At 31.9% G+C, this 123,844-nt stretch overlaps 1 protein-coding gene across 2 annotated transcripts; it reads left to right on the top strand.

Annotated features, from left to right (window-relative positions):
* The first annotated feature begins 4,280 nt into the window (after positions 1-4,280).
* Positions 4,281-110,850, top strand: LOC119631930 (PR domain zinc finger protein 1). 2 transcript variants are annotated; one of them, XM_038024520.1, is made up of 4 exons: positions 4,281-4,309; positions 28,344-28,396; positions 78,564-78,629; positions 107,724-110,850. In XM_038024520.1, the coding sequence occupies exon 4, from the start codon at positions 107,930-107,932 to the stop codon at positions 110,240-110,242; it is 2,313 nt and encodes a 770-aa protein (XP_037880448.1). In that variant the 5' UTR covers positions 4,281-4,309; positions 28,344-28,396; positions 78,564-78,629; positions 107,724-107,929; the 3' UTR covers positions 110,243-110,850. The 2 variants fall into 2 exon arrangements, with proteins under 2 accessions (XP_037880448.1, XP_037880449.1); XM_038024521.1 differs by lacking the exons at positions 4,281-4,309; positions 28,344-28,396 and adding an exon at positions 65,613-65,632.
* Positions 110,851-123,844: the final 12,994 nt, after the last annotated feature.

The following is a 123,844-nucleotide window of genomic DNA, read 5'->3' as shown; positions in this document are numbered from 1 at the left end:
TCATGATTAAATCGAACTTCTACTAACAACTTAGTAGAGGTTCATCAACTTTACGTATTTTATTTTACGAAAGATTTCATTGCGTAGTCCTTCTTCTGGCTGAATATTTTCTGATAGGTTCACTTCAAGACAAGCGTGTTGCTTAGAAAACTCCTTTCTGGTGCAATATTAGTGCGTTTTTATATATTTCGCCTCAAACATTTAATTGGCTGAACATAGTCCAAAGCTTACACTTCAGTAAGTATTCGTTCTATTGAATAAATTGCTTTCTTCCTATACTTTCCGATGGCAGCTTAATCTTATCATTATTGAAAGGACTTTGCAAAACAAAAACGCTACTTCATGGTGTATCGCATTCGTGTGGCTGGAAAATGTTTGAATCTTTTTGAGATGAAACTTCGCAAAAGAATTTTCATTGTAGAAATTTCCTTTCTTCGAAATCTAGAATTTCAAGAAAAATGCTCTACAAACGCTTCTAGTTTAGCGTTTTTTGTTTATCACTTTCCATTGGCAAAGTTATAGATATACATATATTTACCTCTGTACTCATATAATATTTGATATGTTTCAAATATCACCCAGAAACCTTGAAATATTCAAACGAATATTATCTCAATATTGAACTCATGATAATTATATTAAAAAAAAAAAAATAAAAAATAAAAGAACCTGTTTTAATTTCGTATAATACAATCTTTTCATCTATTATTGTTGTCTTTACTTAGCATATGTACCACGGATTTTAATTAGGTATTAGCAAAAAAAAAAAAAAAAAAATTAATAAATATATATACATATATATATATACATATATACAAATATATATATAGTATATATATATAAACTGATACACTTAAACATAAAAACTACATTAAATCTAAACTGATTTGAAACAACAATTACAATAATGCTGAATAACAACAATACTGAAAAAGTCAACAACAAAAGTCTAAACTAAAAGTAGGAGGCGCCTACAGTTCAAGATAGTAGCAACCAACACACGAAGAGCAAGATGAAAAACTGAATGGAACAAAACACTGTGATCTCATTGGCATATCGCGTGCAATTAGACGCAAAACCCACGCAGCAGCGCAACACCACACAATACACAAAACAACAACATAAATAATACTGCATATATATATATATATATATATATATAAACATAAATACATATATATATATATATATATATGCATATATATGAATATACATATAAGATATATATGATGTACTTGCATACGAACATATAAACAAAAGCAGAGATATGCCGAGATAAGAGTTGCCTTCGAGAGCAGAGGGAGAAGTTAAAAATTGAAAAAGAAAACGCAAAAACAAAAATTGCTTTAGCAGTAACAAAAAAAGAAATAAATAAAAAACAGGACTGAATGGACGGAGTACATATTTCGTTTTATATTCGAACTAAAATTGAACAAATGAAAACCACGTGCAACTGTGTTGTTTTTGTTTTACCCATATATTCAACACGCTAAACTGTTATCCGTATCTAGCGGATATTAACAGATTTTCAAAAAGATAAAGAGAGAAATGAAATTTTAAGAGAATTTTTTACTCTTCGCATCAAATTTCTTTTATAGACCAAAGAGCGAGAGAGACGATACGTTTATATGTATGAGTGTTAAGTTATGTTTTGATTTGTAGTTGTGTAACTTGTGGGCTCATTCTATTTAGAAAGGCCGCTGGTAGCGCCAGTGTCTGTTAGGGCAGTGTCGGTTCAACGTCAGAACCGTACGCGTCTTCTTTTTCAAATATATATTTTGTATTATTATCACGTAGTACGCGCTTAAGAACGTACATGAAACGCTCTTCACACACTTGAAAAACAAAATACAAACGTTATCCGGACTTTAACGTACTTACGTGATACTTCAGTTTTAGCTTAAAAGAGAAAAGAAGAAGACAAAAAAAAAAAAAAAACAAAGAAGTAAATCAATTTTACGTTATATCTATATATATATCTATATCTATATATATATTTTTTTTCTTTTATTTTAAATTAAACAAATGAGAAATAGAAATAAAAACAAAAAAGTATCGAACAAAAATATATAAATATTAAATATATATATATATGTATAAACAAAAATAATATAATAAATGAAATATATGTGAGACTTGTGTACATTTTTCTGTTTGTAATGATATAGATTATTGTCATTAATTTTATTTAATTATTATTGTAAATAGTAAAGGGAATGAAAAATATGAACAAAAACAAAAACGTTCGCAAAGGGCGAGATTGAAGCGTTAAAACCGTTTTGAAAGATATATGCATATCACTGCAGATGCACTTAAACACACTAATGCAAATATTCATTTTAATACATGCATACACACATACATACAATCCGATACGCACACACACATACTATTAACACTTACTTATATATATATATATGTATATGTATATATGTACGTAAGTGCAAAGAATAGTTTACTATCAATCCAGCGAACGACGTCAACCAACGCAACACTAAAAATTTCGGTCATTTTCGTTTACATTGAGGCACAGGAAAAATCTGAGAAACTGAAAAACCAAAAAAATTTTAAAAAATAAAAGAAATCACACAAAAAAGGAAAAAAAAAAAAAGAAAGAAACCAAAAGCAATTCGGCTGCTTTGCAACCGACAACGCGATTGCCACACGGTGGTGCGCGAGTATGTGTTTAGATTTGTGTGTGTGTGTGCGTGTGTGTATGTGTGCATGTATGGGTATATGTATGCGTGCATATACATATACGCGTTTGTACAGTGGTGCGCCAGTGTGCTTGTGTTAACGAGCAATGTGTGTAATGTAATGTCTAGAGCGTATAGAATGTGTTTGTGTGGAAAACACTTTTGGTGTAACGTTATTTGTTGATTGCACGTTGACGGGTAATGTGCGTGCAACGCGTTATTTCAAACACGCAAGCATTCAGAACCATCCAAAAAGTAAAAAGAATTTTCCATTAAATTACGAATTCTGTTAATGTTTTTAAAAGAAACTAAAGAGAGAAAAGCAAACGTAAATAAATAAATATAATAAATAAAAAAAAATCATTGTTAAATGGGAATTACACAAATAAATAAATAAAATATTAACAAATAGCAATATATTTAAACGGTTATGATTAAAACAAAATTTTACATGATTTTTAAAATCTAAATATGAAAAAAGATATTTCAATATATACGAAAATAATTTAATAAAACACCACTTTGTTTTTGTCTTTACGAAAAAAAAAAAAAAATATAATATATATATATATATATATATATATATATATATATGCGTGTGTGTGTATATATATATATATATGTACATATATATATGTATATATATATATATATTATTAATAAATAAATAAATAAATAAATTATAATAATAATAATAATAATAATTTCTTGCCAATTAAACAAAATATTTTTTCTAATTAACAATAATATTTCTAAAGATAACAATAATAACAATACTATTATTATTACTATAAACAAAACAAAAAATAAATAAATAAATAAATAAAAAAAAAAAACCAAAAATTAAAAAAAAAAAAAATGTGCCGCAAACAAAGTGTCTTAAGCTCTTAAAACTTTTTTTTTACAAATAATTAAAGAAAATACTAATAATAATAACATAATAAAAATAAATAAAAAGTTTTCATTAGCTATAAAAATCCTAAAGGAAAAAATTACAAATCAAACATTTTTTTCAAAACTTTTAGTAAATAATAAAAGTTTATTAATAAACCTGTAACTTATCCTAAAAAATTGTTTTTTCTAAGCTTTACTCAGATTATAAACGCAAGCTTGCCAATCAAAGAATTTTTATTAAGTAATAATAAAATTATATTAATTAACTTAAACAACGATTTAAAAACCTTGTGATATTTTATATAAATATGTATATATATAAATATATGTATATATATGTACATATATATATGTGTATATATATGTATATATATAAAAACAAAAATATTTAATTAATATAAATAATTCAAAAAAAAAAAAAAGAAAAAAACAAAAAAAATAGGTATATATATATCTATATATATGTATATGTATATTCGGCAATAAATATTTCATCGGAAGACGTCATCGAAGATTGTGTTATGCATTATTTACTAAATAAATGGACATTTTCTTATCAATGACAAACTCTTCGAGAGAACATCATATTCTCCCGAATCATGGATTATATTAATATGAAATATAAAAATTAAGAACAAAAAACACGAAAATATACAAAGCAAAAAAAAAAAATAAATAAATAATTACGAAAACAAAAATCACAAAACTTTAATCAGAAGGTAAGTGTTTTTTTTTATATAAAAATTTGTATGATATGCCGGCGCTAAAATACTTTTTCTTAAGTCGCTGGTTATTGTGTTAGTTTTCAATGCTAAATCTAAAGTCTCGCGTGCGGGAAATTTTAGTTTTCTGGTTAATAGTGAGGTCCATTCATTTACTAATTAATATCTTTCGTTTCCTAATCCTAATCTTTAAAGAGATCTTTCTTCTTCATAGTCTATTAAAAAAAAAAAAAAAAAAAAAAAAAAAAAAAAAATTGTTTTACTGAATTATTGAAATTTCAACTCGATCGACTTTTATCCAATCGTGGATGGATGGTCTATTCTCCTATATCTCTTCGAATCGTTTTCATTTGTTCTAGTCATTAAACTTGAAATATATTAATAATTGTTCGATATCAATGAAAACCAAGATGAAATTTTCAATCGATAGCAATTTCAAAAATGAATTAAGGCATTTATTAAAAATTCATTGTCATTGTCGTTTAATGTATGTTTTTTCTCAAGTATCGAAATTTTTTATTCTTTGATTTCAATACAACATATCTCTACATACGCCACAGCAAGTTCATAGATTTCAATAATTAGGTTTGTTTTTTTTTTTTTACTCAGCCAAATCGCTTATCATCTATTATTACTATTCGTAATATGGTTAATAATTTAACCGTCTTTTTCGCCTATGATAAGTGCAAGGTCTGCCAAGAATAAGTTGCGAAATTCTTTCCTTATTTTCATAGCTTTCCCATTAGCCCACTGAAGAATCGACAAGACTCATAGATATATTTTAGCCTATATATCGAGTGCATAGTAAATAAATAAATAAAAATTCGAGACAATATTTTATATAAGACTTTAAGTGAATTATTTACTATTTCTCAACGAAATATTTGGATAATTGGGGTGCTTCTGCATTGTTAGTGTACCTTTAAGGTGATTGCTAGCTAGTGGGAAAAATCTATTTCATGTTCACTTAACTAGATGTATTTTTAAAGCGTAAGGCTTTTAAAGGCTTAAATTCTCTTCTTTAATGAAATGAAGCTATCTACTATAGTATGTTATATGTATATATATATTTATTGGACGTGATTTTTTCTTTTAAATCCATTTAGAATGTTTTTAAAATTAATATTTCGGTTTTTTTGTTTTTTTAATTTAAATCGTCTAACTTGTATCATTTTGAATCAATTAATATTTAAGGGCTGTGCTATACTCTTTATGTTCTCTATGTTTTCCACTTTAGTTTTAAAAGCGTAGAAATATTCACTAGCAACTGCATTACTGCATAATATCCATATTCCTAAGCAGGGAAAGATTCTAAATCGAGCGTCTAAACCTGGGCGTCTACTCTTTCGCCCGTTCATCCGGTCATTTATATCCTTGTCTGTACGTCTGTCTTCTGACTGTCGTTCAGGGACTAACACATGAATGTCGCCTCTAACAAACTATCCAAATTACTTTTAGAAAGTGTTAATCCTGTCATGTCGTTTCCATCATCTCTTTGCCACTTCAGTGACGTGAACTTTGTTTGTTGCGTTAAAAAGATGAAAACTAAACATTAAAAATCCCGGTCAAACTTAGCTTTCTTAGCTGAATTATAATTAACTCTTCTCCATCGAAAGCAATAATTTATCACTGATTGGCTGATTTTAAATGAAGTAATACGAACACAACAAAAAAGATGCCGATCGGTGTGGGCGACCAAGCAAAGTGGTTATCTGGAACGCGAAAAATCCCGTTAAAAGAGATAGCTGTCGTTGCAAAAACCTCGAAAGGCAGTATATTCACGTTTTTGCATGAAATTTGGGGAACGCGTTCGTTCACCGTTCGTTCAAAAATGCATTGTACAACCAGTCGATGACTACAACATAAAAGTTGTATGACGTGAACTTCGAATTGTTGTCGTTCAGTCGTATTATTCTTTATATCTGAGCTCCCAGCTCCTACGGCTATTATTTGCTATTTCCAAAAAGATAGTTCAGGTACAAAAAAAAAGATCGGGAAACTGAAATATATTTTCACGTGTTGACAAATGTCGTTTTACCGAAAAAGATCATTGATATGCTGCAGTAACCCGAAGATTGATCGCATCCGCTTTCAAGAACGCTATGTTGTTGTTTTAAAAAAAAAAAAAAAAAAAATTTTTTTTTTTTTCATTTCTTACTCAATATCGGAAATTATTGAACTATGCGAAAAGCGTTTTAGCGAATCAATGAAGTAATGCATGGTTATTGGGCTCTTTTTTGTTAATGAAAATAAACTAAGCCTAACCTAAGAAAAGATCAATTCAATTATTTATCACATGCTTGCTTTCATTTTTACAACTTAATAATTTCTATAATAGAAAGTATCCCATGCAAAATATGCATTAAAACTGCGTAAACAAGGCCGTCAAGTCTTTAAGACTGTTATTTATTTTTTTTATTTTATATATTTTTATTTTTTTTTTTTTTATCAATTACACTAATTCTATACACACAAAATAATATATAATTATTTTGCTATTCAGAAGTCCTCCTTTTTAAAGAGTTAGGTTAATGAGTACAAAGCTAGACCAGATTTGGTGGTAATGCAATGAATTGCTTGATTTTAAAATTTAACGCTCAAAAGCTTTGGCTATAAAAATTTTATTCTATTTGCAAAAATCCGGATTTACATTTTAATATATATATATATATATATATATGTATATGAATGTCTGGCTAGTTTAGAGAACGTATAAATTCTAAACTGTAAGCTAAGCGCTAGTAATGTTTATCCTTTAATTCTTTTTTATATTTATCAATTTTGAACGTTTCGGTACGGCGCAGAGACTCAAGCGAAAACAATCCCTCTCTCTCTCTCTCTCTCTCTCTCTCTTTAGCTCTCTATTTGTGAATATGGTCAATAGAAATACCGTCGAAGACTTAACAAATGCATTATGAGTCGTTAAAGACAATTTCAATTTTCCCGCGTAAAATATGAATAGAAGAATGAACGTGCAGCTTGCTTACGCTTGGTTACGTTTTTGTTATCTTAACAAAAATTTCAAGTAAACGAAGTTAAAGATAAGTAAATAGTCTTATGTCGCCCAGGCTGCTGCTATTGAATTTAAATCAAAGCAAATCGCGTTCACCTCCTATTTTTGCCTATTTCTGATGGCTTTTCAACTCAGAAATGTAGGCGTCATTGTTAAGATTAGTTAAGACTTAATATGTATAATAATAAATACGCTATTAATACAAATAACAACTTGAACCAACCTTTCACTTGAACGTTTCTAAGAAAGCCTGGTTTTGCTAATGTTTTTCAATCGCCGAGACTTTTACTAAAGAAGATTCGTGTCACTAATTATAAGCTTTGATCTATAGAGCTAAGCAATTTGCTTTATTACGCATATTTATGATTCTTTCAAATTAACATTTCTATGTTAATTATTTATCGAAAATGTTACCAACAAAAGAAAATTGAATCGAGTTCGATATATATGTTTATATGTTTAACATTATTTAAGTTATGTTTCAGTTTTCATGCTCTTCATGCTTTTCCTTTCCTTTCCTATCCTATCCTTTCCTATCCTTTCCTATATTAAAATAGCAGCGTTCTTGGACTTGGTTATTAGGTCTTTTTTTTTTTTTTTTTTTTTTTAAAACATAGTTTAACGCAATTGATTTTTTGCATATGTTTTGCATAAACGCATTTTTTTTTTTTTGCAAAAAAAAAAACAAACAAAAAAAGAAGATATATTTGCTTTGAACACATTCTTGCGGTTGTTGTAGACGCGAACGATAGGAGGACAGAATTTTCATCAATGTTAGCCTTAATCAATTTTGCAATGCAAACGTCAATCCAAATGTTCCGTAGATCAATAAGTACGCGCAGTAAGTGAAAGACCTAAAGATGCTTCAAGATAAGCGGAAATTGTAATTTTTTATTAATAATTTTTGTTAAGATGGCTGAATGCTATAATCGAATAGGTAAAAATCGTGAGTATCAAGTCAGTGTTCGCGGTATTCACAAGTGCGCTAAAGACTTTTTTCGATGCACCGTAAGTGAGCGGTTAGTCGATAAGAGTCATAACACTTCTCGATTGCGCACGCACCCGCTACATTGCGGTCATCATTGCTCTTCTCTCTACGAGTCTTTGTGGTACACGTATAGAGGACATCTCCCGGAGGTGATTGCTCATATAATATATACATACATATGTATATATATTGGGATCATATATATTAAGCGCGTGCATGTATTTTGATTAGTTTAGTTTTAATTGAAAAAGTCATTTATTGAGGAAAATTAATGCAATATATGTTAATCAAAATATTTGGCGATACCGTGTCGCAAGAATGATATTGGTTTGACAGCGATCCAATCATTCACCTATTTAAGCACACCTTCAGCATTTCGAAACTGCATGCCAGCCAAGCCATGCTGCACCGATCGGTGGTATGCCGCTTTGTCCAATGACTACGATTGGGACGACACAGCGTCCCACTCGAGTTGCAACAGTTGACAAATCTTGTCGTGCAAGCGGATGACGTTGCCTCTTTTAACTGCTATTCCTCGTCTTTTTTGTGACAATATATCGTTCAATTTGTTCAGTTGGCGTCGGCAGACATCTGCAGTACTACATAATGCACTACACGCTGCTGATCTCATCATATTGCACAGCAAAACTTCACGGCTATTAATATTCAGTTTCAGTGAGCTTGGAATTGTTGCAGCAAATGCACTTTTCATCGCCAGTCCCACGTATGCCACTGAAGACTCTTCTATTTTTGCCTGTCAAACGATGACGACGCGTTCTTGAAACGATTCGAAATCGTATGGTAGCCATTTTTCCTCCTTTTCGATCTGTTCCATCTCATGCAAGCGTTGATTCATCAACTGTTCGGTTGTTCCGAAATTCTCTAAGAGTTTGAGACGCGTTTTCGTTCGTCAAGTCGTGCAATTGCATTGTCTTCTAATCTTTGTTTGGTCCTCTAGGCCGTTTTTGTCATTGTGCATCACAATACAAAAATACAATTGCGATATGATATGGTGGTACTAACACCATAAGCTTTTAAAGGAGCTTGATAGGCTTCGGCAGCAGATTTCTTCAAATGAGACAACAAAAGCAATGAATGCCGTAAATGAAATTTTGAGCGTTCCATGATTAACGTCTGTATTGACTGAATAACTGATTAACACTGAACGGGAAACTGTTACTTTCGGCGGAGAAAGGTTAAAATTATTGAATTTAACCTTTGTATGAATGTATTTAGATATTTTGCGTTACTTTATCAATAGATATCATTCATCAAAATACATGCAAGCATGTACATGTACATATTCATTCACATTCATCATATAGAACGTCTGACGTCTGAAAAAAAAGATAAAAGTGAACATAATTCGTGTATTGTAGAGTAAGAGAGTCATCTGTTTTGTTGCCAGTGTTCTTTTAAATACAATATGCAGTGGTCATGTTAGATTTTGCCAATTTTTGTTTGTATAGCATATTACTATGCATGGGGGGGGAATCGAATTGGTTGAAGGGACTGTTACAACTGCAAAATATTGTCGAAAAGATCAAATTTGCCCCTGAATTTTTCCTTGCAATTCTCTTCAGGCAAAGTTCGAAATTAAAGGAATCGCTTCTGATTTTATTAAATTACACAGAAGGTTAGGTCTGCGACTTCATTTAAGGGTAAAATGTTTTCTTAATACGATAGTCGGTTTACGTTCGAGCGTCAGGTAAATTGTAGCAAGAGTTTATCGATAATTACTAAAATATGTTGGGTTGCTCGGTAAGTCATACCGTTTTGTTTTTTTTTTGTTTTTTTCCTATTTTATATTGTCCAACATTGTAGTGTATAAATATGTCATGGTGACCGGATGAATTCGATAAATTTAAGCTTCGAAGTCATCTCATGATTTAGTGGCCGGTTTGTGCCGGTCTTCCAGTTTCAACTGGTCTTTTGAAACGTGATGCGACTTTCATATCAAAATTGCTAGAATTCAACTTTGCAGTCCAGTTTGGGTATTAGTGTTCTCTCATATAGATGGAAACATTTTTCTACTTTAATAACATTTTTACGTTTTCGAGAGCGAAAAAGGGAGGAAGTACCGAAAACTCTGCTTTCGATGCAGAATCAAACAAACTTTGTCACAGGCACACCGACGAAGCATATAATGACAATGCGGCTTAAATATGAAGTTGACTTTCAAAAAGTACAACCAAGACTTAGCGAACTGCTTTTCCAAACTACCTAACAAATATGAATGTATGTCTATATGATCGAACATACGAATAGTAATATAAATGGTAAATTTTTATATGTATTATAAAAAAAGATTTGAATAATATGTATATATATATATATATATATATATATATAAGGTACGCTATGTAGAATAAAATATACGACCCATGTTTCGAATTAATGGACTTTCGTCCCGTTTTTCAAACGAATTTAATATGCCGGTCGCATGATGAACTTACTCGGTTCCTGGTATGCCTTAAAACACCCTTTAGAGTTTCTCCTTTTTTTTTTTTTTTTTCTTTTGTTCTTTTATTTAAATATATTATTGGTTTCCCTCTTCATCTAATATGTAACTATTATTTAAGTTACTACTGTGCTTAAAAAAAAAATTAGGGCTCCTTCGATCCTAGAGGTGCAAGTACCTTGAATACAAGATGTTTGACTTTTTTGGTTTCGTTTTACGACCGAGTGGATATTTGCTTTTTTCATGATTACATGGTGCATGGTGAACGTGTCGACTTAACAGGACAATTTCCAGCAAACCACGCTCTACAATTTTTGTTATTTAAATCTCGCGTTTTTTTTTTTAAGTAAAAAATCCGTTTATTTTTTTGTGCAAGCAGCGTTACATAGAATGATTACACAGATTTGACAGAGGATTTAGAGAAACTCGGCCAGGAAATTGTAAATGACTTGAAATTGTTGTTAAATCGAAAACTTGAGGGAATTTTTTTTGTTTATTTTTTACTTTAAGATATGCAAGTGTAGATTCCCGACGTGTTTAAGCCATTAAATTGAAAGCGTCAATCTTCTGTCGATGATGTCATTCATTTCATTCAGTTTATATATGTTTCGTAATTAATCCAAGACCTGAGTAATGCGAAATTCTTGAGACATACGGATTAAAACGGTTTAATCTCTGAATCATTTCAACTGCTGTTCTGAAAGGACTGATAAGATATTACTCTTGCTCCTGCCCTATTGTGTTAATTCACAGAAAATGTGTATGAAAAATTCTCTTCATATTGCGTTTATTTATATGTTAAGCGGTAGCTTTGATTAAATTTAAATTTTTTTCACGCCACGAACGATCCTTTCACTAACATTTTTTTTTGTTTTATTTTATAGAAAATTTTTGCTTTTAATATTATTTGAATATATATATATATATATATATATATATATTTTCTTTGTTATATTTTGTAACAGGCCTTTACCAATCAATTTCTGTATTTGTTATGTAAATCGAAAATCGATTTATGTTCAGCGCATTTAATTTAAGATATTTTAGCATAATTTCTAGCACGGGTCCTATGGAATTTGTTCAAATGAATGTTCAAATGAAATTTGTATTCAGCATATATATAAATATGTACATATATTATAAGCTGTGGAATTGTTGATTAGAGATTCTTTTGTGAGTATTGGATTTTTTTTATTTTTTTTATTTTTATTTTATTTATTTATTTATTTATTTTATAAATATTTATGTACCATTACTACAGGCATTATAATATAATGTAAGGGAGGCGAGAGTGCTTAAGACCTTGTGATATATATTATAAATATTGCTATTACGTGAGCCTTGTTCCAAATATTATAATATTTTAAAATATTTCTTTTTTTTTGTTTTCCCAATCAGTTTCTTCTATCGGTGCAGATGCGTTATCTACATAGCCAAGATTCTTGCATTCTTGTAAGAAAATAAATGACAAAGATTTTCCTTATAATCAATATTTATCATACGCAACCCTCACTTAAAGTGAATCGTGGATCCTTTTCCATGAAAAATGACAATGTATTCGGTAAAATAAATTAACTACGTTTTATATCTCGTATACCTGTTTTTTCGAAATGATGTACTGAAAATTGTTTACCCTATCTTTTAAAGAGTACCCCAATGAAACGGAAAGTACCTTAAGATTATTTATAAATTACGCAAAGGAGCATTTGGTTCGAGTAACTGAAAGTGCGCTAGCATCACAGCCTCATTGCGGTGCTTATAATCGTTCCGATCAAGGTACAAACGCATATCGAGATATATACTTTATAACGTTGTTCTACTTATATCACACAGAATTGGAAGCTATGAAGCGAATAGCTTGTAGCTGTTGTTCCCTAGAGCATTGATGATGAGCTTTAAATTGCTGCTTATGCACACACATCAGATTTCGTTACGTATTTTTAATAAAATTTATATTCAGAGTAATGCGGAATTTTGCTGGGCAATCAGCTAAAGGATTGGGTTACGTTAAACGAATTTCAACTGACTATATCGTAAAGTTTGTAAACAATCACGAATTGTCCCTCTGATGAATTCTATCTTTGGTCTTCAAATTTATCCATCTCCCGTCATGTCTATTTGCCTTCCCAATTCATTTCCTCTGAACATTCTCCTCCTCCTATGCGCATTTTGACAGTTGGAAGAAAGAAATGCAATTTTTATTTCTTCTATTTCATCTGTACGTACTTCACACTTAACGGGTATTTAGGAAAGAATAACATTACATGTCACAGGGTAGTCGAAATTCGCCTTCAAGCAAACTTGCAATAAAACAATAATTTGCATACGTAAAAATAATTATCATTTATTAAGAAATATAAACAAACAAGAATCAAGTAAAAATAAAAAAATAAAAAGAAAAACAAATTAAAAAATTAAAAAATCGAAAAAGAAAACGTAAATGCAGCTGAAATTATTTATAGAAAAACCAATGAGAATGTAGGGGTCAAAACATTAAGGCACCATTTATAAACCGTAGAGCACACACTATAAAATAGCACACCACCCAGCACTTGCAAATGAAATCAACCAACCAGTGAACCACAAACTAGAAACCATTAGCGTCATTAAAATAATAGCAAATGCAAGGCAATTAAATGTAAAAGGGACTAGTTAAGCAGTGGGTTTTGTTGATGAAAGATTTTCATTTCTTTTAATTGTTCATTCAGAATGAAAGTTTTGTGCAAATAAAAATATCATCTACATAAATAAATAAATAAATAAATAAATAAAAAAAAAAAAAAAAAATAATACAAATAAATATATACATATATAAATATATTTATTTCTATGTGTATGTATGTGTGTGTGTGTGATTTTTTTTTTTGTTTTTTGTATGCATATGTATATTTTAATAGAAATATTATTTTTTTGCCCTACAATCATTCATACATTGTGCGTCAATATAATAAAAAAAAAAAAAAAATCATTTTTTTTTTTTTTTTTTTTTTTGAATTGTCGTTGTTCGCCGTGGTGGTGTTTTGTTCAGTTTTGTGTGTTGTACTGGTCGGTGTCAAAGCGGTGATTGACGTCAAACTTGACAATCAGTGCTCAAAATGAAAACGTACGATCATCATTAACTACCAGGCCATAAATTATTTTGTTGTTATTGTTGTTGTATTTCCTTTACATATACATATATTTTTTCACATTTGCTTTGCCTTCTTTTTTAGCTTTATGTGTGCGCCTTATTCTTCTTTTTTTTTTTTTTTTTTTTTTTTTTTGTTTAACGGTCGTCATGGTGGCGTTTAATTTCTGTTCTATATGTACAGTTGTATGCTTATATGTATGGCTTTTCAATTGCAAAAGAGGCTTGTCTGGGCTTTTTGTTTTTGTTTTCGTTTTCGTTTTCCTTTTGTTTTTTTGTTCTTTTTTTCGTAGGAGTTGTTAATATTTTTATTTTTGTATTTATTTATTTATTTATTTATTTTATTTTTTTTTTTTTATGCAATACATTTATTTAGTTGTGATTTCATATACACTATAGAATTCCTACTGCTATTGCTGTTACAGTTGCTGTCGCTGTTGCTATTGTTGCTGCTATGGCTGTTGATTTGATCAATTGGTATCAATTATCGCATTGAATGACGATCACTTGAAAAGAGTTGTTTCTTGTTATACGTATGAATATATGATTATTTCCCAATAACAATAATTCACAATAGTATATATATATATATATGTAGACATATATACATATACATACATACATATGTATGTGCATGCATATCCCCTTAAAGTTAATCAAATTTCCACAGTTTTTCAATTTGATTTTTTCTTTCTTTTCTGCTTTTTGTTACACTTTTTAAAATGTTTTCTTCTTTTTTTTTTTTTCAATTCTCCGCTCAGTAACGATTTCGTGTAATCGTATCCATGCCGTTATTTCTTTCATATAATATTTTTAAGCATTGCTTCGTCTCCCATGAAAATAGAATATATTTTGCTGATGCAACGAAAAACAAAGAATGAAAACAAAATACATAATTGAAGTAAGTGCATTAGCACATTTTTTTGGAGATGTGATCAGAATAGGTAAAACTGTACTAATCCTATCATCCCGTTTGTAATATCAAAAAATATATTCTTGACTACCAGGATGTGCGCAAGCACTTATGTTCAGATCAGAAGTGTCGTCGTCATGTGTTGCGTTACGACATCAATAATTATGTTCGCCGTTCCCCATACCTTTTGGTTTTCATCGTTCATATTATTTAATATATTTATGCTCTTAAGAAACAAAGCCGAACAGTTGCCTCATCGATGTCCGTTACATTGGGCAACTATTCGAATTTTTTAATTCGTTTAGAAATGTAAAAAAAATATAAATAAATAAATGAAAGTGTGAGAAAGAATGATTGTTCAACATGAGTTACAAGTGGCCAGTCTATTAAGAATATTTGCCTATTTGCTAAGAGTAGGTTGGTTTGAAAATCAGCTTTGCATCAAATCGCAGTAAGTGGCTTTTCTATATAAAAGTAAACTGAAGAGCAGAGAAAACTAAAAAAAACTTTGACCCTTCGACTTGGGCACTTTTTGCTACCATCTACGTTAGGCAAATATGTTTTCAAAAATATGGGCGTGTTAATAGATCAATATACTTCACAGTCTCTCAATTGGAATTTCTCATTGTGGGTGTGTGTGAAGGCTACAACTACAATAACCTATTATTATTATCGTTATTAATATTATCAGTAACATTATTATGATCATTGTTATTATCATTATTATTATTATTATTATCATTATTATTATTATTATTATTATTATCATTATTATCATTATTATTATTATTATTATTATTATCAGTATTGTGTTTATTATTATTTTTTACTTTTACGTGTCTTCATAGAGATTATTATGTAATTTCTCACATTGCAACAATCGCATGTTTTACTCCTTTCTTTTATTTAAAGTGATTCCAAACTCAATCGCCTAACAATGCGCTGTCCGCATCATTTACTCTCACTGCAATTGCAAACGCATATAGTAATTATATACATACATACACATGAGAATACTTGTATGTTCTCATACGTATATCGTTATGTAAGCCCAGTATGCCCCAATAAATTTTGTACATTTTGATTTGTAGTCAATTTCCACTTGGCATTGGGGTGGACACATAGACACCGTTTAAGACGTCAAACTGACGTCTCTAATACATAAACACATGCACATATACATAAAAATGTTATACATAATATATATATATATATATATATATATAAGTGCCTATACAGATTGCTTTCAATGTGTATTCAATAAGAATAACACAAAAAATAAAAATAAATAAATAAAATAAACTGCATTAGCCAATAGTTTTCTTGCCATATATGGGTGAATTTTATGTAGCAACTTGCTTACACAAAAAAAAAAAAAAAAAAAAAAAAAGTAACAAATAAAAGCAAAAAAAAAAAAAAATGAAAATTTATCACAAAAGTCAATCTCGGTTTTAGCTAAAATTTTTTACGAGCATTTTCAAAATTGTATAAAATTGATTTTGAAGTAAATAAATGAGATTTATGGGGATTTTCAAGATTTATTATGTATTTTGTATTTATTTATTTTTCTCTCATTATTAACATTATTATTATCATAAAAATTATGATAAAAAAAATTCTTCAAATATCTTATGCAAATGAAATGCAAACTAGAAGATAGAAAAAAAAAACAAAAACAAAAAAAAAAAAAAAAGAGAAAAAAATCTCTTAGTTTATGTTTTAATCTGTAATGACAAATATTGATGAATTGTTGTTAGCACACCTTACACGAGCTCGGCACTGCTTAACTCTCCCTGGCACAAGCTCATCATTATTAAATATTACTGACTGTTGTTGTGTTCGTTTGTGTTCTGTTTATGTGTTATTTTGTATTGCGTTACGTTGCGTTCTATTCGTTGATTGTGGTTCTTTTACTATTCATCAGACCATATGATGATCTTGAAAATGCGGCTTTCAGTCTGGCTGGTCTGGTCTGGCTCTTGTTTATATTTATGGTTATAAATTACTAATGAATGACATACAATTTAATTGGCTGCACTTGCTTTACACTTATACATATAAATTTAAAATATATATATATATATATATATGTATATATATATTTTGTATTTGTAAGTATGTATGTGAATATTTGTAATTCTCTATTACTATGTTTAGATTTAATTCTTTTGGAACCTGTTCTCTTAAGACTTGTGCATACAAATTTGTCATTTTATTTATGCGTACTTTAAAAGCATACACATGCATACATATATACATACATACATATATATATATATATATATATATATATATATATATATGCACATACATGCGCATATACATAATCAGACAAACGTACGCACACACTTTTGCCGTAGATAGATGGACAGATAGATAGCACAAGCAGGCATACACGTATATGTTTCACATTTTACCACAACTTTAAGTAATCAATCTTCTTCTACGAAGACTTGTGCTCTTCTTCAACTTTTATTCTTTCCATAATTTTATTTTATTTTCTTTACAATATTTATATTTATTTTTACTTTTTTTTTTTTTTATTTCTCTTCATTTTGTCATATAATCATTGGCTATCATTGACTTTAAATGGTGATAGTCTGACATACCAGTGATCTAGTTTTAGTCAAATGAATATATATAGCGCTCTACTGTTTCTTGGCAATTAAAGGGTGTTTTGTTCTTATTCGCATCATACATACATATACATGTATATTTATACAGACATTTATATATACAGACATATATATATATATATAGATATATATTTATTTTTTATTAATTTCTTTTTTCCACTACGTTCAGGAAAACTCATGACCAAATGGTGCGAAATTGCATACTTTCTCGTACGATTACGTTTATGTTTGTGTTTATGGTATTATTTGTATTTAATTGTAATTTGTTTACTGAAAGTGCATTAATGGCATTTTAATTAATTTCTAGAATGTTTAAATCTCTGTACAACGGCACAATAAAAATGACTCTATGTGTGCGGGACCATTGACAGCTAACAGGCAGAAAAATATTGCCTATAATATTATTAATATATTTTATAACCATATTTGATCAAAAAAATATTTCTTTGTCGACAAAAAAATAAAGCAGAGTAGGAGAGATAATGTACGAGATGCATTTAAAGCAAAAAAAAAAGAAAAACTTTTACATTTCAGAATTAATGATATTAACGAAATTGTAAACTTTTATACTACAAATGGATTTTCAGTAGGCCTAAATAATTGCGTAATCAGCCTATTTTTTTTCTTTTATTATTTCATTGCTAGAGGGGACTTATCTTGGATTATGGAACCATATAAACAATGCTGACATCTCCATATAATTTTCTTCATTAGAAAAGTTAAAGTGAAATTAAATTCCATAGTTCAAGTACACAACAAAATGAATATAATTCGTTCATAAATAGTCCTTGAGAAGTGCAAACATATGGCTTCGAAACTATGGAGGTTCGTTGACAAACTTTTTGTATTTACTTACTTTTGTTGTTGTTGTTGTTGTTGTTGCTGCTGCTTGTAAATTAGCTATAATATCCTATTCTAATTTTTGTATGGACGTGCATGCCGTTTTGTCTTGCAAGTACTTATTTTCCAATAGTTAATATCAAAACAATCTTTCGTCGATCCGTTGAAATTATTATATTTCACCAAACAAAAAAGAAAAAAGTAGAAACGTTATAATAAGGAACGGCTCACCATTAAATGCCCTATAGTTATTCACATAACAATTATTCAAAATAAGTTTTTATATGGGAATGGTGCTCGAGAGTGATCTAATCCAATCCATTTTTTAATAGCATTCATCCTTGGGCCAAAACACATCAATGTGACAAATTTCATCAAAGTATCTCAAAGATTGCGATCTGCGTGTTGAACACAAGAAAACAAGACTAATAGACGGACAGACAAGCGTAGATAACAAAAGGATTGTTTATCTCATATCCTCCCGGCTATTGCATACATCCGCACTTTGCTTAATACATACTTGTACGACAAGTGATGTAAGATGAATAAAAAAAAAAAAAAACTCTTCAAAATAACATATGTTTCTGTAAGACATTTGCTTCAAATCTTCATAAAGAAATTTGATGAGATCGTAGAATTATTTTCGAAATTTTCAAGCTGCAGTTATACGGAGTCTTAACTGATTTAGTTACCTTCATGAGAATGTCTTTTGTTCAGGTGTTGAGTGGGAAGAAACAAGAAGAAGAAAATAATGCAGCGTATCACAAAAGTACGCTGAGTTACGAATTCTGTATAAAAAAAAAATATGCAAAATATGCGTTATTTACCTGATTCAAAAAAACCCATAATATTCATGAGCAATGACCTAAGATTGCAAGTATGCTAGTCGGGGCTGTAAACATTTCATATGAGCCTGCGCCCAATCTATTGCATAAACATTTGACTGCAGAAAGCTATAGATTATGATCGATACCCCATTGGCTCAAAATCAGCCAAAACGTATTCCATACCATACCAGTTCAATGAGAAGTTTAGAAACGTTTTCACGATGGGTGAAATATAGACTCGTATTGACTTATACCGGAAGAAGTTAAAGCAAGTAAAGCGCACAAATATCGATAGGAAAAGTGATGGTGAGAATGCAAGGTCAGCATAGCTCTCATCGATTACCTATTACGTCATTGAAAAACAATAAAAGCAAAAGGAGACGCATACGTTTAAAGAAGAGAAGCACCCATTTCATCGCAATAAGACACGAGTCCACTCATTCAACCCACAGCCGAATTATATGAATTGATATATGAGCCGTGCATTCTCCAAATTCGACTCGGACTATCTAAATAACGTATGCAAAACTCTTATAGCAAATAGATAATTATTTTGCACTAGTCGTGCTATTTGAAAGGCGCAAAAAAAATTGTAACATCTTTCGATTTATCTCATCGAGCCAAAGCTACTTTATAACGAATCACGCTATAAACTGTTTCAGTTGCACTTAGTATTTATCCTAAGCAATTTCATTGCAATTAAGAAATTCCTACGTTTCTACGCTGTTCTAAAGGTTCCGTTCAAATTTGGTAAGGGACATGTAAAGCTTTCAGGCTTCAGGCTATGGCGTTTTCGGAATTTTAACAAAGAAAAAAATATAAAAAAAAAAACACAATATTTTGTACCCTTCGACAAAATCACATTAATTTTGACGCAAAGACGAAAGAAAATTTCTTTACATTAATAAAATTCCGATATATATGTGTATATAAGCCTCATGGATGACACACATATATTTATTTGTTGATTTATTTATTCATATCAAATTATATGTGTAGCTCGAACCAATATGCTAAGAAAAGTAGTTTACTTAAGGGAAAGAAGAAATGAGCACAAAATTGGAAAATAAACAAAACTTGAAAGTCCATTCAAGAACTATGCAGTTGGACTCAATCAAAGTCTCTTATAAGCGGTACAGTTTATTCAAAAAAAAAAAAAAAAACAAGAAAAAGCACAAGTAAGAAAATTCGGTTATGATCGAAAGGACAAAGGAGTTGGCCCGGCTGACTTTTTCTCCTTTTAATATCAACGTTACTGTCCTACTGGCGTGGTGAAGGCATTGTAGACATCCAGTCCTCTGAAGAGTTTAGTTCGATTCCAAATTCTTGCGCAAATTTACGCAAAGGCGATAATTGTAGGCGTTCATTCTCGCTAACGGGAGAATGTTTAGACACAATATTATTGCACAGTTGTGCAGACAGACAGATGGACCAAATAGACAAATAGGCCAAAATGTTTAGATGCATTCCAAATTTGAAGCTGACCAAGAATTAATATACTCTATGGGGGTTTTCAAGCTTTTTTCTTCGCCTTAAAAAAAGATATAAAAAAAAAATAATCGCGCTTTGATACATAATAATATTGGGTAGGCGTGGTCAATTGCTTCAATTTTTGCTTTAAAAATACTACAGCATCGCCCATAGATATATGCTTTCAAATTTTTGTTCATTTATTTCTTGCAGTATATGCGTAATGAACGAGAAATGAATTCGTTATTCTTTTCGAAAAACAGAGATGCCTTAGTTTACGTGGTGCTGTGGGCGTGTTCGTCGACCAATTTGGATCATTTTCAATATCAATCTGGGTGTAAGAATTACGCATATTTCTGCCCAAAATTGAGGTCGATTTTCCTCGGCTCAAAGAATGTTTACTATACGCAGTACACAGACGAACAGACGAACAGATAGAACAGATGAACAGATGAACAGATGAACTATTTAGAATTTGATGCTGATCAAGAATATATGTATATATATATATATATATATACTCTCTGGGATCATTGAAGGTTCCTTCTGGACGTTGCAAACGTTCTGACAAAATAAATAAACCCGGTATCGGTTGATTAGTAAAATTCTACGCATTATTTATACATTTGTTGATCGGCTAATTATTTAAATTAAATTAAATCGATGGCTTCTTGCATTTAAAACGATTCGGTTTGTATATCATGGAATGGAGAGTTAATCAACGAACCTTTTTTATAAAGAAGTATTTAAGTGAAATCACAAACACCTACAAAGAAACGAATTTTCGAAATGCGAAATGAACATTAATGCAAAAGACGATTGAACACAACGAACAACTAATAAATTTCATTAAATGGTGCGAGAGCCCTTTGTTGTTGGAATATTAAAAACGCAAAAATATACACGCGACAATACACACATGCATATACATATGCATATATATATATATATATATATTATGTTAATGGTTTTATGTAGAGCTTGACGCTTCTCTTACTTTTCTCTTTCACTCGTATTACTATACCGTAATATAGTGTCCTGTTATTAAACAAATTGAAATATCCTTTAGCCAACAAACTATTTTGTACGGCGAGTTACGTACGATCTTATCTTCTTATTTTTTTTTTACGGTTTTATTCTTTTCCGACAACATAATGGGCAAGTTGTAGCCTGACATAAATTAAACAGGACACTTACTTGAAAATGCTTATGAAAAAAAAAAAAAAAAATATATATATATATATATATACATATATGTATGTATTGGCAGTTAAGATAACAAGATTGCTGTAAATGAAAATAAAAAATAAAATAAAATAAAATAAAAAAAAAAAAAAAAAGCGACAAGTCCTGTTGAAATGTTAAAATTAAATTTAAAATTTATGTTTAATATAAGGAAAACATGATCTTTTCTTATTTGCTTTTTCTTCTTTTTGATATCTATACGTATTCAGCCACAGCAAATCATGTTCAAGCACTTGTTTAAGAAGGAAAACAAAAAATAAGAAAAAATCAAGGAAATGCACTTGTTCTCTAGTATGTAGTTGTTTTCTCGTATTGAACATCTGAAGAAAACTACACTTTTGCTTATATTTATATATATATATATACATATATATATATAGTTTATTATTATTTATTTATTTTTTTTTTTTTGCGAAACCTTTTAAAAAAAAAAATGCAAACCTACTTTTGCCTGCCAATGGATAATGTTTTAAAAAAAAAAAAAACCAATCATCACCAATTTGTGTTGGTAAGGATGATAATAGTGGCGGTGGCGGTCGTATTATTGCTGCTGATGATGATAATGATGATTATGATGATGACAACACCAACTCCACCACCATCATCATGATGTTGACTATTTTTATACGTATACAGATATTTGAAAAGACTTGTGTAACTCTTTTAAGGTTTCAAACATATGTACATTTTGACGTCTCTCCACGGCGAATACATATATACGTACATACGTACATACGTACATATTATTTACAAACAGATTGAAATCTCGATCTCAAGAAAAAGCACTTTACTTACATACATTTACAGGTATATATATATGTCTACACACTTGCAACGATAAATATGTGCGTACATTTGTACTTATTTCCATCATAGGCGGATATAAATGCAATTATTCAGTGGGGGAGAATAAATGCTTCACGAAAACTAGAGTTTAGAGAGTCACTTCTCTCACACATATATATATATATATATATATATTCGCCATCTATTTCGAGAGAAAAAGCAACAAAATCTTGAACAATTTAAAGGTCGATCTTTTAATATCAATAATTGATTTTTTTTTTTTCTTTCTTATTCTATACCAATAGACCGATTGGAAGCACCTAGATTGTACAAATGGATCTGGTAAATTATTTCTTTGATATTCAAATTTGTTGTAGAAAAAAAAAAAACAAAAAAAACAAAAATTCTATTTTAAATTATATGATTGTTAAAATGTTTACGTTAATATTTTTTGATATGTCACGCCCATTTTTTAACTGGCGTTCAGATATTTATTTCAAACCTTTCAACTGAAGTTACATACACGGCCTGACACGGACGCATAGACGAACGGATATGAACATAGCTGAGGACACCGTTCAAAGAATCAAAGGTATACATAATTCATGAGATCCTTTGCGTATAGATGAAGACAGATGTATATCGAAATAGGCGAAAGGATGGTCGTATTATATGCTTATTGTTCGATGATGGATATAGCAGTCACTCGCCCATTTGTTTTTCTTATGAATCCGCCAGTGTTTAAATACCTATATGTTTGTTATATACATATATATGCTTAAAGGCACATCAGGTTTTTTTTTTTTTTTTCTTTTTAGTGGGATCACGAGCTATGTGCAGTAAGTATGTTTTTTTCTTTTTTTTCCACACTTTACGTACACTTGATGCATTATGCTGCACATGCGCTTAATGCTTAACGTACATTCATCACAAACATCTTGACCAAAAACATAAATAAATAAATAAACGAAATAAAATAAAAGCAACAAACAAGTATGTGCGAGAATGTGCGATGCACATAGTAAAAGACTGAATTTTGCCTGAAATTATAATTTTTGTCGCTGCATTTTTGAATGTGACAAAGAAATCAAATTGCGATCGGTTTTCCTTTAAAAATATTCGGATGAAAGCTTCAATTAAATTTTGCCTCTTGACGGTAGCTGCGTTGAACTAAATAATGTTTCGTTTTATCTAGCATTAAACCTCAGATTAAGAGGATGCCAACAGACGGTTATCAACGTTCCAGTCCTATTAACGCACTCACGCGTAATAAATGAGATTAATTAATAATCTTACCTTGAAGTGTGGTCTAGAAGAGAATATTTTCCCCTCTTCAGCTTTTTATTCTTTCTATTCTCCTTTTTCCTTGGTACTTCTGTGAAAATTTGAATCCAAAAAGGTAGAATAAAGGCTAAGATTACAGAGAATAAAAACAAAGTAAATATATGTTAACGAGTTTGTAAACCAAACTAATTCGATGGAAGTTGATCCCAATGTAGCCATTTTGTTAAACGCATATCCAGGCTTTTTTCTCTTTAAACCTTCATAGAAACCTTCTCAAGCCAGTGGTTAGATTTCACTGTAATGCGCTTGTTGTTTGGCTACAGATTGATTGATTATATGGAAAATTACTTAAGATTTTAATTTTTAAGAAATGTGATAAAGTGCTTTGCCACTAAACTAAACTAAAAAACTGTCACTCAGCAAGAGCAAGGGATGTACATTCATTTCATTTTCTCAGCCTCCGTTCCCGATGAAGTAATATGTGCGTGTGGTTTTTAATAGAAAATGTAGAAAATGTAGAAAGGACTTTTCATTTGCCGGGCGACGCTCAATATAATATGACTTGTGAAAGAAGAGAGAAAAATAGAGTCTTGTACTTACTGACAAACGTTGCGAGCAATACTAATTTTGGAAAATTATTTCTAATAAGAGGAATTATGTTACAAAGATGCCATGCACAATATTTGATTACATTGGAGATTCTCAGGAATATTTGACTTTGATGTCGAACCGGGTATCGGGTATTGTTTTCTATTTCTTATAAATTGAAGTTGATACAAAAGACGAGGACTTGAAAACTTACGAACATATCATATGATTGGGACGCTACATTTTAGAGCTGATCCTTACGATCTACGAAATATGATATGAAAGTTTGAAAAAGATGCCAGTGTCCTTTCCGAATTATCTATTCGTTTGAAAGCCGTAGCAATCAAGTATAATTTCACTGTTTTACCTGTGTCAAGGTTATGCAAGTGTTTAGTATCAAAAAAGTTGTCAATGGGTCCGTTAAGCTATAGTTCGTTAGAGCAATACGGTGTACAACTTGCCGTCCGACAAAGGATACGCTTTACTCGCTGGTTAAGCGCCATTCATTCATGCAATCAATTTATGGCATATCGTCGGCAAAGCTTGGTAAGATTTTGGATTTATAATGCCTGCAGCCTGAGTTATGACAGAAGAGCATACCTGCTATGTTAAAAAACTAATATATATTTTTTAAGTCCGAGTTAGGATATATAGCGCTTGTTAAAAGCGAACTAGCCTATGGTGATTTTTAACAATGAAATGTCGCTTTTGCGTATCATTCAAATTCACGCAATTCAGTTGCTTCAAAATCCCAAAAGTATTTGAGATAACCGAAAACTGATGATGAAAAAGAAATAGAAAATTAAGTACACGTAAGTTAAGCTGAAATTCGAGCCATTGTTTTAATAAACAGATATTTTTAATGAAATTTAGCTTCTGTACGGAATTTTATTATATATATATGTATGTGTATTTATGTAAGTTATTATAATAAAATCAACAAATTCCTTTTTAAATGACCACAAAAATTTTAATTTCAAAACACCACAAATCATGCTAATAAACACACACACATGCACATGCACATATACATATGTACAAGTTTACTAATAAATACACAAATCTATATAAACATATATGTTTATATATTTGTTTTTATTTATTTATACGTATGCGGGTTTTTCGTAATTTTAAGACCGAAGATAGTGCGTTATCGCTTAAACAGTAATATTAAAAAAAAAATAATAAAAAAATAAAAAAATCAAAAATAAAAATTATAATAATAATAGCCATACATAATAATTAAGCGATGACGCCGATGAGTGTTTGAGTTTTAAATGCCTTCAGTTACAAGCGGAGAAGAACAAGAAAAATATAAATAATAATCATAATAATAATAATAATAATAATAATAATAATAATAGGAAGAAGAAGATAAAGAATATATAAGACGTAGAAATGTGAAAGACTTTATCATTCATTATCAGAAAGCCTATGTAACTGAAACGTATAACATATGTTTAGCTCATTATCTGCTTTACTCAACATTAATCATAATTATTTCCCATATATATGTAAGATCTACCGAAATAAATTTAAATGTTTTCAGGTAAAAATTTTCGATCATTATTCAAAAACTTTAATAAAATAAATCACTTAACATTGATCGTTATTGGCAATTTTCATAATGAATGTTTGACAAAAATAATGCGTAAAATCGTTTATTAGATAGATTTACTTAAAAAAAAATATATATAAATAAATAATAAAAATCAACAGCGAACATAAAATGCTTTACCACCAAAAACAAAAAAAAAAAAAACAAAAAAAGAAACATATGGTCACTAACAAGGTTTTTTCAACAGCACAGCGGCAGCTCTAAGCAACGCGCGGGTTCAGTTTAAAAATATTTACCCAAAATCAAATGCTAATCAAAGCATACACACGAAAAGTTCCAGCTAGACCGTCAACGTTTCTGTACAAACTCCTATAGACAGTACACAGATGAACATGTTAGATATAAGGGGAAGTTTTGTCGTTTCTTGTTTCTTGACCGGGTTTTTTTTTTTGAAAAACTGAACCGTTTAACAATAAATGTGAAGATTTGATGGGGTTCACGATTTTGATTTATTTTCTAAAAATATTTGTCGAAAGTTTGCCATTACTTGGCGTACGCGACGTCAAGGGATTATATAATTAACTTAATAGTTAAAAAAGTTTAATAATATATTTAACCCTACAATCCTTGTATTGCGTATTGATTAGGATATCGAAGGATAGTTATGTCTTAAGATTGTGCATGCATCGAGATGCAGGCGAAAGAAAACAGTTGAACTTTATCTCACATCTATTACAGACATAAATACATATGTTCATGGGTGTGCATGAATGCACAAGGAGGCTATAATTTTGTAGATTTTTTTCTTTTTTTTTTTTTTTTCTTTCGTATTTTTGTATTTTTAGTTTTTCGCTTACAACTACTTTGGCTGTCAATTGTATGTAAACAAACCAAAAATTGTTATAAAATATTAAGTGTTTGAGCCATAAATGTAAATCGTGTTATATTAGAGAATTTTTCCTAACAGTGACTGACTGACTTAAAAAGTAGTCAAAAGTCTAAACAATCCAGTAAGCAGCGAGCAAGCAAGTAAGCAAGCAAGTAAGCAAGCGTGCGTGCGTGCGTGCGTGCATGCATGCATGCATGCATGCATGCGTATATGTTTGGTGAATAAATACTAAGAAAAATAATAAGAAAAAAAAAAAAAAAAAAAAGTACAGATAAATAAATAAAGAAAAACAGAGAGAGAGAGAAAAAAAAAAAGGCTTAAAATGAATGCCAGTATAGAGTTAACTTATTTGTCAGAAGTGTTAGATTTTACAGATTTTTATATTTAACAGATTTTTACGTATAAGTAAGGAACAGGTTTTGAACTTTATCTTTACTTTGATAATAAATAAGAAATTATGAGACATATAAAACTGTCCAGAAGTCCAGAAGTTAATTACATTTTTGTGGTTTTTAAACACCCTCTCTCAATCAAACGTAGACGCGAACACACACAAACACATAAATATAAATTTCGTCAGTCAGTCAGTCAGTCAGTCAGTCAGTCAGTCAGACAAAGTCAGTCATAACCATTCATTTAGGCTAGTACTGACTGACAAGTGTTTAGTATGTATTGGTAGGCAAAAATTCTTATCACATTTTTTTTTTTTGTTTTATTTTTATATAATTTCCTCTCAACCTCAATTCAATAAATAAACAAAAAGCTACTTGAGAAATGGTTAATAAACTCACAGTAACAACAACAAAAACGACAAGAAAAACAAATTATTTTTTATTTATATTTAATTACATTAAAATAGAATGACGTCAATAAACGTTATATATATATTAATCTTACAAATTGTTTTTTGTTTTTTTTTTTTAATAAATATCAACAATTATCAATTGATAAAGAATTAAAAACGGCAAAGCATTTACTTATCAATTTTTAGATTCCTTCGTTTCAAAATCTAATCAATAGGCAGAGTGGGTGGTCAGTCAGAAACTAAATGCCTGTAAAACTGTTAATATATTTATTGAAACGCACACACACACACACACACGCATACACAATCAAACGCAAATAACGAAAGGTTGATCACCCCTTGTCACTCTTTTCAAACGATTTCGCCAAAAAATTCTCTTTATCATTATGAATTTATCTTAATGCCCCGAATGCGTTTAATTAATTTTTGATGTAAAATAAATTCAAAAATTGCATTCGCTCAGGTGGCTAAGCAAGCGATTGATAAGATTGTTTAGATGGTGCCTTCAAATATTCTTGCAAACTCTATTTATTTATTAATTTTTTTTTTTTTTTTTTTTTTTTTTTTTTCTTTTACTAAGATTCTCTTTCCTACCTTCTAGCTAACGTATTCATACCTATCGGTCTCGGGTCGTGACTTCAACTTGTATATATGGTAAGCGTTTCTTTCTATCCCTAAGGCTCTCAGATTAACAGTAACTTTTGGCGAAATCTTTGAGAAATATTTTCAAGTATAACATCCGAAATGTGGACTTGTTGTGGACTTAAAAATAGCGCATATAATTTTTTTTGATTTTATTACAAAATTTTTATTCTTAGCTGAGGACATTGTTTAATGCTTCTATAAAAGAACATATTCCACCAGAAAATTTATCGATCTGTCAATTTATGCATATACAAGGTGCGTTCTTGAATTGATCAGAAAAATAGTACAAGAAATCCTATAGAAATGAGATACTCGTCACTTATTGGCGGGTAGTGTTTCAAGTTATTTACTAGATAGTTAGATAGGGGACTTTGTTGCCTTGTTAAAAAAATAAAGTTATCTTTAATTCGCCTCAGAAGACGGAAAGGACGTAACACATAGCTCAGATAATTCAAAAAAAGAAAACAAAAAAAAAAATTACATAGCGCGTAAAAATAACAATGATAAGCGGGAACTAAGTCTTCCAGAGAAATCGTATGCGAAATTGATGATGAGTTCGCCCGAGACGTGTCAGATTCATGGACACGAAGCCGTCTAAACGATGCATGATCTGAGAATAAAATAGTAAAACATCATCAACGCTAAACGATTAGCCGAAATTTTTCAATAACAAATTTATGTGTGTTAATAGGGCGCTACAAAATACAAAAATACCTTATAAGACATTAATTCTACAACAAATATTATATGCCCCGGAGTCTTTGCTTACTTTATGCTCTGAACTTTCATTAGAACTTAAGCTACTTTTCTCTCAAACACAATTGTTTGCTACCCATAATTATATAATATATATATATATATATATATATATATACGTAAGTAACCTATCTTTTGAGTAAAAGTATTGAGAGATTCTTTAATTAATTTAATTAAATACAAAAGTAACTTTCATTATCATATACGATTGTTTAGCATTTTTCGAAAAGTTTCATAATTCGGTCAACTTTTTTCATTTATCGGTGAAGTGTTATCTTTCAAACGCATGTTAGTATGACGCAATTCGATTAGCTTTGATCGGTATACGACATCAGAAACCATCGTACCACAAACATTTTTCAATGTGCTTTCCCCAAATCATATAAATATAAATGGCTTAGCAGTCGAAAACTTATTCCACTTCAAGGAGGCGACTGCATCTTTTCAAAGGAACTCTCTCTCTCTCTCTCTCTCTCCCTTCGTCCCTCTCTCGCTCACTCTAAAATATTTCGTTGAGTAGTCGATAGTAGTGTTTCTTCTATCGTCTTTCTTTAAAGTTTTCTCGTAGAAATTTAATCACACACACACACATACACACACACACACATACATACACGCGTTGGATACGCCTAAAAAAACGAGCTCCATATTACTTTTATCGCATTGGGTTAACTTGGATACGGTATTTCATTGGGAGACAAAGAACGGACCTGTTACCTCGACATATCGATTCTATATACAAGTTGCATGGACTGGCCATTTGAATCCTTGCAACATGACATACATCGGTTTTGCAATATGGACGGATAGATGAGTGGCATGTAAAAAAATTGTCCTTGTATTGGGCTTTTTTATACTCGGGCCGCTTTTCGAACGGCAAGCCGTTCAAATCGATTAATTGATATTAGTAGCGTTTGGTATTAGCCGAACTTTAACAGGACATACCTCTTTCCCTCTTTTCTTATAATAGATGTGGATGTATTACAAGCCATTTGCTCTATTGGTGTGAGTTGCGACACCGTTAACGGATGTCAACAAGAAGATAACGCCAATGACGCGTTTTGGGCCGTCTACGTCATAATTCCGGTTTCAGATTTACATACTTGGCATTGTCGTACATGATGTATGTCATTCATAATCAAGCAAAAACAAAAACAGAAATTATTAATATTTTAATAATAGCAGATGAGCCCTTAACCCAACTTTATTGGTTCGTACATTCTAATCGAAAGATCAAAGTGATAAGACAACCGTTTGCATTTGTAAAGTGTATAGACAAAGTATTCCGCTTGATAGATAGACGGGCAGAGATCATCAAAGCTTTTTATCTATTCATGCTTACAATGTTTCCTTCGATGCATGCTTCTGTGCGTTGCAAGTTTTAGTTCACTCTTTGTGACGATGTAAAAGGATACAAGCGGTCAGTCGGTGAGTCGGTCAGTCGATTTAATAATAATCGTTGCACGCAAGCTTCTTTTGTTGAGATCCCGTGAAGAATATCAAAAAAAAAATATTTCGGATGCTTTTAGCAAAATAACTAATAACTGGTCAGCTGTTTGTCGGTTTAAAATAAAAAATAAAAAAGGAGAACAAACGAATAAGAGTTTCACTCAACTGCATTAAATTGCTGATAAGCAGACGGACAATCATCAATCATATCTGTAAATAAATAATTTTCTTTCATCATTCATCATTTTTTGTTAATAATTTTCAACAACAATTGTTTAACTTCATTCGCACTTGAATTAATTTTAATTAAAGGGATTTTTCATTTAACCGATTTTTATTTTTAATCAACCAACATTATTAATGCTTCCGATACTAAATTAAAAAAAAGAAAAAATCCATATTTATCGATAAGTTTATCTTCGAGGCATCAGCCAGATATAAAACGAGTTTTCGAGATCAAAATCTTATTTACCTCTATAACGGAAATTTCTAATTGCAAGATATTTCGCTTTATTACAAAACTAATGAACAACATGTATGAAAATTTGCAGACGGAAGTATCCGCCAGGAAAGTGTAAATATTTCAATGATTTAAATTATGATGAGGACAATGCATGCTGAAGCATGATTTCGCTGAACGAAAATTGCCCTAAACTAGATGTAAATAATAATTTCCAAGTCTTTAGAAACGATTAGCTAAACAACTTGGATACGTGTGCTCCAATTGCATTTATCTCGTCCATCATTCGCTTACACAATGTCTCTTTGTACAACTTTCTCTTCTATCAACTCTCACCTGCACTCATATATTCATCTAAATGACGTTTCTGTAATTTGCTTTGAAATTATTCTTTTACATGTTTGTTTCCGTCGGCCGATGTATTCCTTAACTTGACTTATTTGTGAAGATGTTTTCCATTATTATGTTAGTTATTGGTGAATTGCAGGCAGAGAAGAAAGCAAGATTAGAGAGCGAAAGAGAGAGAGAGAGAGAGAAAGAGAAAGAGAAAGAGAAAGAAAGAAAGAAAGAAAGAAAGAGAGAGAGAGAGAGAGAGACCTCTGGCGGGCAGTGCGGTTAAAGAACAGCCGTCTGGGGTATTGTGTCGAGGGGCGTGTGCAGGCACTTTCAGGCCAAGTGCGCATTTGATTTGGGTATATCCACACACTCACACACACACACACACACATAAGCTGATAAGCCGAAGTTTATCGAGTGTTTTGGACGCCCTCTTGTCGCCAATGAAAATCTAAGCTTTTCACTCTATGCGATGGGTCGTCAGTCTCCCAGCAAGAGAGTTCTGGTTCGCATATGCGAATTGTACTCTAATTTTTGCATTTTATTCGATCTTATTCGTCTAAATGCTATAATCAATCTTTTGATCTCATGCTTAATCTATCCCAACTTTAGGGATATAATTTTGACTTTCCTTTTCCAACTCAAAATTTTCTATCTGATCAAGAATACATAGACTTCTGAAGTCACTGAAGCCTGCTTTTGGGTGTTACATACATTGTGGAAAGAAACAAAAGAAGTATACTCCCGTCATACAGTGGTGGATATAAAAACCTCATAAATCATGATTTCGATTGAATTCCTTTATAAGGCCAGTGATAAAGAAACCAAACTTCTAGGGTAAAAACGAATAATGCTTCGAAAAAGCGCAGAAAAAATTTAAACTTACTGCCAAATCATGTCGTCAATAGCATAAATTGACTGCAACTCGAACACTTGTATGGGATAGAGTCTGTTAAAAAGTTTGTGATCAACGAATCTGTCTCATCTTGCAACGAGGAAGTCTTATCAATACAAAAGTATGTGCGTGCGTTGTGTTGTTAAATTTTTTTAGGACATATATGGAAAATGTTGTCGTCTCTTTTTATGAAAAATCTCTTTCTCTCACTCCTTCGCTTTCTAATATTAAATTTTGAATGGGTTTGTTGTTGTCAAAATAGTAAATGATTTTCTTTGCTTACATTCTTTTGTTATGTTAAAGAGCAGAATTTACCTGTCGTGTCACTAAAATTTCTACAAAAAATTCCTACTCGGTATTGCGGTCGTTTTTAGTTAAGTAATGCTAAGAGTATTTAGTTCGCAGGCTTTTCCTTTCCCAAACGAATTTCGTAATCAGACTCTTTGAAATGACAATGACACGCGAACTAGGACTGATTGTTTGATGTAGGTCTCAGTTAGCGGTCTTAAGAGTGCTTCATTTTCTTTTTTAATATTTTAACTTTCAAAAGTTTATTATTTAATCTTTCAGACGCGTTTACAAGTTGACCTTGAAGACTTTTTCAAAATTTAGTTTAATGTATTAGCTTTAATTTACCTCTATCGTGGCCATTTTGTGGGGCGAACAATTGAATATTATGCGAAAAAGCTTTTAATGTAAAAATGTATACTTGATAGCGTTAAGGAGGGACGAGGTAATATTAATATAATGAGTGCATCGAATTTACGAGATAACAAATTATGCTACAAAAACAACAACAAAATTTTGAGATAAAATAAAAACACAAATCATATTCGGCTTGGGTCGCACCTTCAGGTCAAAATAAAAAAGGGGAAAAAAATATATATATATACATACATGTATATGCATGATTTTGCAATTTTGTTAACAAAACTGTCCGTAATAAGAAAAAATTTTGAGTCGAAATTTCTTTGTCTAAACAACGTCTTCTTTATCCAAAATTCAGCAAATCAATGACATCTGGTTCCATGTGCAGTGTAAAAAGTTTCTAGATTTTCATCATGATTTCAATGTATACATGTACAAGCATACACACACATACATAAATCATATATATACACTTATATCGTACATAGGGTATAGTGTCTTTTTTATGGACGTAATGACAGCGCACGGATAACTATTGGCCCTACATTTCGGTCATAGCCATCCCGGAACCGCTATCGCGTAACCTAGATATGGATTCTTACGGATTCTTGATCTTCACTATATCGCTCTATCTACCCCACCTTCGCACTAAGATTTGGGGATCGAAAGTCGTCTTCGTATGACTTTATACCGTAGTATGCCTTGTCAACAGCAGGCGCATTTCTTCCATTTTTCAGTATCCACTAATGTGAGCGGTAGCAGATTACCTGGTGAGAGATCTGAAAAGCCTATTTCTCGTGTATACCCAAGCCGGACAGACGAAAACGGTGTGCTGCGCATGGTCGTTTATGCCTTGGCACAGATCGCATGCGCTATCCGCTCGTAAATTGAAACGGTACAAATTATTTCAAAAATTCCCCTAACTAGTGAAACGTTGGCCAGGAATAAATTAATTTTTTCGTGTTTCCTCCTCACTCGTTGTTCTATGTTTGGAATCAGGGTGTGGGTCCGTCCACCTTCCTTTCGAGTCGTTTAGTCTGCAGACTTTGCTCTAATTTCCTTCACCAGTAGTTCTTTGCTTCTCGCCGCTATGGATACACAGCTGTTCCTTCGACAGAATATATTAAGCTTGTGGGGATGTATGAAACATTTGAAAGGATTGAGATGAGATAAACACATCTTTCATCTAATCTTCTCTGTCCCTCTGTCTGCCTTGTTTTCTTGTGTCTTGAGATATTTTGGTATACTAGTGTGTTTTGACCCACACACGAACACTATCGCAAGTGATGCGAATCAGACCACTCTTTTGACCACATCCCATATAACGCTTTATATTGAAAAATCTCTACATGAACAAATGGGACTTGCTTCTTACTTAAACATGTTATGGCTTTGCCGTACTTGTATAGAGTAAAAATATGTAAAAAAAACGTAATAGAATCATTTTGCTTAGGGCAACAAAGGTCGGAGAGCATTATGCTCAATGAAAAACCTTAAATAATGTAACAAAAGATTGCTATCGATTTTTTTTTTTTTCTTTTTATTGTTCAATTTTGATTTTGTTTTCGATTAACTAACTATATATATATATATATATATATATCACGTTTTATTCGATATATTTAAGACTTGAGAAATTTTTCAAGTTTCTGTTTTCAAATTATTAACAATTTGCATATCAAATGTTGAATTAAAAAAAAGAAAAAAAAAAAAAAAAAAAAAAAAAAAAATGGGAAAAAAAAAACTCGATTTATTAATAAAATATGAGAAAAACAATAACGACAATTCGAGTCAATAAATTTTTAAAATATTTGTAAAATTTGCTTAGCAATTAATACTCAAAACTAAGAGAGAGAGAAGAGGAAAGAAAATGGGGAATAAAAAATACATCAACATAATCAAGACAATGTGTGCTTTATGTAAATCAAGCGGTCTGTTTTTCTTTAAATTGAAATATCAAGCAAAGTTCAATGAATAAAAACAGACGAAAGACGGCTTCTTTTTCATAAATTAAAAGAGAAACAAAAAAAAAAAAAAAAATAAAACATAAAAATAAATAAATAAATAAATAAAACCAAAAAAAAAAAAAAAGTAAAGAAAGTAACTAAGAAAGTTGTATTCTTCCCTTACACAAAGTCTTAAGTCTTCACCACCGCGTAGTGCTTGTCAAATAATACAATAATAATAGTAATGTTATATTCTATATATATATATATTAGGTTGGGGAAAAAGAATCCATTATTTTTTCGGTAGATGGCTGCACTGATAGATTTCTCGTAAAGTATCGATCAAACAATTTCCGCTACTGCACATTTACATACTGTACATTTCGCAGTAAAAAAAATAATGGATTTCTTTTTCCCCAAACTAATATATAAGCGTCATCGCTTGTGTTCTGCCTAGAAATAAAAAAATTAGTTTAATTATTAAATTTTTCAATGAAGATTTTCTAATTTATATTAGTGACAATAATATCCAAGTTCCGATTTGACAAATATTCGCAAATAGAGTTAAGATGATGAAGCCTAACAGACAGAAATTGGTTGAAATTGATTTCGCAATCAATGATGATGAGATCGGAGTATAAGACTAGGAATCAAAAAGTTAGATGAATTCTTCGTTTAATGCCAAGTGCTATGAAATTATTATTCGTTTTGTGGGCTCGCGGTAGTTTCTTTCTCTCTCGTTTACGTACAGTTTCCTATTAATACATTGATTTTTTGCAGAATTAGTTACGGGTGTTCTTTAAAAACATGCATAAGTGAGTTTTTCGCTTTTCACCAATGATTTCCAATTACTTCTAGAGAATGTCATGAAATGCTTCGTTACGATAAATGAGATTCGAATGTGTTTGATAAAATCCGAAAACAGCCGACCAATCGAACGAATATCGTGGAAAAGGTGAAGTAAGCGTGAAAAAGCGCGCCCATATCAATGGTCATGCTGACGGTGTTCTTCGATTCTCGTATGCATTGTGAATTTTTTTCCCTAACCCAAACACATTGTTCATTTTGTAGTATAAGTAAATTCACCTTATTTTTTGATCATAGTGTAATTTACCTTTGTCTGCGGCCTTTAATAGAACATTGTATATAAAATTTTAAAATAAATTATTCTAATAGATCCGTTCAATATCTATCCCATTAATATCCGCATCGGTCTGTCTATCTTTATCAATATATAGCTTTTCGCGTCTAGGTATTCGAAAAGATAGGACCCATCAGTGGAAAAGGTCGAAAGTAACAAATCTGCTCTTATATAGAGGTTAGAATTAATTCAAGGGTTTATGAATCCACATAAATTTAGACCTATTTATGTTCTCCAAAAATCCCATAACTTGACATATACTGCGCCAGGGCGATCGTGATGCGATACACAACAGATGCGAAATAATAGTTTCATCGCGTTCGGGACATACGCACATGAAACGTTTCATCAAATCCATTTTATATCGTTTACTGAATCGACTCTATTGGCGATTATATTTCACTCGCGGAAGGCGATGCAAAATCGGTTGTTGACCTACTAAATCCCGCGACGCGTATACTTAGTACGTGAAACAAGATTGTTATGTAAATTCCTAAGAGATTCTCGAGATTTCAACCACAGATAGACTTATAGGTAATGTAGTTATCACATCGTTTAGTATTCGGTGGAACGATAACGATGGATAACGTGCGCCAAAGTGCGCCAGCTTTGAAAAAACGGACTCGTTTGTTTGCTCAAAATACGTCTCTTCGATACAGTTTTTCAAGTTATTTTAAATTGTCTTAAATGACTAACCTAAACTAACGTATTTTCTTAATGTTCATAGTAAAAATTTATTAAATTTATTTACTTTTTTAAATTGTTGTTTTTATTTTAATTATTATTATTGTAAGTTTGATTTTCTTTTTGTCATTTTCTATTTAAATTTGAATCAAATACAATCTGGTGATTACAAATATGCCGAACGAGTGACAATGAGAGAGAGAGAGAGAGAGGTAGATTTGCTTTTTTATATCGAAAATCATGTAAATTATTATTACTCTAAGAGTTAATAATTAAGCTCAAGCATAAAGTTAAAGCATTTATGCAAGTCTGAGAAAGGGTAAAAAAAAGAAGAAAAAGAAGAGGAAGAAAAACGGTAAGAAAAAATGTCAACATTTAAACGCTAATTGCCAGGCGTGATTTGTTTGTTGGTTTACTCCGAAATTTCGCTGTAGTCATGGTGCAAATGACCAAAAAAAGAAAGAAAAGCACCACGCACGGAGATTGCTTTTAAAACGGTTCTTTCTCTTTGCTTTGCATTTTTTTGTTTTTTTTTTTTGTTTTTTTGCATTTTATTTAGCTTTAACTTGTGAGTGACCAAACACTCTTGAGTAATAGGTTTACAGAAAAGCATTTTCTTTCACTGACAAATGTAGATTTGTACACAGGTGTTTGTATTTGTGTGTGTGTGTGTGTGTGTGTGTGTCTGTGTCTGTGGCTGCGTCTAAATGCACTTGTAACTGAAAACTTCATTTTAATGATCTTTTTGTTTCAACTTTTCAATGTTTGGTTCTCAATATGCATTTGCTTGCATTCTTGGATACACATACATACATTGATGTCAAATAACCATACAACACAAAGCATAATAATAATAATAATAATAATAATAATAATAATAACAACAACAACTAGGACTACCTTCATTTACTGCAAACATTATTGATAATCGTTAAGAGATGCTGATCATCACCTTAAGCACAAAAAAAGATATATATACCCGTCTAAACGTATGAATGTGTATGTGTGTATATGTTTGTATATATATATAATTTAACTCTTGTGGTTACAAACAGCATTTCGTTTGTTGATTTTTCAATATTCAAGTATTTGTTTTGACTTTGCTCAATAAACAATCGCACGGCAGAAGAGAACGAAGGAAAATATAACAACAAGCGACAAAGCGATTGTTTCTTAGATTTAAAAATTAACCGTTTCTTTCGTTTTATTTTTATTGCTGTTATTCTATAGGATTTTCAAACATGGATTCGTCTAAATGTTTTTAACGTAACATACCTGTCAACATATTCTAAATAAATATATTTGTGAAAAAAGAAAAAAAACATAAATAATAAGCTAGAAAAGAAAGACATTAATATAAAAAAAAAATATGTACACATGAAAAAAAAAAATTGCAAAGTTATTTATTTCAAATGGAAATTTATTAAATCAAAAATTAAATCAATTTGAATATATATTTCGGCTTGCATCCTATTCATTCTACGTAAGCGTTAACATAATGCAAAAAAAAAAAAAAAAAAAAAAAAAAAAAAAAAAAACCAAAAATAGACATGGAAAAGGACATGTATTCTCTGTTTTGGAATCATCCAAGTAGAGCGTACTTTAGATTTTGATTACAAAAGCAAACAAGTAAGAAAGTTAACTTCGATCGGGACCGAATCTATTTACCCCAAAAAAAAGAACACAAAAGAAGTAAAAGAATAAAATTCTTATGCTCTATAACATGGAGTGGGCGCGGTTGATATCTTCCATTTTCAAAAAAAAAAAAAGAGTTTTTGTCGTAGAGGCATGTCGGCGTTGTGGGCGTTGTGGGAGTTGTGGGCGTGTCCTTTGAAAAGTTTAGTGCAATATATCTACATTGTAGGCGATATCTTCATTTTGGCTAACAGAAAAGTGTTTACTGCAAATACTATTACTAAAGCTGCACAAGCAAGCAGATGGACAGACGAATAGGTGCATTGAAGACTTGAAACTGGCCAAAAATTTGTATACCTTATGGGGTTTTTGAAGCTTGTTTTTGCGGGTTATAAAGCTATTAAAAAAAAAGAAAAAAAAATCAAATTTTGATACACTATAATATTGGGTAGGCGTGATCAATTTTTTCCCATTTTTATACACGAAAGCTACAGCCTTTCCCATAGAATATGAGTTCAATCTTTTGTATATTTATCTGCTATTGTTTATGGATAATGTGTAAAAAACCAATAATGAGCTACCAAAACAGAGGTATTCTCAGTTTACATGGTGCTGTGGGCGTGTCGTACGACCTGCGGGCAAGAATTTCCAATGTTTCTGCCAAACTTGAAGACGATAGCTTCTTTTGCGCAGTCAGGACAATGTTTATAACAGTTATTACACAGGCGGACAGCCAGACGGATATGCTTAAATACATTCAGAACTTGATGCTGATCGTAAATATAGGTACTTTCTGGGACCTCTGAAAATTGGTCGTGGGCGTTGCAAACATTTTGAATGAGGGGCATATATATATATATATATGTATATGCCCCTCATCCTTCGCGGATGGGCGGTAAAAAAAGAAACTAAAGATCCGTGAAACATTCTATTTAAGGGGTACATCAAAAAAAGAAGAAAAAAAACCAACCGGCCGGATTTTGTTTGTTTTATATGTTTGTAGTTTCTCAGTTAACCGATTTACTGTATGTATATGCATATATATACATATATATATATAAATGTAAGAAATGATCGATCTTCTTCTAGATTTCAAATTCAGCGATAACCCGCCTTTCAAGAGATCAACAGTGGGAGAGTAGAAAAATAAATGGAAATCTTTTAAACTATTCTGCCATTCAGGCTTTTCAACGCTAGTTAGTGTAAACCGCTTCCCATATAATCCTAAGCAAAGACCTTAATGCAGCTTACCTCAGCTGCATTGATTAATCGGATATTACGGCTTCGTCGTATGTAATTAATTTCATGCTCAATGTAAAGCATCTAATGTGGTAAGAAAAAAAAAAAAGCCAATAATAACAATAACAATAAAACTAGCTGTTAAAAACTATTGAGCTATTGAGTTCGGGGATGTGATTATTTCTTGTGATGATGGGCAACAAGAAGCAACGGAAAGAAAAATGATAAAATCTAAAGATCTCTGCAAACCCGATAAAATTTGTTTCAGAGATCATTGTCGAGCGCTTTCAACGACGACTTCACTTTATGGCTTCGGGCACTTAATCGTGCGTTACGTTTTTTTAAACGTGGAAAAGTTAAATATAAGATATCTTTTACATCTAAACACATCGGGTGCAGATAGTAATCTCGTCCGCATTATTTATGAATAGCATAAATAGATTTCCTATCATCATTTGCATTCAAGCGATATTTCTAACCTTTGTACGCGATCCGTTTGAAGTGTCGGAAAAAAAAAACACCAAACGTAAGAAAGATTATTTTTTCTGCTTATTTCAATAAATTATGCTTTGTACCGAAACTCCAATAATGTAGAAGCAGACTAAACCAACACTTAGTATAGCTGATAAGGGTAAGCCTTCGTTGCGATTCTACTTTAGGGTCTTAGCTGACTGTAGCGGATCCGTTATAGGAGACCCCTATTAGTGATAATTAATACAACTAAACCGCAATACGTTCGGCCTCACATGAAAAGCTAGCGAGCAGATCACGGGCATGTGTTCTATTCTCCCGCACTCCCGGTCACTCAGATCTTACTTCTTTTGATTAACACTCGTTTATTGCTTGCTCGGGCAGGGCTTCCATTTTTATAACAAGAGTTCAGTTTAGTTTTGCTTTCATCACGAATTTCACTTTTGGCATAAAATATTTGTCACTTTTGGGAAAGGGAAAGTTGATCCAAATTAATAACAATGAGTACGATGAGCTTCTTTAGCAAGGTCAGAAATGATCTTTAAAGTTTATTTAATTGATTTTAGTCAAATTGTAAGTAACTTATCCGAATAACTTATTGCATTGATATTCGATTGTTCGAATTTTTACTTCGTTTTCTTTAAGTGTACATCTAATGGCCCTTAACTTAATTTCAAATTACATTAATGCAATTAGGTAGCGTTCAGTTTGATTATTTATTTATTGCTTTATCAATAAATTCGATATTTAATGAATAATTTTTTTAAAATTGATTTCTTCTTTAAAACTCTCTTAAGTAATATAAGCGAAAGCCACTTCAAAATCATTTAATCTATTTCGTTGTGACAACTTTTTGATTTTATAAAATCAAATTTATAAAACACAGCAACAACAATAACAACAAGAACAACAAGAACAACAAGAACAATAACAATAATAATAACAACAGCAATTGGAAACGCAAAGAAAGACTGACTGACTGACTGACTGACTGACTGACTGACTGACTAACTATACCACAAATTCCCGTATATTGAGAAGCCTGTTGAATGTTTAACGTATTTCCGTTGACAAGAGGGAATATGAAACTAAAAGCATGTTGAGAGACTGAAAGGTAAGACCGAATCAGAATGATTTTGGGAGTGAGAAAGATATATACAAATAAACAATGTCACCAACAACAGTAACAGCAGCAGCAGCACCAGCAAAAAGCGACAACAAAAATAACAACCCTATCAACAGCAACAACTTAAATAACCATTTAAAAACAAAAGTTTTGTGACATAGTAGACCATCCTCTTTTATATTCCCTCCGTTTATATGTTTGTATTCATGTAATTGTATTTGTATGCATGTTTGTTAAACGTGTATTTTATAAATGTCAGCACATTGAATGGGTTGCCTGCTTGCTTGCTTGCTTGCTGGCTGTTTCGGCTGCTGCTGCTGCTGCTGATAGTGCCACTGCGGCTTGTTTGAAAAGAGAGAAGTTTTACTATTATTATTGTTGTTGCCGTTTGTTGTCGTTATTGTTGTTATTGGCGGTGGTGTTGTATTTTCAGTATTTCTTTTATTTTTATTATTATTATTTTTTTTTATTTTCTTATTTTTATTTTTGATATTGTTTTTAGTTTTTACGTATTTTTTTTTTTTTTTTTTTTGTTCAGTGGTTTAAAGGAATTCTTGAGGTCATTTTTTTTGTTTTTTTTTAAAGTAATTTTATTGGCTTTGTGTATACGTTTATACATATATATGTATGTAGGTACATTTTGTTTGTGTAATTGTTGGTTTTGTTATTTAACACAAAACGCCTTCGCATAAGGAAGAAACACGACAAGAAGGAAAAATTGAATCACACAGAAACCAAAATCCGGTCATGTTGCGGAGTTGTGGATATATTTGACTTACCAAAGTGAGTAAATTGATACTTTGAAGGTTAATATGTGTATATGTATATATATATATATATATATATATATATATGTAGAATTATTGGTCAGTTAAGGGTTCCCACGTTTCAATTTGTGTTTTAAAATTTTTTTTTTTTTTTTTTTTTTTCTTCAATATTTTTCCAATATTTCTTTTTATATGGTATTTGGTCTATTTTAAATAACACACGATACCGGGGTATAGAGATAAATCAACGAAGATGGAAAATCACTAAGATTTAATAGATTAAGTGGCGGACAGTAGAACGTATGATAATGCGAACATGATTAAGTTAGCAAGATAACAGATTCATAATATATTTAATGCGTGTGTCCTTTAAAACTCGATCTCACCACATTGCAGGGTGTACGTCGAGCATGCACTTGAGTTCCTATGAGTCCTAGGAGAAAGCGCTTGTATATGGTTTTTCGGGAATAATTAGGTTTATCGTATGCTTAAAAAAGACATTGTCTACATTATCCTGTTACTCAGAATGCGTATAAGTTATGAATAAGAGAGAATTTCCATTTTAGTTGTTCAGCTTACTTAGAGAGGACATGTTCAGCTATGCCTAACATTACATGTTTTTTTTTGGTTATCTGACCAATCGTTCAGTGGACGCGTTTCGCTATATATGAAAAAAGTCGAGAGGAAAAAAGATCGAGGGAGTGAGGTTAACAGTGGAAATATTTGATATAGCGAGGAAAACTATTTCCTATAGATTGTTTGGACAGTGCCGGACAGTGCGATCAAAGAACTATGAGTCGCCATAGTACATTTGCACGGTATTCAGAACGCTGAGAAAGCCAAGTAGTCCTACGGAAAATTTCTTTTCTTGTTAAGCATAACTGCTATCTACACATAAGCAATGCAAAGTTTATCCTATGCCGATAGTTAAGAGTGTTAAGGGTGCTGAAAACCCCTCTGAGTCCGTCACTGAACGCGTTCGACAATCTCCAGATAAGGCACATAAGCTCAAGCCCATACAACAAACGTATTGTTATCTTGACCACACGTAAGCGAAAATAGATTTCCTATATTAATTATCCATTTCTGATTATAATATATATTCAGCCAAACTAAGCAAAACTATTAAAATTCAAGATTTCGCCTATGACATCATAGAGAAAGACATCAATGGGGAAGAACAATATTTTTGTGGGCTTAAAATACGAACAGGCGCACATAAGTCCAAATAAATATATAAATAGGTAGTAGGAAGCATCGTCTATCGCACTGAGATTCGAATCCAAAAACTATCGACTTGGCAGTCGCGAATCATATCTCCTCGCTAAATAATTCGTGGGTTTCGACTGCGGTACTCCGGTCCAGCGGACATTATTTTCAATTCTCATATAGAACACATGAATAGTTCTTTGATGCTTTAAAAGGCAAGAAATGTTCGTCACTTGTCCTATAGGATAAGAGGCAGTGTTGCGTTAAAAATTTCCCTATTTGATAAAATTGATCCTATTTGCGATGCATTCTATTGAAAATCATTCCAACAAGAAAATACACTAAACCGCCTAGAGAAACTTATATGAATTGAATTTGAGAGTTAGTTAGACTTTTTGAAAGATAACTGACAACATAAAAGGATCCTTCAACAAGAAACTTTATTTGTAATTTCGCGTCATATTTCAAGTCGCACAATGAAAATTTGCCAAATAAAAACTAGAACATTTTTCCGAATAGAATCTTTGCCGATATTGATTAATTGACGATACATGAAAATCTTTCCAAGTGATGAAGCCCATCCTGTTCGTTAGTTCCCCAAAAACTCGAAAGCAATATTCGCATAACCTTCCCCACCATAATATGTGGCAATGTGATGTTGTTAAGGGCTGGCGATGTCATTAAACGCGTGAATCGATGCATTCTTGAACATTATGATCTATAGTAAAATGACATCACTTGTTAACGGACTCTATACTCAAATTTTGATAAACGGAAACATTGGGGACTTGCAAGCTGAAATAGAAGCTTTCATTTCTTTCATCATTCAATTCCAAAATAATATCACAATAGCAATTGTCTTGATCTATTACAGTTACTAGTGGTCGACAATACCAACGTCACTCGGTTAATGAATGATACCGATTATGAATAACATTAGAAGAATCAATCAATAATTTTTCTCCACCGACGCTAAGGTAATGCGACAACTATATCCATAAACATATATATATATACTTCAAATATCGAAAATTTGAAACTATTTGTTAAATATTTCATGTTTTTTTTTTTTTTTTGAATTGAAGATCAATTAAGTTTGCCTTGAATGTCCTAAAAATGTCCCTATAATCGCTTTAATTTACCTTAAAATTTCATATATTTAGATTATTCTCTTAACAATTTTAGAAAGAATACAAAGGGGGGGAGGGGAAAAAAAAACAATTTTTTTTTCTCACCTATAACCGTAGCTTTGAAGTCAGTTGTACGAGCACAGAAAATCAACGAATGCAAAACACCTGTCAAACCGGCCCAAATATATGAACAGAGACACATAAATACACATAACATTAAGTATCAACGTCAGCCTGCACGCATATAGAGATAAATGAGTGAACAGTCTCAAGACACAGCAGCATAGGCAGCATCTTTATGAAAACCGCCGACGCCGCCAACATGTTTATGTTGTTTCATATAATCCGTACATTTTTTTTTTTATTTATCAATTTTTTATTATTTTTATTATTTTTTTTTTTTTTTTTTTTTTTGCTTTTGTGCTTGTCTTTTCTTTTTTTTTTTTTCTTTGAGGTTTTTATTTCATTTTTGATTTGCTTAAAAAGTCAAACGTCAAATGTAATATTCTTCCAAAAAAAAAAAAAGGGGAGAAAAAACTGTATACGTTTTCTTTTTTTTTTTTTTTGTTTTGTCTTTTTCTGAAATATCCTCTTACTCGTCAAAAACAAGAAAGAGAAAAAAGGAAAAAGCAAGATATACACAACTTTATACCTATCGATAATACAAATACCAACCAAGTAAAACATAAAAGATACCTTTAGCGCGAAGCGACGGAGACTTTGTGACCACTTAGCCGATCTTTGAATGACATCAAGTATGTGTACAGCAATAAAAGAGACGATTATAAGGTCTTGCTGTTTTTTTTTTTTTTTTTGTATTCAGGATTGTTATGCGCACTTTAGTGCACACACAGGCGGATTGACAAACAAACGAACGCGTACACACGAACACAAACACATAGACACATTCAGATGATACTAAACGCTAAAAGAAGTATATCATTTCGGTTGTGCAACTCGTTCGCCCCGTATAACAAGCCGAGTTTTGTGAAATGATCAGCAATCAACCAGCCAGAGTATTAGTTGAAAATTATTTCCTTTAATAGAAACTATAACTGCCTCATGAGGCAACAAAAGAATTCAATAAAAGAAGATTTTGAAAATAATTCATTTTAGGATAAAAATTATATATTTTGCATATATATATAGACAAAGATTTTCATTGGGGCCAAGTTCTGAAAGATCTTGCTTGATCGTGGTAAATGAGCGAGAGTGCAGTCGTATACCACACACATTAATTTGTTATTTATCATTGACACGAAAATATCTTATGCATATTTTTGATCAGTGTGACGTCCTGGCTGTCCTCCGTCACATCATCTTATGACGTTAGTTCTTAATCGTAAAAATTGTGATAGAAATCTAAGGCCTGACATATATCATAAATGAACATAATCCAATCGAAAATCTACTAATGGTATTTAATAGACAGTAAAAGTCTCTCTATGAAAAGCGAAAAATAAATTTTCATGAAAAGTATCTAAAAACTTTTAAGAAGCCTCTCATACATTTCGATAGCGAAATAAGTTAAGCGTTATTATTAACTATTCGTACGGAGAAATGAATTCTAGGACTAAAGTTTTAAATAACAAGCATCGAAGGCGTCTAACGATGTTATTAAACTACCGCACTTGAGATTTAAATCGACGACCATTGAGTTGTTAGTCGAGATCCGTTTCCCTACTCGGTCACTCTATATATATTCAGGTACAGTCGTTCAGCTTTCGCTTCGATAAATATTGTCGCTTACTTTCAGTTTGCATAGCATTTTCATTTGCTTAGTTAACTACTACCCATAGTCTGTGACAGATAATAACTCATAACAGATTCTATATCTTATTTCTAGCATTTATTGGTTAAGAAAGTCGAAGAGTGCAAGCAATTTTCAGTGTAGTATGTATGACCTTACCTTACTTCAATCACTTCTTGCTTAGTGTCGACAATTAAAATTGTTGCATGTAGGAAACTAATTTTAAAAGAATTCCGTTGATAGCAATAAATGAAAGCTTTATACAGGGTGACTCACACTTTTAATTGCGATTAATAATGAAAAAAACAAAAAAAAACAACAACAACAACAAGAAAAATAAATGAAAAAAAAAAAAAAAAAACGAGTAAATGAATCATTTCTCTTCAAGTTCAGGATAACTGTAATAGCAAGACTAACTACGTTTCGATTATCATAAATATATGGAATTATAGGAGGCACAAAAAAAAAAAAAACAAACTAACTTGAATGAAAGCGAATCGAATGCAAATTCCTTTGTACATGACCAAAGTTCATCTTTCAGTATTCTACTGAATCAAAATGAAAGGTCAGTTGTTGTTGTGATTTTATTATCCAAAAACTTGAAATTAATATATTTTGGGATGCTGATCCACGATTGACAAAAGCGAAGATAAGAAACTGAAGAATACAAATTGAAAATGTTTCTCTGGAAGATCTAGAAAAAAATGTTTTCAAATCGAAAAATTATTAAATTCCATAGTGTGTGCGTGCGTGTGTGCGTGCCTGTGTGTTTATTTTTTTTCTTGCTTTGTGAGCAGGAGAGAGAAAATCTTCAAAAGATACTGCTGGTTCTTCAATAGCAGTATGCACGATTTCCACGTACTAAAATTTATCTGGGAGGGGGGCCGTCCCCCCCACACCTCACGGTTCTTCTGCCACTTTCCCCCGCGGGACCACCGTTAGGTATTACTTCGCGGAGGCTGGTTGTCGTTAGCACGCTTCCAATGGTGAGACCTCAGTGGAATACACTATTGGCTTTCACTCGTTGTTTGTATACTCTTCACTCAACGACCACTTGCATCTCGCCACTAGGCCGTCGCTAGCAAAATTGAGATCTACTTTCGACCTTTTTTGTGTTTTGCGAAACGCATCCCTCCGCCCATTATTCAGAGGAGATACTTTCATCAAGGCGAATGCCTCTACCAAGGTGCGTCCTCTCGCATTGCAGGCCTTACTGCCCCACTCAAAGGCCCAAGCATTGAAATCCACCGCAATTATTATTGACGGTTTCTCTCGGGTGTATTCCACGAGCTCGTCTAGCATGCGCTGGAATTCGCCTTGTGTCCAGCTTGGAGGAGCGTAGCAAGTGTAACAGTATAAATATTTAATTGTCGCCCCAACGAATCCCCTGTGCTGGCAGTCCACGTCCAAAAGTGCTATAGGTGCGGGCGCCCAAACTGGTGCTCTTTTGGACGCATCGGTTACCCAGGTACCCTGCCCTGCCCTTCGATATGGTTCGCTCAGTAGTAGCAGCTCCGTCTCTTTCTCAACGACGCTTCACCGAAGTAGGTCATGAGCTGCGTCCCGGTGGTTGATATCTAATGGTCAGGGCCTGCTTGACACGTGCTTTGCGTCCACATTCGGCGTCTCCTAGTAGAAAACGCAAGAAGGCTCCTTTGTGCAGCTTTTCTCAATGTGGCCTTCTTCCCCACACCTCAGATAAGCCCTTGATCGGTCAGATAGGCCCCGCACATTGCTTTGCCATCTGCCCAAATTCTGGTCATGGGAAGCATCTCAGCAAGAGTATGCGCTCTGATCCTACAGATCACCCAACCTATGCGCAGCTTTCCGTCTGCCAATAGCTTACCGGCTTCTTGCTGTATGCGTTTGTGTGTGTGCGTGTGTGTGTGTGTTTGTGCGTGTAAGAGAAATAGAATGTTTTATAGTTGTATTGAGTAAATGTAGTAAACAGTTTTGTAGCACATGCTATCTAGTATAACTGGTATTTGTGAAACATATACTCCACAGTTGTAGCTAACTAAGAGGGAAATACAAATAAATATAAATTTTTTGATAAGTCGTGTTATTTCGATTAAATAAAAGTGTATTAAAAGTGTTGATATAAAAAGTTGTTCAGTATACGTTAAAAGAGGCATTACATGCCAACTCAGTTATGTAGCGTATTAACGAACCGATCAAAACAGAGCGAGCGTGGAACGAATTTGCGCAAGGTCCTGCCAAAAATCTGGGGAGAAACTATTGTCCCGAAATCAAGAGTTATAGACAAAGATACGGAAAAATTGTCGTGTGTTTTTTGAAAGATTTTGGTGGGCGTACAGGCAATCAAATCACACCCATTTTTTTTTTTATCCTGGTTTCCAAATCGATCAAGAAATTATTTTGCCAAATTTTTGGCAATTTGCGGCAATAATATTCCCGCAAAAAAAATTTCATCCTTAAAACTTTTTTTAAATGAAAATCCTGTGAACTAACTATTCCTTGTAAGATATATGAACGTCTTGAGCCATTTCATGTGAAACGATGCGAAGTCTACAACCAAATGAAAGTTGATTTTAAAACGTTAGGCGACTTGTAGCCTTGCATGTATTATATGTAAGAAGGTTTTCGCATAAGATTTTCCTATAAAATGTCAGAGTTAAGACAAATTGTTGATTGAATATTCGTTTGTTACTGAATGTACTCATGAATGTAGTCTTGATTACATAAAGTACAAATTGGGATAACAGAATTCATCGACAACTACCTAAGATCTAAGATCTATTGTTAACGTGATGCAATGAACAAGAGACTGTCAAACCATTGTCGTGTTCTCATAATAGCTCATAGTCCTCCTATTCCTAGATAACTTTTCTGATATATTACTTTACTACTGTATTGTCGCTGCTTACATGACGTATGAAATTTGTCTCATATCGTATTAATTTAATTTTTTGTTTCGTTCTTAATGATTATAATTGTTGTGTGTTGAGGTTTTTTTTTTTGTTGTTTTTTTCATTTTTAACACAAGCTAGCTAAAGATGTCACAAAATTCGCTTAAGGGCGCTAATGTAATTTTTATTATTATTTATGCCCGCTTTATTTCTCAAACATCTTTTCCAACTAACTAACACTAGCTAACACTTTTGCACTTTACACTTCAGAACAAATCACTCAACTTGAAAATGATTACAAAACTTGAAAAAAAGGAAGCGAGAGAGAGAGAGAGAAAAAAAAAAAAAACAAAAAAAACAAACAAACAAATAACTGAAATCTAATAGAGCTGAAAATGCAACACATTCAGTTCAGTGAAAAAACACGTGCGGGTGCCAAATGAAAAAGATTAAAAAAAAAAAATGCATAGCAGAAACAACAACAACAAAAAAAAAAAAGTAGAAAAAAGTAGAAAAAAGTAAACAGATACGTATAGTATAGTATAGTAGATGTGTGAACGAATGAAGCAGGAAACCTGTGCAATTCACACCTAAACCATAACTACACAGGAAAACCACAAATGATACAAACAGACATTCATATAAATACGTACGTTTAAGCAACGAAAAGGAAATAAATATTGTTTTTACATTAAGCTAGAGGCGTTACCTGAACACTTTACCAAATTTTATTGATAGTCGAAAATATTTTAAGCCTATAATTAGCATTAGGATTATTTAGGATAATAGCGTTAAATATAAGTGAAATTTTAAACGTATTTGAAATCGTTTAAATCGTTTATCAATATTACTCGCTTCGAGGAATTTTATCGAAAGAAAACGAAAACAAATTAAGCAAATCCGTTGGATCGGTTCGCCAATAGCATAAGCATTGCATCTATCCGGTATGCATGTATTTGTAACACGAACGTTACAATAAATTTGATATGACTACCGTAAGATTGTGTGATATTGCTTGCTGGCCTCTATTATTTTACTCTAGAGAATTTCTTCTTCAATGCACAACATCTGCAAAAAGGTGGATTTAACATGTTTTAAATGTTATTTGTTGAGCAAAAGTTTTGCAATGCGAAATAGTTTTACATAAGTCACTTACTTATAAAACACGGGAAGAGAAGAGGGTTGATTGCAAGCCTGGAGAAAAAAATAAATAAATAAATAAATAAATAAATAAATAAATAAAAAAAGAAAGACAGAAAAGACACAAAACTATCCAAGTTTTTCTATTTAATACAAGTTAAGAAAGTTTACCTGCATTGTAATAGAAATAAAGAGCCAAGACTCTGAGGAGACTCAAGGAAGAGGCAACACTCGGTGACTGCAATGCGTGCCATCGTTTAAAAAAAAAAAAAAACATATTTACACACAAACACACGTACACACAAATATATGTATGTAGATATATATATATATATATATATATATACTTTTCAACTCAAAAACGATTTGAAGAAATATAACAAGTAACAATACTCGTTGCTGATAGCCATAGTATTAGTAGTAGTAATAGCAGTAGTAGTCGTAGTAGTAGTGATACTAGTAATAGTAGTGGTTATGCACTGCTTTTATATTTTTGCTTGATATAAAGTAATAACTTTAACCTAAACAAGTGTACACAACTAAAATTGTTAGTGTTTTGTACACATACACATACACATACACACGTTATATACATTTTCAGGCCATTTAACAAAGCCATACACACAAAATTGAAACTTTAGACTTTTACACTTTGGCATGTCACACACTCTCTTATGAACTTAAGAAAAAAAAAGAAGAAAACAAAACAAAAACAGCAACAATACCGACAGGAAAAAAGAAAACAAGCCACAAACCAAGAGAGTGGGTGCGTGTCTTTCAAACGGATATTCTTCTACACATTGCATTTGAATGCAAACTTTTGCTGTTTTATTTTGTATTTTATTTTCATTTTTTGTTTTTTTTTTCTTTTTTTAAACATTCATTGACTTGTTAGTTTAAGGCGAGTTGAGAAGTTGAAAAAGTGTGACAGGAAGTGCGGTAACATAATATGCTAATTTTCTACTGCAATGTGAGGGTGCTGTAATCAGACGCATACAAACGCACACATATATACATATACTCATATATATATAGACACACATAAACACACGCTTATACACATCCAAGCTTACTAACTTACCACTTGATATCTAACAAGTTTTTATCCATGTCGAGATTGTTTACCAAAAGGATGTGGTCGTGTGTGTTTGCTTTTTGGCTATGCGTGTTATAAAGTTTTCAAATCATTGCTTTAGTTGTTGTTATTATTATTGTTTTTGTTTTTGATGTTGTTGTTGTTGTTGTTATTGTTATTGTTGTTATTTCACGATTTGTGTTTCATTTCGTTATAATTTTTTTTTTTTTTTTCGTTTTTTTTGCCTTTTGAGGTTATTAGCTAAACGTAAAGGTTATTATGTTGTTGTCGTCATCATTGTTCACATTTTATAACTTTATGTGTATAAACGTTGATGCGTGTGTTTATAAATAAGTTTATATGCGTGTGTGTAGATGTGTGTGTGGATGTGTGTGGATGTGTGTGTGTACGTATGTATGTATATATGTATGTATGTATGTATATATGTATGTATGTTTTTGTGACATTCTTTTAAACACATGTTTAAGTTTTACTATGATGATGATGGAATTTATGACCATAGCATGCCAATGTCATAATATTAACAATGGCGGTAATTTGCAATGAATGTTTTAAAGGGTAATATATGCATGCTATTATAGGTACTTATAGATCTATAAGGTTGTACGAAGACTGCTATATAATCATAAATTATATACGTGTGGACATAAATTTCAGATTTTTATAAATAAAAGAAAAAAAAATAGAGTACACAACACACAACAATCAATGAATATGTACCATATATACCGAAGATATGAGTAATAAACGCCATAAGTAGCATGGAAGCGAACTGGTAATGATATAACGTAATATATGAACTCAAGGGAAAAACTTTCTCTTTTTTTTTTTTTTTTTTCTTGTTTTTTAATTGTCACAATAGAGTTGCATATAATAGTAGTTACAGTCGTCCAGTATTTTGCAATAGACTGTCAAGCATGAATCAATTTGACTTTTTCTTAATTTTTTCAAAATATTCTCAAAAGTCTCAATGAACACAAACAAAACAAAAAGAGAAAGACAACATTGTAGATATCATGTGTTTTTGAAAAATGTTTTTAAAATATTTTCATAAAGAATTTTTCGAAAAATTTAAATAATTAATTATAATCATTCTTTAGGGCATAAAACAAAACTTTACGCAATCTATATAATATAACTATATATATATATGTACGATAAATTATTTAATTACGTAAAATAAGTAAAACGAATGTACATTTTTGCGTATATATATATATATATCGGTTAACAAAATTTTTTTTCGGAATGGACTATATTTCCATGGCGATGGTAAGCGTAGGAGAAGCTTGCTTGCGAAGCTTTCTATGATTGTTAAAATATCATAAAAAGACACAGAAGGGGCCCGAAAATGATATGCAACACTAGGCAGTTTACGCTTAATAATAGCTGTAGAGACAAAAGGCCGCCCATTTTGGGTAAAAGAATTTAGGGCCGCATCACTCTGTCAGTACTAAACCTATAAGCCATTATACAGCGCCTTTGGCAAGCGACAGTAGTTATGTATAACTAAAAGAACAAAAATAACAAAAAGAAAACAAAGTCATTTGATGTCTGACAAGATTGCCTATATTTTACTACGTCATCACGACCAATACGAGATAACATATCGGACAGATGTGAAAAAATTCGTACACTTTGTACTGAAGATGCTTTATTAAAATCAGCAACACGTAAATGATTCGCTCTTTCCATTCTCGAACGTTCATTACCAAAGATGGATTCGCACTCTGATCAACTAATTGCTAATAAAGTCGACGAAGTCCTTCAATCGACCCATTTATGAAACTAGTGCGGAATTAAATCTTTACTAAAAAACAGTTTAGAGTATGGTCGGATGCAGAAACGATGTTCGATACTTTGTCATCATATGAATTACTAATGAATAAATGAATGGTTCGAATTGCACTCTTCGGAGCGCTGCTGAAAGAAAACGATCTCGATCTCGAGAACGGGAAAAGTGGCTCACGGTTGACTTTGTTGTGTAAAGAGAATTATCGATGATCCAAAAACTAGGCAAAACAGCGCGACAGGTGGAAAAGCCTAGATTGGCGCCACTGAAGATAAATTTTTTAGGTTTGAGATGGGTGTGGAACGGAATAATGACGCCATACTGGTCAGTCATTGTAAACCACTCTCGCAATTAGTGGTATGCGGTCAGAATTAGTTCATACGAAGGGCCTTCCTGTTCTCTCAAGTTTTTAATGATTCAACAAAAATTAGAAGAACTTAACCAAAAAATTTTAACGCATCCATTGTATAGGTTGGACCTTGCCCATTCAGCCATGATTTGTTTTATTCTATGCAGATAATTACATGGTAAGATTTTTCGCCTACAACTGATAGAATTGTCATCATGACGGTATGGGTGTTAGCGTAGAAAATGTAAATCATATTTTCGGACGGAGGGATCTGGAGCAATATAATTAAAATAGTTTGAAGATTTTGAGGAATTTTCTTCTAGTTGCGTTTATTGAATTGGAGGCGCATATAATGCCCATACATACACATATATATATGTATATATGCATTTACACAACGCTATGAATTAATCCATTCAGTTTCATTTTATCGACAAAGTTTATACTTTATAATACATGCAAGTATGAACAGTATGAACGATTTATTTTAGATTATATGAAATTTTGCAATTTATTTATTACATTTTATATGGCTAGTAATAACATTACCGTTACATGGATGGATGCCTTTGTACAAGAGCTAATATTTAAGAGAATCTTACTTAGTTTAATGTTCAATATACTTGGGCTACTTGATTGGTGTTTGTTAAGCGTTCGAGTTTGATACCGTGTCGTCTTATAATTCTTATTAATCTCGAATTGCATCGGAGTATTTGATGATGAATTACTCTAATTTTCTATAACAATTAAATTTTAATTCAAATATATATATATATATTTTTTTTTTTGCGATTGTTTATCTTTTTTTAATTAATAACCAATTTAATCTAATATAAAAACCTCTAATTTTTCTCTCAGACAAATTAAAAATGATGAATACTATCTATAGTTGTTTAATATGATGTTGTAGTAGTAGTAGTTTTTTTTTTTTTTTTTTTTTTTGGATTTAACAATTAAAAAATTTTAATTTTTTTTTTTATATATATATATATATATATATTTTAGTTATTTCTTTTTTCTCTTCTCTTCACTTCATATTTTTTTATTTTTATTTATTTTTTTTTTTTTTTGATTTATTTTTCTTATATTTTTTATTTTTTTAATTAACTGTGTTGTCTGATATTCTCGCACATTATCGCATTTGCCTCAACACTGAATGTTAATGGGCTATGTATGTAACAACAGCATCAGAATCTTAGTGAAGAAAGTGTGGAATAGAATTTGATATGCAACACCACACCGACATATAAAACATTATATTGATGATAAAAATCAGAATGCACAGCTTTTAAAACAACAGCCATTGCCATGTAGATATGTATATAACCACATAAGCAAGCATACGAGCACATATAGATAGACATACCAATGTACGTGCTGTTGATTAAAAGCTCAAACAAGTTTTTTTTGTTTTTTTTTTCTGCAGCAAAAGGCAGTCAGTTGAAATGGATTTCCATATAACTACCATCACTATAAATTGCAAAAAAAAAGAGAAAAAAATTCGTTAAAAAGTAAAAATATGAATTATAGTAAAAAAAAAAAAAAAAAGAAGAAACCAACAACAACAACAAAGATTTTGTATGCACATCATTATCATTAGAAACAACAACGTCATATAAGTCTATATAATATATAAACATGTAAATATATATATGTATATATGTATATACATGTATGTGTATATTTATATACATATGCAACAAATCTGAACCATTAACATTAATGTTGCCCATCAGCAACAACAGAAAAGTTAAAGCAATAACTGATGTACTATACAACTATTACGACTACTTCTACTACCACTACAACTACTGCTCGCTTAGTTCATGTCTGAGTGGCTGGCTGGCTGGCTGGCTGGCTGGCTGGGCTTTATAAAGGCGTTACTTTGGCAAAACCACCCACCATAATGGTTGTATGCATGATAAAGCATATATTCTGTAAATTATAGACAACAAATTAAACAACCCAACAACATGTACAACAATAAGTTAATGTTTAATCTGAACAGAAGAAAACTGAAAAACCAAAAACTTCAGAAGAAGAAAAACAACAAAAAAAAAATATATATATATATATATATATAGAAAAAAGAAGAAAACAAAACAATGCGCAGAACACAGCGCAGAACCAGATTCTAACAAATTAGCCTTCACCAAAAGTAATTATGCAGCACTTTTCATATAAAAGATGTTAAACGAGATTGAGAGAGAATTTTATGATTTTTTTTTCCCTTCCTTTCCTTATTGCTTACCCAGAAATTACCCAGTAGCTCTTTCAGTTTTTAATCAAGTCTATTTTTCTTCTCTTCCTTTTTGGGAGAATTTATTTTAATATTTTGCTGATTTTTTTTTTTTTTTTTTTTTGCTTTCTGCAAAAAAGCTCATAACTCTTAACTTAAAAATTAAGTTTCATCTTCTTAGGCTAGTTACAACTAATTTATGTTGTTGATGGTTTTATTAGGAGTTTTGTTAGTGGTTAGTTAGCCAGCACTTTATTGCAAACTGTTGTTATTGCTGTTGCTCTTGCTGTTACTGCTCTTAGCATTTTGTTTTTTATACAGATTTAACAACCTTGCATAAATAATTATTATTAATTTACATTGTGTTCACATCAAGTGTTTAAATAACAACAAATATAAAAATAAAAAAAAAACAACAGCAACAGCAACAGCAACAGCAATAACAACAAAAGAAATACAAAACAAAAGAAACGGGCAAGAAAGCTATACCCCGTCTTGGGGCGAATCTTGAATACCTACCAGTTAAAGTAAACAAATGACGATCATGTTATTATTTTTCTTTTTGATGGGCGTGTCAATATACCAATACCAATATCATTTTATACGGCTAAAATAAATATTTGTGACGCTCACTCATTCTTAGTGTAACAATTCTGCTATGCACATTAATAATCGAACAAATTCGCGCATGGCCATGCATAGAAATCATAATATCGGTTGCAAGTGTTGGTTTCTTATTTCTTGGTAAAAATTCAATTACATAGATATGTAGATGCAGACAAACTCGTGGGCTCACAAAGCTTAGGACATCCCAGGACATGCCTTCGTATTCGGTGATATTCAAGGATTGTAAACGTATTGTGTAGAAGCCGTCATTGTTATACTTTGATGCAACAATCTGTATGAGAAACTCATTATAACTCTATTCTTTCATAGTCGGTAAAAAAAAATAAGACCCTCTACATTGCAGGTGCAAACAGTAAATCGTTCATATAAATATATATATATGTTATGTTAAAAAAGTTTTATATATTGTATATTATATACATATATATGTATATATATGCGTGCGTGTCTATGTGTTTTTTATATATATTTATATATTTATATATATATATATATATATATATTTTGCATGATTTCTATACATATATAATACAATTAACTTGTTGCCGTTCATTTTTTATGAAAGTTTACATTTAAAAACAAAAGACTTAAGCACCAAACTAGAATTATTATTATTAATATTTGCAAAATTTTTAAATGAAAACATCAAAAAAAAAAAAAGAAGAAGAAGAAGAAGAAATAACAACTCATGATGTAGATAATTTAATAAATTTTAAACATTACTACTATTAACATTATGTTTTCTATAAAATCGTTTGCCAACAAACGATATTCACTTGTACGTTATAATCTTTTAATTTGATTCAGAAATTGCCTTGATTTCATTAATAATGAAGACAATGGTTGTGAGGACCGGCAAAGCATAAAGTAGCTGCAAGCAATCGCATAAACTGTTAATGTGAACGTTAAACATTTACAAAATTATATAACTAATGATGCGATGACATCTTAATAAATGAAAACGCAATAAAATAAATGTAAATATAAGTGAAAAATAATAAGAAATAATATTGAACTAAAATGGTTAAATTGAGAAGATGATCTATACTATGCTATACTATTGAATGCTTTCATTACGTAACCACGTAAAATATAAGCAGGCGCTCTTCTTCATTCTATGACTATCTGTGTATCTTAAAGACATTTAATCATTTTCTTAACATGTAATCCAAGTTAATATGTACATATATTAATAAATATTTGTTTATACCCATGGCAACAGTTTGCAGCAGTTAGATGTTGTTAAGTGTGCCGTTTAGTTTGTATGAATTTTTCGCAAATACCTATACGTTTTTGGGAAAGTGAACGGAAGCATGTATAGATGAACTTATATATATATATATATATATATAGGGATATTGGGAAAGTTTATCGGACAGACGGATAGATAAACAGATAGATAGACAAATGAACAACAAAAATGCGGAATGACAAAGACGTATGCAAGCAATTTGTCGATTGGAGAGGAGAATTGTGTGAACAAGTGCGTGGGCAGATAGGCGAGCAGCCGCTGAATTAGGCAAATGTTAAAAACGGCCAATATGACGGTATAGATGATCATACAGGTAAACGGTCGAAACGATGAACGAATAGAACGATGCATCTATGATGGTGATGGAAGAAGGAATCAAATGGGCCCAGAATTCTATTGATGAAAAATTGAACGCAGAATAAATGAAAAGTCGAATGAATAGCCAACGGATGGAACAGTTTATGCGGCAAAAATGCGTTAAATGATTTTTAGTTAATCAGTCATTCAAATTTCAACTTGTGGTCTTCCTTCGTATCATCAAAATATCTTTGCTTAAAACTCTGCTGCTTGCTCAAAACTTACTCTATTTAGCTGCAGTGAAAACGAAATAAAGCAACAGCAAGGGTGAGAGATAGAGAGAGAGAGAGAGAGAGATAGAGAGAGAGAGAGAGAGATAGAGAGAGAGAGAGAGAGAGAGAAAGAACGGTTGAACGGAAAAAAGAAGGGTAAAGTATTTGAGGTTTTTATGCTCCTGATTTGCTATACACCTTTTACACATTTACAAGTTCAGTTCCGCATCAGAACAACAGCAAAACAATAACATCCAGAAACAAAATTAACACCCAACCAAACTATTATGTTATGTTATTTCTTGTGTCTTTTAACACAATTTGCTGCAGTTCAAAATTGCCATGTAATACAACATTTTACTATATCAGCACTAACTTGCAGGCATTTGCTGAAGAGATGCTACTTTATGTTCTTATTTCTTTTGTGGTTTTTTCTGTTTTTCAATTAAATTACATAACAAATGGATTTTTTACAGCCATGACACCACAATGAAATAGTTAAAAAATAGTAAAAAGTTAAAAAAAAAAGAAAAACAAAAAAGTGGTTATATAATAAAGAGAAAGAAAAAAAACAGAGAAATGTTTGTTAAGAAAATTTTTCAAGTAGAAAAATAATTGAAAATTCCTCTAAAGACCCTAAAGGTTTAATAGATCATAAAAATAGACGATTCTAAGGTTACCGGAGAAAGCCTTTTTTTTTTTTTTCTTTCTTTCTTCTTCTTTATTTTTTTTGTCTTTGCCTTCGTTTATGAATAGTTTTTACAGTAAATTTGCAATAATTCCAGTTTACTTACTTGAAGATCGATAACGTTTCGAAAAGTTACAAGAAAAATGTAAAAACAGAGGAAAAAACAGAGAGAGAGAGTGTGAGAGAGAGAGAGAGAGAGAGAGAAACCGAGAAGAAGCAAGTATATTAGTTTTAATACATTGCGTTGTGCAAATGTTGTTCGCATGTGTTCGCAAAGTGTTTTGTACACCTTAAGTCATTTGAATAAATTTTCAAGTTTAAAAAATGGATTTTTATTAAAAAGCCCGCTTATAGCCCCTTAGTTCAGGCTTTTAAGGTTGCCCGATCCGTGCATTTTAGTGAGGTAAGGGAAAAATTTTCGTCCATTTTTTAATTGTTAATTGTAGCCTTCAGATAGAATTGCAAAGTTTTCGGTTTAACGTATCTTTCTTTTATGTGCTAAACACTTCGATTGTAGGCAGAACATTGTTGAAAACTTTAAGTAACTTTTTCCTTTTTTTTTGAGAGACCACTTAATCCGTTGGTTGTCTTATATGCATCTCGTAATACACTATACCTTGATGATAGCATCATATGCACAAGAAAATTTTTAGTTCATGAATATTCCGCTCAGGTGTTTGATGCGGATGGGTCGCACTAAGTCCACTTTTCACCGCCACTCACAATTCTGCCTGGCAACGGTTCGAGATTGAAATTCCAGTCGATTTGTATGGTAATCATTCTCTCGCTTTTTACATCTTTCCTATCACGAGTGAACGTCTAAAAACAGCTAGTTCAGTAACTAACTGCTAAGCTGTTCGAAAGTTCTGTGAGAGTTTAGGCTGGGTTTTCGTCCAATACGTCTTGCAATTCATTGTCTTTGAACTTCCAGGTCGTTCTTTGTCATTGATATTAAAATGACCGCTTCTAAACCGTTGCACGCAAACCTGATAATTGGGCTACGATGGAGCCGCATCACTATAAGCTTCAAGTAGTGTTTGATGGCATTCGGCAGCAGATTTCTTCAAATCAATCCCGTGACTAGCCTCTGTATGCACAGAGTAACCCAATAATACTGAATGGAAAACTGTTATATTACGTAGAGAAAGGTGGCAAGTTATCGCATTTAAGCGTTGTGTAGATTCATGCTTCGCATTACTTTATCATCTTCGCCAAGGGATGTCCCTGTTCGCAATGTACGCAAGCACCTAATATATAATATATTGTGTGAATGACGATGGCAAGCTTAAGCAAAGGCATGTAAAATTTCGTTAAAAAAAGACGAATGTATTGAGACAAAATATTCATTAATATGCAACAGTTGGACTGATCCATAGCTGATTACTGAGCTTTAAACAGAAGAAACGGAAGGTTATCCCCTTGGCGGCAGTAATCCATAGAAGTAATTCTCTCGTTATACTGCAACGGATAACGTCATAATAATAATCCGACTAGCAGCAGAAGACACATATATTTATTAAAACCTATACCATCGTAAAGCATCGTTCGACTTCTGACATCTAATTATTATTTTTTTTTACATTTCATTTTGGCATTGGGATTATATGCGTACGATGTGCTAATGTTTTTCATAAACGAAATTTTAGACGCGTAAAGGAAACGAATTTTCTTCTGTTTTTTTTTTTTTTTTTTTTTTGATTTTTAGTGCAACATATTTACACGTACATTAAATGGAAGTAAGTAAGTAAGTCAATGTTGATAGAGTGTAATCGAAACGCTTTGAGGAGAAGTGCGCAACGTCGAAGATCGAAAAGCGTTATTTGTTGTAAACCGCCAAAGACTTTTCTGCAAAACTAATATTAAAATGACTTTTTTATGACTTTAAAACAAAACAAAAAACTAAGAAGAAATAATAAAATATTATAATTTATTACGAAATAAAAATGAATAAATAAAAAATAAAAAATTAATAATTGCCATTAAAGAATGAAACCAAAACTTGTCATTGCCTATGCCATATTCTAATGGTCCGGTGGCTTCTTTCAACTATTTTCACATATTTTTTTATCGTATCAACCCGCAAAACCTATAGAAATTCTTTCCTCTCAACCCAGAAATACATTTGGAAAATACCGGCATCCATGATCGAAGGCTATTAGCAATTAAAATTGAACAGATTCTTCTTCTTGTTCTTTGTCGTAAAAGAAAAATGTAAATGAATCGCCAACATGAATACGGTTATCTTATAAGAAGTCTGGCTAAAAGGTGTTGTGATCGATCTGCTCTCTTATTATTTACATAGATGTACATATAAAAATTTATTTAGGGAAATTCTTTTTCCTTTTTTTTTTTTCTTTTGCTATATATGTTATATTGAAGTTGTCGTAAACTGAATACCAGATTCACGTACTTACCGCATGTGTTAGTTTTATGAACTTTTTCAAATAACGATCACGTGGGTGATGGATATATAAATCGAATACAGCTGCTCGTTTGTAGTTTTATTCTAATTTTTACTGTCTGAAGTAAGAGCAAGAAAATATAATGATGTTGGAACACCCTCAAAGAAATTCTTTACAGTGTGCGTGTATAATTTGACTATAAATAAAATTAATTTCACAAAACGCATAAAGAAACGAAAGACAAATGAAAAAAGGAAAAAAAAAAAAAAAAAAGAAATTTGGGAAACGTAATTTTATATATATATATATATATATATATATATATATATAGAAGAATAAAGAGGGAGAGAGAGAGCAAGAGAGAGAGAGAGAGAGAGAGAGAGAGAGAGAAAGAGAGTGGGAGAGAATCACAGCATACAGAAAAAGGCTCAGAATGCCTGTAAATCTTGCATACACCACCTAATGTAAAGGTTGCATGTGGAAAATGACATACGTCATGTAGAGTAGACAAAAAGCTTCTTCTTCGTCGTTGTCTTTGTCGTCATCATCGCCGTTGCTGCTGTCATTACTAAACACACTCACATAAAATGCACACACACGCACGCACACACACACACACATGATCACACTTTTCTGGCTGATGATCGTGTAGCTGATGAATCTTTGTAAAATCGGAGTCACTCGATCTCTCTTAAAAAAAAAAAAAAAAAAAAAAAAAACATAAAATAAATAAATAAATAAATAAATAAATAAATTTAAAGAAAAATGAAACAGCATCATAAGTTTATTTTCTTTTCTTTTTATATGTTTTGGTGCCTGATGACATGCGCTTTAAGTCGTTTGATGCCATGACAGTTGCAATAGCACTAGCATCAGCAGCAGCAGCAGCAGCAGCAGCATAAACAGCACTTGCAACAACAACAATCATCACAATATATGTTCCACCCCGCCCCCCTTTCCTAACCGCCCAAATTCAAAATTATACATATATATTCATATATAACTAAACTAAGACGAGCCGATTCAAGTAGTGTCATACACTATATCAACTTATGCGGCAACCGCAACCAAACCAACAATAACTTGATGCGATTATTATATGCACGCACTCTTTACACAACACATAAATGCATATATATATATATATATATATATATATATATATATCGCACTGGTTATGGGTTTTGTAGGTAGACATATATGTATTATATAAGAAGGTAAAAGATGATGATGACCAAGAAAATAAAACGAATCTGCTTATCTACGGTGATCCATCATTGTGGTGGTCAGTGAAAGAATTTACATATTTTTGCATAAAGCTATTATTGTTGTTGTTACCTTAACTACAAGGACCAATATAACACTACAGGTGGTTTCTTCTTTCATATCTCTTTTCGTTCTTGCTTTTGCTTCTACTTTTATTTGAAAAATAAATAAATAAATAAAAAAATAAAACCGTTCATTTCGTGTCGTATATAGTCTTTGTTATGCGGGCGTAGACTTAAACAGTCCAAGAATTCAAACGACATTACTTACTATAGTAAGTAAGAATTTTAATATAAAATCAGGTCTTACTGCACTCTGCCGCCTTAAATAAAGAACAGAAATTATTGCACAACAATAATAATAAGAATAATAATAATAATAACCGCAACAAGTGTCACCCGCAGTCCTTAGATCTTGTTGTTATTGTTGCATGTTTTCTTAAGGAACCGCAAGAAAACCAGTCACAAATTTTTTTAGTTTTATTGAAAAAAAAAAAAAAACAACAATTTTGTGGCAAATATCGATTACGCTCCCACGGTTTTCACGCTTCTCCTGTTTTTAATTTTTTTTTTCTTTCTTACTTCCAATGTCCGATGCCTTGTTAGGCTTAAGCAAAAAAAAAAAAAAATATTAGTTAAGCCTACAACAGGAAATTTAAATAACCGCAATTCGCTGACAACAAAAATAATAAAAAAAAAAAAGAAAAAAGTTTTCAAATTAAAGAAAAATGAATAAAAAAATTCAAATTGTGGAAAATGTTTTTTAACAAGAGCTCGATAGCCGGAAAGAGGCCAGAAAGGACAGGTGTGAAGTTGGCTTTTGAGAATTCCAAAAATTTTATAACTAAATTTTCATCAGCGAGCTTATCAAGCCAAAACAGTCAAAATTAAAATTCCGTAGCATTTCAAACCTAAACAACTGGAAGTAATTTATACCGATTTTTCTTTCTATCGGTTATCGGTTGGTTTAATTTTTAAATATTCATTTTGGTTGGTTTTTTTTTTTCTTCTTCTTTTCGATGCCCTAAATTTTTGTACAACTTCATAAAGAAGAAGGTTTAGTCCGAATTTTCAATATCCACGACCGCCGCCGCCACCAACAATGTATAGCTTATGGTTTATCTGAATACCGGCCTATGCTAAAAATCTATAAGCAAAGTAATATGAGAGGCGGTTTTAATTGGCCATGGTCGAGCCTTTCTAAAAGTCTTTATATAATCGAAAGCTACTTTTCCAAAAATTGCCAATGTTAGAACGGTAAATGAAAAATATATATATAGCAACGTAGCAACGTAGGATTCATTTACGCTTCGATGAGGACTATAAGACTAACAAAGCTTTTTTCTTGATTATAGGTGCATCATCAGTTACCTAATCAGGACCATTTGTGCATTTGACTTTGAAATCGATTTGATAAATATTTGTATCAATGTCTGCCATATATTTGAAATGATAAATTTATGCCCATTATATGGGACTAGTTGCCAGCCAATTTTCTCCATTTCAAAATCCCTCATTACTCATATGCAAGAATCAAAATCTTAGATTTCGGTGTTAGCTTGTACAGTTGTGAGTGTGGCAACATGAGACGTAATCAGGCGAACGATTAAATCTGAAAACTCTGATTATAATGATAGACGCTTTATATGGTCTCTGATGAGTATTTCCTTCCAAGTGTTGCAAGCAAAACGAAAATTCAATATACTCTCATCATAGGGTTGTAATGAATATTCTTCTATCTATCTTATGATAGCCGCATTCAGCTTAAGAGAGCTCTGGTTCCCTCAAGAAAAGGAGACAAAATCGTGGAGACATACATGACAATACAATTTACAAAAATGACAGATAAACTAACATTTCATTTACTCGAGAAAGATTTTTCATTTTAGCGCTGTTGCCATCTCATTTGGGTAACACTCATCCCTTGCGGGTTGGGTTTTCTGTCTGCAATGTTTTTTTTTTTTTTTTGAATAAGTGCCGTCTTAGAACAGCTTCAGAAAGTATCTATATGTAAAACGGCACTCAAAAAAATTATGATCTTCCACTAAATATATAAATTTAAAATTTCCAAAAAAAAATAAAAAACATACATGAAATATATTTTTTGAAAAACTCCAAAGTGCACTTTAGTGCACTTTAGCGTTGTTGTGCATAGAAAGAAAACGCGACAGACCATATAATGATTGTAATTACGGGCATATATAAAAACGGGGCGGCCAACACGAGCAGGCATTCAGGTAGACTAAGTCAATCCTGGCTGTAAACATTGTGGTATGTTAGTTATAAAGAAATAAATATAAAAACAAGAAGAAAAAACAAAAAAAAAAAAAAAAAAAAAGAAAGAAAAGAAAAAAAGAAATGAAAAGAAAAACTTGTGAGCATATCTATGCGTTTTGTAGCTGAACTGCGTTGTGGGGAGTTATGTTGTTTTCTTGACTTTGTTGTTGTTGTTGCTGTTGTTATTATCTTTTCTTCTTACTAGTTAAACAAAGTATAACATTGCTACCATTTTTATGTTACTTATGTGGCAAATAAGCATTAGATTTATGGCTGAAAGCTTAAATACAAAAAAAAAAAAAAAAAAAAAAATAAAATGAAATAAAAAAAAAAAATCTGAAACAAAAGCAACGGAACACAAAAGAAAAACAAATATAATACGATAATAAAAATCTAAACAAAATGTGAAAAGTTAGTAGCTAGCAAACAAGCAGGTAAGCACGCTTGCGCGCACATGCCAATTTTAGAGACACATTAGCAGAACCACACCAAAGTGCACAAACTCTGTCATAGAATGCAATAGTTGTAGTAGTTGTTATATGCAGAAAAATGCAGTTTAACTACTTGGGGGAGGTGATGAAAAGCCTCACAATGCGATTTAAAAAAAAAAAATAAATAAATAAAAATAATACAAATATTTAGATAGTACTACTACTACTACTACTACTACTACTACTACTACTACTACTTACAGTATATATTCTAAAAAAAAAATAAATAAATAAATAAAGAAAAAAAGGAAAGCATTTACACTTACGCACGCGGACGTTTTCTGTGCGTATATGTACGCATATACATATGTATATATATATATATAAATATACCGAATAAAAGAAAGAAAATCAGAAAATTTCACGCATTTAATTCATTTACTGCCATTTTAGCACGCGCTGTTAAATTCTTGTTTAACAAAACACCATTTAAATTCAGTTAGCCAGTCGGTTAGCTAGTCTGTCCTGTCAGTTATGCATCGCGCAGTCAACCAACCAAGTCTCTTCGCTTCTTCACTTCGTAAAGGTATTCATCACTTTTACACGGTAAACTAAACTAGTTATGTTATGTTGTATTATTTTTTTTTTTTTATTTATATAGGGGGAGAATTATTTTATCTGTGTATTTGTATTTGGTTTATATGTGTAATTACGGCGTTGGTGGTTAAAAATAATCATAACAGAAAAACCATAGATTATAGATATGTGTGTTCTATGTTGTATCAACAACAAGTTTGTTCTTATTATTTTTTTTTCTCCTCCTCCTCCTCCTTCTTCTTCTTCTTCTTTTTGTTCTTCTTCAACTTCTTTTTCTTCATCTTTTTCATTTTCTTCTTTTTTAACATCTAAGCTTAATCATTGTTTATGGTAATAATAGCTAATAATATGCAGTTTGTGGCCAAGCGAAGATTACTTATAAAAGCCTGCTTGTGTTCGCCTGACTTGATTGTATGCTTAACAGTTCAAGCAGTTAGCTAGCAAGTCAGCCATTCAGCCAAATAGCCAGGCAGCTAGGCAGCTAGGCAGCCAGCCATTGAGCCAGTGAGCCAGTGAGGCAGTCAGCTAAGCAGCCTGTTCGCTTGCCTGAGTGCTTGCCTGTTTTAAATATGCTTTGCTTTATATGCCGGCCACAAACACTACAATTGTAAAACTCTACAATTTCCTTTAGTACCACAAGTACAATTATTGCCTACATGACAGAAAATGAAAAACCAAAAACAAAAATAATAAAAATAGAAATAAATAAATAAATAAAATGTTAAGAAAAAGCTAAGCAAAAATCTACAAATGAATAATAAAAAAATAAAAAACTGGTCTCATATGTCTATGCAAGTGTTTTATTTAATTTTCAAGTGATGTGTGCATATGTTTGCATTTGTGTATGTATGCGCATTTGTGTTTTTTCCGTATAAATATGTAATTTGAAATCTTTGATTTCTTGTAGTGTATAAAGTAATAACATAAAAATGTCCACCCTCGCTGCTATAATTAAATGTCATTATCTTTGAAAGGAAACAGAAAAGAAAAAAATGAAAAATAAAAAAAATAAAGATTGTAATTTCATAGACTTGCAGTTATGGAATTTTATATGGTCCACATATATACGCGTCAATGTGTGCACGTATGCATGCATGTCCATTGCGCACTTTTTTACGCTCCAAACATCAATTTAATGCGACCGTTACTTGCATATTAAACAAACCCGAACGATTTTGCCCGATAGGGGATCAAGTATATAGCCAGTTAGTCATGATGGTCAGACTTTATTTGAACCTGAACTTAAAGCATAATTGAAAGTAATTTCTTTTAACTAAACTTATGTACATAAAATCGTTTATTACTATTATTATTATAATTATTTCAAGTACAATAACAACGTTTTAAAGATTTCACTAATCGCGAAAGCATCGACTATAGCCCTATAACTAATGGGCGTGCACTCAATCATCTGTATAGGCTGCGCAATTCGCTGAGTGCTTATAACGGATCAAAAGATGCATTCAAGGCCTCTTAATCGCTTGCACCAAGAATATCACCACTGGTGACACGGGCCATTATTCCATCAATTTGGAATGCGGCGAGACATTGTTAGCTTGAAAAGACAAGTTAGGTAAAAGGTAGTAGTAATAAGTCTGATAAGATATTAAATCAATAAAATAATTTTTTTTTTTTTTTTATTGTGCTCATGAGCAGCTTGCGCCGCACAACAGGCAACAGTATCACGCTCTTAATGTGAATTTTTTTATAAATTTTCTCAATCATATTTTTATGTTTTATCTTTTCAACAAATAGGTTATCCTAAACTTTTTAAGATAAAATGTATTAAAGCATAATCGAGTTGATGGAAAGAAATGGGAAAGATGCAAAGGGCACATATGTTTCCGGCCAGCATCGATTAAACACTTTTAAGTCTACCTATCGGTTTATCTAATATATTCAAACTTGTTTCCAACATGGTTTCGTGTTCATTGTTCTAATTTCCGTCAGTCCGCTTTAAATTGAGTCAAATCTGCCTAAGTGGTGCAGTAGACAAAGGATGACGGTCGACAACTCCGGTCGTGGTCGTGGGTTCAAGTCTCAAGTCCGGTAGAGTTTTCCATAAAACCGGGTGTGTGCAACTATTCCCATCGATGGTATAAAAAAAATTTAAATTTTCATATCACGGCAGCGACCGGAACAAAATTCAACTATCATTAGAAATATAGCATAGTGCATAAATTTTCCTTCTGTTCAAATGGCTCATTTTGTGGCCTAATGAACAAACATGACATGGGGTGAAGACATTTCATATTTTATAGCTGCACAGCAGAGCCAGGCATGAAGGCAGATACGATCTGAGCAAATTGGATTATGTAAAATTTGAAATGAAGCGGCTCAGAATCAACAACGTCACAGGCCGCTGGTGGCCTATGTATACTTTAGATGCTAGTACTTTAAGACTTTAGTCTTAGGATTCCTTTAGATGACTAAGTTAATAATGATAGTAATAATAATAAATTGAGTAAAATAAGATTTGAAAACTGTATTCGGTTCTGGCCGAAAATTATTTGGATACTGCAAAATAATGGGCGCCGTTTCCAAGTTTTTCTATTCTGATACAAGTACTAAAGGACAATCCGTAGGGTGCAAGTGCAAATTCTTTTCAGTTTTTCAGTTTTTGTTGTTGTAAGGGTTTGCGTAATAAACCAAAGTGCTTTGAATTTGTGCTGCATTTCAATAACAACCTGCGTGCAAAAGCTTTCTACCAAATTTGAAGTCGATAACTTTATTTTTATCGCCGCAGACATTATATAGGTGGATAAACGGACACGCTTAAATCGATTCAGAATTTAATGTTTAATGGGATAACTTAAGTTGCGTTCCGAGCGAAAGTTTAGACAAGGCCAACATGCTTCCACTCACCGATGATCAAAATCACCTCCGAATTAGAACACCATCAGTTTTCCCATAAAACTATCGGCATATATATATACGGCTGAATATGTAAATATGATTGTCAGTTGCCACGTTTGCCGTACAACAAGCAAACAGCAACAGTTCAAGCAATTCAAGCAATCAAAAGGAAATTTTAAAATATACATAAAATACGATCGATTGATTGCTTTAATCAAAAAAAACTTTCGCTCTGCCTTGAATTCAAATTCAAATAACTTCGTGACGGGTATCTTTTCTTTCACTCATATGTGCAATGAAACTTAATTCCTCCTTTACTTTCGATAACAGATATTAAGTAAAACGATTGTCTTATGTGAAACTAGGTTAGCTCTGTCATATACGCTTTATGCACAGTAAGAAATGCCATCGCGTTCATTACGCTTTATTTTTAGGCAGTCAGTTAATTTCCTGTCACCGAATAGCATCATAATTGTTGTCGTATAGTGCTTCGGTGAGCAATGTGCGGTCCATATTAGTTCGGCATTTTTAAACATTACTCCTTACACATTAAAAATCAATTTGAAAATATCTAAATCCGTTAATATGATCTATCATTACCTTGAAATCTGATTTTCCGCAATTAAAAGGCCAATTGTTGCCAAGGTCATGTATCTGTACAATTGCTGTTCTTAATTCACTCAAGTGAAAAGACCAAAAAAGTTGATAAAGTTCGATTTGTTCAAAGCCTTCGGAAAGAAACAATGTAAACTTTTTCTCTAATGGCTTAGCACGTGCTTTCACTCTTCTAGAGTATGTTAGGGTAGGGTTTTTTTTTGTTTTTTGCTTGAAATTTGGAGCCCTTTCCCAGCCCGTTGCGATAATGAGTACTTGGTTGCGAAAAATACGCCCTACTGCGAAATTATGTCCTTGCTTGTACATTTGCTAATCTCTCTCTTCTCTAATTCATAACACGAATGTCTTCAAAGAGAGCAGGTCCAAACGAAATTGCCTTAGTGTAACTTTATCGAAACGAGTGTTGAGGCTGAAAACGATTGGCAAGCTATCAGTGCTTTTAATACTTAAATATATCTTTAATGACTTCTTATTCTATCCAAAAAAGAAAAGGGAAAACGCTTTTCTTAGGATTTTTAGAGTCGCTATAAAGATAAATGAAAATCTATCGTTGCAGGCACTATTGCGGTCCAGTAGAAATTGATCCATTTAGAATTCATAACATCTGCGTATGCAAGCAAGCGTTTTTAAATCTGTGCCTTTCTCAGCCAGACTATAAGGTAAAGGGCAAGAAGAGATTTAAATTCAAGAGATCATTTTTCTAAAATTGCTTGAAAACCCTTCCTAAAATAAATTTCGGTTAAAATAACGCAACTAAGTTCTGTTTGGATAATGAATTATGGGTGAGCTATAAAGCTATTACTACGAAATTCTTTTCTTGATACGGTTCCTAGCACTCGTGGATCATGGATTGTTTTCTTTAAGAGAAACACACTTGCACGGTCTCACTTCAAGATTCTCTCAATCTATTTCGGGAATACTCTCAGCTTCTCGACTCAAATGTTCTTTACCGACTGACCGTCCGTTCCGCAAATATTCTGTTTTATGTTTTATTCTGTTATCCGCTTTCCCGTTAATCTGTTTCGTCGGCCGGCAGCTGCATTCCGCGCCACGAATTTGCACTTGGTTTTTTCCCTCACGCGGAAACTCATTTTCTGCGAAAATCAATTAGTTCGAGTATTCGAATATTTCGGGATTTCCGTAAGACTATGTTAATGTAACAAAACCAAAAAACTTCCGGGAAAGGTTAATGTCTTCGGCAATGACTGACTTGCGTGGAATAGATTATAAAAATTCAATTTTTTTTTTTTTTCTTTTTTCCCTTTTATAGACACAAATGTGTTATGTCAATAATCAAACGTTTATTGCGTTCGACAGTTCAATTGAAGATTTCTTAGGGCAGTTAACTTCAAAAGTATAATAATAAGAATAGTTATAGCGATAAGCGTAGGCCAAGTAAATTTGGAACATGTACTGGTACTACGCGTTTTGTATTACATATTAAAGGTATATAGTTTTAATTTTGGGTATAATTTTTTTTTTTCCAAATAAAACTTTTAATTAAAGGCATTTCTTATCTTTATTAAGAGATGAGGGCCATGTAAATAATAATAATGATCAACTCAGGGACGTGGAGATTTGAAATAAATTGTAGTATAAATAAAAAAAGTTTCAACTCTCTAATACACAAATACTTTTATCAGGTACACTATAACATTAAAATTACAAAATAGGAGATAACCGATCAAGAAAAAATAAATAAATAATAAAACCCAAGAAAGCTTAAGCCGCTTGCACCGAAAAACTTAAATATAAAATGCAAAGAATAAGAGAATAAAATATACGGGTAAAGTCGAACATTTTAATAGTTAGCCCTACTTTCAACAGGAATGCGCGGATATCTTTAGATATATTGGATAATTTATATAATAATGCACGCGGTTTACGTCTAGTGATGGCCTCAGGTTTATTCTTTCCAATTAAAAAAATATGATGAAAAGGTTTTTTTTTTTTTTTTTTTTTTTTAGGATTCATGAAATTTATGAATATATTAATTAAAATTATATTTGTAAATCATATTTTCGGACAATGAATAAGTCAATTATTTTTTCCTCTAAGCATAACCAAAACCAAGAATTAGGAAAACAACAACAATCTCTCTCGAAAGATATATATTTTTCAATTGTTTTACACTCGTAGAAAAAATGTACATATCTTCGTTCACGTAGCGTGTATTAAAAATAAATGCTCGCATTTTACATAAAGTAGATCAATGAGTAGAGTTCATCAAAGGTTCGAAAAATTTTCAAAAAAAAAAAATAGAAAAAAGTGGAAAAACGAAAAGAGAGACTATTACTACTCTAAACAAAACCGAGATAAGGAACTTTAACAACTACTTAGAAAAAAATGTTGTATAATTTAATGCTTCTATGCCTAGAAACGCAAAATTTCAATAGTGGGTGCTTGAAATGCCTTAATGAAACGCTTAAGGCACGCACTCGTAGATACCATAGAGCGAGAGTATTGTGGCTCGTGAACTACTAAAATGCTTGTGGGAAACTAAGGTCATTGAGTTTATCGTTATCGATGATTGTACTGAAATAAGAGATGAGATCGTTGTTTCTTTTCGAAAACTCTTCGTACATAATAAATATTGTCAATTGTTGTTGTTGTTGTTGTTGTTATTATTATTATTATTGTTGTTGCTTCGTTGTTATTTATAAACACATTGTTTGGTTTGTTGCATTTTTTTTTTTTTTGACTACACATGCCATAAATTTTAATTCATTCGCGGTAGAAATTTCATAACTTAACAAAACTTTCGTCGATTTGCTGAGTGTGGTTTTATTCAGTCATTTTTCAAGCAACACTTGCCTACAAGTTGAAAATGTTTTAACTGCAACAATAACAACAACAATGCATTAAATCATTTATTGTGGTCAGCCAACTAGTCAGAGAAATATGCTGTGAGAGTTCAATTCTATTTCTGTGGCAGCATAAAACTGATTGCTGACTGGTGTTGCACATGTGCGCATATTTCTTAAGGTCGTTTGGTTAGATTTTCAATAAGTTTTTTTTCTTTATTTATTTATTTATTTATATTGTTTTTGTTGCCTTTTTTTCTTTTTTCATTTATATATTTATTTTTGTTTTTCATTGAATTTATTATAATAAATGCATGCAACAACACAATTGTTATTGCTAGACTTGTGTTTGCTAGACTTTTTTAGGCTTTTTATTTGTATTTTATTTTTTTTTTTTTGCTTAAGCCAAATGGTTAAACTTTGAAAGTGGTTTTAGAATTTAGAAAAACACCCGCTACTTGTATAGAAGGTAGGCTGCGGACGACAAAAAAAAAACAAACAAACAAACAAACAAACAAAGAAAAACCAGTTAAAAATCGTAAAAAAATAAACCTTGTACTCTGTGCTGTATTTTATACATAAAAACATTCATACATACATATATATGGTTAAGTTAAGATCGTTTATAGTGATCATTTCTATGACCCATTAAGATTTAATGCAGCTAGCAACTCATAGTTACCCGAGAAGTATATTTCCTTTCCTATTGTAAGTAAACTACAATAAGCTATAATAACATCCTTATGATTTATGCTTTATATAGTGTTTTGATTTTCATTTTCTCACACCTAAGCGTTAGACGTAAGTCTCTTCTAAGTGAAAGGTTAGTCTAAATATTTGCATCATTTTTAATCATCTCAAGTTAAATACATCGCTTTAATCCATTCATTGGGTAGATCCTTAATAATTCTACATTTGTGCATTTTAATCGTCGCCGGTGCAAGTAAAATGATTACATCCACTATTATGCTTACACCTCCCATTCTATATACATATCTAGGATTAAAATTAAATTTTCATTACTTTTCGTTAAGCTGAGCGACTCTTGGATTGCTTCACATCTCAGTAAATGGAATAGAAAGCTTAAAGCTAATGCTTGCTTCATTGATTCGCCTTGAGAACGAAAGCAATCTAACCGCAAATACGCTCAAGCGCGTCGACAAGGCCGAAATAATCGAGAACAATGTCGAAAGCTTTTAAAATTTACATCAAATAGTTGATGAAATAATGGAAATTATTCCAAATTCTATGTAGAACCGGACTCGAAGAAATGCTATATAATGAGTTCAAAATGAAAACAGAGAAAGAAAGAAAATTTACATAGATTTCGAATCATAAATGACATATATATTCCGTTATATTATTCGTTTCTTTAAGGATATCATGGAAAAATTGTTGAACCTTCAAGGACACATTAGAAGAACGGCTAAAGAGAAAATTATGGAAATTATTAACACGGTTCCTTTGTTAACTCTCATCTAGTTCCCCTATTATGTCCAACAAGTACAGATCAAAACACTGCCATCGCAAAGCACTAACGTATCCTTCAGAAATTATCTTTTCCAATGTATGATTGTGTAAAAATTCTTACAATAAAGGATCAGCTTTGTGTTTGGCGAAATATTTCCCTTATTTGTAGAATCGGATCGGGACCAAGTAATTCTACGAACATACCGAAATCAGTTATCTTTTCTATGCCCTACGGGTGTGTTTGGTTCTCTTCATCAAAAAAAAATACCCAAACAACTGCATCTTGCTTACAATCGGTAAATTTCCTTTTATCTATAAAACTTACAAGTTCGGAATAAGTTATCCAGAACTGTAAAGAAAAACAACACTATTAGTATTGATTATGTATATTAAATTATGTATGTATTCTCGCCTTGCTAAGACTATCCTAGTTGAGAAAATCGTAATAGAAAACTGATAGACACAATCATACACGCACACGTCTATTAGTGCATCAATGTGATAGATCGAACATGAAGAGGGACAAGATCAGTTAAGCGAAATTTTGAAATTTACACACGATTCTGTTTACGTTCAACTTGAGATGGAAATAGTTGCGATCACCTTACCACTGGCCACCAAAAATTTTGCATTCAACATATTTCCTCACATTTCAATTTTGATAGGTATTTTTTAAAACTGCTTTATAAGGATTTCGCTAAACAATATAAAATAATACAAATAATACAACAACAAAATAATATTGAATTTCTCTCTAAGATACGATTATCAAGTGTAAACAGAGCTTAATAATGAATCTGGACAGAAGCAATACCATGTTATCTTGTAATTTTTTTTTTTTTTTTTCGATATTTGTAGGGCATTGTAGGGGTTTCTTTATTTTGAACAGTTTAGAGTTTGTCGAATTGGTTGTTGCTTGCATTAGTTGGCTGGTGTTCTACTTATACAATGAGTGGATTTTTTATTTTGATTTTTTGAATGTTTCTCAAAAAAAAAAAAAGAGAAACAAACAAAATCCAGGTGGCCAACAGTATGTAGTAAACAACTACAAGATATTTGCACTGGTCTTGTAAAAATTAACAATTAATTCACACACATAATGAACACAATGCTATGCATTCTAAGTAGTTTACACAAACTTTACTTGAGTTCCCAAGAATTTTCAAGTAATTAAATTATACAAAAAAAAAAATAAATAAATAAATAAAAATAAAAAAAATTATAAATAAATCTGTGCGTGTTTATTATTAACGGAATTAATTGTTTAAATATTTATAAATATATATATATATATATATATATTTATTTATTTTTTTTTTTTAAAAAATAAAAAAAAAAAAAAAAAAAAAAAAAAGTTTTATTAATCTGTCATGTGTCACTTGTTATGACATCGATGCTCATTATTAATTTTGTTAAGTAAAAAAAAAAAAAACAAAAAAAACAAAAAAGAAGGAAAATTTCAAAAAGCAAGCAAAAGCCAGCCATATAGCAGCTGACGTAAAGAGAAAAAAAGCAAAAAAAAATAAAAAATAAAAAAATTAAATTTAAAATACAAAATAGTGGCGTTGACAATTGTCAACATAAATTTGCATTAAATTTGCATTAATCTTTACGTTAGTTTTTCATTTGTAGACAAAAGACTTTTAAAAACACAATCTTTTTAGATGTGTTTACGTTGCTGTTGCCACCACCACCACCACCACCACCACCACCACCATCGCCACCTCTTACACATTTGATGCAACTATTGCTTATGGTCTTTATGACTATAGTTTAACTTTAACTTTGCTGCTATTATACCAAAAATGGTAACAGCACGTTGTGTCAACAAATGTCAAATGCTAATTTTATTTATATATAATTTTATTGAAATGTATATAAAGAAAATGACAAAAAAAAAAAAGAAAAAACAAAACAAAAAAATGCTTAATTGATAAATTTTTCTTTCTTTTTTTTTTTTTCTTTTTTTAATAAGCAAGTGCACGTAATGTTAAAAAATTTTTATTATCACATTTTATTTAAGGGATAAAAGTCAACTCATTTTAATAGGCCCGGATTTAATATCGCCTCGATTTACGCATCAGAATCGCCGACAGTTGTATACATCATTTTCGTTAATACGAAGAATTCTAATTTAAATATAAAAAAATTTCGATCCATTTTCGAGTCGAGAGATCGAGATTAGAATCCTGGCACGACTGTTGACCACCAAGAATTGTGCTATGAGTATAGCATGTGGTTTTTTTTTTATTTATCTGGTGAAAGGAATTTGTGTGAACATGTTGTAGTTGGAAAATTGATGCTTCTGCTTATCAACTTTTTGCCACTTGTTGCGTCCAGCACATAGATCTTGCTTAAAAATTTAATCAGGCGATGAGGGGAAAGAGCAGTAAGCTGGCACATGGAAGAATATCTGAACACGCTTCTAAAGCAATTGTGAAAATTGCGAGAAAGTGCATGAAAGCTCCACGAGAATATTTTTGTGAGCCATTACAATAGATGATAGGGCCAGCTATGGGCCGTTTAAAAAAAGTTCGCTTAATTCAAATCCGTTTTTAATCCGTGCATCTGGTGATAATTGGCATCACTTTCCGTTATGTAAGTTGTAGGATGGATCTAATGAGCCAATGCCTGATAGAAACTTGGATGTGTGGAGAACCTACAAATTAAGGTTCAACAAAATGTTATTTATTATTGTTATTTTTATTTTTAAAGTTTTAAGTATACCTACCTACCTACCTACCTACCTACCTACCTACCTACCTACCTACCTACACACATGATGATGCCCTTGAGAAAAAAAACTTATTTTCATTTTAATTAATTTACTTTACTTTTATTTTTAAGTTTTCTATCGTTTTTTTTTTTTTTTATATGTATTAACATTATTGTCTTGGTTAGCTATAAAAACTTGGAGTAAATTGAAATTTAAATAAATTACAAATAAATCATCGGCTTTAATAAAAGTTAAACTTTTCAAATACACCGCTTGAATTACGGTTTAATCTACAAAGCGGGTGTTAACAAATAAAAAAATATAAAAAAAAAAACAAAAAAAATAAAAACTTTTATAATCTTTTAGTATTTATTCAACAAAGTAAAAGTTAAAACGAAAACAAAAACAAAATAAAACCAGGTATATAAACGAACGATGTACAATCTTTGCCACCATCGCATTAACCTTCATCATCGCAAGGGTCATATTATTATTATTATTAAGTAGAAATGCTGGAGAAACGTAAAGATCATAAAAATTTTGTTTTGAAAAAACAAAAAAAATTCGGAATAAGTGTTTAATTTAAGTTAAGTCGTTCAACCATATTTTTAACTGCTTAAGTGTTTTTCATTTATTCGATTTTATTCTCTTCTCTACGAAAAATAATTCAAGTCCATCTGCAGCAGTAACTTTTTAATTCCGAATTTTCCAAAGAAATAATAAAAATATAAATTTCTTTATAAATATCTCAAAGTCAATCTTTTCTATATAAAAATTCTTATATATAATCGAAATTGGCCAAGTCAACCCAAGTCAACTCAAGTCAAGTGAAAATGAAAATTAAGAAAAAAATTTTTATTCAGTCATAAAGTGAATTTTTCAATGCTCATCCATCATCTAATAAATATAATGCAAATTAGAAATAACTCTTATGCCGATATATTCATCAAGGATGATATATCCTGAGAGAATGAGCGAAATAATTATCTCTCCCTCTATGTTAATATGTATGAAACAAATGCGTATCTTTGAAGAAAATTCAAGTTCAGGATTAATGAATAGAAGCGTAACAAGCTATATATGTAACGAAATACGGATGAAAGGGCATTGAGGGGTAATATCATCCAATTACACCCTCCACTCCTTGTAATGCAAAGATATAATCAGTTGGTGCAGGTGTTCGTAACACCCAAAACGGACTTGATGGATGGACCCACCTTCTAGTATTCCGAGCGATTGTTCTCTTATGTTCAACGTACGCAGCGTACGCTGTTTTTGATAGATTTTGATGAAAGTTGGTACTCAGGCAAGCTTTCAATGAAAATGGTTCAGTTCAAATTAGTCTTACGATTGCCTTCTTTTGAAGAGTCCTTATATGAATAACAATAGGTCAGTGTAGAGCATTTATTAGCCATAGTGTTTTTTATTCACTTCACTTAAGCGAGGATAGCGAGAGATTTTAAATTCGTTTTAGGGATATTTTGAAGTTACTTAATACGTATTTTGGCTTACACAGCAATGCAGCAATTGATGATACGTTAATCGTCATCATTTACTTGAAACACAAGTGTCAAGAAAAGGTTTTCATTTTTTAAGGAATGTTTTGAAACTTGCTAAGTGCTAAGTGATAAACAGCCGCCTAACGAAAGCTTAAGCCGTCTAATAAGCATATTAATCAAGAGTCAACATAGGATACGCTAGCTACTGCATAGACATTCTCGTTATAGTCGCGCCCTGGCTGCTCGACTTGGCAACCAACCTATCACAAAGAATTAACTCGCCTTCTGCACGTTCAATTTCCATCCACGTTTAATAGTACACTTGTGAATGACTGTTGTTTTGCAGCTCAGATAGCTACCAGAACGTGGACATGTTAACCAAGAGATTACTAAGCTAAGATTTAAATACATTTCTCCGTCGATAAGGTTCGCTCTGCAGTTGCGGAAACCCATAGCAAAAAAAAGTGGATAAAGAAAGCACGAATCAATCAACTTTAGCTTGAGCAGTCAGCTAACACACACTACTTTAACGTACTGTATAAAGAACGATTATTGAAATGACTAGAATCGAAGATTCGTCGAAGGGTGAATATAATGGTTTTGTCTGTTTTATTACCTTTAGCATGTGCTTCAGCTTAATCAAAGTCTTCGAAGTGATTGTTACATGGTAGACATGGGACAGCCATAAGATTTAATTATTCGTAAATTCTTTTCAAAAAATGCACAAATACAATAGCAAAGGCGGAGAATCACATTCAGGAAGAATGAGTTGAGTGAAGTAAAAAAATTAATAGATAGCTTTCAAATAGCATGTCTTGAGTAAAGTTAAGGCTACGAACACTTTTCCTTAATTCATTATATTAATTGATTACATAACGTAAGCTAATCGATTTCCTTTTGCATTTTGAATTTTTAATTGATTGGTAAACGGAACTCTTGTAAGATTTATCTAATAAATAGTTTTTGAACTTTCTTTCCAGAATTTCGCTTAAGCATCTCCTGCAAGCATCTAAAGTATGGCTATGAATACTTGAAAGTTGAGAATTGTAAGTCAATAAAAAGATTCCCTTTTATTATTATTAGTATTATTATTATTATTATTATTATTGTTGTTACTGAAATCAAATATATGAAAACTTTTTTTTATCGAAAAACTATGTCAAAAATGTTCATTTAATCTCTGTCACGGTGTGTAACCATATTTAGAGCATTTTTAAACTCCTCATAAATCAACTGAATGTCAACAGTCTGTACAATATTGGTATATAAATATATTTATATGTACATATATATATATAGATATATTTATTTATTTATTTATTTATTTATTTTTTCTATACTTTCTGCTTCTTCTTCATCTTGACTGTGTTGTTTTTTTTTTTTTTTTTTTTGTATTTCGTGCACGTTACAAACTCGTCAACTTTGATCAAGTATCAAATTGATACCACCAAGCCGTGGCCATATAAAAAAAGAGCACATTTTAAAAATGGTTGAATCGCGTAACCAAACCAACAACCAAATACGGCACACTTTGTACGCACTTATGTACGTGCATCTATATAAAGTTGTTAAAGGCAGAGGTATCACTTGAAACACATAAGCAAACAAGTGTATACATGTTGGCATATTCGGTCACTTCTAATCATTAAAATTTAAATAAAACTTTTTCATGACTACAAACATAATACAAACAGTCGGTTAAGGATTCAAAATTAACACTTATGAGATTCGGTTCAAAATCATTTAATTGAAAATGTATTTCGTTTTATTTTCGTTTTTTTTGTTTTTGTTTTTTTTTTTTTTTTTTTTCTTTCTTTTTTAAAAAAAAAGGATTTAAAAATAATAAACAAAAAAAAAAAAAGAAAAAAAGAAAACAAGAGAAGATTCTTTTTTTTTTTTTTTAATTTACTACAGTATAGAAAAGTTTTCCTTCAGGGTTAAGCATTCAGTAGATGACGTTTTAAGTCGCACTTGTTTTTGTTGCAGTGGAAAATACAATAACAAAAAACGTCAAGATCGATCATGTATGCTTGTCTTACCAAGTCAAGTCAATGCGTTTATTTCATTTTTTTTTTTTTTATTATTGTATATATATATATATATGTATGTCTGCCTATATATGTTATTTTTTTTGTATGTAACTTACAATGATGTGTTTTTGTAGTCATCATACTTTGTCTTTATTTTTTGTTTTTTGTATGTATATATGACGGCTATACGCACTTTGGCTAATGTACATATATATATATATATATATATTTATGCACATATATATATATATATATATATAAATATATTTATATGCGTATGTATGTGAATATATGTATGAATGTATACGTGAGTCAAGAGCAATCAAGTTTGTAGCTTAAATCTTTTGTATGTATATATATATATATATATATATATTTATGTATGTTTGTTTAAATAGTTGTATGAATGTGATGTTATTTCGAAATGCATGGGAGGCGCAGGAGTTTTATGTCGTCTATAAATGGTAAAAAATTGTTTAAAGTAGAGAGATACAATAATAACAAAAACAATAACAACAACAATAACAACAATAACAGAGACAATAATAACAATAACAGCAGCCGCATTTCTATGCGATAATCGACCTTCTATTTACTATATCGCATGTAACCGCTAAGGAATTGCATTAATGCAATGCAATGCTTTGTTTTTTTTGTTTTTGTTTTTTTTTTTTTTTTGCATTTGACATTTGTAGACATTGAGCTCTAAAGTCAGGTGATTTTTTGTTTTCGTCCAGTGAGCGAACGTGTGTGTGTGTGTGTATGTATGTGTTTGTTTGTATGCGCTTTCGAATATAATGAAATCACTTTAACATATATGAACCTATCTACAGATGACTTTTATATAAAGCTTAACTTATATTCTTATAGGGTTTTTGTTTTTCTTATAATAATAAAAAATTTTCAAGTTAAACAGCAATGAACCGCGTCCACGTAATGCGTTTGATACTGCAGTCATCTAAAAACTGTTATAAAGCTGCCATTGAATTATTGAACATTTTCGACAGATTGCCACTTTTGTCATATATGTCGCGCATATATGTGCATATATGTATATGTGCTTATGTGTACGTTAAAATCAATAAAATTGCCAAAAATTGTTTAAAATTTATTTTCGCTAAGATTTATTTACAATTTGATTGAATCGCTTGTACAACTACTCTCGACTATTAAATAAAATTGTACATACCTACACACACACGCGCAATGACCTCTTTCTACGCATTCAACGTAGATTTAATAATTTTAGACATTTTGAAAGATTTGATTAATACAAGAATGAAAATAAATATATGAAAAAGATTTCAAAGCAGAAAGAAGTGTGTATGAGAAAAGGAACAACAGCAGCAACAATAACTTTTTCTTCTATCACATGATTTTTGTTTACTTTTATTCTTTTTTTTTTGTACGTTTTTTTTATCAAAGCTTTCCTCAATAATGTAATTTTTTTTTCTTTTTTTTTTTTTAATAATTTAAAAATAAAACAATTCGATTTTTTTATTTTAAAAGAAATGTGTGAAGGCAAAATATATATTAATATAATAAATAATTTCCCTTTAATGAATAAATCTTTGAAGAATCGCAAAAAAAAAAAAAAAAAAAAAAAAAAAACCTTTTTTTTTAATAATATTTATTCAATGATACTGGTACGCCTGACTACAGGTCGGCATTTGATAAAACTATTGAAATATTCTTCCTTCCGGCCTTAAGCAGATCATGACTTGGTTTGAGTTTAATCAAAATATCAAATATCTTCATCTTAGTATAATTTTTATTACTTTCAATAAGGACAAGCGGAAAGAAACGAAAGAAGGAACGAAAACATAAATAGATGCATGACGAGAAGACATACGAAAAGGCTATACGGATACGAACGATTAAAGTGATGGGTAGAGAGATAGACAACTGACTGAGTGATTAGAAGGCTGGAGAGGCAGAAGATGATGTTGAGTGGATGAAAGTGGATGGCCTGGAGAACGTATAAAGAGGAGAGTGAATAAAGCTGGGGACAGGCCTAAAGCCAAAGGAAAACTTTACAAGAAGACTAGCATGTCTAGACCATCTTACTGGCTGATAAACACAATATGTATATAGTTAGGAGGGTATACATCAGGTATACATGCTGTAGATCGTAAAGTCTCATAAATGTTCATATCGTCGCATACTTTGGTAATCTGTATAAAAAATTCTCCACCAAAATCGACTTAAAGAGCTTGATAATCTGCTTGATAAGCGATTTTATTTACATTTGTGCTAAACGAAATTGAAAATTTTTACATTGCTCTCATATATGGCTTAGTTGTGAAGGTCGCTGCACATGCGAAATAATGTAATTGGTAATGCCCTGCCCTGCCCTGTCCTGCTTTCGACTTGGACTATCAAAGAATCTCAAATTTAAGCAATTATCAATTATCTCAATAGTAAATCCATTTAGATGCTTGATCAGAAATTGTGCTTTAATCTGACTGAATTCGACTGTTGATTCAGTTTCTAGGCTTAGGATAATGATAATGAAAAAGGCGTACGTGAACAACAAAATTGTTTTGTTCACAGGGATGAACGTGATGATCGTAAATGATGACCGTAAGTGACTGCAAACGTATTTAGGTTTAAAAGATTGCAAACAATTTTCAAGCATACAATGAATAGATGATAGAACCACTGGCACAAGTTTTGCATTTGTAATCTTAAGAGAAACGGATGAACGGATTTTATATGTTGTGCTCTTGCATTCGCATTTCTCGCATTATAATAATACCGATAACGATATCGATGCCATATCATTGTCGTCGCTGAGCATTAAAAGATTTGGGAAAATTTATGTTAGAATAACTTGTGTTCAACTTTTTTTTATAGTCGCTATTTAATTCAATAATTAATAAACTTTAATCTTTTAACCAATTAATAATTTTCATGTAATTAAATGGCAACAAAATAGATAAGTTTTGAGTTCTGAACTTGAAACTTTGCCTGTTTTCTCAATGCAATTATAAAGCAACTGCAACTACGTTAATAATAAACGATATTTATTCATTTTGTGATCTTAAGCGAAAATCAAAGAAGTTAAACGAGTTCTTGGTGAACTATGAAACGAAAATTTAACAACAAAAATTAACTAAAAAAAAAAAAAAAAAATTATATGTCTAATCCATATCAGACAAGAAACTCCAACACGTTCCTGCAACATTGTAATTAATATTTAATTAATAGATACCGCCAGAGTCAAAGTCAAAGTATTAAACACGGTCAACGCTTATACTTTGTTTTTTCTTCTTTTTTTTTTTTTTTTTTCTTTATTTTTATTATTAATTAAATTAATTTTAATAACAATGTTTGTGCAAAGTTTATGAAATCTATTAATTTTCACTTTCGCACTTTGATGAGGTGAGGCGGGCAATTTTCGGAAAGGCGCGCGCGCACACACACGCACACAGATAGACAGACAGACAGACACAGATACGCGCATGGGTCTACGCTTGCATATGCGTATGTATATGTTTAAAAAACTGCACTCATATGTAATTTGTGTTTTTTAGTTTTTTTTTTTTTTTTTTTTTTGTTCCTTGCTGGCGAGCTTACTAATAACTAATAACTGCCTACTGCAGTAGTAAATTTATGCATGAAATAACTGATAGTACACCGACACACGCTCATACTATACTTTTAGATATTTAAAGATGGAATATGTATGCAATAAATACCCAACGAAGAACAATTACTTAATGTGTTATTAATTAATGTGTTAACTATGTAATTAATAATGTAAAGCGATTGCATTATTAATTTTCCATTTAATTTTTTCTTCATATAGATGAAGAGATTCGAATCAATCAAATTTAACCTTCACCTACCCCTATGTACCAATATTGTTAATCAGAACGACCATTTTCTACATTCACTTATGCCTGCCTAGCCTTATGTCCTGCCTAGCGTATATCGGTGAGTAAGGTCGGGTGCATCATCATCATTGCGTCCATCCGTTCGTACTTATGCAAGACGGTTCAAAATAGTTATATAATGAATGGATAGTGATTTCAATTCGCATTCAATTTTGATATACGGGCTTTTATACTTTTTCTCCGATCAGAGAAATAATTTTTCATACAAAATTTTACATACAATGATTTCGATCATTTTCGTAAGGAGTAAGCATAAGATGTATAGGCAAAATGTACATGTAATGGGGAAATGAAAATAGATCGGCACTCAAGAGAGAGTTTTTTTTTTTAAGATTTCCGACTTTTATTGTTTGCGAATGAATTAATTTATCGAATTAATTTTTTTTTTATTTTTTTTATTTATTTATTTAATTTTTTTTTGAAAAGTGAAGCGGAACGAAATTTCACAGTATAGCCGTCAATATTCTTGGCAGACACATCGACAGATGGACAGTTTGAAAAAAGAAAAAAAAAAACTTGGCATTGAGATTACCGGCAGAATATAATGTGCATTCATTAGAAGCAATTACGCAATTGTAACGCATTCAAGCTTAAACACTAACTATAAATACGAAATATTCTTTGCGGTAAAGATGCAGTATAGGTAGAGAATATTTAAAAATTATATAAATAAAGTAAAGCTGAGTTGAAAAGTGCAGAGTATGATTGCTAGTGCGAGTTCACTTTTTCATTGAAATAAAAAACAATCAGATCATATAAAAGAGACATACGCTGCAGCTTGACTCACTTCTTCACTCATGTACAAACTAGAATATATATATATATATATATATATATACAATTGACTGCAAAGGTATCACTTGGACAACCGAATTTTTGGTTTAGATTGATTGGGACCAGTTGGGTGATCGGTCATCGATTCTCTAACTACTAACCAACATATAGTTATAGTCTGTAACAAACTCTTCATATATTGTGTTAAGGAAACGGCAGCTCTACAAACGGCAAAATTTCGCAGTCATTTTGATTATTTATATATTGCTTTACAAAAACAATGGAAAACAATCAAAATTTCGTATTTGATGACTTTTGATGGGAACAAGTGTCGATGCCTATCCAAGATTCTTTTGAGATATCTTCGGCGCCGAAATGAATTATTAGCCGATGAAGACTATTCTCGACAATCGAAAAGTGAATTTTCGGCCAGTCGCTCTTTTACAACTCTTGATGAATTAATCTCTTAAAAAAGGAATCAAATCGTTAGATAGACACAAATAGGACAGAAACATCATACTAAGCGAAGATTGCTGCGATCGTAAATAAAGTCGAATTTTGCATAAGGAAAAAACTTTCTTTTCTTACCTAATTCTGGAAATGGAATATTCATCCACGTATTATAGCCGACGTAGGCTTGAACTTGAAATTACTCAAACACCGTACGCTATTTATTCCATTGACAGAACGTCAGTGGACATTAACATATCATTAAATTGATTTATATTTTTGGTATAACTAAATGAAGCTCTCAAGCGAAGTCTAGTATAAGCCTATCCTTCGATCACTGTGGATGAAAAGTAAGGGAATAGAAAGACCTATATATATATACGACAATGCGTATCATTTCAGCCCTGGGAACGTAAGCAAAAAAATTTACAACAATTCTGAGCTTTGCAATGAAAAAAAAAAAAACAAAAACAAATTAAAAAGGGAAAGACGAGACGAAACTATTTTCATCATTTTTCATTTCTTGGAAAAATATTTGTCTATTTTTACTTGCTCGTATCATACGTGTTCAATGCACCATTTTATAGATTTGGAAATCGTCTCGTAGATAATTGTTCGCATCAAAATCTTACTTATATAACGCGAGTTGTTCGTATACGATTTTTTGGGTAACATATGGCTGTGGCCTATCATTAAATGTTGAACTTAATATAATGAGTTAAGAGAAGATTTAAAAGCAACTATTGAGCAATTATTCGTTGTTTTTCGACAAATGCTCAGAGAGACGAATCAGGATAAATCGATTACCCTGTTCATCACGTACATCGTGCACGTGTACATTTAATGAGGTGGCCAATGCCAAGACATTATTTGAGAAATATGAAAACAAACAAAAATGCAGAGAAAAAAAAAAAAAACGTAAAACACTAAGAATTCAACGACTTCGATTCAATTGCAGTGAAGCGATCTTTTTTTTTTTATTGGAACGCATTAAAAAAATTGAAGAAAAGTTCCTTATTATTATTGTGAATGAAAGACGTTTATGTGTCAGATCAAATTTGGATTATTTAATATATAAAAGATATTAAATAAATTGATCGACTGCACTTGTCTTTATCTTTGTGTGTTGGCCCTTTAGTTCCTATTGGAATGGTTTCAATGTTAACAAACAAGTTTTATTATCGTTTCGTTGGGATCTTTATTTTCACATAATTTCATAAATTTTCATTCAAAGATTCATATACATGCATGCATATACGTTCATAATGATTAGCTTGAACCGTCTCCTTTGTCACGCTCTCTCTTTCTCGCTTTTTTTTGTGTGTGCGCACGTGTTTGTGTTTATATTTATATTTATATTTATGTTTATATGTATGCACGACATCATATTTGCTGAATCCAAATGATTATCTGAACTTTCATTTCAGAATATAATATTAAGTATAATTTTCAAAGAAAGCAGGTGAAATTTTTCGCCCTTTTCATAAAAATTTACCCACACATAAGCCAATTGTCTGTCCATATTAAATATGTATGTACTAAATGCCTGCCTACACTCAAAGAGGAAAAAATGCAATTTAGATTAAATGTTTTAGATAAGAAGAAAAAAAAAAACCAAAAAAAACTTTGTATACATATATGTATGTATATGTATTCATATATATTTGGCAGATTTTTTCTTGGCATTCGAGTGAAAGATTTTGCTGATGATATTGTTTCGGGCTAAAAGGAATTGAGCAGAAAAAAAAAAAAAGTAAGAAAAATGCTTGAAAAATTCATTTAAATACCTATAAGTGCACGTATAAGCGTACGTACGTACGTATTGGTAAATGCAAGCGTTTAAATTGCAAATAATACCAAAGCTGAAGACGAATTTTGTAAAAGTCATTACAGTGAGGTTAGAAAAGATTTTGACTACTCTCCTTCCAAAATCATCAACACACAAACAAGCGTTTGATTAATAAACTTTTTTTTATTAAAGATCGCTTAAGATTATTGGTACTGCTTACGTTATTGCTATCACTAATAGCTTTCAAGTATGAGTTTGGGCATATGGACGCATTCGGACCCTGAATGCATTTCACAAACCAAGGGTTAATCAAATTCATTATTCTCGTAAAGAAAGTGCGATCCAATAAAACATGTCTTTACAGACAAATGAAAAACTATATACGGTATTCGTGATAGTTGAATGATAGAACGGTTACCCTGCAGAGAGGCATTGCTCTTTTATGTAGATATTTTGCTCATGGACGCATTTATAGCGCAACGTTACAAACTTAACAATGAATTTAATGTATGCAACAATTTTTTTTTTTTTTTTTAAATATTTATGCATGCATGCGTATGAGTGTGTTGGCCTTTATCAAAACAAGTTGCTTCTCTCGCGTTCTTTTAATGCACTTAGTTAATCATATATATATTATATATACATACATCAGCATGTGAAGAGGTAAATATATATCAAAATTATGTATGTATGTATGTATGTATGTATAAGTGTATGTGTGTGTGTGTGTGTGTGTGATAGCTGTTGTCGTTAGCGGTGGTGGTGATGGTGTTGGTGTTGGTGGTGGTGGTGGTGGCGTCGGCGGCCACCGTTGTTGGTATTTATTCTTATCTTGATATAAATGTTATTTTTGAATTTTTTATTTTTTTTATTCATTTTTATTTATTTTTCGTCAATATTGTATACAAAGTGCTGTTTATGTTGTAAGCGAAAGCAAATGAGGCCAATTTGTGAAATGTTGTAGGTGCATAATTTTTTTTGAAAAACTTGCCAACAATTTGTTAAAAATTTCTTTCTTTAAAAATTTTTGAAAATAATTTTTTTTCCTTTTAATTTATTTATTTATTTAGTTTCGTTCTTTTTTTTTTTTTGTTTTGTTTTTTTTTCCTTTTTCTCTTAAGACCGGGTAGACAAGTGATTAATATCTAAATGTGTGTAAAATATGCGCATATGTGTAAGTGTTTGAATGCAGCTGCTTGAAAATGTTGCTAACATACAGAACGTTGTTGTGGTTTAGAAAATACATCAATAGCAACATATTTTTCTTTTCTTCTCCAATTTTTTCTTTTATATTTTTTTTGCTATTTTTTCTGTTTATCTCAATGAAATGAAAGAAACTCAGGAAAAACTGTCAATATGTTTGTACTGTTGCAAACATAAATTTAAAATATTTGTGGTTAATACGAACCTATACAAATACATACATACATGGATGCATGCATAGTCACAGATAAAGGCATATTACCTATGGTAGGCAGATATGATAGATTCGAGATGGAAATTAAAAATAAATAAAATAATTTTGCAAATGGAAAGAAGAAAGAACGCTAGCACTTGACTTTTCAGTTTTGTGAAATTTCCCATCAAAACTGCCAAAAAGAAAAGGATGTGGTTAACCACATATACGCATATAAACACCTATGAAAAGAGATTTGTCAATTTCCTCTAGCAAAAATCGATGTTTACATAAAGCGTACAAACGTTTTTGTAGTTAACAGACTCAAGGATATGACTCTCTATTCATGGCACGTTTGCACCAAGCGACAACACTGTAGTTATATTCGGCTTGCACCGAATTTTTTTCATATTCGTCACCAGCAATATTCGATTGATTGATTATATTATATTGGAGAGAGAGAGAGAGAGAGAGAGAAAGAGAGAAAGAGAACACCAATTCACATCGCTCTTCATTGTTTACCAACTAGCGAATATATGTAGGTGAGTCTCTCATGAATGTATTTAACATCCAGAAGGACTTGAGATAAATTCACCATTTATTATAATGAGCCATTCCGAATCACTTTCACAAACGATCTAAGCTTTTCTGTAGGTCTGGCCCTCTATTCATTGGCCCGCCTTGTATTCCTATATTCAAACTGCAAGTTAATTTTTTAATGCTTTATTGGAATGGACTACTCTGACTTGCTCACGGACGGATGCCTTTAAAAAATGGTCGATATCGGGTCTTTTCTCGATCACTTTTCATATAATGGCGTATCTGAAAAAGTCAATCAATGTGGGCCCTTAAATAATGGCCCACCGCAATCTGATGTAGTGTAGTGAACGAGCATCCCGTCACTTTTATGTGAAAATGAATAAAATAATTGCAGGCCAAGTTGGTTCTTAAGGACAAAGCTTTCAGTGTATAATCGTGATGTCAATTGGCGAATATACGCAGAGGTAGGTATGATGGCCGAGTGTTTGCGCTACTTACGTTCTCCGAAAATGTAGTCCTCATAGGCTATTGATTACAAATTTCAATGTGTCATACAAAATTAGGAAAATCTGTAAACTTCTGTACGACTAAGCGATTCTTTCGGGAAAATGTTTACAAAAAGAGGAGAAAAATTATATACAAATTTTCGTGAATCCAGCTAACGTTTGACTGGAATTTATAAATTAGTGACGTTTATGTTTCGGGTGGTACCGAAATTTTAGGGAAATATGATTTAGGGTTGATAAAAGAATAAACGAAATCTGTCCGCCTTTGCATCTAACTAAATGGTCATCAAATAAACAATGAGCGGAAAATTGTTATTTTTTTCAAGTTTGGTTTTTACAGATTTGTATGTTTCCAAATAAAATTATTTGTTTTGATTGAAATGTAAATCATATTTTCGGACAAGAAGAAAATGAGCATATACATACTTATTCACACAGCTTAAATTTTTTTAAAGTCTTAGCCTTAATAATGGTTAAATTCTGCGAGCTTTTATAAGTGGGCAGTTAAAGGCGAGGGTAAAAAACTTCTTCTTATATATATTTCTTGGCCTGACCCCCTCTCTTTCTCTCTCACTCTCTTCCTATCATTCGCTCTCTAGCATATAAATAAATAGATATAGTTTTTGATTTTAGAAAAATAGAAAGCTTTATCTGCTTACAAAAACAAAAAAAAAGGTCGAATAATTTCAAACTCCTCTCAAGTTAATGCAATAGTTCATTTTATAAAGTAATTTCTCTGACTGGTGAATTGACTGATTGCAGAGATTACTGAAAGATCACATATGCTTAAAAAAAGCCTTCCCCTTGGGGCCTGCTCATCTCTCAAACCGTACATACATATGGCAGATAAGTGAATAGTCAAATGTAATTATTTTTAGAGTTTCTTTTTCTGCTGCTGTTAAGAAAACCGAGAAAAAAGGAAAAAATTAAAAAGGAAAACGAATGGCAGCAGCAACATCAACCAAGAGGAAGCAAAAAAAACAAAAAAAATGGTTAGTGATCATAACGTGGTCAAGTCATGTTAAGTGGTAATGTCAGTAATAAATGTTTGAGCTGGTGGCAGAGGTGGTGATGGTGGTGGTGGCAGTAGCTGTGTTGTGTAGATTGTTGCACAAGTGTTACTTTAGTGGTGCATGGTAGGCAAGAAGTTGCTATATAGCGCTCGCTGGCTTACTGGACTTGTGTTGTAGTAGTAAACTTCCGTTTACAAATACATAATTTGAAAGCGGCAACAGGCGCTGGTGTGGCTGCAAATAACAACAACTAAGGAACAAAAAAAAAAAAAAAAAAACAAAAAAAACAAAACAAAACAAAACAAAAAACCAATGAATTTAGCAAAAAAAAGGAGAAAAAAAAAGAAACCAGAAAAAGGAACAGAAAACAAGAAAAATGCAACAGAATTACAATTCAGTAGCAATTGTTGTTATGGCATTGCGTGATCAAAGTCAATTTAAACAAGAAAATATAACTATTTTCTTGTACGAACAACACATGCACACAATCGAAAACACCAGCAACGGCTACAGAGGCAGCAGCAGCCTTCGAATGCACTTGCTGTTGCCGTTGCTGGTACTGTTTATGGTACGGCTTGCTTGCTTGCTTGCTTGCTTGCTTGCTTGCTTGCTTGCTTGCTATTTAAAAATGATCCTGTCGTCATCTGCTACCACTTGATATGTATGGTATGACCATGCTAAGCATAGAATCGAATCGATGGCGGGGCAACTGAAGGGGTCTTGAATATAAAACGCAAAGACAAAAGCCAACCACAACAACATAACTTTTGCTTTTAAAATTGAATGATGGTAGATTGGCATATATACACCTATACTCGTATACACTTAAATATAATTATTGACCTAAAGCAGTGCTGTTTTAAAACTAAACTATACTTGCCACAAGATTAGCATGCTTTTCAATAGTTGTAAAAAGAAAAAAAATAAATAAATAAATAAATAAATGAAAAAATATAAGAACGAACCTAAAAACAAAAAAAAACAAAAAAAACAAAAAAAAATAAAAATAAAATAAAAACGAAAAACAAAACAAAACGATCAGGAGAAAGAAGCGGCAACCGCAGAATTCAGGTTGAAAGAAAAATTGAAAATTAAATAACCATAAACAGGGATCAAGTTTAATGCAATGTGAGCCTGTGTATATGTGCGTGAGCCTGCGTGAGGCTGTATATGGCCGGTGTACAACCAGAAAGAGCTCTTAAGCATAAGGCATACGTACAAAGGGGGCGCCTGAAAACACCTTCTGTTTAAATGTCCGTGGCCCTATATATACTCGCATCTTACATCTTTCGGTAACGCTGTATGCTGTTGATCGTACTCGCTGCTCTCGTGCACTGCCTCACTTTCAATTCTTTGACTTCGTTTCTCGAATATGTTCCTCTTTCTTTTCATTGATTAGCCTTAAGATATTGTTGTTATTATAAATCCAAGGTATGCAGTTTGACAGCATTTGCATTTAGCTTCAGCTATATTCCTTCTGCGTCCTCGCATTTGAATGGTTTTAAGAAGTCGAAGATTTCTTTTAACGCACCTTCACAAACACACACATAAATGCATACAAACTCAGGCACATATCAATACTTGTGGTAGGAGTGGTATGCAATATATAAAACAAATTGAAACAGGTGTTTTGGTTTTAATTTTATTTATTTATTTATTATCTTTTTTTTTTTTTATTTTATTTCATTTTACGCTGTTAGTTGTTAATCAGAAATTATTAAAAAATTATAGAAATTAAAAATTTAGTTTAATTGCAGAAAAATTGAAAAGGAAATTGAAAATAAATGATTAATTTATTATTTTATTTTATTTACTTATCTTTTATTTATTTATTTATTTATTTTTTTTTTTACTGTTAAATTTTCTTCTCTCCTTTCGTTTGCTTTTAAATTGGATGCATTTTAAAATGAATTAAGAATTTGCCAATTATCACCAGACATCTGCTCAGGAAATGATTTTTCTGATTGTATATACTCACGCCTTGCCTCTTTATCGCTCTCTCCCTCCTACCATTCTCATCTCTCTCTCTATATATATATATATATATATATATATATATATATATATATATTTCTCTCTCTCCCCCTTCTCTTTTGCTCCCTCTCTATCGCTCTCTCTCTATCTCTGGCGCACTACCTACTAGTGGCACTACACTTGCGTTAAAATCGTCTTGGAACCGTTTTCGCATTACCATGAGATGGACTCTTATACATATATATATATATATATATATTTGGCCCTAATTATATCATCAGGTTCGGCACAGGCAAATGTAATTTTCTTACTCGCATTTTATTTGTTGTAGAATGCACAGCCGAAATATTTTTCGAAATCTTTCTTCTTCGTGTCATAGAATATAAGTTTTACAACAAAGACTTGGCAAACAAACACAGCATGGTATTCTTGAGCACCATGTCAGCCTAGATCTTTGCTTTGGAGGAGCCTTCAAAATCTGCCGAATTTATTCCACATTTACAAGACTATCTTAAGTCTTGCAATGGGTAAGATCTGTTACTAAATACCCGTAGAAGAGCTGAAATACCAAAACCCGATTCACAAAAGGTTGCGAATTTCAAATTATTTCCATCACAAAATTTACGATATATACCAAGTACCGATATAGAAGAGATTATGGATGAATATTGGTGAAGAAGAAACATCGAAACAAGTAAACACGTTAAGGGGTCTTTGCTCGGTATTTTTGACTATATAACAAATGAAACGATCGACGTTATCTGAAAATTAGTTGCTGACAATAGTGAAAGTAGGAAGCTGGACACCCTAACCAATGTCTTGCTCCGACCCAAACACAAAGAGTTATTTCGACTCATATGATGTGTGACTACTGCAACCGCAGAAATTTCGAATCGATGGAGAGATTTATGGAACAAACTGAAATGATTGGCTTTTTTTCATTTGCCGCTTACTAAAGAGCAGTTAACCGTGAAGTTTCAGCTAAATTTAGTGGGTTAGTAGTGTCTAAGGTAAATATTTAATTATTAGGATTTTCACCAACGACTTCTATAGGTAAAAATGATAAAGGAATAGGTGGCGGTTGTATTCGATGATTTTGACCTTCCTCTATATAAAATGACAGTTTCCCTTTTAATATTATTGATTTATTGAGCGTACGCCAACGCTAAATGTGGAACGCTCAAAATTCTTCTTCTTCCAAAGGCATTATTTTTGTTGTTTATTTGAAGAAGTCTGCTCTGCCGAAGCCCACCGAACACGAGTTATGATGATGCTGTTTCATCACGAATTAAATGAAAATGCCATTGTTGGCCACTGGTTGCAAGACTTGTCCAAGATACATTGTCACATCTCGAATGGAAAGTTCGGTCAACCCCAGCTTACTCACCAGATCTGGTATCTCCTGATTATCACTTATTCAGATCGAAGCAGCATGGCTTCGCTGCTGATTGGCTGATTTTGCAAATATCCCTCAATACTTTTTTCACAAATCAATTCAGTTTAGATTTTCTGTACTGTAGTTACGAAGGAGAATCGTTTTGAATTGATTGTTCGACTTCGAAGTTAATCGATTTCTTTCATATGCATCTTTAAAGCAAAAGCTTAAGAACGATCTTAACCGATACATATACGTAATATATATAGTTCATGTTTATTTAAATAATTGAGTCGTTAAAGAGAAAAAAAAATTTCTTTAACAATAAAATCGATTGTATATAGAATTTAAATTATGAAAATCCATTCTATGGGCAAAAGTTTTAGTGCAGGGTGGCGGGGGCATCGTTGATATTGAATACGTGAGGCTTTAAAGAATTTAGTACATAAATTGAACTTAACGATTGCCTCGCTTCGGCAAATAAGCAGCCCTGTTATGTATGGGATCAGTTATTTAAAGTGTTTCAAGTGCAAAAATGTTGAAACTTTCCTCTCAAGTCTATCGTCCATCGTATTGGCAATTAAATCGTTAAGCATTTGAACATATATATATATACTAGAAAGCAAGTAATATAACAAATAAAAGAATAAATTCCCATTATCCTTACATAGAATCAGCGCATACAAACATCCTGTTGTTGGCGTACACACTACTGTTAAGTAATAAAAAGAAAATTCATTTTATAAAATCAACATCATCAACACCTCATCCATATGAAAGTATTTTCATGCTTTTCCACTGATTTGGCATGTGAATGAAAGCTTGTTGTGTACACAGTTGAAAATAAAGGAAAATGAAAAAAAAAAAAAAAAATAAAAATAAAAATAAAAATAAAAAAATACTCCCTCCTTCCTCTACCCGGATAGCCTCGAAGCCACTTAGAAGTTATTTAAACAGTTATACGAGTTTACTTTGCATTATATACATACATATGCATATATCTATGAGCTGAGTAGTAAGTAGTGGTGGTATGGGATAACGATGGCGATGACGATGGCGATGATGATGGTAATGGTGATAGTTGGCGTTAGAGTGTTAGAGTGTTGTATATTGGCTGGGTTAGCTACATGGCGTGTTTTTAGTTAAAAGAGAATGTGAATTCGAGCAGAAAATGTGTTGCTGTCGTTCCCGTTTGCTGCTGCTGCTGCTGCTGCTGCTGTTGTTGTTGTTGTTGTTGTTTGTTCGGGCAACAATATTCATATATCATGTGGTATAAGCGCAATGCAGCAAAATTAAACTCCTACTAAACTTGCACATAAACATATTCATACTTATTATATGATGTTTATTTGTATGTTTAAATGTTGATTCTAAGATAGTTGACTCAAGATAAATGCACACTAGTGTACTAGTGTTAAGTGAGTGAAAGTGCTGTTTTACAGGGAAGATGAGCGCTCTCCGCTTGTCTATTGCATGCAGGCAATATAAGATAGTGCCAGGGGTGGATTTAGAAGATCAGTGCAAATTATTACGTTAATGGTAACGAACAATTTGAAGAGAATAAAAGCAACATATGTGCACGCTACATGCTAGCTTTCTTGCACCGTGTTCAACTGTGTGTACAAAATTTTTCAATAATTTTTATATAACATTTTTTTTTTTTTTTTTTTTTTTAATCAATTCGTAAAAATTGTGTTTGAATGTAAACGACAAGGCCGATCGTTCGTTCGTTCGTTCGCCTGCTTTGCGATAATGAAGTTATCGTTATAATAATTTTGTAAGCCTGTAGCAAGAGCAAGTAAAGTAAGTTTAGTCTAGGTGCTTCTTAAGCCTGTCTCCTGTCTCCTGTCTCCTGTCTCCTATCTCATATCTCCTATCTTCGGGTATAATCGATCGCCTACACAATTCGCTTCAAAAGGCATTCTTCTGCTTCATTTTTAATGCTTTCTTTTTTTTTTTCTTTTTTTTTTTTTTTTGGTTTAAATTGTTAACCGAGAATTTTGTTATTTATACATAATTAAGTTGTTGTCATTTTTGTTACATTTACAGTCATATTTGCTCTGTTCATTAGCTGCTTAGCACTAACGTGAAACGGAGACTTGCGAGACAGACTGGACAGCAAAGAAATATGCAAACAAAGCAGACAAACAATTACATTCACACTCACATTATTTAAGTAAATATTTAATAAGTGTTATAATATTTAAATACGTAGTTATCGGTTATACTTATACAAACTCATACGCATGCATTCGCATATTTAACACAACTTATTATATATTTGTTAAGTGTTTATTTATCGTTTACTTGAAAAGTTTGGTTATTAAAGTTTATTGGCATTTTGCTTGAAGAAGCTTAGCACAGCCATTTATGTATTTGTTTACAACAGAAACGTATCCCAAAGGGTAATTTTTTTTTCTTCTCTTTTTCGCTGTCATTGAAGAATCTTAAATTCTTATATAGTTAAGCACAAGGCAACAGTGCACTTTTATATGAAATTTTGCACTTAAAAAACATAAGGCCATCAGAGAGAGCTCTTATAATATATATACGATCTCGATTAGCTAATTAACTACAGTCTTGTACCGTTGAGTTTTTCGAACGGAGCTAATTTGAAAAGAAACAAAAATCTTCTTCAATTTGAAATGAGTCTTCGTAACGAAAAAAATCCATTACAAAATCCCTATAATGTCTACCAATCTATACCTATATACCAACAAGGTGTATTATATCCGCCTGATGCGATAGACGGTCGAAAGCTCTACATCATTTTGAAAGCATATAAAAGAATTCTCCTCAAGGCATGTCCCTCTGTCCTACCAAATTTGAAGTCGATATTTTTATTTTGGCGACCAAGAGATTGCCAAAAGTACACACCACACAGACGGACAGACATGGCTAAATCAAGTCAGAATTTCACGCTGATCAAGAATATGTATATACTTTAAAAAATCTCTGAAACGTCCGTTTAAGTGTTACATACATTTTGGAAAAAAAACAAAAACAAAATAAGAATACCTCCCCTCCGTCTTACAGTACTGGGTATAATAAAAAAAAAAAAAAAAAAAAAAAAAACAATGTATTTATATAAAAGTTTGGAATATTTTTTCTTACCTAGCCCCGCGGATACATTATGTTGAACATGACTTTTAATTTGCGGCCTCATTTGCAAAATGCCATCAATATGCATAGAAATGATACGAGATATATTCAATCGATTTGTTAAGAAGTTTAAAAGAAATTCCTTTCCCTCATTCCAATCTATGTTGCGTTAATGTGATATCCATCTAGAAATCGCTGCTGTAGCGAATGTTCGGTTGGGAATTAATTTTTTTTTACTAGCCATTTAAAGAGTAGCGAACATTATAACACATTTCGTGTCATTTACATGTTAAATGTGTGTGCATATGATTATGAATTCAATGAGAGCATAAACATTAGTTTACTTAATCGTTCGTTCATATCAATCGATAAATATGAAAGATTAGGTTTGAGGAGTGAATGTACTTTGCGTACTTGTGTTCTTAAGTTAGTTAAAAAAAAAAAAAAAAAAAGAAAAGAAAATCAAAATATTATCAAAAGTTTTTACTTAAATTCTTCTTAAACGTATTGTTTTGCTTTTTGCTTTTTTCTTGTCATTTCTTTTCTTTTATTATCAACATCGTTTAGCTTTTTATAATCCTACGGATAACAACGGCGATATTATAATTGACTGTCTTTCTTTTTATTCATACATAATACGCTAAATAATTTTGTGCTTGAAATGTTAAATAGCAACCGTTTAATTTAAGCACTTTCGCTGTCATCTCAGTTTTCATGACAGTTTCAAATAAAAGAAAATAAAAATTATTTTTCGCTTTCTATCTAACTAAAATGCCAGCAGGAAAATAAACTTAGCGCCAAAAAAATATTGTTTTATTAAATTTTTATATCCACTACTTAGCAAATAGCAAGGTATGTAAAATGTTCAATGTAACGATGAGGAATAACAAACAGCAATATATTTAAGACCCTCTTCATCGGCGCGGTCATTGAAAACGGACGCGCAAGGCTCTACTTCATTTGGCATATCGTGCTACGACTTTTAACGAACATTCCGCTTGGGTTGTTGGTCCACTGAACATCGGCTTTTAGTGCTAGGAAACATTAAAACAATAGAAAAGAGATTAGCGTTAGGGGAAAAAAGCGTTCAGTGTATCCGTCTACCACTTGTTCTTCTCTTATTGTACATATGATTATCATAAGTTTATTTTAATGTAATAAAAATCCATCCAATAGACTGCGATCGGCTCTCCTTATAAATTCCCTTTTTTTTCGCTTCTTTCCTGTAAGTAATTATAGCGGTATATATGTATATAGGTATAAGGCGTTTTTATGATTCCAGTATACTGATGAGCTTAGATTTTCATCATTGTTTTATGCTTATTACCTATTGTTTTAATTAACGTTTGCAGGGGAATCGAAATTCGTTTCAAACTGCATACAATTATTGTCTTGTTTAATTAGTTTTTGTTTTTTGTTTGCTTTGCTTAAAAAAGAATAATAATAGAAAAAAAGGTCACGCGATTTTTTTTTTCTTTTTTCGTTTTTTTCATCAGCTTTCTTTTTTTCCTATTCTTCGTATCATTTCAGCGAGTCCTTTCTATAAAGTATGAAGAGAGCAAAAAAAAAAAAAAAAAACAAAAACAAAAAAAGCAACTGTTTAATATAATTATGAAAAATTAATGGCTTACAATTTCGGGAAACACAATAACCAGCTTAAACGTCAAATGTATTTAACACTAACTCCCCGTGTAATTACGATAATTTGTTCCTTCTTTTGGCATTTTAATGTTATCCTTACTGTTTTAATGTCCAGTTTTTCTTTCTTCTTTTTCTTTTTCTTTTTTTTTTTTTCGTTTAGTGTTGCAATTTTTTACAAGGGCTATGATTTATGTAAAAATTGTGTGCATACTATTATGGCCTCACCTAACTGAGCACAATAACAATTCTAGAAAGGCAATTGTCCGAAAATTAATATGTTAAAATATTACAAACAAATTGCTCAAAAGCTGACCCTTAAATACCCTACATCAGATCGCCTAAAAGTATAAAATGATGAGAAATAACAAAAAAAAAAAAATGTCATTTTTCGCTTGTTTTTCGTATAAAGTGACATTAGACTAGAACTTAGTATTTATGAGAGCCTACTTTTCCATAAGCAACATTATGCGAAAGCGGTTCCGATAAATCGGCGCATGTGATGCATGATGATAAGATGGCCCACTATGTGTATATATATTAATATAATGGCATTTTATTGCCATATGAGTGATTTTTTTGTATCTTGTTTTTTTTTTGCAAAAATCATTATTTGGAAGCGGACTGAAAAAATAATTCGATTGCACTGAAAGTTTTCCACAATTATTTTATATAACAAAATATTATTACGACTGTTAATTGGTTCAGTTCATTTGCCAAAAGGGTAAGTAGGCAGGACTATAGGGTGTAGAATAAAACTGTGGTATCTTCAAGCTGTACGCAATTGGATAAACGTATCGAACATAGTTTCTTGGAGATTTGGATAGGTGTAGTTTTGCGTCAATGCGTATGATGGACAGTGGATGCGCTACGATATCCAAAATTGAAGTAAGCACGATGCAGAGTATGCGAACCAATAACATTGGCAATGCAGCAAAACACTCGTGGGGTGATAAACTTAGACAAATTTAGCGCGATATTCAAATGTGAGCTCGCTTGGGTATAGGCTCAAAAGATGAAACATACTTTCGAAATGGATTTCGAAAATTACCTAAACGATGAGCAGAAGTAGTTGCCACCCAGATTGAAAAATACTTTAATTAATATTTTTCATTCACTTTGTTGCTGGAAGAAGAAAAAAAAGAAAAAAAAATTGATTCAACATATTGATGCTCTTAACACTCTACTCTTATACATAGCGATTGCTTTGAAGATATACTAAAATGGTCAAATTATTGTCATATAACGATCGTTTCATAATAAATACATCAAGTGAATATCGTTCGTTTTTCGGCTAAAACTGCTAATGTACAGAACATAAGCATAGAAACCATGAGTTAAACTTTAGCCGGATAGATTGAGTTAATACGATGCAGACGGGATGCTCTCCTTCGATTGATTTAGTAAAAGTTGGCTCTATTTGCATACTTTTTGAATATTGCCTACATTCTTATACATGTAATGTAATCTGAGCGTGCAAGTATTGTGGAATATAAAAATATCAACCAGTCCCCCAGTCTATCAGTCTACCAGTCTACCACAACTATAGCAACGGTAGACCGAAAATGTTTATGGAAAGTGAGAAAAGGCAGATTCTTTCAAGTTTATATTCATTCAATGTATTACGGATGCTATAGCTAACAATGTATTCGATCTTTTTTGCTAGGAAACAAACACAAGCAAACATTGCTTTTATATACGATTACACTTTAGTGTATCAAATTAGTTTCACACATATCTAAAGTAATTTATTTCATAAAACAAAAACTTTAAATGATTTTAAAAGTTTTTCAAACTAAAGTTAATTAAACGATTGGTGACTACATTTGTTCGTTTATGTAGGGTTGAATTGGAAACAAGTAGCATTAATCACAAGTAACGTAATAATAAAAACTTTAATAAAAGTTATCTGATTGTACAAAGCAATTGCACAAGCACTTAAAATTTCAAACTCAACCTCTCGTTAAACTCAGTATATATCAGAATCACGTAAATAGGGAAAGTCGCCACTGTTAAGGAACTGTAATGAAACAAGGCTACCGAGACTTGTTAAACACGTTTAAAGGCTTATAGCGATGCTGCTCCATTATATCACAGTTGACGGTTCAAACTTTCAAAGAACGCGTATTGGGAAAAATCCAAAGAGCGGTACCATACGAGTTAACTGACCATAACACCATTACGAACCGTTTCAAGATCGCTTATTCATTGCTTGCTAAACAAAAATGGTAAGAGTTTTCTGTGGACGAGGACAGCCATCGACACTGATATCGGAGCGCAATATTCACGGCCACAAAGTTTTGCTGCGCGCATGTTGGGATGAGCAACGTGTAGTGTTTTATGAGCTCCTGAAACTGAATGAAAGTGTTACGGCAGATATCTGACGAGGTCAGTCGAACAAATTAAACGATGTATTGTTGCAAAAAATATCAGAAATAGCTGGTAGTCCTACCAGACGCAAAGTCATCCTCTTGCACGACAAGTCTCGGCTACATGTTGCAGGAGTTGTCAAGGATACAAGCAAGGTTGTAGCTCGAATGGGAAGTTCTGCCGAACCCAGCACATACTCACCAGACATGTCGCCTTCTGACTACGACTTGTTCAGATCGAAGCAGCACGGCTTGGCTGGGACACGATTTCGACAAGCTGAAGAAGTGCGAAAATGGGTCGATGATTGAATTGCTATCAAACCAGTGTCGTTCTTTCGATACTGTATTGCCCTGTTACCAAATAGTTGGGAAAAAAATTATTGAAATCCATGGAATGTCTGCTGCAGCAATTTTTCTCAGTAAATGACTTTTTCAAGTCAAAAATTGATTAAGATACATGCAAGCACCTAACCGTTCGGCATAAATTTTGGAAGTAGAAAAAAATGTGAAAAGATTATTTCATAAGCATAGCATAACTTGCACGTTACCCCAAGTCGCCGTCGCCGTCGCCGTCGCCGTCGCCTGTGTAAGCTATTACACAACATACATATGCGAACAATGCCGATAAGGGGTATAGTTGAAGTAAAGTAAACCGCATCACAACATTCGCTATACGGGAGGGAATGTAGATTATAAAGCAAATAATAGTAATTTTTAGAAGTTTTGCTAATTTTTGGTGAACCTACAGCGAAGCGAGTATGTACTCTTCAACTTTACGAGGAATTCACGACATGTTATCATTTTTTTATTGCTAACGATAAAGATTTTAAATCGTAATCGCAATTTTACAACAGAGATACTTGGATAGACTTTATTACTAAATTGCTAAAATATACGAGATCTTCGATATATATTTCAAGGCAATATAATAGCGTTCTTAAAACTTAATATATCTCAGGTTGTGTGGATACACAGAAAAAATTATTTATATCCTCTTACAAAATCTTTGCACCCTGTCTAGCTACGGGGCATTACAAACACCATTCGTTTTTTTTTTTTTTTTTTTTATCATTTGTTACTACGTCTTTAAACTTGAAAACTTGGCCAACAATTGTGGAGCAATTTAAGTGTAATTAGTTGGCCATGATTATGCCAACGCTTTATGAATTTATAAGATAAAGTTTTTTGGGAATTAATAATGATGTCAAGCATTTTATATTCATAAGGTTTATTAGCATCTCGTATAATTTAGTACATAATATTTAGACAATAATTTTTATACTCACCGATGGACAGCAATGGTATATTAATTCTGTTCTTCAGTTAGCAGCTAGCAGCAGAATGCATTAAATAAAAAAATAAAAATAAATAAGTAAATAAAAATTAAATAATGTCTGCTTAACATCACGATTAATTATTATAAGGTTCAAAATGACTTTTGACTTTCACGCTCTCACACTCAGGATCCACATTCAGGTCCAAGTTCATATATTCCGTCACGTAGAGAGTAAGCGAACAAACATGTAACGAAGGAGAAGCATTGAGCGAAATGCGAACGGATTTTTTTTTGAAAATTCATTTATTGCCGGCCGAGCACTAATTCGCGTTTAGTAACCTGTCATCCGTTTCACCGTAATTTTCTTTGAGCATGACGACAAACAATTTCATACGCCTAAGACGCCGTAAGACTTAGAAAATTTCCCATATGAAAAATTAGTTCGCTTGATTAGGGAAGGGAGTTAAGGGAGTTGCGTGATCAAAGGGAAGGGAATTTAAAGCAAATGAGTAAAACCGGTTACAACCAAATTTAAGCTTAGGTACTTACGTTATCGGAAGAAGAAAAGTCTTGCCCAGTAATTTACCCGGGCTAATTTATTTCCCTATAAGTTCGAGATGAGATGAAAAAAAACGTTGAAGTAAATTGCTTTTCCAAATACAGAAATTAAAAATTTCTATTTTTTTATTTCATATTCTAAAGCAAAATGCAAATATTTGGGAACATATATATATATATATATATAGTACGAGGAGGTATAATTGAATAAATTCAGAATTCTATATAAAATGCAAGATATACTTTACAACGAGCCATATATTTATCAACGATAGGATAGGAATTATGATTTCGTTGAAACCGAACCTTACCTACCTAACCTTACCTATTTGATTGCCATACTAGATGAAAATATACTTGTGCATGCATGCATGTGCGTCGATAGATAATTAGTTACAGAATCACTTAAAGCGGTTCAAAAGTTAACATTTCAAGAAAAGAAAAAGAAAAAAACAAAAAAAAACAAAATAACCAAATTATATAAATTACCTGCACATTTATGATTGCATAATATTTAGATGCATATAAACAAATAATTGTTAATTACAGTGAGTTAAACAATTAAATATGAGCATAAATTATAAATGAATCAAAACAGGTTGAAATCATTTACTCAATAATGAATGAATGACTGAACGAGCGCCTGAATCGACGGACAATAGTACACAGTACAGAAATTACAAAAGTATTGAAGTTATAAGTCAAAGAGGTTATTTCCACTAAACATTACATGCAAACAAAGTAACAAGTAATTAGAAAAAAATTTCAATTATTAAAAACAAAAAATAATTAATCTATAGGCGCCAAAAATGCAAAGAAATATGACAAGTAAATAAATCATAACGGGGAAGAATCTCTCTGACTGCTAACAGCCAACAGTCGCTAATTAATAATGACGAGAAGCAAAAAATTGGAGAAGGTCGCTTGTCTTCTACACAGACAAGACGCTTTCGATACGTACTTGACTATAGCAATTCTCGTATTGATTGTATCAGGACATAATAAGTTTAAACGTGAGATGGGAGGAAGACTTCTTTAAGATCCATTAGTGAGTTGCAATTGCATGGCTAAGACGAATTTGCGAAAATGTTTGGATCTTGATTTTCTCAACATTGGTTGGATATAAAGGTGGAGTTAATTGAGGATTAATAAAAGAGTACTGCTGATGATGGTATTGTAGATTTATTTCTGTAATTTTCTCTTTAGCTTTTCTGCCAAGTTATCTTTGAAGATCCAACTTTTCCATGACACCATCCGTAATTAGAGTAACAGAAGCAGTATACGTCGCAGGTCAGGCCGAATTATTCGGATTTGATTGTAAATATTTTCGCGTAATGATTTTCATCAACAGCGTGAAGATCAAGCCGTCAATGTCGTCAAAATTGTCTAATGAATGATAAAACTGATATGCACTTGCCTTCTATACAAAGGCAAAAGCACTCTTTGTCAACTGCGTAATGTCTCGCTTTAGTATGACCGATGACACATGACGGGTAAATAAGAAGCGATAACTAGAGGCCACAGTGTCTCCGGAATGCCACAATAGGCTAACTCTCTGAAAGGCTGTTCCTAGTCTTCCGAAAGCAGACATCTTTGAGTAAAACTCTTAGCAAAGCCGCATGCAGTTATTCTACGTAGATGAATTCCTTCTCGGTTACACGGATATAGCCGTGCTTATATCAGAAGCGAGACTGTCTTGCGCGAAATCGAAACCTTCAGCCCTTGTGAAATATCAGTGGCATTACTGAGTTCATTGATATCACTGTGACAGTCGCATAATTTGTCAGTCCAAGAGTAACAAGTAACAAGAATCTTCTAAAAGAAGGCAAATCTAATGCTTCAAAAATCTTTTATAACATCGTCATATGTAAGAAGGCTTCGAGTTGCATGTGTGAATGTGAACCATGTGATCGAATAAAAAGGCAAAGTTCAAAACGCTCGGAAGCAAATAGTCGCTTCTTCCTATAGAAGGAACGTGCACATGACTCAGCCGTAGCTTAAGAGAATCATCATACAGTGAGGAACGCTGATTGAGAAGCCAGTTTGCCTTTGCCAAAGGAAAAAGCGGCAAAGTTAAAGAACTGTTTCGAGCTAATGCCGGCCTCAAGTCTTTCTCGGTATTGCGTACATTCGCATAAGCTTAATGTACTCTCAACATAGGTGGTGCCATCTGTTAAAAAATTCCTTTAATTTTCTGTCTCTCTAAGCACTCTCAAGGTTACTTACTGGTCTGTTCATAAACAACAAAGACACAAAGTTGACGCCAATTAATCAAGAATTAATCCCCAATGTTTACGTTTGATGATTAGAAACGAAACGAAATTATTTCTCCCATTAAACTGCAATATGGGGATGATCGGCAACGTCGATCAATTCAGTTTAATAATTTCTGAGAAAATTTCTCCTTTGCACGGTTCGTAGCTCTTCGATCGAAAATTTGATATCATTCGAAAAAGTTGTCGTTTCTACGACTCTTTCTAACATTCTATTAGGTAAATCTGAATATATTCAGCAAATGCGAAGAGAGAAATACTCGCCAAGCTTCCTATAATATGCCATATGAGAGGCATTAAAAAAAGCTGAATTTATCCTACGGTTAGTAAAAATATTGCTGCTATTACCACAAATAGAATGGTTTTACGCACACTTCACTTAACCAACATATAATTGCGATCTAGTTTATTGTGTGTTTTCATTTTATTTATTTATTTATTTATTCATTTATTTTTACTTCTTTATTTTTTTATTTTTTATTTTTTATTTTTTTGTTTTTTTTTATACCTTTCAACCATTTTATGAACGCGTACTTAAACGCTTATTTACGTACTCCGCCTTGTATGCGGATGGGTTTGGTTTGCTTTCTTACAGATATAAGCAGCTATATGCATATTGTTGATGGGTTTGTTTTCTTGCTGCCTATTTAGGTGTATATGCAACACTTTACGTACTCTTACTCCCCCACCTTAGCGATTATTGGTTGTAAATTTTTGTCGCCTTCTTTTTTGTTTTTTTTTTTTTTTTTTTTTTTTTTTCTTTCTATCATGGCAAACTGTCTTCTTATTCCTCTTTCTCGTACTGTTATTCAGGCAGTGTAATGTTTGCATTTATATTCATATTTTGAAGTGTGTTGCGTTTTTGTTGTTCTTAGCAATTGTGTATGGCAGTTAAAAACGTAGTGTAGGTGTTTACAGATGACGATTACACTCTCCTTTCCAGCAAAGCACTTGCAAATATTTTATCAGCCATATTGTGGAGAGGGAGGGTCAAAGAGTTTATAAAGTTTTTTTTCATTACCTAAAAGAGACTTACAATGACGATTGTATTACGTCACTAAGAAAATCACATATATAAAATGATAAAGTATATCTGCATGAAAACTGTCCATCCACTGTCCATCCCGTTGAAGTAAAAAATGATGAAGGATAATTTCCAGTGAAATAAAAGAAATGAATTGGTTTTACAAAAAATATCAAAATGAAGAGTGGGTGTTCATGATTTGTTTCGAAAGGCACCTTTACTTAAAGCAAACCGATTTGAATCATATCATCCGAGGAGAGGAATCGATCGAGTGTGTGTGAGCTCTCGAAAGAGTAAAGTACTGTGAAATGTTAAAACTCTGCTTTTGGCTAAAAGTCTCCGTCGGAATTGTAAATAAACCTGCACCGTCCACAATCTAATTATGCGAATCCAATCGAAGAAGTGTAAAAAAATGCATTTAAAATAAATAAAGGCCATACGTAGTAGCATTTGCAGGTTAGCGATTAAATTAAGTTCCCCTTAATCTTTCTCAATTCTTTTCAAACTCAAAAGCGTTATCCCTTGTTAATCATAATGAACATTCAAGTTGTCCTATTATATATGTTCTATAAATAAACTGATGGCTTTACGTTGCGTTGGCTATAAAGTTGCGAAACACATTTAAAAATAACAATCAAAAATTTTTTATTACATAATGGGGACAAGAAGATCAATTGCCATCTTCGTAGTTCTCTTACTCCGAGATTAGTTTTCCTTCCATGACAATATTATGTATATATAAATATGGTATAATTTGGATGGCAGAAGCAATTCCATTTTGTCCTGAGCACATCGGGGGAGGGGGTAAGCCCTTCATTCTCTTCATCGCTTTCATTTCTGGGACTTATTTCAGTAGCACGCTCGTTTTATTTACTTTGTATAACGATCAATAAGACGATCCAACATAAATTTTAATAAAAGAACTTGCAACGGCTGTTGGAGCGAACACTGTAAGGCTTTGAAATCTTACAAAAAAAAAATAAAAATAAAAATATATATGTATATATATCAAATCTTTCGATTTAACCTCAAAGAAAGCACAAGAAGATTAAAAAGCCCTTTGAACAGCCCGTTGCCTTAGAACGATAAATTTTTTCACATTTTTCTACCAAAGCCAAGGTATATACCCATAGTTGAAGGCCATCAACAAAAAAAAAAAAAAAAAAAAAAAAAAAAAACCAAAATTTTTAGATTAAAAAAAAAAAAAAAAAAAAAAAAAAAAAAAAACGCCTTCATTTTCCAGATTTACAAAAATAATAATGCATAAGAGAAAACTTCTTTAAGATATGGCAAGAGTTCAAGTAAATAATTAAGTATAAGCAGAAGATTGCTCTTAATTTTCTTTCCCCCTGCAATAGGATTAGATTATAAAAATTTAAGAATAAATTTAAGTTTACTTATTTGATGGTCATCCATTGGTCGCCGTAAATATCATATGATTATATGGCATTCATTCCGTGCACTCTTTTATACATGTATACATATATATATGTATATGTATAAAACTATTTGAAATTTATTCCTAAAATATGTATATGAGTGAGAGAGAACAATAAATTTTCGCATCATAAAACTTTCATTTGCGGAAAAATAAAATACATGGGAATGAAAATCAGTAAAAAATCAACGCAGCGTAAAAGTCTTGTTCTATTTCAAAGATTTAAGTTCAATTTATGGACATGACATAAACTAAACGGCAGACAGGAAATGTACACCCTTAAGGGTACGTTAGAGAAAACAAATTACAGCAATATCACTGAAATGGTCTGGTCACTTTGGCCGTACCACTCTACCATGCCATACCCAATCTCCATTAGGCCAATATTGTCGATTGTTGCCAAAAAAGATTCCAAACAATTTGGGGAAAAAAAGCCATCAGAAATTATTGTCACTGTGTGATAAGGTTTATGATAGCATAACGTGCACATAAATTTACAAGCAAAACAAAAACAAAAAACAAAGAACAGTCAAAGTGAAAAATTAAGCATTAAATTAAAATTTGATATATAATGTATTAGTTTTCAAAGTCTATTTATTATATCATTATTATATTATATCAACATTTTTATATTTCCTCGTAATTATTAATTTCCTTTTGTTTATTTATTGTTTTAATTTTCTCGTTGTTTCTCTTTTCTTCAATTTTCTTTTTAGAATTTGCTCGATCACGAACTAAGAAAGAAGCTTATTTTAAGGAAGACGAAGAAGAAGAGGAAAGGAAGTCGGCTGTGTTTTTCTTTAAGTAATACTCGCGACAATCAGCGAGCTACTGATTACTTAGACGGCGCTCAGTGCGTAACAGACATAAAAATTACTTTATTAACTCTAGAAAACAAAACTTTCTCATAAATTTTGACCTAATGACTATGGCAGAAGGTACCGACCCCATGGGGCATCATGCAGCATCCCATCACCACCATCACCACCATCAACACCATCAACAGCACCACCACTATCAGCAACCGCAACACCAGCAGCACAATGAACAACAACAGCAACATTTGCCTCCGCACGTCTCCGGTCATCATTACGCACCTTATAGTCATATGCCATATGGCTTGCCGCATAATTTGCCATTGGCCTTGAGTTTGCAACAGCAAGCAGCAGCTGCAGCCGCTGCGGCCGCTGCAGTAGCCGCTCAAAACCATGAACCGAATAATAGCAGTAGTAGTACGCATAGTAATGAAAATTTAAATGATCACAATAGTAATAGCAACAACAACAAAACTATTAACAATAACAATAACTCTCCTTTACCTTGGAAGCAGCGTAAACGTAAACGTTTATCGGCTGTTTTAGATAAATTACACAACAACAATAATAACAACAGTTTGAATTCCAATCATTTAAACATGGAAGTAGATGACGATGGCGACGATGGCGATGGTGGCGGTGGTGGCGGTGGTGGCGAAAGGGTTATCAAAAAAGAAGCGAATAACAATTGTAATGAAGAAGATGAACATAAACGGGTAAGCTGTAGTGGAGATGAGGCAGATTCAACAGAAAATATGTCTATTGGGGATAATGACGGCAGTCCAACTCGCTTGCCTATTAGTCCTATAAATGTTAGCGAAACGACTGCTGCCGATGTAAAGCTTATAAAATCGGAAGATACCAACCTTTTGTCTGTGGATATTAAGACTGAACCCCACTTAAGCAGTAGCAGTAGTAGTCCTTACGATCGTTATTTTCCCATACCGTCACCATTATTTGGTTATTACTTGCATACCAAGTATCTAAATGAAGTGTTTCGTCGTCGCCAAGATCTCTATCCATCGCCCATGCAACATACTCCTTCATCGATAGCGTCTTCGCAATTGGAGGAAATTTCACCATCAAGTAGAGAACATCAACAGCAACATTTCGAGCAATTAAAACAGGAACAAGACGAGGATCAAGGAAAAGAGCACATGAAAGCCATGGAGTTTACTCGTACAAGTCTGGTGGCAACAAAGGCACACAGCTCTCCTCCTCCTCCTCCATCGATGTCCGTGACCTTACCTTCGCCGCCACGCAGTGAAACATCAGCGAGCGGTGGCTTGGGACAGAGATCATCTCCTGCAACAGCCAGCGGCATTGATCCGGCCATCATGCCCCCTCCGCAAGAAAGACCATTAGATCTCTCAGTGCGCAGTGGCAGCAATACGCCTACTGGTGAATTGTTAACAAAAAAGTACAAATCCCCATCACCCTTGCCAGCTACAACTATGATGCTACCACCCAGCCAACAGCCCATGTCGTCAGCAGCTATGTCACCTTGCAGCAATAGCGGGGCTACCGGAAGCATAACAACCAGCAATAATTTCACAACGAACACGGCAAGTAACGCAGCAACAGTTTCACCTTATGGGATGACAACGCATACGGCTGCGGCAGCGGCCGCAGCTGCAGCTCATGCCGCTGCTGCTGCTGCGGCAGCGGCGGCTATGATTAAACTTGAAATGCCTATGCATCCACTGCATCCACACGCTGCTACTACGACTGTAGGTGTACCGGTAATTAAAGGTGACGTAGCTTCCCCCACTACCAAAGAATCGGTAGCCTGGCGGTATAATCTTGATGTATCACCAGTGGTTGAAGAAATGCCACCCGGCTCTGACGTTGCATATGTTTGTCCCGTGTGTGGGCAAATGTTTTCGCTACACGACCGTTTAGCCAAACACATGGCGTCACGGCACAAGTCACGCAACCCCTCCAATGACATAGCCAAAGCCTATTCATGCGAGGTGTGCAATCGCTCGTTTGCTCGTTCTGATATGCTAACACGTCACATGCGACTGCACACCGGCGTCAAACCTTACACGTGCAAAGTTTGCGGTCAAGTATTCTCTCGATCTGATCATTTATCTACGCATCAGCGAACACACACTGGAGAAAAGCCATATAAATGTCCGCAATGTCCGTATGCAGCGTGTAGGCGTGATATGATCACACGTCATATGCGTACACATACACGTTACGAAGCTCAACAGCAAAAAGCCCAGGCAGGTAACGGCGGCAACAACTCATCAGGATCCATGACAGATGGCAATCGTTCGGCTTTACCTCTTTTGGCCGATATGAAAATGAACATACCGCTACTGCTGAAAACCGACGACTACACGCGAACTTCCCCTTTAAATAATACCATAGCTGGCCCATTGCCAATAGTAGTGAAAACAGAGAGTGCCTAGTTCTCGGTGCCACTCACCTGGTGGCCTTACACGCTGAACTCTCGTTTTAAAGAGAGTTTACACTCTTGGTATTCGAAAAGATATTGAATGAATGAACATGACCTAAAGAAAATTAAATTTAACACCAGTTTAACCCGCCCCGCCACAACCCCTACTTACAACAAACTAGTTACGTAGGATAGTTTAGTTAGTTAAGATTCTGCATACGAAGTAGTAAAGGCAACAACCTAATTTTGATAATCTCTCTAGCAAGACTGAGTCTCTAAGCTTAAACACGTACACTAAAACAGTTTTAATTTCTACATAGAAGCATAAAGAATTATCTCTCTTTCAATTATTATTATTATTATTATTATTATTATTATTATTATTATTATTAAAAATTTCATAATTATCACTTATGTTTTAAGTTTCTATTGCCGCAAACCCACAAAAAAAGGGGGTACGAGTTTTTATTTCGTTTCACTTTTTTATAAATTTTACTTTAGAGTATTAAAAGCACAAAAAATTTATTAAAAAGAATTACTAAAGCATTTGTAGAATTTATAAGTTAAATTTTTTTTTTTAAATTTAATTATAGTTTATTTCATTTTTTTAAAAGCAAAATATTTAAAGATTTTATTTTTAACATTATATTCTTATTAAGTTATTTATTTTAATTTTTTAATAATTAAATTAATAAAAGTTAAATTTAGAAAAACATGATTCCTCTCTCCAATGTATACCAATAAATAATCCTCCCTAGGGCTCAAACTAATGAAATGAAAGAAAGAAAGAAAAAAAAAAAAAAAAAAAAAAAAATTAAAAAAAATTAAAAAAAAAAACAATTTTCAAAATTTTTTAAAAATTTCAAAAATGTATTGTTGTTGTTTTTAATTTTTTTTCTTATTTTTTTTTTTTTTTTAATTTATTTATTTATTATTATTATTTATTATTTCTTTTTTTTTTTTGATATTTTGATTTCATAAAATGATTTGAAATTTTGTTTTGTAATTAAAACCAAACATTCCCCCGCTTTTAAGAAATCATTAAAATAAAATTTGTTTAGTTAAATTTATTTCATTCCTTAATTGTTATTATATTTCATTCTGTTCTTACTCTTAATAATTTATTAAAACATATTTCTTGCCACCTTGTTATATTACTTTAAACAAATTTTTTTTTTTTTTTTTTTTTTATTAAATTTTATCTGTTTTCTAAGTTATTTTTTGTTATTTATTTAAAAGAAAACAAAAGAAAAAATGGCCAGTTTTACCACAAACAATTTTTTTTTTATATAATTTTTACTATTATTAATTGTTTATATTAATTGGTTATAATTAGTTCGTATTATTTATATAAAATATCTATTGCTTGCTCCTCTTCCTCCTCCTCTATTCCTCTCTCTCACACACCTTCTTCCATTCTCTCTTCTCCCTTTACACAATCTCTCGCTATCTATCTTTCTCTCACTCTCCCGATTTTTTTCACTCTCACACTCTCTCGCTTACTCTCTTTATCTCTCTCTCTGTTTCTTTTTTTCATTTATGTTTACTTGATTTTAAAAGAAAAGAAAATAAATTTTTGAGTTATTTTTGCATCGACAAGAATTTAAATGTAAAATTTTTGTGTTTAATTTTATTTATTAAAAAGACTTGAGAGAGATGCTACATGTATCTGGCATATCTTAGCAAATTTCTCTTGGCTTGGTATTAAGATCACCTTTACTGTTGTAATATCTTTGCTGATGATGCTCTCATATGATTTTTCAGAATGTGTCTTCTACTCCTTTGGCATTGGTGGACATTATTCCCATTAGAAGCCCAATCTATTTAAATGAGTTTTCACTGCATTAATTATTACACTAAGGATACAGTTCGCTATAATTGCAAAGTCCCTATTAATGTGATTCTACAAAAGGTCAGTTAGCACGTTCACGGTTATGATCTTCATATAAAGTGCAGCCTCTTCAGTTGAAATGTTGTATTAATATCATCAAATGCCATCATCTTAAGCACACACTGCTAGTTAACTAATCAATTTTGATAAATATGACTGGGCTTTATCGAAGTGCTTGGTTTGTGTATTGACTACTCTTTCATTTTCTCTTTCGATATGGATTCTCGTCAATGATCATGCAGCCAATTTGCTCGTTGAAAATGATCAATAAATATAAGCACATAACTTTCACTTACTGCGTTTATTATAACGAAAAGCTGTTTCACAGATTTCCATTTCCTCCATAATACACAAAATATTCCTCCATAATAGACATAATATTCCATTTCTACCTTTTTAGGTTCTCATTTTCTTTTTCGAAGCGTATTGCATACCGATGGAAAAGTGGTCGTCTCTCACGACGATTATGAAACAAAGAGAATTTAAGCGTATACAGAGCGAACGTAAATAAAGTCTAATAAAAAATTGCGACAATAAAAAGTATAACAAGCCATAAAGTTTATGGAAATGAAAGGATGTGCTCGAAAGAACACAACTAAAAAATGTAAGCCTTTCACGCGTCGTATGTGCGTAATATTTACTTCAATTGAATTAAATTCCGCAGATATTTACCGATGCCATTAATCAAATACCGTAAGTTATTCATCCATAACGGGTTTTCAATCACTATTCACTATTTATTTATCTTTGTAACATTCTTAGAAATGTAAATAGAGAGTATCGAGCGTTATACGTTGGCCGTACAAGCGCGGTGCTTAAAGGCAGCTCTTTGTTCAGGTCACGATTGAATTTTGAAGACCTTAGCCTATATAATCTATTGTTTTGTTTTATGGTTTTGTGATTTTTCAGCATTAACATTATATATGCATGCACACACACACACACACACACACACACACACACACATATATATATGTATATATATATATTTGCATTATATATGTATATATACATATATATAGATATATCGACATATATATAGATTAGTTTTGCTGCATCATTATTTACACCACCTGTGATGTGTCTTAGAGTTGCTTTTGCAGTTCTTTACACGAAACACACTATATATACATATACATATATACATATACATATTCAATGGCATGTTGTTAAACACATTTGCGTGTTCTTAACAATTCAGTCTGTCACCGTGTTACAGTTTACTGACTGACTGAGTGACTGACTTTATGCTACAAACATTGGCACTTCCTTTACACACTTTCCCACTCTCTCTCTCTCTCTCTCTCTCTCTCTTTCATCTTCCCTCCCTGGGTCCTTCTTTTTCACCACCTTAACCTCGCTTCCATGCTTTCTCTGCTCACCCTTTGTTCTTTTCCCGTTCTCTCATTTACGAATTGATTATTTGCTGCAGCATTTGTTAACTGCAGACATAAATTTGTTGGATTTTCTTCTTTAGTTTACTCTGAAGAAAAAAGCAACAGCAACAATAACACAACAATAACAACAACAACATCTACGACTACAATAATTACATTTGTATTAATTAACCAACCACAAGAAGTTCAAAACAAAAAGAAGTTTAAAAACAACAACAACAACAATAAAAAAAAGAAAAAAACAAACAAAGAAAAAATGAAGGAAAAAAGGAAGTGTAAAGAGAAAACATACTCTACAACAATTACGACAACAGCGGCAATAACAAATTTCATACTAAAACAGGGTCAAATATTAACCGCAAAACTTAACACACTGCTGCATTGCACCATGCGACACATCACACCCTCTAGCTAAGTTATTTATGCGCCCCAAAGGCAAATGTTACCACCGCCACACAACGTTCATTGCATGTTTAACCATGAACAAAATATGTAAAAAAAAAAAAAAGAAGAAGAAGAAAAAAGCGAAAAAAATAAGAAGAAGAAGAAGAAGAAGAGAAAAACAAAAACCAAAAACGCGGACAACCCCGCCGTTTAACTCTACGACTTTTGTTTTTTGTATGTTTTTGAAAGCGTGGGAATTTTTCGCTTTCATTAAATTCTACTTTATTAATATTTAAATGAACCGAAAGAGTAGAAAACCGGAAAAAAGTGGAAAAACCGCTTGCAACCTGTTTTGCATACGAAATGAACGATTTTTTTCTGCTGTGTTGGCTTTTAATTTAATGGTGCCTCATCGTTTTTATGTTAATATTATATTATTCCTGCCATGTAAAGGATATTTCTCGTCTTATCATTATTAAAATTACTTAAATATTATTCGTAAATGTGCCTGTTGATCTTCATATTCTCTTCTCTTCTCTTCTCTTCTCGTTTATCTTATTCATATAGCTGAATAAAAGAATATTATATAATTAAAGTAATCCTTTTTGTGCATACAACAGTAAACAGTTATAAAATCATTTACATAAAGCAATAGAACACATGCTTAGACATATTGCTGTTGCGAGTACACTTCTATCAATAAATATTATTGATAGACTTGCGGGATGATATCGACAATTCATTAAACACTTACGTGTCTATCACGAATATATACGAAATGTAAATATATAAATTATGATCCGTCCATCCGTCCTTGTAGGATTTTCTGATTAAATTTTTAGCATTAATCAAAGTATATATGCAATAATAACGTAGTTTAGATTGTGTGTATGTCGTATTCTTAAATTATTTCATTAAAATCGAATTACATATTACGAATACCCTGTGTATGACGAGTATGCTCCTCTATCTGCATTTTTCTGCATTTTTCTAAATTTTTTATTTACAACACACGCGTACGGTTTATTCGATTTATTTGCTTGGAATTGTGTAGTGAATAACCGCATTATTCCTATGTATTGATTGAAAATATGCTTGGCCACGATTCGTATTTGTAACGTTGTTCTCTGGCCTTTCTTCTACTACTTTCGCTTCGCGGATACACTCCTGTCCACAAAGTTTCATTGCTACGCTATTCAGATTGACACAAGATCTCACTTTGGCGACGTGTTAAAATTTCTAATATTCTGTCTCGAGGTAAGGTAGGTAGCCCTGTGTTCTAAGATCGAATAAATTCATCCAATATGCATTTAAGTTATTCAGGAAATTCTTCGTACCTTCTTTCACGTAATACTTACCGATGTAATTTTTTTTTTTTTTCACTCTCGACCTCTTTGGCATAAAATTTATAAATCGTTTTTCTGTTTTTAACTCCATAACATTAGCAAATTCTATAAAGCTGGATAAAGCTGCCTGGACATGTTCTCCATATAATTTGCAAAACACATCCAACTGTTTTGATAATGAACATGAACTGCAAACTATACAAAACTTCTTTTTGCTATTTTATGGATCAATGAATTATGTTCAGCAAGTTAAACGTAAATCTTAATTAACATAACATTACGAAATAATTCAATTTTCATATTTTCACGTCTTTCGATGAACAGCATTCCTACAACGTTGTTGCTATATCAAGCGAAATTTATCTATATAAGCTAAGGCTGATGAACTCTATGATTCCCGTTCTCACTTTCACAACAAAAGCCCAAGACCGATAGCCGATAGCCGATCGCCGATCGCCGATTCGCTTTCGCTACAAAGGCCGATTCATATTTGAAGTAATTTTTTAGGTCCGTGAGTTGGCGATTAGAGAGATATCCATCAATATTCAATTCAGCACATCGTAGTTAGAATTTTGCAGCGTAGAGAATGGCAAACGTTATAGGTAGCTTTATAAGGCCTTTTCGCAAGAAGCGATTAATGGAATTCATTGAAATTCATTGCTCGACATTTTATGTCCAACATCCAAGAATGGGTGATATATTCACTTTGTCAGAACGTTTGCGACATTTGCCGGGAAGGAAGCATCAGAGACCACACAAAGTTTATATATGTTCTTGATCAACATCAAATTTTAAATCGATTCAAGCATATCTACCTGACCGTCTGTCCGTCTGTGTAATGTCTGTTGTATACATTCGCCTGGCCACAGCAATGAAGCTATCGACTTCAACTTGGGCAGACACATGGCATGCGAGCTCGGCGTCGAATATGGGCCACATCGGTCGTGGGACCCGCCCACAGCACCACATAAACTAAGAACACCTCTGTTTTTGAAAAGGAATGAAAAATTGGTTTTTCGCTTATTACTCATAAAATAGAGCAAATAATTCTACAAAATTTTGAACGAATATTCTATGGGCGATGTTCTAATTCCTGTGTGTCGAAAATGGGGAAAATTGATCACGCCTACACAATATTACAGTGTATCAAAATGCAGTTCTTTTTGCAATAACTTTACAACGGGCAGAGGTAAGCTTCAAAAGGCTCAAAAAGTATGTAAGCTGTTGACTAGCTTCAAAATCTTTCAAAGCAACTAAGCGTATCCGTCTGTTCGTGTGTCCATCTGTCCTTCTGGCAACCGTGTAGTATCTGTGGTAGACATTCTCCCACTCGCAAATTTTTCAAAAGAATTCGGAAATGACTTAAACTTTCCAAAGGATGACTCCATCACCCACACGCCTAAAAAAAAGATAGCCCCGCCCACAACATATTAGTAAGCATGAAAATTTACTTCTTTTACTTTTTTTGGCTTTTTTACGATAAGGACGACGGGTATAAAAGATTCGCTCACGATCACGCATACAATTGTCTTACTCGTTTTTAGTCAGTAAACGACAGAAAATTTTAGTGGCAAAAGGAGGAGAAATCTTGTAAAAAAGTTCATCAAAATGTCAGTTGGATTAATTTAGACTAGTGTCCGCATAATAATTTTCATTTGTTTGCAAGTGCAATACGAAAGCTGCTGCCTATGTGCGGATATCGTATGTAGTCGTTTGAACGACAAAGAGTTTTTCAAATTTTAACATTTTTCAAAAATTTTTTCAAAACATGCTTTGATTGTTATTAGAGTTATTAAATGCTTTATTTAGCCTTGTTAATACGTTTTTTTTTCTTCTCTTTTATATGCTACAACACTTGTGGTACAAAGGTATATTAAATTTGTGCGAATATAGAGCACGAACCATTTTTTGGACTCTACATTGACCAATTTTTATTATGACGTCCGCCTGTCCGCCTTATTCTCGTCATTTTAACCTGTAGGTCGCAATTGTTCGCGATATTTTCTGATGAAATTTGATACATCGACGAACGCTATTGAAAGTGGTTCGGAACGAATTATTTATTAGACCATTTTCCATGAAAGTCAATACATAGATAAGTGTAGCGTGGTGTAGAGTATATAATGATGGGCCGTGCCTTAGTATAGAGTTTTTCCTTGTTTCTCGTATCCCCAATCCCAATTGCCTCCCTTGATATATATATATATAGAGAGAGAGAGAGAGAGTATGAATTGAATGAGCGCAATCGGCATTTGAAGTTTGACCTTCTTAACGGTACATATACATTTTACAACATTTAATAGATGAAAAAAATTCAAGATTTTACAGCGCAATCTAATTCAAATTTTTATATGTCTACCGATTTTATTGTATTGGCCTATTTATTGCATGGCAAAACACGATAGTTCTTACGAAAACAACAATATTTCAAATAACTGTAAATGCTCGGAAAAAAAGAAGCAGACATCAATAGTCAAGCGCATGATGCACAACTTGATACTTGATACATATATGCGATCACACTTGTGAGCACATGTATATGTATATGGAAGCTTCTGAACGTCGCTTATATACGTGGAGTCAATAAATGCTAAGAAGATTTATACCAAAAAGGAGGTATGTAAATATATATATACATATATACATATATACATATATATATATATATATATATATATATGACAATATACATATATATGACAATAAAAATTATTGCATGTTATTGCATGTGTTGCGACCAAATAACAAAGCAAAATATAATGCATGACGATGCAGCAATGTAAAGAGAAAAGGCGAAAAAAAAAAAGAAGAAAAGAGGAAAAACAATAATAATAAAAACAAGAGCAAGAAAACGAGCGACATGGCCAGTATTAAGTGCAGCATCATGCGCCCAGCAAAATCATTGTTTTGAAAGTAGTCCTATATACACTTTATCTCATGGCGCAGCAGCACAGCGGTGTTGACATACAAGTCAGAATAATTGTTATGCATTCATACTCAAAGTCATGAAATTGACTAATTTCGCGAGTTATATAGAGGCAAAAAAGGAAAAGAAAAAACGACACGCAACACCAGCAACGACCAGCTTGCCGGCCTAGTCTGTGTGATTAATGAGGCTTTTTATGTAACGGTCATAGAATTCATTCACTATAAATGTGATAAAATTTTTGAATCTATGTACCCATGTATAGGTGTGTGAATTCATGTATGCGTATGCTATATACACAACAGCAGCAACAACATCAACATCAAAAACAAAATTTTTCTCCTCTATTTTGAATCTCAACATTTTGTGTGTTTTGTTTTTTTTTTTTTTTTTTTTTTTTTTTTTGTAAAGTTTTCAAATGATAAGTTTATTAGAATAACAATACGGGGGTATAAACGCATACACAAAGAGCACCAAAGCCCATATAGTATATAACCAGATATTATTTGTTTTCGTTTCCCAATAAATTGTAGTAAAATTGTCGTACACTAAGTTACAGAATCCGATAAAGATAAAAAATATTATTTAACAAAACAAGATTAAATATTGTGTAGGTTTTTTTTATTTTTGTATTTTATTTGTTTACATAAAAATATGCACTTACTTTACAAACATTGAGGACATTTTTCTTTATTTTAATTAAAAGACAAAAGTATCAATAAATTTTTATTATATCCGCCACTGCACATCCATCATATCGGCACATATTAGATTTGTTAATACTAATAGATTGCACCGGTAAACGGTTATTTTCAAAGACAGAATATAGTTTTGGTTAAAAAAACAAAAGAAAAAAACAACATTAGAGATTATCGTTATTTTTAGCCCGAAATTGAGTTTCGTGAAGAGTACATTGTAAGACGGATCTGGGTAGACTTTTTGACTTTGGTTTCTTATAAGAGATTTTTTTGAAAGATATTCAGCGTTGGAGCAACAGCTTATTGCAGTAGTGTGAGTTTGTCTTACTTTTTATACTCATTACCGAGGGCCGAGGGGTATATTAATTTGCGACACTCAGAAAGAAGCTTCGGCGACCCCATAATGTGTATATATTCTTGATCAGCATCAAATCCTACATTGATTTAAACATGTTCGTTCGTCCGTCCATCCGTCCGTCCGTCCGCCCGCCAGACTGTCTGCCTGTCTGTGTAATTTTTCTGATACATATTGCTTTAGCTTTGAGTTCGGCAAAATCATGGGAATTGTTTGCACGCAGGTTGGTGTTGAAAATGGCCCAAGTTGGTCACAGGACATGAACACAATATAACATAGTCTGAGGCCATCTTTGTTTTCAAAGTTTAAAACAATTTCGTTTGTTGCTCGTTTCTTTTAAACGAAAATATGTATAGTCTGCGGGCGGTCCTATACAAAAATGGTGAAAATCGACCGAGTCTACACAAAGTTATAGGAGATCAAGTTTTTACTTTTCTCACTTTTTTATCTTTTCTGCTTACAACTCGCAAGCCAAACAAGACGAAATGTTGAACATTATTCTGCACACTCCTCCATCTGCGTAAAAATACTTTAATCCCAAATAACTTATCGTTGACCCGGTAATGTAGAGAATTCGTTTTCTCCTTCCTTCTCCGCCGTATAATCAATTGGGTATCAAATGAAAGAACTCGGAGGGTACAATGCGAAAAACTAACATATATCTCTCTCGGGCAAATCCTTATCAAAATATACTTAAAAATTACTTGAAATTTCTGTACGACACTGAAGAGTCGATCCTTTTAATATTGATATTAAAAGTAGGCCTGACAGCACCAAATTACTGAAGCATCATCATTTTATGCTCATTAGCAAAAATGCCAAAGGATTCGATGAGAATATTCACATTCTGATAAGAAATCCAAAGTGAGAATGCAGGTTTTGCAAGAATAATTACCGGAGTGTCGCTGTTAAAACTATTTAGGAATTTGCCGAAGGCTTAAACTGATATTAAATTTATTCTTATGCGCAAGTTGTTTAGATTGATTGGCTAGTGAATATCCCGTCAATTAATCAAACATTGTAATTAACATTTGCGATGGGCGCCGAAGCAGTTATGGATATCATATATTCCCTCCAAATCGGTTAATATTTTTTTTATTTTTTGATGTTTTTCGAATTTATTACAAGAGTGTTCTAGGATCGATTAATTACAGAATGCTCCAAACTTGGTTCCAAACTTGGAATCCTTATGCCAAATTTTAGTCATGTGTATTAATTATTAGAAAATTCAAGAGTAAGCGATGAAAAGATTAGATCCCGATATAGTGTAAGATGGCGTTTTCGATAGACATTAGAGCAGCGGCGATACGCTTCAGCGACTTGTATATAACTATTTGGCATAGAAACTGGGAAAATGCATGCAGATTAAATTGAAAAAAAAAAAAAAAAATGCTGAAAATACTTAAGAAAAATTTTGAAATTTTCCCGACATGTTCCTCTGATAACATATACAATATACATGAAAATAATGCGAGAGACGTTTCGCTTTTCTTTTTTTTTTTTTTTTTTTATTTTGTTAATTTTCTCCATATAAATTAGCGATGATATGAAGTGAGAGGAAATAAAGCAAAGGAAAAAAGGACCCTTAAAAAAGCGCAATAGACGAAAGTCAAAGATTACCCTAATATAAGCGGAATATTCATAGGAGTTTAAGAAAATAAATGGAAAAAATAAAAAATAAAAAATAAATAAATAAAATAAAATAATAATAAAACGAAAGAAAAAAAAAAATTTAAGTGCAGAGTGAACAAGAAAACTAACAGCAGGATATGCTAGAGCGACACTTTGATGACTATCACTGTCACTAAAAAAAAAAAAAGAAAATGGAAAAGAATAGAAAAAAAAAAAAAATCACCAGGTGATTTTATGGCTGTTGTTAGCTTTTGTATTTTGTATTTGTTTTTTTTCTTTCTTCTGTTTCTTTTTTTGCATGTCAAACTAATGGTCAAATGGTTAAAAACTTCTAAGGCTTGTTATTGTTGCTGTTCCATAGAAGTTTTTAACGTCTACAGGTCGTAAAGCATGAAGTTTATTAAATGACCACAAGAGACCGTAGTAAAAAAAAAACAAATAAACACACATATACTCACATTAACACACACATACATATACATATATATATATATATATACATATATACAGGCATACATACAGAGCGAAAGAGATTATCTGCCTTGACGTATGTTTAATATGGAAAAACTCTAAGCTAAACTTAACCTGAAAGTGAATGGTTTGGAAAATTGGATTTTTTCTCCTATTTTTTTTTTATTTTTTTTTTTTTGTTTTTCTTCTTCTTTTTTTTTGGTTGTTGTTGTAAATCTTTATCTTCCTTGTTTAGTGTTAAAGGCAATATAGTCGCATAAGACTATAGGCGAAGAGGGTGGCGCAGAGGGATATAGATTTACATATAAGTCTATGTAAATAAAAATAACAAACAAATTTCCGTCACACGGAAGTGCCTTAATATCAAAAAAAAAAAAAAAATAAAAATAAAAAAAAATGAAATTCAAATATTTTAAAAACTTAAGAAATTAAAAAAGAAAACGAATGAAAGATCAGTTTGTAAAATAAAATCGAAACTTTTGTCAATTCTTCAAAGCTTACCCATATGAATATAATAGATACCACAAACTATTCATTTACTAATTAGATAATGCTATTGAGAATAATATCTTCTTCTTAAAGTTTCTTCAAAATTTTATCTTATAGCAAAATAGAAAACCATATGAAAGCAAATATACGTACGCTTCCTAAGCTTTGTCCACTACTTATAAAAAATAAAGAATTTTAAAAATTAAAAGTAAAAAAAGTAAAAATTTTAATATTGACAAACACACTTAATGCTTCCTATACTTAACAACACTTCTATATACATTATATATATAAATATATATATATATATATATAGATATATATATATATAAATATTTTTATAAAGCTTTTTATTATAATCCTCCTTGAAACATTTTACACTCATATAATAATAATAATAATAATAATAATACCAATAATAATATAAATATTAATTAAGCAGAAAATTATATTCAAATTCTTAACATTTTTAAAGTAATAAAATTACATCAAAATTATTCTAAAATTAAATTAAAAATGAGAAAAAAAAAAAACATTTTTTGATTAACTTATGAAAAAAATGCCTTTTAGCTCTAACGTATTAAATATAAACATATATAAATAAATAAAAATAGTAAGATAATTCTTTGAAAAAGCAAAAAAAAAAAAAAAAACAAAAAGAAAACAACAATTAAAACAAAAAAAATTTTATTATTATTCAGCTGGCAATAATTAGAAACCAAAGGAAAAAAATAAAAAAAAAAAAAACCAACCAACCAACCACAACGATATTTATAAAATTGTGATACTATTAAGATATTAAGTGAATAGTTTAAATTTCAATCTTCATTTTTCATAATATTAAGTTGAGAATTTTCATATCAATCTTTTTTCTTCTATTCTTTTTTTTTTTTTTTTGGACCTTCATGTCCTTCATATTATTATTAATTGTGTTAACTAATTAAAGTTTATTAAAATGAAATTTATTTATTACTATTATTATAATCTATTATTGTTTTTTTGTTGTTAGGGAATAAGATTTAAATTTTGTAAATACAAATCTTATATGGATCGCATTTCATTCAAGTCTTAAATTTATTTCAATATTTTTTTTTTTTTTTTTTAATTTTGTTAACCTGACGATGATTGCATTAATTACATTAATTATTATCATAGAAAACAACTCATATCTTCAAACATTGATCCTACAACGAATAATTCGAATTTTTTTATATTACGTTATGTTAAGTTTTGTTACGTTTATCCTTTCGAAATCTCAATTAAAGTCTTAATGTCTGCACTAAATATATGTGGAGCGTAAGATTCGAAAATCATTTGTTATTGTTTACTTCGAATTTGCACTCGCCGGGAAGCGCTTGAAAAGCATTCGAAAACGAGCAAAACGAAGCACATAACCTGTACGTGGAACAGCTGCGAACAGTTAAAGGTATTATATTCGACTTTGATTTGTAGACATTAAGGAATGTTTGTGTTCAACATTTAAGACAATATCGGTTATAGATCGGATGACCAACAACATTGTTCTAGTTTCTCGCAAATTTTATTTTGATTATTGACTTTTAGTTGACTTGCAATCAATCTTCGAGATCGAAGAGCAGGTGCCATCAGACGAGTGAAGTCATTTTGCGAGTCATTCGCGGCGTATAATATAAACAGGAATCGAACTTTTAACTCGATTTTTGATTTTGCGTTAGACAGTTAGCTTTTTCATGTTTCATGTTTCTCCGTCGTTTCTATAATTAACACTTTTCATTCGTGTTGGTTCGTGCTCATATACCTTTGCCTTTTTACAGGCAAAACCAAAAATTTACTTAATAAAAAGCCATTATCAGAAGTATATAAGTTTTTTTTTTTTTTTTGTTTCCTTTCCATTGTTTTCCTTTTCTTTCTTTATGACAACAAATATCGCAAAGAGAATTCGACTTTTGTTGAAATACTAGAAATATTGGAAAAGCTAATCATATTCTACGAGAGATTGTCTTATATGAATGATGCAATGATGAACTTAAGTGATTACGCTGAAGTG

This window comes from Glossina fuscipes, unplaced genomic scaffold, assembly GCF_014805625.2.
Source record: "Glossina fuscipes isolate IAEA_lab_2018 unplaced genomic scaffold, Yale_Gfus_2 1, whole genome shotgun sequence".
NCBI lineage: Eukaryota > Metazoa > Arthropoda > Insecta > Diptera > Glossinidae > Glossina > Glossina fuscipes.
The sequence above is the reverse complement of the archived record's forward strand: the minus strand, read 5'-3'. Positions and strand labels throughout refer to the sequence as shown.

What these genes read in the sequence shown, in the direction of transcription:
- LOC119631930 (XM_038024520.1), top strand. Translation starts at nt 107,930, where the DNA reads ATGACTATGGCAGAAGGTACCGACCCCATGGGGCATCATGCAGCATCC.